Source organism: Gossypium hirsutum, chromosome A09 (genome assembly GCF_007990345.1).
Source record: "Gossypium hirsutum isolate 1008001.06 chromosome A09, Gossypium_hirsutum_v2.1, whole genome shotgun sequence".
Lineage (NCBI taxonomy): Eukaryota > Viridiplantae > Streptophyta > Magnoliopsida > Malvales > Malvaceae > Gossypium > Gossypium hirsutum.
The window spans coordinates 82,462,613-82,600,769 of NC_053432.1; the positions used below are offsets into that span (position 1 = coordinate 82,462,613).

General features: G+C 30.5%; 22 protein-coding genes and 1 non-coding gene across 33 annotated transcripts; 11 read left to right on the forward strand and 12 right to left on the reverse strand.

The window, feature by feature from the left end:
- Positions 1 to 281: 281 nt before the first annotated feature.
- LOC107928510 (transcription repressor OFP12) lies at positions 282 to 1,142 on the reverse strand. Its single transcript, XM_016859757.2, has one exon. It carries the CDS (start codon positions 970 to 972, stop codon positions 343 to 345), a length of 630 nt encoding a protein of 209 aa, XP_016715246.2. The 5' UTR covers positions 973 to 1,142; the 3' UTR covers positions 282 to 342.
- A 4,048-nt stretch (positions 1,143 to 5,190) lies between these two features.
- On the forward strand, positions 5,191 to 9,984 carry LOC107928540 (uncharacterized). Its single transcript, XM_016859789.2, is given in 7 exon segments — positions 5,191 to 5,406; positions 5,583 to 5,830; positions 6,351 to 6,793; positions 8,363 to 8,497; positions 8,682 to 8,812; positions 8,815 to 8,956; positions 9,038 to 9,984. Coding segments are annotated over 6 exon segments (1,608 nt in total). The 5' UTR covers positions 5,191 to 5,406; positions 5,583 to 5,786; the 3' UTR covers positions 9,751 to 9,984.
- A 3,304-nt stretch (positions 9,985 to 13,288) lies between these two features.
- On the reverse strand, positions 13,289 to 14,477 carry LOC107928584 (uncharacterized). The gene has a single exon (XM_016859836.2). It carries the CDS (start codon positions 14,206 to 14,208, stop codon positions 13,453 to 13,455), a length of 756 nt encoding a protein of 251 aa, XP_016715325.1. The 5' UTR covers positions 14,209 to 14,477; the 3' UTR covers positions 13,289 to 13,452.
- A 13,623-nt stretch (positions 14,478 to 28,100) lies between these two features.
- LOC107928484 (putative F-box protein At5g60060) lies at positions 28,101 to 30,660 on the forward strand. The gene has a single exon (XM_041077246.1). The coding sequence runs from the start codon at positions 28,278 to 28,280 to the stop codon at positions 28,959 to 28,961; it is 684 nt and encodes a 227-aa protein (XP_040933180.1). The 5' UTR covers positions 28,101 to 28,277; the 3' UTR covers positions 28,962 to 30,660.
- A 567-nt stretch (positions 30,661 to 31,227) lies between these two features.
- Positions 31,228 to 32,593, forward strand: LOC107928483 (putative F-box protein At3g25750). Its single transcript, XM_016859722.2, has 2 exons — positions 31,228 to 31,305; positions 31,390 to 32,593. Exons 1-2 carry the CDS (start codon positions 31,290 to 31,292, stop codon positions 32,541 to 32,543), a joined length of 1,170 nt encoding a protein of 389 aa, XP_016715211.2. The 5' UTR covers positions 31,228 to 31,289; the 3' UTR covers positions 32,544 to 32,593.
- Positions 32,594 to 35,626: 3,033 nt separating this feature from the next.
- LOC121206347 (protein TIC 214) lies at positions 35,627 to 36,172 on the forward strand. The gene has a single exon (XM_041077247.1). It carries the CDS (start codon positions 35,627 to 35,629, stop codon positions 36,155 to 36,157), a length of 531 nt encoding a protein of 176 aa, XP_040933181.1. The 3' UTR covers positions 36,158 to 36,172.
- A 1,401-nt stretch (positions 36,173 to 37,573) lies between these two features.
- Positions 37,574 to 38,410, reverse strand: LOC107928462 (uncharacterized). The gene has a single exon (XM_016859704.2). The coding sequence runs from the start codon at positions 38,157 to 38,159 to the stop codon at positions 37,731 to 37,733; it is 429 nt and encodes a 142-aa protein (XP_016715193.1). The 5' UTR covers positions 38,160 to 38,410; the 3' UTR covers positions 37,574 to 37,730.
- A 9,776-nt stretch (positions 38,411 to 48,186) lies between these two features.
- LOC107928585 (folate-biopterin transporter 1, chloroplastic) lies at positions 48,187 to 53,254 on the reverse strand. Of its 2 annotated transcripts, none has more exons than XM_016859837.2 (10): positions 53,002 to 53,254; positions 52,694 to 52,926; positions 52,015 to 52,079; positions 51,749 to 51,911; positions 50,981 to 51,129; positions 50,634 to 50,888; positions 50,374 to 50,542; positions 49,737 to 49,829; positions 48,847 to 49,113; positions 48,187 to 48,587 (listed from the first exon to the last, which is right to left on the reverse strand). In XM_016859837.2, exons 1-10 carry the CDS (start codon positions 53,060 to 53,062, stop codon positions 48,489 to 48,491), a joined length of 1,554 nt encoding a protein of 517 aa, XP_016715326.2. In that variant the 5' UTR covers positions 53,063 to 53,254; the 3' UTR covers positions 48,187 to 48,488. The 2 variants fall into 2 exon arrangements, with proteins under 2 accessions (XP_016715326.2, XP_016715327.2); XM_016859838.2 differs by having other exon boundaries at positions 53,014 to 53,239.
- Positions 53,255 to 54,016: 762 nt separating this feature from the next.
- Positions 54,017 to 54,233, forward strand: LOC121206958 (small nucleolar RNA U3). Its single transcript, XR_005902125.1, has one exon. It is a non-coding gene; the product is annotated as a small nucleolar RNA U3 (small nucleolar RNA).
- Positions 54,234 to 54,814: 581 nt separating this feature from the next.
- LOC107928559 (FCS-Like Zinc finger 8) lies at positions 54,815 to 56,990 on the reverse strand. Of its 5 annotated transcripts, none has more exons than XM_041077248.1 (3): positions 56,253 to 56,964; positions 55,356 to 56,145; positions 54,815 to 55,256 (listed from the first exon to the last, which is right to left on the reverse strand). In XM_041077248.1, the coding sequence occupies exons 2-3, from the start codon at positions 56,087 to 56,089 to the stop codon at positions 55,154 to 55,156; spliced, it is 837 nt and encodes a 278-aa protein (XP_040933182.1). In that variant the 5' UTR covers positions 56,090 to 56,145; positions 56,253 to 56,964; the 3' UTR covers positions 54,815 to 55,153. The 5 variants fall into 5 exon arrangements, with proteins under 5 accessions (XP_040933182.1, XP_016715304.1, XP_016715305.1 ...); XM_016859815.2 differs by having other exon boundaries at positions 54,815 to 55,259; XM_016859816.2 differs by having other exon boundaries at positions 54,815 to 55,259; positions 56,818 to 56,945.
- Positions 56,991 to 60,177: 3,187 nt separating this feature from the next.
- On the forward strand, positions 60,178 to 61,736 carry LOC107928511 (CASP-like protein 1C1). The gene is made up of 3 exons (XM_016859758.2): positions 60,178 to 60,503; positions 60,635 to 60,737; positions 61,308 to 61,736. The coding sequence occupies exons 1-3, from the start codon at positions 60,349 to 60,351 to the stop codon at positions 61,539 to 61,541; spliced, it is 492 nt and encodes a 163-aa protein (XP_016715247.1). The 5' UTR covers positions 60,178 to 60,348; the 3' UTR covers positions 61,542 to 61,736.
- A 2,834-nt stretch (positions 61,737 to 64,570) lies between these two features.
- LOC107928505 (non-specific lipid transfer protein GPI-anchored 5) lies at positions 64,571 to 65,762 on the reverse strand. Of its 2 annotated transcripts, none has more exons than XM_016859748.2 (3): positions 65,267 to 65,762; positions 65,037 to 65,102; positions 64,571 to 64,846 (listed from the first exon to the last, which is right to left on the reverse strand). In XM_016859748.2, exons 1-3 carry the CDS (start codon positions 65,583 to 65,585, stop codon positions 64,719 to 64,721), a joined length of 513 nt encoding a protein of 170 aa, XP_016715237.1. In that variant the 5' UTR covers positions 65,586 to 65,762; the 3' UTR covers positions 64,571 to 64,718. The 2 variants fall into 2 exon arrangements, with proteins under 2 accessions (XP_016715237.1, XP_016715238.1); XM_016859749.2 differs by having other exon boundaries at positions 64,571 to 64,843; positions 65,267 to 65,687.
- A 466-nt stretch (positions 65,763 to 66,228) lies between these two features.
- On the forward strand, positions 66,229 to 67,473 carry LOC107928520 (non-specific lipid transfer protein GPI-anchored 5). The gene is made up of 3 exons (XM_016859767.2): positions 66,229 to 66,606; positions 66,788 to 66,853; positions 67,142 to 67,473. Exons 1-3 carry the CDS (start codon positions 66,288 to 66,290, stop codon positions 67,273 to 67,275), a joined length of 519 nt encoding a protein of 172 aa, XP_016715256.1. The 5' UTR covers positions 66,229 to 66,287; the 3' UTR covers positions 67,276 to 67,473.
- Positions 67,474 to 72,434: 4,961 nt separating this feature from the next.
- LOC107928443 (non-specific lipid transfer protein GPI-anchored 20) lies at positions 72,435 to 73,653 on the forward strand. Of its 2 annotated transcripts, XM_016859683.2 has the most exons (4): positions 72,435 to 72,870; positions 73,072 to 73,101; positions 73,193 to 73,287; positions 73,321 to 73,653. In XM_016859683.2, the coding sequence occupies exons 1-4, from the start codon at positions 72,513 to 72,515 to the stop codon at positions 73,498 to 73,500; spliced, it is 663 nt and encodes a 220-aa protein (XP_016715172.1). In that variant the 5' UTR covers positions 72,435 to 72,512; the 3' UTR covers positions 73,501 to 73,653. The 2 variants fall into 2 exon arrangements, with proteins under 2 accessions (XP_016715172.1, XP_016715171.1); XM_016859682.2 differs by having other exon boundaries at positions 72,436 to 72,870; positions 73,193 to 73,653.
- A 677-nt stretch (positions 73,654 to 74,330) lies between these two features.
- On the forward strand, positions 74,331 to 75,640 carry LOC107928482 (non-specific lipid transfer protein GPI-anchored 25). Its single transcript, XM_016859721.2, has 3 exons — positions 74,331 to 74,738; positions 74,902 to 74,967; positions 75,459 to 75,640. Exons 1-3 carry the CDS (start codon positions 74,399 to 74,401, stop codon positions 75,638 to 75,640), a joined length of 588 nt encoding a protein of 195 aa, XP_016715210.1. The 5' UTR covers positions 74,331 to 74,398.
- A 74-nt stretch (positions 75,641 to 75,714) lies between these two features.
- On the reverse strand, positions 75,715 to 81,707 carry LOC107928604 (probable RNA helicase SDE3). 2 transcript variants are annotated; one of them, XM_016859861.2, is made up of 5 exons: positions 81,583 to 81,707; positions 78,115 to 78,909; positions 77,869 to 78,039; positions 76,216 to 77,670; positions 75,715 to 76,137 (listed from the first exon to the last, which is right to left on the reverse strand). In XM_016859861.2, exons 2-5 carry the CDS (start codon positions 78,886 to 78,888, stop codon positions 75,913 to 75,915), a joined length of 2,625 nt encoding a protein of 874 aa, XP_016715350.1. In that variant the 5' UTR covers positions 78,889 to 78,909; positions 81,583 to 81,707; the 3' UTR covers positions 75,715 to 75,912. The 2 variants fall into 2 exon arrangements, with proteins under 2 accessions (XP_016715350.1, XP_016715348.1); XM_016859859.2 differs by lacking the exon at positions 81,583 to 81,707 and adding an exon at positions 79,413 to 79,681.
- An 894-nt stretch (positions 81,708 to 82,601) lies between these two features.
- Positions 82,602 to 85,867, reverse strand: LOC107928600 (proteasome subunit beta type-2-A). The gene is made up of 3 exons (XM_016859855.2): positions 85,465 to 85,867; positions 85,249 to 85,372; positions 82,602 to 83,120 (listed from the first exon to the last, which is right to left on the reverse strand). The coding sequence occupies exons 1-3, from the start codon at positions 85,620 to 85,622 to the stop codon at positions 82,788 to 82,790; spliced, it is 615 nt and encodes a 204-aa protein (XP_016715344.1). The 5' UTR covers positions 85,623 to 85,867; the 3' UTR covers positions 82,602 to 82,787.
- A 3,231-nt stretch (positions 85,868 to 89,098) lies between these two features.
- On the reverse strand, positions 89,099 to 91,467 carry LOC107928550 (vicilin GC72-A). The gene is made up of 5 exons (XM_016859805.2): positions 90,679 to 91,467; positions 90,414 to 90,589; positions 90,251 to 90,331; positions 89,879 to 90,163; positions 89,099 to 89,785 (listed from the first exon to the last, which is right to left on the reverse strand). The coding sequence occupies exons 1-5, from the start codon at positions 91,430 to 91,432 to the stop codon at positions 89,246 to 89,248; spliced, it is 1,836 nt and encodes a 611-aa protein (XP_016715294.2). The 5' UTR covers positions 91,433 to 91,467; the 3' UTR covers positions 89,099 to 89,245.
- Positions 91,468 to 94,659: 3,192 nt separating this feature from the next.
- LOC107928551 (vicilin C72-like) lies at positions 94,660 to 96,970 on the reverse strand. The gene is made up of 5 exons (NM_001426009.1): positions 96,220 to 96,970; positions 95,955 to 96,130; positions 95,798 to 95,878; positions 95,434 to 95,715; positions 94,660 to 95,353 (listed from the first exon to the last, which is right to left on the reverse strand). Exons 1-5 carry the CDS (start codon positions 96,959 to 96,961, stop codon positions 94,868 to 94,870), a joined length of 1,767 nt encoding a protein of 588 aa, NP_001412938.1. The 5' UTR covers positions 96,962 to 96,970; the 3' UTR covers positions 94,660 to 94,867.
- A 4,705-nt stretch (positions 96,971 to 101,675) lies between these two features.
- Positions 101,676 to 102,385, forward strand: LOC107928481 (uncharacterized). The gene is made up of 2 exons (XM_016859720.2): positions 101,676 to 102,010; positions 102,107 to 102,385. Exons 1-2 carry the CDS (start codon positions 101,676 to 101,678, stop codon positions 102,222 to 102,224), a joined length of 453 nt encoding a protein of 150 aa, XP_016715209.1. The 3' UTR covers positions 102,225 to 102,385.
- Positions 102,386 to 104,259: 1,874 nt separating this feature from the next.
- LOC107928607 (type IV inositol polyphosphate 5-phosphatase 7) lies at positions 104,260 to 108,995 on the reverse strand. Of its 3 annotated transcripts, XR_001692644.2 has the most exons (14): positions 108,208 to 108,995; positions 107,997 to 108,087; positions 107,576 to 107,644; positions 107,401 to 107,491; positions 107,214 to 107,318; positions 106,436 to 107,123; positions 106,156 to 106,349; positions 105,948 to 106,056; positions 105,696 to 105,844; positions 105,355 to 105,604; positions 105,175 to 105,252; positions 104,836 to 104,907; positions 104,610 to 104,747; positions 104,260 to 104,522 (listed from the first exon to the last, which is right to left on the reverse strand). XR_001692644.2 is itself a non-coding variant. In XM_016859863.2 (11 exons), the coding sequence occupies exons 1-10, from the start codon at positions 108,235 to 108,237 to the stop codon at positions 105,379 to 105,381; spliced, it is 1,752 nt and encodes a 583-aa protein (XP_016715352.2). In that variant the 5' UTR covers positions 108,238 to 108,995; the 3' UTR covers positions 105,174 to 105,252; positions 105,355 to 105,378. The 3 variants fall into 3 exon arrangements, 1 of the variants encoding a protein (XP_016715352.2); XR_001692645.2 differs by lacking the exon at positions 107,214 to 107,318 and having other exon boundaries at positions 108,208 to 108,994; XM_016859863.2 differs by lacking the exons at positions 104,260 to 104,522; positions 104,610 to 104,747; positions 104,836 to 104,907 and having other exon boundaries at positions 105,174 to 105,252.
- Positions 108,996 to 116,318: 7,323 nt separating this feature from the next.
- Positions 116,319 to 121,066, forward strand: LOC107928427 (DExH-box ATP-dependent RNA helicase DExH16, mitochondrial). Its single transcript, XM_016859658.2, has 16 exons — positions 116,319 to 116,663; positions 116,981 to 117,107; positions 117,574 to 117,695; positions 117,829 to 118,019; positions 118,224 to 118,364; positions 118,571 to 118,693; positions 118,825 to 118,902; positions 119,031 to 119,199; positions 119,417 to 119,529; positions 119,678 to 119,758; positions 119,890 to 119,955; positions 120,086 to 120,150; positions 120,314 to 120,359; positions 120,435 to 120,551; positions 120,652 to 120,743; positions 120,822 to 121,066. The coding sequence occupies exons 1-16, from the start codon at positions 116,600 to 116,602 to the stop codon at positions 120,916 to 120,918; spliced, it is 1,692 nt and encodes a 563-aa protein (XP_016715147.1). The 5' UTR covers positions 116,319 to 116,599; the 3' UTR covers positions 120,919 to 121,066.
- Positions 121,067 to 121,519: 453 nt separating this feature from the next.
- Positions 121,520 to 125,427, reverse strand: LOC107928575 (serine/threonine-protein kinase STY13). Its single transcript, XM_016859829.2, has 6 exons — positions 124,116 to 125,427; positions 123,249 to 123,370; positions 122,817 to 123,025; positions 122,555 to 122,729; positions 122,204 to 122,338; positions 121,520 to 122,018 (listed from the first exon to the last, which is right to left on the reverse strand). Exons 1-6 carry the CDS (start codon positions 124,441 to 124,443, stop codon positions 121,812 to 121,814), a joined length of 1,176 nt encoding a protein of 391 aa, XP_016715318.1. The 5' UTR covers positions 124,444 to 125,427; the 3' UTR covers positions 121,520 to 121,811.
- Between the last annotated feature and the right edge of the window lie 12,730 nt (positions 125,428 to 138,157).

A 138,157-nucleotide genomic window follows, 5' to 3' on the forward strand; every position in this document is an offset into this window, starting at 1 on the left:
AACAAAAAAAACAGTGATAATAGTTCAATCTTAATTTTAAAATTTAAAAAATAAAAAGACTAAATTTATGACATTAAAGTATAAAGACTGAATTTTTAAATTTCAAGGAGTACACATACTTGTAGCATATTTTAACCAAAAAAAATTACACCATTTAAGTACAAAACATTTATATATATATGTAACATAGCCAAATGACAGTGGCTCGAGACATCAACATCCCATGCAACAAAAGTCCAAAAAAAAACAAAAACAACCGCCAATATCTTTCATTTTTTTTCCTTCTAAATTATTAACTATTTTTACTAGGAATTAATGAAAAGGATAAAAAAAAGAAGAGAATCACCGGCGGTGGTTTTCGGGTGTATCGGATTCCGGCGACGATGAGAGCAGACAAACAATGATATCAGCAAAAGCACTAACGATGAACTTGTGGGTGTTTTTGGGGTTTAAAGTAAGGTAACAAATGAGTAGTTCATGCAGGAAGTCCCAGTCTTTGTTCACATCAGTTAAGTTCCTCGCTTCGATCATTTCTTGCATTGAAAACCTAAAATCTTTGTATGGGTCCGGCGAGTATTTCTTGACAGCAACGCCACCGTCCATGGGCGGTGGTTGAGGCGGTGTTTCGGTTGTCGTCTCGTTGTTAGGTTCAGCTTCGGGCCTTGTATCGGGTGACTCGATGATGGAGTTAGAACGACCTGGAGAAGAGAAGAAGAAACGGTGGGAAGCGTATACGGTGGCGAAATCAGGTGTGGCGTCGGCGTCGGAGTCGGAATCTGTGGTGAGAATGGAAGGTGTTAAAAGGGAAGTGGAGGCTGATGATGTTGAAAGGTCGTAAAGGGAGTTCAAGTTCTTGGGAAACGATGAAGGATCTTGTTTTATTGATGATGATGGGAGTAAGATTGAAGATTCGTCCATTGATTTAAGATTTGTGAAGCAGAGATGAAACATTTTCAAGAACATATTCGACATTTTTCTTTTTGTTGTTGTAAGAAAAAGGGAGAGTGGGAGAGAATTTGAAGATGATTGAAAAAGAGCTCTGAAAGTGGTGGCGATGTGGGGGTTTTATCGGCTGAAAAAAAACACAAGCCGGAGCTGCTTAAGAAAAATAGATTAGAAAAGTAGTGTATGGTCTGAATCATTTGTATCCGTATGGGTTATTAAACTCGATTTCATTGGTGTTAGTTCAATTTTTAAGATTAAAACTTAAAATTTTACTATATTTGTATTACTATTTATTATTTTGAGCTTTTTTGCAGTTAGGGATGAATTTGAATTTTTTTAAACAATTATAGTAACCGAATTATAAATTTTTAAAAATTTAAAATATATTTTTATCATATATTAATCTATAATTTTATCATTTTAAAATATATATATATGTTTTTTGTTTGAGGGTCAAAATATAAAAAAAATACAATTTTTCATTTTTTTAGGCTAGCACCTACATGCTCCCGTTTGCATTTTCTCCAACTATTTGCTCTTGAGAATGCGCATCTTACCACAACATGCACACATATTAATAATTAAATTTTTTTATTATATATTAGAAACTAATAAATAGATTTAAATTAATGAAAATAAATTTATTTTTAAAAATTGCCGACTTAATTCAGTTAGTATCGATATTATTGTTAATATAATAACATATAAATTAAAATGTATTGAAATATATTCATCTTCCAATTTAATGATTGATAAAGAATTATAAATAATTCTAAATATTATATTAAAACTAAAACATTATATCATATCCATAATTTTTTTTTCAACATCCATTACCTTAGAATGGGGCTAAGGCCTAAAGGGCAACAAAATTTTCTTTTTTTACCTTTTTTATGTTTGGAGTTAAGTAATATTTAGTTTTTATTTTTTTTATTTTGATCTTTAATTTTTTTGTTTACATTTGTTTCGAAAAATGATAATTTATTTCAATTTGATCATAAATTTAAATTTCATTATATTATGATAATATGGTGTAATTTTAAAAATTAAATTGAAAAAAAATGTCAAATTCGAAAATTAATGTGAAGCAAAAGATAAGGATAAAATAGAAAAAAGTTATCGAACTCAGTCTCTTATTTTGCATGCCAAATGTTATAAATTTACAAAAAGGGCCTACCTCCCTCCATTATTATTTTTTCGATCATTTATATTTTAATACATGCTTTTGTAATATCTGATATTTATAAAAAAAAGTGTAGAATTAATTAACATTTTTTATCATGCATTAAGTTAAAAAAATATTCTTAAATTAGTAGTTAAATAATTATTAAACCCAAAAAGAAAAAGGAAATCACTCTCACTTCCACCTCCACATGATTTTTCTGCACTCAATTAGATCCTTTTTATGTACTTTTTGTGAGGGATTCAGCTTTATTGGACACCCAAAGATTGAAGCCTATGCATAATACTAACAAAATACATGGGCCTGGAAATGATTTCCTTCTGTACCTTGGGGTTTCACTTTCCTACCCATTTTACAAGCTAACTGCAAGTCAATGCACAATGTTGGCTTCTAGATTAATGGGTGGAACCAAGCATGAATACATGAATTTTGTGTATATCCGTTTATTTATTTTTAAGTTTACTTTGTATTTTGTCTATTATTTTAAAATTGTATACATGTAAAGTTATTTAAAATTGTATTTGTTTAATTGATATTGACATTGTTGTTAGTGTAAAAGGACGTGGGTTCGAATACGTTAAAGCACATTATTTTCCTATTTAAAAGTTGGGAGGGGCTATGAGTAGTTCTAAACATTGTATCAAAAAAAGCAGATATGATAGTAACTTATTAAGATTAATGTTAAAAAAATGTATTAACAATTGTATCATAAATAAATAAAGGGTAAGCTACATTAGTAGTCACTTAACTTTTTTCTTTTTCTTTTTTGATTACCCAGTTATGAGAAGTTGCAAAATGATCACTCAACTATCAGTAAATTTATTTTTTGGTCACCTAACTGTCTAGGATTTTTTGGTGTCTCCATTTTTATGTTAGACTGTAAATGACTAAAAAAAGACAAAATTAAATTGTTGGATGACTATTTTGTGACTTTTCATAATTGAGTGATAAAAAAGAAAAAAAATTGCGTGAATAGCAACATTTTCTTTTTGTTGGATCTAAAAGCATTTTTTAAAGTTTTTAGATGGAATAGGGTTAATTTAGTATTTTTTTTATTATGATTGAAAAATAGTGAAAAAAAGTGTAGTTTCTAAATTATAAGTATTTAGTGTTGTTGTTAGAAGTGCTATAAGAAATTAAATGTACATTTTAGACATGATGTTAGAAAGTAAAAAATAAATTAATTTAAATAATATTTAAATTCATTACGACATGTAAAATATAATATTTAAATATTTTTTAAGAAATCAATATAAATTATTCGTAAAATTAAATTAAAACAACATACAAATACAAAACTTACAAATTCAAATATATACTATATTTAAAAAAATAGATGAAAAATGGTAAATTTAGTGTTACTGTTTCGGTTGAAAAATATTTTTGAATTTTTTTTTTAAAAAATTGTTGTAAAAACTGAAGTTTCAAAATTCTAGCTACTATGCTAAAAGGAATCTCTAGTTTCTAGTTCCTAATATTATCGTATATGAACTATATAATTTTTTTAAATACTTTTAAGTAAGTAATATAAATTTATTGTAAAATTTAATTTGAATATATAAACTATTAAATATTTAAAACAAAATAAAAAAAATCAATTATAAACTTAATAGAAACATTAAATATATATTTAGTGTTTGCAATTTAAAGTAAATTAAGTACAGTACAAAGTTTTATAAATAAAAGCCAAAAACAATTTATGTATGCTTGGTTGAGTAATAAATGAAATAGGGGGAGAGAGAGTGAAAAAATAAAAGAAAAAAAATGATAAATTTTCATTTCGGTATATATATATATATAAAAGAGATATATTAATTCAAAATCATACCTATTAAAGAAAATAAAACATTTTTTTCATTGTATCAAACAAATTCTTTTAATTTTTCCATTTTTCCAATTTTTTTTTCATTTTTTCCCTACCAAATATGCCAATAAAAAATTCATTATTTCATTTTTTTATTTACTATTTTGTTGATTTTTTTTCTTTTCATTTTCTCACTCTACCAATTAAAGTATTAACTATTTTTTATTTAGGTTGAAAATTTAATTTGAAAAGCCAGTTTGAATAAAGAATTGATTAAAAAAATGAAAAATTATTTAGTAAGTAGTGATAAAAAGTTTTAATTTCATAAGTAAAATTGAGATTTTGACATGTGTCTTTAAATTATATTTAAATTTTTTTAAAATAAATAAATAAAATATATAGTAATATTCCAACCTCACTAATAATTATTAGATTGCTATTACAATAAATAGAATAACGTGAAAATAAAAATATTTAAATATATTTTTCTTTCAATTTAAAAGTCGAAAGTTATACATAAAAATAAAATCGTATAAAAAATCATATCAATTTATTATTTACACATAAATTTTAGTAAATTAACATGAGCTTTTAAGTAAGTTATAATTTTTTTAATTTCATTAAATTGATAAATTAGAGCATTAAGATGTAGACCATTTAGGTTTAAATCACATTTTTTTTGTCATAATTAGTGTGAAATAGTTAGTTGAGTTCAGCATCAGAGTTTTTCAATTAAGCGGTTGTGATGCTTTATTATCATCTTAAACAAAATTGATACATTAATTTATTGAAAGTAAATTTAAAAATTAAAGGTAATAATTTGAAAAATATTAAACAATAAAATATTTTAAATGTTACAAATTATTTTACATTTTCTTTCCATTAAAAATGGTCAATATACATTTTATTGTTTAAGCTTGACTTCAAAATTTAAATTAATACCTAAAGTTTATTTTTTTTAATTAAATATTTGAACTTGGTTTTAAGATTTAATTTTATATAAAGTTTATTCAAGTCCAATTAAATATTTAAACTTAGTTTCTTTATTCAAATCGATACTTAAACTTCAATAAATATCTTATTTAAACCGATTTGAACTATGAAATCATGTTCGAATACCATGTGAAATAATCCAATTAAAAAATAAAATAAATACTTTATTTATTTTTAACCAGAACCTTAATTTTTATCTAATCTTAACACGGTGTAAGTCATTTCCATTAAAAAGAACTCATCTTCAAAATATGACCTTCAGGCATAGAATTATGGTAGTTCATTTTTAAAGGGTAGAAAAGTAATTTCATCTTCCTTATCTCTTCTAGGTTCTTCTTCTCCGTAACAGATAGGAGACTTAGCACTGGCTGTTGTTGTAGTTGTGGGTTTTACATTTTGCCCTTATTAACTATTGTAACGAAATCCAATTTTTCTTTTAAGACATATATCATCTCTCAGAAGACTCAAAGTCATTGATCTGGTATTTTTCTACTACATTTGTCAGCTTGTTAGATCTAAGTACTGAAAGCTCTCTCCTTTGTTGTCTTCAAACAGTTCTTTACCATTTCTACTGTTTAAAGATTTACTTTTGACTTGTGGGTTAGAGTTCAAAAGATCAAAATTTTAATCTTTGGGGGTGTTATTTTTTTTCTTCAGGTTAAAAGTGGGATTATTTTGGGTTCTAATGATGTCAATTCCTTCACCTTCTCATATGGGTACTCCCCCTCATTCTGAGAACCCTCATATGGATACTACTCCTCCTCTTGATAACCCCCATGACATGGGTAGTTCACACATAGATATTCAACAAGATCTCAACTCTCATATGGATACTCCCCTCATACTGAAAACCCTAATGATATGGGCAGTCCACATATAGATATTCATCAAGATCTGTTTCCAGAGTAAGTTTTTTTTTTTGTTTGCTCAATTTCTTTCTTATCTGCTGTTGGATGAGTTTAATTCTTGTTTTTATATTGAAAATTAGGTTTGTTTCTTAAATATTTCATGTTCAAAATAGTTTGAATTTACTGAATTGAAGGTTAGCTTACCATAAAATTGAAGAATTTTCTTTGTTTGTTTCGAGAAAGCATGGAAATCCTTATAGTTTAGTATGGTTTTCTAGATCTCAATGATGCATGGTCTTTTTTGGGGGGCATTTTGTGATCTAACCCTATTTTAAAAATGTAAAAACCACCTGTAATTGGAAAATATTTACAGTAAGTAGCTACTGGGGAATCTTATATCTTTGAACCCTGCGATAAACCGTCATTCTCATTCCAAAATCGCCTTGTTGTTCTGGTGTATTCATCAGTTAGTGAGCGTAGCAGCGTAATGGCACATTAGTAGCTTCAACGTATCTCCATATTAAGTTTAAAGGTGTACGATTACGTTTTCTTGAATGCTGTTTTATCCCAATTGCAGTTACTATGGTGGAACAGCTTCTGCTCCGGCTCCGGCTTCTGCCCTGGATTCTGCTCCGTCTGAGCCAAAACTTGAATTTGAGGGAAATGATAACCATAATGGAAATAATGATAGTGCTCCTGTAATTAAAGATAATAATTCCCCTCCACCAGTTCCACCTGGTAGTAGTGGGGAAGGATTACCTTATGCTCCTATACATTGGCCAAATGCTGGTGATATTTGGACCTGGAAAGTGGGGAGGAGAGTCAACAGTGCTGGCTTCTATGGTGATAGATTTCTCCATCTTCCCGAAAGTCTTCGAAAGGCAAATAGTCCAAAAGTCTTTGCGAGCAAGCCAGCACTTGAACGTTTTATCCGGTTGAATTTCCCAGATGCAGATGTTAATGCGTTCTTTGCTTCATTTGTTTGGAAGATCCCTGCCGTTGTGGAATCTCCTACTAAAGGTTTGCTAAAAAACATATAGATTTTACGTTTGTGGTCCCCTTTATCATCTTGTGGGGAAATTTGATATCTAACTTTTTTTCACAGGATGAAAGTTGCAATGCATATTGATTATATAAGATTTAGTGTCAAATTAGAGATTCTCTTTAGGTTAGCTTAGCCCAGGTTGACGTGGTTTAACCATAAAGATTTGTTCAAGGTGAATTGGTGTGGAGTCAAATCTTTAAATTTCATGTTGATAGGTTAAGAGTTTTGAAATGCATTAGTAATGGAAGAAACAAAGAGCAATTATGGGGGATGCTTTTGTGGACCGAACCTATGTTAGGAAAGGCCATTAATTTCGATTCTCTAATGAAGGCTTAGGTTCTTTTTATTATGATTCTATTTCAGTTGATTTTGTTCTTAGGCTCATTGATTGCGATTTTTTTCAACAAATTTCCTTCCTTTCTAGAGTAGGTTTTCTATTTATCTAACAAGTCTGGTCTGGATTTACCGAATAATAAAACCTAAGCAAAATTTCTTTAAAACCCTAAATGATCTAGGTCTCCCTCTAATGAGTCCCAAGGTTTAGTGTCTTTTTTGATGAATTTGAACTGTCAAACCACAATAGATCATTACAAAAATCGAGATAAGGGCTCGTGTTTTTAATATATTTCCTCTTTACCCTGTCTAGGTACCTTATAAAAGCTAGCATCAGTCTAGGCTTTCTGCTTAAAATTCTATGAAAATTCTTTGGAGTTTCTTTACTTTTTCAATAAGCTTCTTTAGATTGTCATGTTTGTATCATATAGCAAAGTTTATATAAAAAAAATTAACACATAAACAGGAGTTTTCTTTCGAAGAAAACGGCCCCATGACTCGACCTCACCTGATCATAATGGCCTTTTGTGCTGCGCCTTAGCGCCTAGGCATTTGCCTTGACATCACTGTTAAATATATGCATGTTGGAAACATTTATATCCGACACTCTTGCCAAATTTTGCTCATCCTCTTCAAATATGTTTGTCAAAGGTCGTTGATTGCAGGTCTTGAAGACCTATAAACTAAGAATTAATCTGTTTCTTATTGCTACTGCTGATGACTTTATAGGCTTCTTTTTTCTCGTATTATGTCTGCTTTGATGAACTGTATGTTATGATGAACATTCATGGTAATGACCGTCTCCTTGGAAGTTGCAAATGAGGAGGTACTGCCATAATGGCATAATAGCTCTAGAACAGTCCTACCTGAATTAAGATCGGTGTTTAGCTATGTGTCGGTTAGGTTGTGAATGTATGTGCCTGTGGACATCCTTTGAGAAGGAACCAGTAGACATTCCAAGTGTCGAGTTTGAGATGAAGTGTCATTATCCAAATTGATCCATTTCCATTCATTTCTGTTTCATCTAGGGATAGGGAATTGTTGACGTAGTAGTCCTTGTTATACTCATGCAAAATTCTTTGTTCTTCTTTTCTGGCCTATTTATCACTCCTCCTGGAAGTTCGAAGTTGCAGGATGTTCATTTTCTCTTCATTGCTTAGCTAAAATGCTTTTACCTTTTATGTGATGAATGCTACCTCTCATCCTTTCAGTGGCAGCAGCGCCTGCAGCACCAGCAGAAGGAACAGAAGATGATAAGCAAGAAAGTGACACAAAAGGTCTCCGTAGAACCCAAAGGAAGAGGGCTCCCCCTCCTCCCCCATTCAGTACTCCGAGTTCCATCGAAGGTAAAAAAATCCGGTGTTTGTGTATGTTGCTTTGTTCTTTGGTTACTTATGGTTTCTTCTGTGCCTATTAATCAAATATCTCTTCCTGGAAGCTCAAGGTGACGCAGTGTTCATTTTCTCTTAATTGCTTAGCTGAAATACCTTTTTTCTTTAATGTGATGAATGCCAACTCTCACCCTTTCAGCACCAGCAGCGCCAGAAGAAGGAACGGAAGATGTTAAACAAGAAAGTAACTCAAAAACTCCCCGTAGAACCCAAAGGAAGAGGGCTCCCCCGGCTCCCCCAGTGAGTACTCCGAATTCCAGTGATGGTAAAAAATGCAGAAGAATAGTAAAGGATCAGCCAAAACTAAGCGACCAACTCGCCAGCGTGGTAAAGAGTCTGCCCCACCCCCAGCTGAAACTGAAGATACGAATAGCGGTCTTGATTTGTCTTTCTTAGACAATGAAACGGGAAGAGGTTAGAATTAGGAGTACTTACAATTTTCCTGAAAACAGTTTCTTGTTTCTTCCTTTAATTCACCTTTCGAAATGGTTGCAGCGGAATTCGACAACTACCTCAGTTCTTTGGATGAAATCCTTGCTCAGCCTTTCTCTGAAGAACCATTTTCCCATCCAGCAGAGATGCAAAACTCGTTTGCAGGAGACAGCGAAATGGCTGAAGCTCGAAGGAAACTATCTTCCCTTCTCGATATGGATTTCCCTTCATTGATTTGCTTCAAAGACCTTGAAGAACTTGCGAGTCTAGCATCCAAACTCCGAAAAGACCCCACTCTTACTGCCGAGCAACTCGTGAAGCTGAAGTTAATAGAAGAGATCCCATCATTTTGCGAGGTGTTCCTCGAAAACAGGGAAGTAATGGAACAGGCAGATAAGTTCTTTAGAGGCCTTGACGACAACAGGGCCAAGGTCTCTTCCCTGAAACAAGAATACAGCGAGTTAAAACAACAGGTAACAAACCTAGAGTCTGAGGTAGATTCGAACACAATGACCGTGCAAGATATCGACAACCAGATAGCACAGCTCAAAGCACATCGAGCCGAGCTCACGAAACTGATAGACAAGAAGAAAAGAGACAAGGATGAATTGACATATAACCAAAAGTTGGTGGCAAACTCGATACCGAAAGTGGTGCATGAGGTTCAGCTGGCTAATGCTAAAAAACCAGAATGGGAGGTAAAGAAGGAAAATGCATTAAAGCGTGAAGGTGAAATACTAGCTAAATTTGCTCCTTTAAAAGGGTTTTCCCTTTGAAAGAAATTATGTGTTATCATATCATTGTCTGTTGGTAATATCTTGAACACCATAGGTATGGGACTAGTTTTAAATTTATTTAGTGATAATAAAAAAAAAACAGTGGTAGCTTTGCTGAGACTGCAATTTGGTAGTGTATTGCTTTTGAGGATTGTTGTAACTTAGTAACTTTGGCTCGTGCACCCTTTGTACTTTTAAACCGTCAAAACTCGTAATTACTGTTTCTAGTTTTAACTTTTTGTAATAATGTTAATGACAAATTATTTGGTCCAATAATTTTTAATATTTTAATCTCAACGGCTGCTATAAAAAAACTCAAAATTGATTTAATAAAATGATTTTTCAAAAAGTATTGTACAAAGAGTAATTAATTTTTTAAGAAATATTTATGAAAAAATCTGTAAATTTTATCAAAGTTATAAAAATAAGGTTTAAATATTCATTTAATTTCTAAATTTGTCATTTTTCCGACAATATAGACACCATTATGACATTATATATTTTTTTTTACAAAAAAATTAAATATTTTTAAAATCACAAAAAAATATAAATAAAAAATATTAAAAGTTTTTAAAGTTACAAAAAATAAATTAAATGGGGTTTAATTTTTAAATTTTTAGTTCACGGTTTGACCCATATAAGCCTCGGCACCATGGAAGAAATTTCTTCAGCAGCGAACTGTTTCTCTTCACCTTGTAAGCAAGGACCTTGAAAGGCTAACGCTTTGACGATGTTATTATAAATTTAAAATATTAAATTTCAAATATGATAATAATAGAAGGATCAAAATTGAAATTTGTAAGAAGCCTGAAGACCTTTTTATACATTTTTGGTCAAGCCATTATATACAATAGTCCTAGTAGTATACGCTAGAATTTATGAAAACTTTCTTTCATTCTCTTCAAAGATATTATTCTACTTTAAAAGAAAAAAGCTTTCAAGTTGAATAGTAATACCTCTAATTTGTTCTATTGTTGTTCAAATTTTGTCTTTATAAAATTATTTTCTGAGCTTATGTTGAATTTTATATCAATATAGATAAGAATAAAAATATTATGATTGTATATTCATATCATTTTCAAAGTCAATATCATATTTAAAACAATACATATATATCAGTTTTTTTTTTTATTCAAAAGACTTTTCTATTATCTCCAAATTATGATTTTCGTTTTAAATTAGTTCTCAACTTTAAAATATTTTAATTACTCTCTAAACTATCAATATTATATTAATCAGGTCCTTTAATTATTAAAATCGTTAATTTGATCTTAGATAATACATAAAATCTTATGTAACATAATTTAAAATAATAATTTTAAGAAAATGTTGCCACATAACTCAAAAAAAAAATATAAAACCGAAAAAGAAATAGTGTACAATTATTTCTCTAAAACTTCAAAAACCTTATCCATTTTTATCACATAAGATCCAACAAATCATTTAACACTTAAGTTATACTTAATGATATAACATCGATGATTTAAAGATCTAATCTTATTTAACAGTTAAATTAACAATTTTATAACAGAAAAACCTTACTAATATATCACCATAGTTCAAACTTTGAAGATGTTTAGTGCAATTAACTCTATTAAAAAAAATCTTAAAAGAATTTCTTAACCTGGTAAATAAAAAACCAGATAGAAGTGTAAAAATGAGTTAAAAAAGAATCATGATATCTTTGACAAATTATATCGGTACAAGGAATTTAGCATAACGGAGGCAGGAATGGAGCCTAGCCTGGATTCACCCAATAGTATTATTGATGCTTCTAAATATACAGTATTTGTGATTATAAAGGAATCTTACCTTTGGCCACAAAAGCAGCAACCCTACCAATAAAAAATCATAGCAAATAAAAGTGTTTCAATCTCAAGGAAAAGCATTTGCAATTTAAAAGCTGTAGTATGGGTCTTACGCGCAACCATATTGGATCTTTGCAAATTATATCCCCATTCATATATTTTGATATATTTCAGGTTAAGCTAAGACCAGAAATGGAGTAACGGTTAAAGTTTTTATCTGACATCTAGATAACATAAGTTCAAACCTCATAATCTCCTAGAAATAAGTGAGCTTTGCCCCCTCAAAAATGGTAAGTATGCTTTTTAGTCCCTTAGAAGTTTATAAGATTATAAGGTAATATAATAGTAAAATTACACTTTGATTCGCAAAATTTTATGATTCATCTTTGACTCCCTACAATTTTTTTTTAGCTTGACCCATCTTCCTCCAAGGTAAGTCTATTACCCTGGTCATGGTCTTCCCCTACCCACCTCCAGGGCTTAGGGACCTAAAAGTTGGGTGACTCAAGAGTAACCCGACAAGCATGACCACTACCCCACAAAGATATTCCTGAATGGTCACTACAAAGATAAAAGTTTACGTCTCTTTGGGAAGATGGAATGCTTGATAAATATCGCACTAAGTGAAGGAGAATGCAGGCTCAGCAACAACTGACAATCAAAGATGTGAAACATTGATGTTGAAATTGAGTTTTTGCCATGGTGTGAATCAAAATGAACCAACATAGTGACAAGCAAAAAGGAGTTGAAGGTTGTCCGAATTCCTTTCGGATCAATACATTCATAACCAAAAAAAAAAAAAAAAAGGAAAAGCAACACGGATGTATGTTTGACATCATGAATCTACAATGGAGCTTCTTTAAGCTTTACTTTAGAGAAAGAAAGATGATCACCAAAAAGATTCATCATAATATGAAAAATAAAATGTATGAATAAAAAGACCCCCAAAAAGATAAATGTAGTTTTATCATTACTTGCCAAAAAACACACAAGGCAAAATACGAAACCCTCAAGTCCAAGTTTTGATGGCTTTAAACCAAACCGACCAAGTGGACCAAAAGCATAGATTCTTAACCACAAAGTAAGAATGGAACCAATTCTCAACATCAACACCCCCAAAATCACTTATTACTTTTACCATGTTTCTGGTTGAGTTTCAACCAACGATTCAGAAAAATGCAAGCACTTCATATACAACAAATCCCTATGACGAAGACGGGGAAGTAATCATTTAGCTAATCGCTACCTTTTAATGCAAACATGTCATATCCTAACTCAGAATGTGAATTCATCTTTGCTCTAAACTAAATTATTTAGTTCTTGGCCACTGCATATGAAAACAGGAAACATACCAAAGAAAACCGATCAATGATGCCACTCCGCTACCACATGGTTCGCACCTAAGGGAGGCCTTTCCTAGCTTCCCCATTTGCCTAATTTCAACCAGTTCATATAGATTCTCACCTCTATGGAAGTAAATAAAAAACAACATAGGATCAAAACACATCCACAATCATGCTTATAATCATTTTTTCACATAGACAATAACTTATGCAAAGCATATACTTTCCCATGAAACAAAAAGCATCATAAGCAACCTTGATATAAACAAAACATTGATAATAAAAAATATATATTTTACTGCAAATTGTAAAGGTAGCTAAATTCTCCAATGCAAAACATCAAAATCATGCCAAAGGAATCATCTAAATAACCCCAAATGTCCATCATTCAGAGAAGAACAATTCTTGATTTGATTAAGTAATAAAAGGTAGTAACCATACAAAAAAAGAAAAAAAAGAAAAAGGGCTAAGCTCCACCAGTGACCTTCAAGAACTAAAATGAAAATAACATGCAATTAAGGAAACAGAGCTAAAGGTTCCATATTTATTACTTACTGTACAAGAACAAGCCTATTATTGTTATTATTGTTGTTATTACCATTTCCCATGCCTCCTCTCAACTCGTCACCACCACCACCGTCCTCCAAATTCTCCACTTCACCTCCCTTGGGCACCGTCACAATTAGCTCCCCATCCTCGTAAACAGCACTCGCCAGCTCCGGCCGTGTCGTCTCCGGCAGCCTGAACCGCCACATATCAAGCTCCAAATCATCCAGCAAACCAAAATCCACCAAACTGTTCGACCTAATCACAATCTTAGTAACCCCAGGATGGATTTCAACTGTATGAGCCCTCACGACATCGCCGATCATCCCATCCGTCTCCGCCACGAACTTGAAACAGTCAGGGCTTTCCTCCACCGCCACGTCTGCATCCGACCTAAAAGGCAGCTCGAGGACGCGGCTGAAGATGTGGGGTAACCTCCGGAGCTTCTTGTTGGACCCGCCGGTCAACAAGGTCTCAGCTTGAGACCTTGTGGTCCTTGGGTTCATCTCGTATTGGACGGTGATGTTTCTTTTCTTCGGCAACGGATGGATCCTCATGGTGCTCTTTGAGGGTATTAAATATTTGGGTTCCTTCTGGTTTTTTTTACAAAGATTTGAAGAACTGAAATCAAAGGAGAAGAAGGCGAGGAACAAGATTATTAATAGCAACAACAACAAAGATGCTTTCTTGAAGAAAAGTGAAGAGATTTGGAAAGGAATCAAAACCCTGATCAAGTTTTTGAGTGGAAAAGGTAGAATCATAAAAAGCAATGGTGTCAATTCTTCAAATTTTTATTTTTTTTCTCTTGCTTTTTTGGGAAGATCTTGATAAAAACCCATAAAAAGGCTTACATAAAAACTAAAATGGAAGAAAATGATTCTAAAAAAAAAATTGTTCTTGGAGATTGAGTGCTGAAAGGGGCAATTAGATTTTGTGATTTGGTTTTTTTTCCCCAAGAATATGAAACAAAATTGTATGAAAAACACAGAAATCTGGCTTTTTTATTTAAGTGCAGGAAAACTAAGAGCCAATGGCTAAATTATAGCCGGAAATAGCATATAAAGAGAGTAGGTTTTGGTTAATGGTCCCTTAAGTTTAAGATAATTACCTATCAAGCCCACCACCTTTTATTTATTTTCTTTTTACAGGAAAAAGGTAAAGAACTACTATTTAGTGATTTATTTTTTTGATAATTACTATTTAGTGATTATTGTATACAAAGTACATAGTTAAAATCTAACTATATTTAACACATGGGTAAATATATTATATTATTTATTATTCCTATTAGAAGACCCAAAATCTACACAGAAAAATGAAATGCAAAAAAAAAAAAGTAAAAATAAAAAATTAAGTAGATAACTATTTTTAGATTGTAAAATTTAATGCTCTTTAATTCCCATTTCATCTATATTTATACAATTATTTTAGATTTTCACAAAGGTATTATTATCTATTAACTAAGTAATAACTCAAATGTGGATTTACTAAAATCTTATTATTTCTATTGGGAAAAGTTACTAAATTATTAATTATATTTTAGTCATCCAATTTCAAAAGGTTATAAAATAGTCATTAAATTGTTAAGTTTTTTTAATATATATAAAATGTCTAGCTAGTGAGCTCCAATTGACGATTTAATGATCAGTACAGTGAATCAATACCCATCGACGAGTAGAAAAATATATTTTGGATCCAAGTTTATCTGACAGCCAGTGTCGAAGATCGAAGAAAAGAACTTTTTGGATTTTAATTCGCAGATTCGTGACATTCAAAGTTGTTTCATAAAAAAATAAATTATAGAAAACAATGAAAATATGAGCTTTCGATTAATGTATGCAGTGTGAACAAAGAAGATCATATAACAATGATTCAACAACCTGATGACTTAAATAAATTTTTTTGAATAGTTCAGTAACAATTTTGTAATTTTTAAAAGTTGAATTACCAAAATATAAATTTACTAATAATTTAATGAAGTTAATATAATTTACGCTATTTTCATAAAGCAATAAATATTAATTTGAAAATATTTTTTGTCTTTTTATATGTTCATATAAAATTTAGAAAGAAAAACATATACAAAATGGTTCAGCTCTCTCAACTTTATCACAAGCTATATTTAACTTTTTTATCAGTTTTTCTCTAAACTTTTATATCAATTTTTTCTAAATTTGTTAAATAATTATTTTTTTACCCATATAGTATTAACCTTTGGGATTTTCTCTATTAATTATTTTATTTTTTTATTTATATTATAAAAATAATTTTTTTAAAAATATTTATAGAGTGAGTATAATAAGATTAATTATAATTTTAATTTATTCTATAAATAAATTTAATACCATGAATCAAGTGACACGTCTAATTAATGAAAGAATATAAAATACCAAAAAAAAAATTATATTAGATTTTGTTATACTCACTTAGATAAGTGAAAGAAACACTTAATACTAAATTTACATTTATGAAAATTTAAATAATAATTGAGTTATAGGTAAAATAGTAAACATTTATTATTTCTTTTTTGAAAATAAGACAATAAATTAATAAATCAAACTCGAGTGACAACATTTAAAAAGAGAACAAAATTAACTTAAACTAACATGCTTACACCATACACCCAATTTTATTATCCTCCCTAATTCGAGCATTATTCATAGAAATATCAAGTAGTGTGATTTGCATGACCTTAGTTAAGGAGTGAGAAGTTTTATTGGAACTCGTATACACTTTTAATTGTTTCATCTAAACATTCATGTAAAAATAATAATAAAAATATATTATTATATTAATATTTAATTTTTTATTAAATTTTTTTAATTGAGTTGATGTTAAATTAATTTATATATTACATCCGCTTGAAAAAGAAAATCACCTTTTTATTTCCCATAAATAATATTGAAGATAAGTTTGAAAATCAAACATTCTGTACTTGATATAAGGTTTGCATACAAGGACGGGGGACGAAGTTGCCATGTTACTTCCTAGAAGAAGGATGAGATATGGCTTCACTATAAACCAGACATAAATTAATAAAATAATAAAACAAACCCTTTTATCTATATTTGTTTTAACATATTTTTGGCATTCTGGGTTTGTAGGTTTGTGTATTTACGTTTGTTTTATATACCTTTTTCTTATAACATATGTAAAATAATATACTTTGTGTTTGAAGAAAATTATATGAGAAAATATTTTATACATTATCAGTGAAATTTATAAACTCAACATATAGAGTAAAAAGATTGACAAATGTTCTATAAATATATAATAAAATATAAAAAAAGAAAAAAGAAACATGTGTTAATTTTTTAAAATTGCTTATAAAATTAAAAAAAGTACACTACCAATATACAAAATAATAACCTTTATTATATTATTGATTTTATTGTTTATAAGATTTATCACATTTATTAATAAAAGGTTAAGTAAATTTATTTGACAAGAAGATTTTTGATACTTAGAAATAATAATTTTGATTATATTAAAATTCTTTTCTTAAATTTTTTTATTAAATTCTCTTATCTTTAAAATATTTTTTTTTCCGATGACTACAAAAATGAAAGGAAAATATATGTTACTTTAGTTTCAAATACCAAATTTTAATTATTTATATAATAATTTTATATTTCATATATAAAATTTTATAAATAATATATTTATATAATTCATGTAATATATGTAGTACACTACTAGTGAAGTTTTTAAATTCTACAAAGAAAATTAGGGAGTTAGGGATTGATAAATGTTCTATAGAAATATAATAAAATATTAAAAAAAACACGTAACAATTTTTAAAGTTGTTTGTGAAATAAAGAAAGACAATGTCGATGTTTCTGATGCTAACTTACATTTTATAACTATATTAATTATATATTAATTATAATTTATTTTCGTCAATTTTTTGAATATTAAGGAAAAAAAATTGAAGCGCATGGGCATTACCGCAGAATATGCCAATCTTTTGTATTGGACAAATATTTTAATAATGATTTATTTTTTATTATAATATTTGAATTATCAAAGTAATTGGTAATTATGCTTTTTAGTACTTTACTTTAATTACATAAAATTTAAATTAAATCATTTAATAAATTATAAAATTATATATAACTCATGTAATATTATAAACTGGTAATATATAAATGTTCCAAGGTATTATGTATATTTTTTTAATAAATTCAAGTCTAAAATATGAACTTTAAATTTTGTTCAAGTACACCAATAATTGTAATTTGCTAACCAAAGCTTATTTCGATTCTTCCATACTATTTTTTATTTTTAACGTATAATAATTTTATTTTATATAATTAGTAATTATATATCTTTTAATTACTACCCTTATAATATAACATATTTAGTTTTCATAATATATAAATTACATTATATATAAAATAAGAAAATAACAAAATATAAACTTGAAACGTGCTAGGTTGGGCTTAATCTTGGAATATTAGAGTTCGAGTCTGATTCATATTTTAAATGTATTTATTCAAGTTAATTTTGTGCCTAACATTTTTATCTAAACTATTCTAAATTTTGGGTGGGCTTTTAATTTTAAGTATGTATCTCAGTTCTTAAACAAGTATAGTTTAAAGTTAAGTTAGGACCTATTTACCATTTAATAGAAAATAAATTCAATTGTTATTTTATTTTGTTTTATTTCATTTAAGTTTATATTATCCTTTATCAAACAATCTAATTATATTCAATAATTACTTTTTAAATAATTTACCAAACAAATTTTATAACTTAAATTCAACACTTAATTTCTTTGGTACTTATTTATTCAGCACTTAATTTTTCACTTTATCAAATACAACATTAGTTTGGAATTAGTCAATTTAGGTTTTAAATTTTTTGGATCATTTTAAGTTTTAATCATTTTGGGTTTTGATCATTTAGGTTGTTTTAAGTTTAGTGCCTTCAAATTTGCCAATTAAGTTTTTCGAGTTGGGCGATTTCTAGTTTTGTCATTCAAATTTGATAGTTGAGTTTTGGTCTTTAGGTGGTTATGTTTTGAGTCAATTTAGTTTGAAGTTAACATAAAAAAATAATTCAAGGTCATTTTGAATTCGAGCAATTTTAATTTTATGTTATTCTAAGTTTAGATTTATTTTTTCAAATTTTGGATAAACAAATGTAAATTATTAAGTTTTTATGGTTAAATTAAAATTAACTAGATTTAAATTTGAGTTAATGGGATTAAGTTTTCGAATTCATAGCAAACAAATATTTTCTCCCCTGATGATTTTTAATGCTCATAAAACTAAAATAATTTATTAATAAAAACTATTTTTATTTCTTTTAAGACGGAGATAGAAGGGGAAAAGACCCATTTTTTTTTGCATAATGTAAATATATATACGAGAAACTTATTATTTAAAATAAGTTCTTTTGGAGTAGTTGAGTATTTACGGGGTGTTAAGTTCCTTTGTGGATTAGAATAGTTACTGAAAAATATGTTATTCAATTATTTTCTGATGATAAAATGATATTACAATGATTTCGACATTTACGGGTATCAAAGTCTATTTGAATACATTTCAAGATTCTTCTAAAAATTTTATGTTTTGTTGTTATGGACGGATTTGACTTGATGTTGTAGGACCTAACACTTATGTGTGTCAAGATCAAACCTTTTTGTTACACACTGAGCTTGATGCCCATGTATTTTAAGTCGTCTAAACTTTCCTGTAACGCCCCCTTTACCTGAGACCATCGCCGGAGTCGAGCACGAGGCATTACTAAACTTATTTGAGCACTTAAACAAATTCAAACAATTTATATCATACTTTCCAGACAAGCTGTCCAACTGCATTACAGACGCAAAAAAAATCATATCTCGAGTTAAAAAACTCGAAATCTAAATCCGTAAATTTTTCCCGAATCTAGGTTCATATATCTACTTACTAAATTTTTTCTAGAATTTTTGGTTGGGCCAATTAGTATAGTTTATTAGTTGAAGTCTCCCCTGTTTCAGGGTTCGGCTACTCTAACCCCTGTGCACTACGAACCAAATTTCTCCATGTACAGAATTCAAATAACCAATCCGTTTGTTTCTATTAAAAATATACTCAATAAGGAATCCATACATATATAGTATTACTCCTAATTAATTTTTTACAATTTTTAATGATTTTTAAAAATTAGAACAGAAGAGTTCAAAATCACTCTGACCTTGTCTCACAAAAATTCAAAATATCTCCTGATATGAAGGCCTTTTGCTTACACCGTTTCTTCTATGTGAAACTAGATTCAATAAGATTTAATTTCATATTTTATTCAACCTCTAATTAGATTTTCATGATTTATGGTAAATTTTCAAACTCAAACTACTGTTACTAACCAAAAACTGTTTTAGTACAAAATATTGTTAACTAGTTTATAACATCTTTACTTCATTTCATTTAAACTCTATACATGCCATATAAATCTTCAAACATAAAACAAAAGCTACCGGAATTGATCTGGATAGTGTGCTTTGTTGTGTTGATCCGATCTACCTACTTCACTTCAAGTCAATCTACATAAAAATATTAAACACACACAAGCAAGCTTATTGAAGCTTAGTAAGTTCATAGGTTTAAAAGTAATGCTTACCAAACATAATATTTCCAAACAATACCAAAACATTTACTAAAGTTTCCTACGATTCACAGCCATTGTTATAATAATTCACATAGTTGAGCTCAACAGTAACAACTACTCAATCTCTTTCATTTGGATCACTTCTCTTTTATTTCTTATAATCAAATTAGGAAATGGCTTACGAAATTGAGTACATCGTTGCTCAATGCCACAATTCACAACTCAGTATGGTTTTCCTCATTGAAATACCATACCTACATTTTCAACTCGGTATGGGAAATGCCATACCTACATTTCTTAACTCAGTATGGATTTGATAATACCATACCTACATTTCACAGCTCAGTATGGATAATACCATACCTACATTTCACAACTCAATATGGATGATACTATACCTACATTTCACACTTTGCCATGGAACAACCATGGTCTTATCCGTCAATTCATCATACGTCACGATACGAACGTACTCAATCCTGCGTTTTTCCTAATTTGCATTTACACATTTATTCTTTCATTAACAAAATCTACACAATCCCACAACAAATTCGTATATAATAACACATTATATACTTCAATCATTCATAAATAAACATCTAAATTCAACCATATGAACTTACCCGGTTAATTTGTAAAAGATATTGAAATTTAGGGACTATTCCGCAACTTTTTCTTTTCCTCGTTCTTCTTTGGATTCTTGATCTATAATATAAAATATTTCTACTCATTAGCATTTATTTGATTTCTATTTCACTTTGCTGTTCAAATTTCGAAATTTCACTTTTACCCCAAAATTTACAGTTTTCACAATTTAGTCCCTGCTCAATTCACCCATCAATTGAACTAAAATTTCTCAATTAACACTTTATTTTATCATTATAAACTATTTCAAAACCTTTTATATTCTGAATTTCAACAGCAACCTTCAATTCACAACTTTTTCACAATTAGGTCCTAAATATCATTTCCTATCAAAATCACTTAATAAAACCACCTTAATATGAAATTAGAACTTAAATTTCATAATAATTCATCATAAAATTCCCTTATCCATCCAGGGTAACTTCCAATTTCACCCATAAAATCAAAAACTAATGAATTCTATAAGTGGACCTAATTGTAAAGTCATAAAAACATAAAAATTATCAAGAAAAAGCAAAAATTAAACTCACATGATGTAAAAATATGAAAAACCGGCTTTCTCCAGACCTTCTATGGCGTTTTGGCTGAGAAAATATGAAGAAATGTCTAGATTTTTCAATTACATCATTATTTAACTATTAACTTTTATGCTATTTCCAATTTTGCCCCTTGTTCACATTGTTTTCTTGCTTATTTCATACCCAAACCGTTCAGCCATTAACCTTTCTAATTGCTCTTTAAATCCATCTTTTTAAATACTTAAGCTATTTACTCACAATTTAACAAATTTTGCGCTATTTCAATTTAATCCTTTTTAATTAATTAGCCATCCAAACGTTAAAATTTTCTAACGAAACTTTAATACTAACTCAATGACACTCCATAAATATTTTTATAAATATTTATAGCTTGATTTTCAATTTTGAGGTCTCGATACCTCGTTTTTGACCCGTTTGACCTAATAAATTCTTTTAATTCACCAATTTCACCATTTCACAAATTCTTCTAAATTCTTACTTGACTCATAAATATTAAATTACTATCTTGTTCAATCTTATTTGTCGAATTTAGTGATCTCAAATCACCATTTTCGACACCACTGAAAATTAGACCGTTACATTTCTAATCACTTATTTTACCATAAGCTACTTATTTTACCATGCAACTTATTTTACCATAGTTCATAAATTAGTATTATGAAAATTATAATTCATAAGCTACTTTAACAAATATTATGTTATTATCGTATTTACCAATTGTTGATAGTAATTTTGTAGATTTTTTTAATCAATGCTACGTTGTTGTTTACCGATTGTTAAATATATTATAAGTATGTTATAAAAAAATTGTGTTATTGTTTTTGCTTGCTATTATAATAAGTTTGTGCTAATTGGACTCTCTATGTTACATTGTATGTTAGCATTGTTTGTAATATTAGAAATTTAATATTTTGACACCATCAATTGAGAAGATATATGCTCTAACATACTACTTGAACTCTTCATCAATCACTTTGCAACTCAATGAACTTCATTTTACCCCATTGATTGGATAATTTTTGATCAATTTAATCATTACATCTTAAATATTTATTCGAACTAACATTTTTCTTCATTAACAACAATACCGATGCCAATCGTGTTAAGCCTCAATCAATAATTTTTTATAATATTTAAATAAAAAACCCTTAAAAAAAATTAAAAACAGGTTTGATGTTGTGAGAATATGGGTATGATTAAGAGATTAATCACATTTACAGCATGATTGGAAGCTGCTTTCAAAACTTTAACCGACTTTGGAAGCACCCCAACATTCATGCAATCATTTCTAGCCATATTACGCGGTTTTGGTTCAAACTTGTACCGTATAATCCTTTTCAATTAAAGGATTGAAAATTTTCATTTTAATCAATTCTTAATGATAAAAAAAAATTAAAATGTAATTCAAACAATTATGTTGAATATTCATCAAAATGTCTCAAAATAAAAAAAATTATTTAAAGAGATTTTCATATTAATTTTTTATATGAATTAAAGGTAGAGAAAGTACATACAAATTACTAAAGTTAAAAATTAAACTTGAATTTTAAAATCTAAAAAATAAAAATTTAAAAATTAAATTTCAAATTTATAAATCTTTGATTTTTCATCTTCTTACTAATCTATTCAAAAACAGCTTTATTTATTACAAGTTTTAAACTATTTTATGCTTATATGACCTTATTTTAATTAAACACATAGAAAAATTAAAATTTTTGAAAATTTAGTTAAATTATCTAAAATGTTTGAAAATTTTAAAATTTTAACTAGAAAATTTTAAAATTTAGTACCACTTCCGTCCCATAATCTTGTATGTTGGTGATTCTATTACCGAATTTCCCTTTTCTGGATGAATTACTCAACCAATATGGAGATCTATAAAGAATTTAAATTTTAAAAATTATTAATTATATAATATTTTTATAAACAGGGTGAATTACACCAATTGTTTCTAAATTTTATTTAAAATTACATTTTTGTCACTCAACTTTTAAAAATTATATAATAGTTACTAACGTTATCAAATTATTATATTTTTGTCACTCAATTGTTAACTTCTGTTACAAAACTAAGGCTGCACCTTAAGCCAAAGGTTTAATAGCTAATTTGGTCTATAAGCTATAATTAAAAAATCATTTTGATATTTTTAAAATTGTCATAACAATATCTGTAAAAAAAATTAAGAAAAAACTCAAAGCTAAAAATTATTAGAAAATCTATAAAATAATAACAATCATAATTTAAAAAATATAAAAAACACTTAAATATGTGTAAATCTAAAAGTTTCTTAAAATTAAAACTAAAAATAATTTATATAATTGATGGCAAGAAATATTCTGTGGCTGAAACAGTGACCATTACTTTAAGTATTGTTTCATTGTCAAATTTGCCTTTTTTTTTTCCAGAATAAAAGTATTGAGCTATTTATTTTGAAGTAGTTATTTGGATGAATTAGAGCTCAAAACATGGAGATTAATTGAATTGAAGACATGAAGATTGATTTTTTGCGAATTAAACATGGTTACTTGCAGAACAAGTAAAGTCACTTTCTATAATTAAAGATTTTGGATTGAACATAAACTCTTATGGAAGTATTATTTTTTTGCTGATTTTTAGCCCGACTTTATAGAAAATTGATTAGATTATAACTATTATGTGAGCAAAACTTAAGTTTTGACTAGCTAGGTTAAAGGATTAGTTATTAATTAGGAGTACCTAAGAGACAGAGAAAGAAGACTTTGAGAGAGCAGAAATTTATTCAAGTTATGAATGTATATGTATTATCCATGATTTCCTGAAAATTTTTAAGCAAATTATTATATAAAAATATTTAAAATTTCCAAACTAAATTCCACTTGTTTTCCACCATTGATGAATACCTTTAATCATATTAACTTCATGTTGTGTTATCTAGGAATTCCTCTACAAATTTTATTTTGTTTTATTTTTTTCTCAAATTCTAAAAGTCCTAACAAAATACATTTCAATGCAAGATTCAAATTCCACTATTAGACCGATTGTTGCTTTTTGAGTTTTCAAGAAACAAAATCTAGGCCCAGGGGCGAAGCTAGAAAATTTTTTTAGGGGGGCTAGATGAAATTTTAATTTTTTATTGTTTATATCTTTATAATTTGTAAAGGATTAAATCGAATTTTTATAATTTTAGGGGGGAAAAGTGAAATTTTACCTTTACTAATTTAAAATTTTTAAAAAAATTTAAAGGCCTAAAATACAATTTTACATTTTAGGGGGCCGGGGCCCATCCCAGCCCCCTGGCTACGCCCCTGTCTAGGCCTGCAACATTGTTTTCATTCTCGAGAATCGTAAAAACTTCTAACAACCTATTTGCAAGATTTTCCCGTTAATTATGAAAAAAAAAATGAAAACAAAAAAAAAGAAAAAGAAAGAAGAGTGCAAAAGAAAAGAGCAAAATGTTCTACTATATTGTCTAAGTTCTTTGGTAAGTTTAAAATTTTGAAATTTGAGATTTTTTTCTTTTAATTTATAATGCAAAGTACTCTATTTTTTTTCCCTCTAAACCTATTATTTCTTTTTTGTAACTCCCATTATTAGATTGATTGGTTTTTTGAGTGACTTTCATTTTTGGATTTTCAAATTTTTTAAATTTATAATACAAAAAAGCAAGTGAAAAATGAGTAGAATTAAAGTGAATGGGTATTTAATATTCTTTTGTGAAAGTTCAAAAACTGTAATTTTTTATGAGATTGGATGTGAAAAAGTTAGCTGCAAAACCTTAATTTTTCCTAGCTATAAATAATTTTTATATGATTTTTCTATTTATTGTTACATTATTTTATTTTTATTTTTATTTTACAATTATTGCTAATTTTTTTTAAAAAGATCAAAACAATTTTTTAACCATAACTCAGGGATTTTATTAACTATTAACTCTTTGACTTAAAGTGCAATGTTACTAACGGAAGTCAACATTTGAGTGACAAAAATGTAACAATTTTATAATGCTAGAGTGACAGAAATATAATTTTAAACAAATTTAAGGATAATTGATATAGTTTACCCTCATAAATATTGTGTTAATCGGTGTTAATAAGTTATAAATTTTATTAATATTTTCATATCATTATTACTTTTTTTTATTGTGTTCTCAAAAAGCATGCTACCATCTTACTTGGATATTTGTTCTCTTTGAATCTGATTTTAATTCTACATTTATATATAAAATATAATACAATATAATGTAATGTAATATAATATAATCTTGATAGCTAAAATATATATAATGTTTTTGACTAAATTTATTCATTAATAAAAATAATAAATTTTTTAAATTACAAAAACAAAATATATTGTACGTAGTTTAATTTTTAATTTTTAATATGAGATTTAGTTGTTAATTTACTCAATCAATTTTGTTTAGTAATCGAAAAACAAATTGGTTACGATCCAAATACTTACATTACTTTTCCTCTGTTGGACCCTTCATACAGTGTTTTTAATCACATTCACAAGGTTATGCTTTATGCTAATCCGACATTAAGCCCTGACGATTACATAGTCATGGCTATATTCGATGTCGATCATCACACAACGTATATTAGACCAAGCAAAGACAAAGAATGGACTTACGTTCACTATAATTAAGGTGTACTTCATAATTTTATATACTACCGAGATCGCTTTTGTGCAGTTAATCACAAAGGTGAAGTTATTTATTTTAATGTGGTTGATGGATCATTTTTCAAATATTAGCCTATAAATCATAATGTAGAATTAGAAAATTTCGAAACGAAATATATTTTGGAGTCGCCTGCGGGGGAATTATTGCTGGTTGAAAAAATAAAGAGGTGGCATTGGTATGAGAATGTAGGATATAATAACACAATCAACCAAAGTTTGAAATATGAAGTTAGATTTGGAGGGATGTGAATAGAGGGAGATGAAAAGCATAAAGTAAACAAGAAATAAATAATACAGAAATATAATACGTTAAAACCATATTATAATACAAGTCAAATAAAAATAATATAATAATATTAAAACACCTTATTTTAATCAACATTAAATAGAAGAAGTAAACTTCAAATAAAAGAAATAAACTTCTATACTAATGCCACTTATAAATCTTCTTATCTTGCCACTTATATTTTATTTTCACAACAATTTAACTCACACAATTCTAATAAGACCTTTGCATCAAAACCACTAAACCTCTCCAAGAGTCAGGGTCTTATGTCATGTTAGGTGGTTGTGGTACTCGTGTTTATCCACCCAACCAAAGATAAATAGCTGCAAGGAGAGAAAAGAGTAGCATAGTATGCCAAAAAATCGTGTACCTGATTGATGCTGTAGAAATTATTTCATCACCTCTCTTCAGAATAGCAATGTAGAAGCCGCTATAGTTCAGTCGGTTGAAGTGAACCTTTAAAGATAAAAAGTAGCATTTGCAAATGGTTAGAAAATTGATGTGCAAGGCAAAAAATACAAAGGCCACAGTTATAAACAACATTATTGATTAAGTTGATCCCACTCCTCCTGTGGAAGTCCCCTGGCAATTGTATCAGAATCTGCATTTGTTCTTTGAAGAAGAGACCATGAAAATCCTGGTTCTAGCTCATGTTTGACCCCTAGATACTTCTGTAAATGCTCAAACAGCTGTAGGAAGTAGGAACAACAAACACATTTCTGAACATGTGCCTTCACATATCAGACATCCCTTCATAATATAATAGGAAAAAAAAAACAGACGAACACAAACTAGAACAAACCCTACAGAAGAAGAGGAGACAGAAACTAGGCCTTCAGGATGCATCAAATCAGTAAGGGAAAAAACCTAAAAAACAAATTCCTAATCAAATGATATAGTATAAGGTAAATCTACCAAATTAACATATATTACACACCTGAAACGCAACCTTTCTGTTTAAAGAATACTATAATAAAAACGAAGCACTGCATACAAAATACAGAAAATTTATTGCTAACTTCATGACAACAGCTCTACAGTAACCTACAGCGACACAGGAATATCGTTGTCTTACCAACATTGAACATCTGTAAGAAACAACTAATGATACCCAAATACAGAGGGGGGATTCAGAGGCATGAAAAGATTAAGGGGCAAAATAAAAAAACAAAATCCAACATCAAATGTCAAATGCCATAATATACAATACCAGAAAACACATATTACAACCCTACACGAACCGTTTCTGTTAAAAAATATTACCGAAAAAGTGAACATAACATGCAAAGAAAATTTTATAGATTTGAATAGGGTTTCAATGAATCCTAATTCATAAGCGCTTTGGAGTCTAAGTCTAATCGAATTGGGTTTCAATGAATCCTAATTCAACAAGGTATTAGAGTCTGGGTCTAATTACTCTCCTCTTTCCAACTTATATGTATGTTTATGTATTAAGCCATAATTATCAACTTGAGCTGCTATCTCACAAAACCAAATTTCTCTACAACACAAAGCATATATTATCATAGTTTTCATTAAAGTAGATAAGCATGAATTCAGGTGAGTTGCAGTATTCTTAAACCATTAGTTATTTTAAATAAGCGACTTTGTAACTTGAATAATGTTTAGTTTTGTTACTTACAGATTGGGCAGGGTTACCTAGTGAGCTTGTTGATTTGATATTACAAAGGTTAAATTTGGTGTCAGACTATTTTTGATTTGGTGCAACATGCACGGCGTGGCACGACGTTGTAACGAAGAACATGAACTACTTGTTGTCCCAAAAGCACCCCGTGCTCATTGTCCCTCTCAAAGCCCAAGAGTTTGGAACCTATATAGCATCAAAAACAACAAGCTTCTTCCCTTGCCATTCCAAGTACCATACGTTGACCGATTTGTAGGCTCTTCCAAAGGATGGTTGGTCAACGTGGACGACAATTTAGTTGTTCGTTTACTCAACCCATTGTGTTTGGTCCCCGGGAAACAAATAGGTTACGATCCGAATACTTACATTACTCTTCCTCCGTTGGACCCTCCCTGCAGTGTTTTTAATCACATTCGCAAGGTTGTACTTTCTGCTAATCTGACATCAAGCCACGACGATTACATGGCAATATTCGGTGCCGATCATCATGTAGCGTATATTAGAACAAACAAAGAGAAAGAATGGACTTACGTTCATCATAATTGGGGCATACTTCATGATCTTATATACTACCGAGTTTGCTTTTGTGCAATTAATTACAATAGTGAAGTTATTTATTTTAACATGGCTGATAGGTCGTTTTTCAAATATTTGCCTATAAATTGTAATGTAAATCTAGAAAATTTCGAAACGAAAAATTTTGTGAAGTCGCTTGCAGGGGAGCTATTGCTGATTGAAAGAATAAAGAGGTGGGATTGGCATGGGAAATTGGGATGCAATTATACAAAAGGAGCCGAAATTTGGAATTTGAAACTAGACTCGGAGGGATGGGAATGGAGGGAGATGAAAAGTATAAGAGATTGTGCTTTGTTCGTGGGTGATAACATCTCTTTATCTGTTGCGGCATCTGATTTTTGTGGATGTCAACCAAATTGCATATACTTCATAGATGACTATGAGAACTTTTTATATCCATCAATGATTCTAGAGAATTCATATGCGTTAAAGTATGCCAAAGACGTGGGTGTATATAATATGGAGACTCGAAGCTTTACTCCTTATGACACCGCCAAGGATGATGTGTGGTTGGTTGATACAACAAAACTTAGGATTGTTCCCTCCTTTGTAGTTTATGAGCCAGCTTGATAGACTGTTATAGCATCTATTATTCTTTTACATGTAATGCTGCATTTCAAACTCATCAACTCTTCCATATATATATTTCATATTTGGTTACTAAAATTATCTTCAATTTCTATTAGCATTGCCCATAATTATATATTGGCGATGTCATATTCTGTATTTATTTTTAAAAATTATTAAAGATGTATGTGTGGATATATACATTGTTAATACATCTAATCTATGAATTATTAGAAAAAGTGCAGAGCTGAAAATTGTTGAGGATGAAGAGAAAATTTCGATTAGTTTTGAGGACAAAATATTCTAAATTATATTAGTATTTATAACTTTGTTTGCATCATTGTGTAAACTAAAACAATTGTTGAATATAGATACAATGAATATATGTTGATAAGAATGGTATTGGAGGAGCTTATTGATAATGCTGATTTATATGTAAGCCAAATGTGGGTGCCTAGAAAGTGCAAGCGAGGTATTTGAGAAAATGACAAGAAGAAAGGTAATATGGTATTGGAGAAGTCATTTTTCACTTCATCATTTGGAAAACAACTAAAAGCCAACGTTTTTTACATACTAGGATAAAAACAAGTTATGTATACAGCATTACAACTATGTTTTAACAGCACAATCATTTCTGGGAACAGCATTAAGCCACTGACAAGCATTTCTGGAAACAGCATAAGAACCAAAATATTGCTGATATCAACTCAGGAACGTCTTAATAACAGTCAGCCAGAAAAAAAGACATTCAAGAAAAGGTGCGCTTCTAAAGTTAAAAAGAAAAGGAAAAAAGACAAGCCTTCATGTGTCCGCCTAAATTACATGTCCAATGCCAATCAAAGGAAGATATCCTTAAATTTTATCTGACACTAAACATATTTAGGACCCCTAACCATAAGCTCAGTAACTAAAACCTTAAAAATGAACGTAACTATTATGTTTAAAGGAAGAAATTGTATTAACACCAGAATACTAGATCTAACTTGATTAATTGACTCTATTCAAGTAACACAGCCCCTGTTTCTCAAGAGGGTTGGACATGGGCCAGGGAGGGGGGAGGGATGGAGAAAATGAATAAATTGTCCACCTAAACTTAAGTGCCCAAGATCCTTGGAACTGGAGTTTTGTTTCCCCTGGCCTCATGTATCCCCTATATTCAACACTCACAAATATCTCTTCAACTCCAAAGCACGCATTGACCCAGAAGTTTACAAGTAAAACTTGTAGGAAAAAATTAAAACAAAGGACCAACCGTCATTTGTAAATTAAAACATTGTAGAGCAGATGCACGAACAATGCAGAAATACCTCTATATTTAAGCAGCTCTGATGAAATGTTGAGGGGCAACTGTCACAACAGATTAGATCTCCACCTTCTCCACAATGCCACAAGTATCATCATTGGGGTCATCACCATCAACGTCAACAGAATGGAAACCAATGTGCTCAGCTTCCTCTTGTCTTTTCGAGGCATCTACTTGGCACTGAAGGAGAGAAACACCAGAGTCCAAGTATATATTCTGGAATGACGCGCGCAATTTGCTTCCAGCATGAATCTCAAATTCAGAAGCTTCCATATTCTTTGATCCTAGCTGCAGAGATGTATTGCTATCATCTGACCCCATTCAGAAACCTTATTCTTCCCGGTTGTTGGTGTCTTTAGCAAATTTATTTTCTTTTTCTCTTTCCTAGCAAGTGGAACAGGTTCCTCAAGAAGTTTCGTCTCAGAGTACAAGGACGGACGAACATGCAAGTTCAGGCCATTATAGATATGTTTATATAATATAATCTTGATAGCTAAAAATATATTACATTAATAAAAATAATAAATTTTTTATATTACAAAACCAAAATATATTGTACTTCATTTAATTTTTAATATGATATCTATATATCAAATAAGTCAAAAGCATTATATATATATTTAGCTATCAAGATTATATTATATTGCATTAATTATATTATAAAGCATTATATGGTATTATATTATATTTAATTTTTTCGTCTTCTCCAAGTCGTGGTTTGGAACTTTTGCATTATATTGGTTTTGTTTTAATGAAAGTAGATTTGCGTAAGGGTTTTAGTTGGATTTCAAATAATATTTTATAGATTTGATTTGGGTTTCAATGAATCTTAATTCAACAGAGTATTGGAGTTTTAAGTATACTTACTCTCCTTTATAAATTCAAATACTAATCTAATTACTCTCCTCTTTCCAACTTATATATATGTATATGTATTAAGCCATAATTATCAACTTGAGCTGCAATCTCACAAAACCAAATTTCTCTACGACAGGAAGCATATATTATCGTAGTTTTCATTAAAGCAGATGAGCATGAATTCAGGTGAGTTGCAGTTTTCTTAAACTATTAGTTATTTTAAATAAGCAACTTTGTAACTTGAATAATGTTTAGTTTTGTTACTTACAGATTGGGCAGGGTTACCTAGTGAGCTTGTTGATTTGATATTACAAAGGTTGGCTTCGGTGTCAGACTATTTTCGATTCGGTGCAACATGCACAGCGTGGCACGACGTTGTAACGGAGAACATCAACTACTTGTTGTCCCAAAAGCACCCCATGCTCATTGTCCCTCTCAATACCCAAGACGTTTGGATCCTATATAGCATCAAAGACAACAAGCTTCTTCCCTTGCCATTCCAAGTACCATACGTCGACCGATTTGTCGGCTCTTCCAACGGATGGTTGGTCACCGTGGACGACGATTTAGTTGTTCGTTTACTCAACCCGTTGTGTTTGGTCCTCGGGAAAGAAATTGATCACGATCCAAACATTCACATTACTCTTCCTCCGTTGGACCCTCCATGTTGTGTTTTTAATCAAATTCGCAAAGTGGTACTTTCTGCTAATCCAACATCAAGCCCTGACGATTACATGATCATGGCTATATTCAGTGCCGATCATCACGTAGCTTATATTAAACCAAACAGAGACAAAGAATGGACTTACGTTAATCATAATTGGGGTGTGCTTCATGATCTTATATACTACCGAGATCGCTATTATGCAATTGATTACAAGGGTGAAATTATTTATTTTAACGTGGCTGATAGATCGTTTTTCAAGTATCTGTCTATAAATCATAATGTAGATCTAGAAAATTTCGAAATGAAATATCTTGTGGAGTCACCTATCGGGGAACTATTGCTGCTCGAAAGAATAAAAATGTGGCATTGGCATGGGGATGTGGGATATAATAACACGGAAGGAGCCAAAGTTTGGAATCTGAAGTTACCTTCAGAGGGATGGGAATGGAGGGAGGTGAAAAACATAGGAGATTATGCTTTGTTCGTGGGTGATAACAATTCTTTATCTGTGGTGGCATCCGATTTTTGTGGATGTCAATCAAATTGCATATACTTCATAGATGACTACGAGAACTTTTTATTTCCATCGATGGTTCTAGAGAATTCATATGCGTTAAAGAATACCAAAGACGTGGGTGTATATAATATGGAGACTAGAAGCTTTACATCTTATGACATCGCCAAGGATGATGTGTGGTTGGCTGATACAACAAAACTTAGGATTGTTCCCTCCTCTGTAGTTTATAAGCCTGTTTGATACACTATTATAGCATCTATTATTCTTTTACATGTAATGCTGCATTTCAAACTCATCAACTATATATATATATATATATTTCATGTTTGGTTACTAAAATTATCTTCAAGTGCTATTAGCATTGCCCACAATTATATATTGGTGAAGTCATATTCTGTATTTATTTTTAAAAATTCTTAAAGATGTATGTGCGGATATATACATTGTTAATACATCAAATCTATGGATTATTAGATGAAGTGCAGAGCTGGAAAATTTTTGAGGATGAAGAGAAAATTTCGATTAGTTTTGACGACAAAATATTCTAAATTATATTAGTATTTATAACTTTGTTTGCACCATTGTGTAAACTAAAACAATTGTGGAATATAGATGCAATGAATATATGTTGATAAGAATGGTATTGGAGGAGCTTATTGATAATGCTGATTTTTATGCATGCAAATGTGGGTGCCTAGAAAGTGCAAGCGAGGTATTTGAGAAAATGACAAGAAGAAAGGTAATATGTTGATTAGTATGATCAAAGTGATTGGTATACATTGGGGATATGCCAATAATGTTGTTGAGTAACATCATGCAGGGGCTGGTTGAGGATGGCTCAAAAACACGTACTGCTTTAGAATTTAATACTGCTTGATTTCCCATGTCTACTGCACTATCGTCTGTAGAGGAGATTGCATGGTTTTTGATCCACAAGGACGTGGGTTTGCGAAATAAAATAAACTCACGAGATGTAGATATAACAAAACTGAAAACAGATTCCATAGTTGTAGCTTAGCATCTTCTTTCTAACTCAAGGTATTATCACCACACCCTTGCTAGTTGTTGTTATATCATAGTATGGTTCACAAGGCCTTGTGCGCCTTAAAAAAAACCTCTAATGAAGGTTCTTGAAAGCTTATAAATTCAGAAAAATGCAGGTCTTACCTTGCTAGTTCTCAAGTGTTAATGTCATGTTCAATGCCCGCCATGATATATGTACATTAATTTACATGTTAAGCTCCTTTTAGATGGGTTGAGATTAATTCCGGTGCAGTTAATGATATTATATTAGGATGTAGAGTAAGGAAGAGATGCTCATCGATGAAGGAAATGGATTGAACCACCTGTTTTGATTGCTTTCCAGGAATCTCTTACTGCAGTTGCTTTCTATTAATTTATGGTCTAAGAAACAATGATCTGTTTCTTCTTTCACTTTACACCTGGAATCTGATTCCAAGTGCCACTGGTTGACTCTTAAAAGGTTAGACATACAACCTCAAAAAACAAAGTATAAGGTTGACCTATCTATAACTAATTTAGTGATGAATCACATACAACATCAATAACTTAGTGCCCAAACAGGTTTTGAGAATGCCTGCAAATGATCCCAGACTTTTCTGACATTGAAGATTATTTTTCTGTGACATGTTTTCAGAGAAACATGTGAGGGTGTTTTGTTTTGATGTTACAAATTGTGATTAGTAGTGTTATAGCATCTGTTTGCATTGATAGCCTAATGACAGGAGACTTGTGCTTTTCACTTGGACTCTGACAAGGTTTGAGAGGTGGTAAACCAAAAGCAAATCAAAGGAGGCTTCTGGTTGTTGCCTGCTTCTATACAAAATTTGTCTTAATCCTTGGAACATAAAAGGGGCCTTTTAAATACTAATGTTGAACACATATCCAACATCATCTTACCAACATTTAAGGCTTTAAATATGACTAAAAACCTCTTTATAAATAAAAAATAATTATACAATAATAGAGTTTTATAAGTTAATAAGCGATATTTTAAAACTAGCACATGTTTTGAATCATATTCGAAAAAAAGCGGACACTTGGAATTCTTTAAACCTTGCTTATAGAGTTGAAAAAGTGTTCATGATAAGGCCGGAGGGTTAAGTTTCGGCCAAACTTATATATGATGTTAATACACTTTATATTTGTTGAAAGCCCGATTCAACCTAAAATATTAACCTAAATCTTTGCCAAACCTATCCATATTTGACTAATCTAAACTCGTTTTATGTCTGTCTATATTATTTTTAATTTAAGATTTAAGCTCTTTTTATTAAAATTTTGAGTTTAGACAAATTAACATATTCTTTTTAATGTTTTCATGGTGTTGTATTATATATTGATTTTTATGTGATATAAATTACATAACATACATAAACAAAATAAAAATATGTTACAAAAGTATAAAATGAGCTGAGCCGAGTTCGAGTATTAAATGTTCAAACTTGAATTCAGTTCATATTTTAAATTAGTCTAATTTTTTACCTAAACTTATTATTTTAAGCTTTATACCTTTTTCCAAACTTTTCATATTTCGAATCACCTTTCAAACTTGATATATAATTTAACCCATAGAAAAATATAATGTTAATGTACTTCAAAACAATCCATAAAAGAATTTGGTATATCCATGTTTAGAGCGTAGTTAAAGCAAAGGCTTTGCATCTTATTGCCAAGGAAAAGATAATTTATCAAATTCACTTTTACTGCTTATAGTGGAAATTAACCATAATTTAGCTCAAATCATTCAACCATATGGGAACAGTGTTGGTTCAGTCTTCTCTAATTTAGTGGAAAGTTGACTTTTGATGTATATTATTTATATTTATATCAAGTCTTTAATTGAGTTGTGTGACAAGGTAATTAGATGTTAACTCAATTGAGGTATTACTAAAATATTTTTTTATGTACAAAATAAGAAATATTAATATGGAGGATATTTTTTATCATTTCATATTTTTAATTAAATAATATTATGATGGAATTTAAATCTAGGTACATACATATCAAACTTTTAATTTTGTCATTCCAATCAAAGCATCATCTAATTTTTATATGATTTTTAATAAGTATATTTGTTACATAATTTTTTTCACCTACATCATAAGTGTGTCATAATGTAGTAATATTGAAAAGGCTTAATGCATTATTTAGGGCTTCAACTAGACAAGTGTTCCTATTTCATTATATTCTATCCAGATATCAATTCCATTTTTATATTGTCATTGACATGACTAAGAGATGTTAGTTCTACTCTATCTTTTTCTATTTCTTTTATACCAAGGAATCTAATATCCTTATACATGAAGATAATCAATTCGGTCGTTATGGTCGGATTCTATTATAGATTTCTGACCACACTATCCATAGGTCCCTCTTATATCTTCCTTCTACAAGCTCGGGTTATGGAAGAAGGAGAAGAAGGAACCAAGAAGAGAGTATCAGCAACAACTGGGTTTATTGCAGGCCAGCTCATGATGTTCATAACAATCTACTATGTATCTCTGCATTTAGCATTGAGTAAACCTCATACAAGAGCTGTCCTAACTCTACCGTATCTTTTGTTGCATTTCTTCTGGAACAATCACAAAGACTTCTTTGATCATAGACGTCCTACCAGAAATTCAATGCGTAATCTTAGCATTCAATGTGTATTCCTGAATAATCTCATTATTCAATTATTCAACCATTTCATTTTACCAAGTTCAATGTTAGCCAGATTAGTCAACATCTATATGTTTCGATGCAACAACAATATGTTATTTGTAACAAGTAGTTTTGTTGGTTGGTTACTTGGTCATATTTTATTGATGAAATGGGTTGGGTTGGTATAAGTTTGGATACAACAAAATAATTTAATTAGGTCTAATGTACTTGTTCGATCTTATAAGTATCTTGTATCAAAATTTAGAAATTCTATGGCTCGAATCTTTAGTATTCTGTTATTTATTACCTGTGTTTACTATTTAAGCAGAATACCGTCACCCATTCTAACTTAAAAACTAAAAGGAATTTCCAAAACGGAAGAAGTGGGGGAAAGTGAGGAAGAAAGAAACATAGAAATAGAAACAATTTCCGAAGGGGTAGGGGCTAACCAAAAATAGGGGACCGAAGAAAATACTTCTTCTTCCCTTTTTTCGGAGGAAAAGGTGGATCTGAGCAAAATCGATGAAACAAAAAAGCTACAAGTGACTTGGAAAGAAAAGAAAAAAATGGGCTAACTCCACTTTGGTTTCAAAGAGACATGCTATAAAAATAGACCGGTTTATGAAACTTCTTATCTGGATGTGAATTAAGAAAGTTCGAAGTTAGAAACATTAAAAAAAAAAGATAAATATTTATTATGGATTGAAAAACCTCTTGTGACACTTTTTTTTTTATTTTAAACGTTGAGGCTTGAACTTTTTTTTTTAAAGTTAGTTCTTGAATTTGACAATTATTTTCACATTGTGACTTAAATATTTTTAGGTTTAAGTTAATCCCTGATATTTTCTTGAAGAAAAGTTGGACTCAAAAATTTAGGTCACAACGTAAGATTAATAATTGTCAAGTTCCAAGATTTAGACAAAAAAAAAAAGAAGTTTAGACCCAATATGAGAACAACTATCCAGTTCAAATCTTAATACGAGAATAATTGTCAAATTTAAAGGCTAAATTAGAATAAAAAAAAAACAGATTCACATGTTAACGTAGTAACCATCGTCAAATTCAAGCCTAAAAATTCATTAACCCTATAGAAAAGTATAGATTTGTAATTGATTTTAACATCTTTGGGAATTAACTATGGTCTGTTGTGGAATCTAGCTCTTATTAGTTTAATGAGATAGAGATTATTCTATTTGTGGTGTGTGAATTGATGTGATTTATCGAATAAAAAACAAAAACTGTTGTGTGAAAATTATGTTCCAAATCAAGAACCAATAGCTCTCCTCTTCATTGTTACCCAATAATATATCATCGTAGACAAACCAATAGCTCTCTCATTTCCCCCATCAATTCAATCATCTGACCTTTAAATAGCTTATCTTCTCTAAAAGAAAAATCATTAACAAAACATTTAAAAAAAAAAAAACATGTCATGGAAAAGAAACAGGGAAAAGGCAGTACCAAAGTTAGAATCATTTCATGTTAAATGGTTTTTTGTTTTCTTTCATAAACAGGAAAAAGAAAAGAAAAAGGATGGGAAAAATGCATACCATATATCAACATAAGCTAAGAGAGAAAAAAAATGGGAGTTCAAGAAGAAGAAGAAGAAGAAGAAGAAGCCTTCATTGTAATTACATCTCCTGCACAAAAACAGAGTTGAAAAAAAAAGTAGTAGCCCCCAAAAGAGAAGGACTTATAGCTATAAAATATTATTCATCTAAAGTTAAAGTAAAACCCTTTCCTCTTTGATTTTTAGACAAATTAGTACAATTTTGTGGTAGCTGATCTTGCGAACTTCTTAGAAGAAGATGAAGATGAAGATGAAGATGAAGATGAAGATGGTGAATTACGAGTATTTGAAAAATCCCCAGACCTTCTCAGCATCTGTCTCATACCATCAGCTACACGAACTGCTGGATTGGATTTGAATTTGCCACAAAATGACATATGAGCTTCAACAGCTTCTTCAACCCCAAATTGTTGTTTCTTGTTTCTACTCACTTCATCTCTAACAGCTTCTGAACATAACCCACATAGCCATTTCCCTTCAAATTTGGACTTAACTTCATTGATATAATCTTGGGTACAATCTTCTTTCAATCCACAACACTCACATCTAACTGATTCAATTTCCATAGCCATTTCACCCCTTTGCTTGAATGTTGAGGAAAGATGGGAGTCAATTTCCATTGCTATTTTTTTTTATAGTTGGGTTTGATAGTAATGATAGGATAGGAAGTGGGATTTTCTTTTTTCTTTTTTGGTACAAGGAGTGCGTGTAAGAATATATATGTGTTTGATGTCTTGTATGAGAGATTATATAGCTTTTATGGTTGGCCTGAAAGAAAGGGAATTGGAGTTATAGAGTAGGGGAAAGCTTCCATTATTTACTCCATGTTCTAAGAGAGACAAGGCCAAGTGGAAATTGTGACAATATTGTCGGAGGGGGGGGCCTTTGGATAATAGCCCTTTCTAGCATTTAAAAACCCCACCAAGGTGGTTTTTTTTTCTTTTTGTTTTTTAATAATGATTGATATTCAATTTGAGTTTAAATCATTTTATTTCGAATCGGTTATAAGTTTGGCTCAATTGCATATTTAAGATGTTTTAATTTCGATAAAATTGCATGAAAACTTTTCTATTAGGAGTTGGATTCATCTATTTCTATTGTTAAAACTAACATTATACATTAGTATGGGATGTACGTTGCATGTTTTGCCAATTTTTAATAGTAGAAATGAATGAAATTTTTAACAAAATAAACCAATTTATTCTTTAATGACTAATTTACTCATTTTTATAAGTAAAGAAAGAAATACAATCCGACTATTAATGCAGTGACAATTAAGTGTTAAGTTTGAATTAGTTAACTATTTAGTTTCTCATGAACCTTTGGTTGAGGATTCAAACCATGATTTTGTTTGGTTATCTTCCATTATTTTTTTTGCCCTTTTTTATATAACTTTTTTATCCTACCTTTGTTGCTAAGGACTTCATAAAAAAAGTGATAAATTAACCTTTTAATAACATATTGAAAGACCCATAAATGATTCAAACAAAATAGTAGAAAAAAAAAAGTGTGGGGGAATTGAAAATAGTTAAATTTTTGTTGGATTTACAAAGATAGTTAATTTTATTTTAATCTTTATCAAGAACCAGTTAGATCCTGTTTGATTAGTGGAAATAACATATGTTTAGAGTTGATTATAACCTAACCTGAAAAAACGACAACATCAGCAAGATTTTTGCTTTTTATGCATTTTTCTACCAATAATGCTAACCAAACTTTTCAGCTTGATTACAACATTTGCACATTACCTTTTCTTTTCATTCTATATATATATATATATTTTAAATAATTTATTTTATTTTATTTTTAGAGGGTTAAAATGTAATTTTAATATATTTTAATTTATAATTTAATCATTTATGAAGTGATAAGTTACTCTTTTTTTTGGGGACCAAGACCTTTGCCTGCCCCTAGATTAATCATTGCATATATTTTAACATAAAAATTAAAAAAAAAACATATTTATGTTAACCTAGACATTTATTTGACATTTATATATAAATCTGAATAACACGAGTCTAATTTGATCTCCATTTATTCTGCCTAAATGGGTTGGACTTTGATCAGGTTTCAAAAATTTTAAATCCAAACCCTACTCGTTTCATTATTCATACATTAATCAAATATTTTAAAATATATTAATATTTATATATTTGTAATTAAATTTAAAATAATTTTTATTATTTAAATTAAATTTAAACTAAACGAAACTATTAAAATTAAAAATCTTTGTTTAAACCCGAACTCGGAAGAGGTTTGACTTGTGCCCAAAGACATCATCTCCTCCATTTTCTCATTATAATTATTTCTCTTCCCATTTTCTTTGTAACTACAAATTGCATGAGTGATGAAAGCTTCTCCTTCAAGATCAAAGATTCAGGATTTAAATATAAAATGTCATGATGATGATGATGATGATAATGATGATATGAGACATTTACTTTTTCCAGTACTCAAACATAAAGTTTTAACATGTTGAACCCCAAAAAATTAAACATAAAGTTTTAATAATTTCAATTTTCAACATTCATTTTTTCTTAATTTACTTTTTTGGATAAAAAATTAGTATTTTTCGATTTTTGGATGATAAATATTTTTCAAAACATTGAAATAAAATTGTATTTAAATTTCACTGCCTACAACTTTTATAAGATTAAGATTTAGTATAATCTCATTCGATTACAACATTTTCTTTTCAGTGATTTACCAAAACATGAAGTAAAATGAAAATTCGAATTTTAATATCTACAATTAATTTTTTTTTTACTTTTGTGATTTATTTTTATAAACAAATTAAGGGGAAGAAAAGAAATTCCTATCTATTATTAGGCTTGACATTTATAATTTTCGTGGTTGGTTTGGGCAGCTTTCACCTAAAATTGAAGTTTTCTAATCATGTTGACTTAATTTGGCAAAAGGCAATGTCCAATTGGGAAATGTGGCTAACAACAATTAGTCAAATTTTACTTGATAAATTATAAAATTACACGTAAATTTTCATCAAATGTATAATTTAAACTGTGAATTTTAATTTAGTATAATTATATATATAAAAATTTAATTTTAATTTTTTAAAAAAAAATATTTTCGTATGAAAAAATATATAATTACTCATCTATACAATAAATGAAAATTTGATAGACAGCATTAACCGAAGGTTACCTAAACTATAGAAATCTAGTTGAATGAAAAAAATAATAATAATAAATTAAAAAAAACCCCGTAAAAATACAGTTTAAAACTCAATTCTTTTGTAAAATTTTTTTAAAAACTTATTGTACGTAAGATGAACTCAAATGCACATTTTTATAAAATTTAATTTTTTATTTAATATTAATTTATTTTAAAAGAAAATCAATTGACCAGTCCAAAAGTATATCACTTACTTAACTTTTAATTTTTTTAAAAATATTATTATATTGATGACTAGAAAAAAGTGGAAGTCCACTTTTTTGGGGGATTGTTTTCAAAGTCTTTGTGCCCTAAACAAGGTGCTACTAAGTTTTTGCATAATACAGCAATTATTAATCTTCTAAAAGAAAAACTTGGTCACAGTGGGAAGTATTTTCTACTTATGATTTTCAGTATAAAATAAATAAATTAAAAAAGTATTTTGCTATCATAATTATATGTAGTTGCAACCAATCAAGTTGACTATAACATCCAAAAAAACAACAAAAAGTATTGTAATAATTCTTTCTTACCAAACAAACTACCCAAAGGGTCTTTGATATTTAATTAAGAAAATGTCCCAATTTGTGATATGGAAGCAATGACATGACCATATTACTATATAGTTAAGTTGGCTCAATTATTATTTACGTTTTATTATTTATTTTTTTAGATTTAGGTCAAGTTGAACTTTGAATTATATTATTTTCCTTATTTTGGTACTTGAGTTTTTTTTTTCTGTTTTTGTTTCTGAACTATTATTTTCATTCTATTCTATTTTAAAAATTATCGACATACAAAACTATGTTACGTGTCACTTTCTTATTAGTAATTTTTTGAATAAATTAAGATGAAATTTATAATTTTGTTACTAAAGTGGGACAATAAAAAGTTTTGAAAACAAGTATAATTCAAAAGTTAAATCGTGACTTAAAAACTAGGGGCAAATGCAATGGTAGACAAAAATCTTAGCTCCTATAGAACATTAAAATTCTTTTAAAATCCTTTGAAAATTATAAAATTATAAAATAATTTGTTAGTAAAACCTTTTACCATAAAATTTATAATTCAGTTTTCATCCTTAAATTTTTTCCTACAACTATAATTTGAAAATAAATAAAGGATTAGATGATAATTACACTTTTAAATACTGTGAAAATGATTAATCCTTGATTACCCACCACTTGGTTGGATTTTTAAGATCTTGTTTGATGATTTCCACTAAAGAAAATGGCCCATGCATATTGCAAGCTTGATTTCAATTCACATCCACTATAAAATGCTATTCAATTGATCATCATTTCTTGATTTTCATCCATCACAAACCATTCATGGTCAAATTCTACATATAGTCCCTATACTTTTTTTCGTTTTACCTAATCTTAGTCAAATCTTCAAAATGCTCCTCGAATGACGTGAAATTTTCATAATATGCGCATAAACATGGTCTAATTTGTACGTACACATGGATAAAAATAACTTTCCACTTAATATAATATTATAGTTTTTGTTTTGGATAATTTTTAAAAGGGGCGAAATTGTAAAAGGTTAAGCACTTTTTGGTGAAGGCCAAGGGGATTCACGTGTTTTGGGAAAAAAAAAGTTTATCCTTAATTCCAATTCGAAATGATGGTTTTGTTTAGCCAGTTTTTAAGCAATTACAGGATTTGGAATTCAGCTCAAGATTCCTCTATACACATGTGGTGGTTACAATCATCCATTTTGTTTGGCCTTATGTGGTGGATTTTTCTGATATAAATTTATATATATATATTATTAAATTATAATATATTTAGTATGTGTGAAAAAATTATGTAAAAAAGTACATTTATAAAAATATTATTTTAAAATTATATGAAGTTTTGATTGAAATAGTTAAGTTAAAATTTTAAAAATCATATCTCTTAAGTTATTTTACTGTAATATTTTTTTATAAAAATATAAAAATAAAAATATTCTCATATTAATATTTTTTATTTTGTAAAAATAATAGACTTTTAGTCATTTTTAACTGAATTTGTGTTTAATTAACTCGTGATACCAACTCAATCAAAAATTTTATATATAGTGTATATATGATTGTTACGGAAATATATGTTTGAATTATGGAAGAGAAAGGAAGTTCACAATGGTGATATTTAGGGCTTTTGTATATATTTTGATGAAGTTTTAACATGGGAGGTATCTTGCTGTAAATGATCGAATCGTTTTGTCTTTTTCATTCTTGGTGAGTCTCCCTTATAGTACAAGTGTTAAGCTAACGAGAAGTTATTAATCAAGTCATCGAAGGCCCTTAATACGTGCATTTGAAAATGATTGAAGGATACATTATCGTGCTAAAAGGCTCTTACATAGATCATATTGCAATTGATAATGACACACATGCTATGCATGTAGGATCTTGTTGCAGGTCCTATGATTTGAGGCAAATGGCCCGGTCGCGAAGAAATAATTCCTGATGAAAGCCTTGACGATCCCATCATATTTTGAACGATCTCTTTAAGCGAGACTTTAATGATCTCTTAAATTAAGTTTTATTAATTTTAGAACTTCTTTAATATTAGGCCCATCATATTTAATTTTTACCCTATTATATTAAACCTCAAAATTAACTAAACTATGACCAAATTACAACATATTTTAACCCATATTAAATATAAACTCTTGTTTGACTTCTTTGTGCGATGCTTGAAGTTATATGTATAGATATATGATTAGACAAATAGGGTATCCAACCATGGACCAGTTTTCTTAAGAATGGTGATGCAATGAGACCCCATTTTGTTAACAACACATTGTCCAGCTGACCCCATGTGAACTCCCAAACACCGGTCAAATATTGTCATCAATGTAGAAATGAAAACCACAGTATGCTTTTAAGCCAGGAATCTAGCTCTATAGATATCATAACATGGTGCTACACTTATTATTATTTCTATATAATTTTTTTTATCAATATGTGTTTTCTTTACATTTAATGTTATCCATTGTGTATGCAATTATGCAATGTTTTCAGAACTAGATTAATTAGATTAAGAATTGATAAATATATTAGTCTAAAACAAGGTAAAAATCAATTAATTTATAAATTAATATAAATCAATTAAATCAAATATTATAATTTTTTAATTTTTTATAAATCTTTAAATAATTTATTTGATTTAAATAAAAAAATAAATAACGAATCAACCACTAATTTAATTTCAAAAACATCGTAAATATATATATATATAACTATAATTTAAATTCGGGTCTATATTATTTATTAGTCTCCGGACAAGACATGGCCAAGCACGTGGAGTTGCTAAGGCAGTGTAAACTATATAGCTGCCCTAACATGTCCAGCAAATTCCAATGGCCGCCATGCTATTCCCAATAAATGAACCGTGGGACCATTACTAATAGGACGAAAAAAAATCGAGAAAAAATCAGTATATTTGTATAGATTAAAATAGTTGGATATGAATATTATTATTAACGTAAAAAAATATAAATTTTAGTATGTTGAAATGCATTATTTTTCTATTAAATGAAAGAATAAATATGACCAGAATTTATAATAAAATGATTAGAAAACAAAAAATTAAATAAAAGATTAAAATAATTTTTTTTATAAAATTAAAAAACTAAAAAATCATGATACTTATTTAAAATTATATAAATATAAAATAATTTAAACACGATTAAAATATAACAAAATGTACATATAGAAATTACTAGACCTATTAACTATATATATATATATGTCCAAACAAATGTTATGAAGCTTTAATTTTTTTGCCTTTTTTAGGCATAACCCAACTATACATTAATAAAGTTGGCATGGCATTTATAATTTTGAGGAACACATACAATTTCGTGTTCTAATTGAAAGCTTATTACATTTCAAGTTCTCAAATATTGTATAATTAAATGAGGAACGATAATGAAATATCATGAACCAAGAAATTGTATCTTCTTTTATTAATCGTGTTAGACTTTATCACCATGTATTTGCTTTGTGTTTGTGAAAAATAATTCGTTTTATGATGTTATTAATTATGGTTTAATGTGTATCTGTATATATAAATTTTGATAGAATTTAATTTAATTTAATTTTTGTAAATTATTAACATAATTATTGATATAGCATTATATATTGTATAGGCAAATAATTATATTTATCTAATATAAAAATAAATTGATTTATTTATTTATTTAAATTTATATGATTAAATCAAAATTAAAATTTTAAGTATACATTTGAACCACAATTAAAGTTTCACTTATATAATTACACCAAATTAAAGTTATTTATATTTTGAGATTTATCTTCTTTTCTTTTTTCAAAATGTTACGTCATTATATAAATTCTTTTTTATATGTTTTAATTAAAGACAGCTTTTTTTTAAAAGATATGTTGTCTTAAATAGAAATCTGGAACTATGAATAATAAGAATCTAAAGACATAATACATAGTACAAACTACAAACTACAAACTACAAACGGTAAATAAGGCACTACAAATCGATACACAAATGCTATTGTTTTGCAATAGAGGGAAAAGGTAAACTGATAGTATCTGCAACATCGAAAGATGTCAGAAACAAACTAAAGATATATTACATTGATTAAACCGTAAAATATTGCATCCTAACCTTGCCATCATCAATCCAATCTGATGATGAACACTTGTCAACCGAGAAACTATTATTAAGAGCCTCAAATGATCCACTGTATTAGTGATGTATAAAAAGCGAAACTCTCAAATTTGATATTAGAAGGTCCATACATTTAGTGGATGAGGTTGGAATTTGTTTAAAAACAATTGAATAATTATTTATAAAAAAAATAAAAATTAAATGCTCATCACATGTACATCACATGCATTTTCTCTTGCAGTTGATTTCAAGGTTTTGTTTTATCTCCAACTTCTACTAATTATTTATATTAGCTCTAATTGGCCAGCTAATTAACATGTAGTTGTTACCCTTGGATTTCTTTAACCAATATTTTGCTGCCTGATTAATCAAAATCTTTCAACAAATAAGTTGATGTGCTTATTGCTTGATCATGACTTAAAATTATTAATCATCATTTTGACTCTCCCATGCTTTATTATCATTGTTATCATAATTGTTAATAATCATAATTTCAACATTCATAATACCTACCACTTTTAAGTTATTTTTTATACCATTTTTACTATTATAAAGGTAGGCAATTTATTGGTTCGATTCAAAAAAATTTAAAAATTAACTTAATCGATTTTATTTATTTTTTAAATTGACATCGATTGGCTTTATGAATAAAATCGAATAAATCAAACTGACTTTTATCAATTGATCCAGTATGTAAATTGATTTAACCGACATTACCATGTTTTTTCGGTATTGAGTTTAATTTTTAGTTAGGTTTGGATTTAAAATAATATATTTGAGCGTATTGAGTTTATTTAAAGTTTGAGCTTGAATAATATATTTGAATATTGGTTGAATTTAAATGTTTTAAATATTAAAATAATAGATATTTTAAAATAGATTAATTCGGTTAATTCGATTTTAGTTTTTCAAAATTAAAATGATTAAACCGTTTTTCCTGAACCGAATGAACTGACCCGATAATGATCGGTTCAAAATTTTAAATAATAATTATTGTTGAAAATAATAATATTTTGAAAAATAAAATCTTAAAAATATAAAAAGCAGGTTGTCGAAATGAAAAATAATTATTATACACGTGTGACCAAAATTACAAGTGATTTTCTTTTTGGAAATGGGTAGTTATTTAAGATTTTTTAAAGGGTTGTTAAAACAAAGAATTTTTAATGGGTTAAAGTATTTGGGAGGTCCTATATTATAGGGATTGAATTAAATTAGTCCCTTTATTTTAAATAGATCAATTTAATCTTTATATTATTAAAAAAATAAAATAAATTCAACTTGTAACTAATTTAACATTTATTACATAAAAAATGTCTTGAAAATTATTTTTTTCAATTTCAAATAAAATATTTTATTTACGGAATCATAAAAACTTTAAAAACATTAACTCTATTAAACAGTAAATGCTAACTCTATTTTAATTTAACTTTATTAGATCATTTTTAATAACAGAAAGACTAAACTAATCCATTTAATAATAGGAGGACCAATTTGACCAAACCTCTTAATAGAGGGACCTCCCAAATACGTTCAAACTTAAAAAAAAAAAACGACGTCATTTCAATAGTGTTGAAGCTTGTTACCCGAATAGAGTTTGTTTAATGCTAAGACTTCCCGGATGAACATAGATACTACTAGTTTTTGAGGTGTAGTTTCGATCATCAAGGTCGTGACCCCACCAGAAGCATCCAACAATACCATAAAATTTCTAATAGAAAATGTTGGAATATAGACTGCCTAACTCAGCATTGCAATACGAGTTGTGACACAAATAGCGTCAAACATAGTTTCCGTCAAATTCAGTGATAATATGAGTTTCAATCAATGTAACGCTTTTATAAATTGATGATTTGGACTTGTATTCATGTTTTAAGTAGTTTTGTGATTTTATTGTAAAAGGGGAAGTAGATAAACTTGTATAATGTTCAAGAAGGCTATTTTAGAGGAGAAATTATTTTATGGATTATTCATACTATATTGATTATGATCTCTTTTCATTTATTTAATAATATTTTAGTAATTTTTTTCGTATAATTGACACATAATTTTAATAATTTTTTTTGATCTTGAGACCTAAACCTTGACCCTCCGAATCCAAACTCTAAACCTCAAATCATGAACATTAAACTCAAACTCTAAACTTTAAAAACCCCAAACTCAAACCTTAAACTATAACCTAAACCTTGAATCCTAAACCTTGAGTTCAGGGTTCGAGATAAAAATTATGTCAATGACATAAATTTTTTTTCTAAAATGTTATTAAATAATTGGAAACAAATCATAAATAATGTGATGGAATAGTCTATAAAATAATTTTCGATTTAACAACATTGAAAGGATTTTTCGGCTTAAAATAACAGGCTACCTAATCAGCTAAGAAAAGGATATGAAACGTGGCTTATTAGCTACTTATTCGAAGGACTGTTTAAATTTAAAATACAAGTTGATAATATGATTATGTTTTCGGTTGAAGTGTTCATTTATACTGCCTATAAAAGGCTACCGACACACAGTATGTTGGGTGTACGTGAGTATATTTAAGGGGAGGGGACTTTAATTATTGATTGTATTAAGAAAATGTTTGGTGATTTAATTCTTTAAAGCTTCATAGAGGTAAGATTGGATCTTTTATTGCTTTATTGCTTTATTGCTTTTCTGTTCTACTTTATAACACAATTCAATCGAAACAATTGTTGCCACTTCTAAAAACAAAAAAGAAAAAGTAAGTCAGAAGCAAACCAGTCAGTGTGCTTTTTCAAGAATCTATAATGCCTTGAAGCAGGAGTACATAAACAAATACAGATCTAAAGGGTTAAATTGATGAGAAATGAGATGACATTTAAATTGGAGGTCGTATTCATGTAAACTTTTAATGCAGCCAAAGAATATCAAACATGAATATTTATATTATATTATTTTTATGTTTACATTATGTAAAACAAATTAAATTCCAAGATAGAGTTAGACAACTCCCGTGAATTAATCATTTGTTAATAACTTTATTATTTTTATATTTATTTATTATTATCAATTTTTTTTCTCGAATTGACACATAATATCTTCCTTGAATAAATTAGATAAGAAATTAGAGTGTTAAAAAGTGAGAACTTAGGCAAACCAAACTTTCATAAGTCGTTAAGTCATTTCAATCGAGGAAAGTTTGGGACTCGTAGTAGTAACCGTTCCATGATATTTACAGTTCTCTTCCCCACTTTCTTCTAATTCTGTGTAAACCTGATAATTTTGGATAACAGATAAAAAGCAAAATTAAAACACAATAAAATCACCAACACAACATGCATATACGATTGTATCCGTAAAAATTATAATAACCGAAAATACAATATGTATACATGGATTGTTCGGATCCATGACTGATGTGTTTTTACAGTGTGATCTCTAGTTAATGAAAAGAACGGCTTCAACATCGTGGAAAAGGATAGAAACAGCTAAATTTTCAATTAGCATTTCATCTCAGTATCTACATTTTTACCTTAGAAGCAGTGTCGGAATCATCTCGAGGAAGGAGGTGAAGTAGTGGCAAAGGCAACAGTGACGAGAGGTTACAGAGGATTATCAAGGCGGCTAGGTTATCGAATTTATCCTTTGTTACACCGAATATTTGAGTCAAGGCAGCGCCTATCAGACCACCAAGGACATTGCCTCCGTTTGATATGGACATCAGGGTTGCAAAAAGTGTTGCTTCCATTCCTTCTGGACATAGTTTTGCAGCAAGTACGAGAACAGGCATGAAAGAAGCCTGTGAATATTGGTGCAGACAAAATCAGCGACCGAATTTAAATGAATATAGTTAATCCAAAGCGGAATCCAATATGTTTGTATTTAAATTTTAACATCTACAACCTTTCCGAATCCCCAAGCTAATTAAGCAGTGGGAAATGCCATGACATCATAATTATCTAACTATGATAGACTATGTTAATCCGACTCTTCATTTTTCTTTAAGTACTCAGTGTCAACATATGTGTATGAGAAAATGACCTTCTAAGATCTTCCAACACAGAAAAACTTGAAAGAATCTGATCATACCTGTGTCAAGACATACCCATATCTAACACTCAAACCCGGGTGCATGTAAAATAGATAACAGACATTCTAAGCCTAAAATAGAATGATGAGAAGGACCTCCAAAGAAATATAAAAGAAACTCTTAAATTTTGTAGTTCATTAAAGTCTTCAAATAATTGTTGACACATTTGAAGTTCCTTCTATGTTGTATTGTAGGTTTTATGTAAAATGGGAAATTTTAAAAGGCTGCCTAGAATTCTCGAATATGGAGACAAAGGCTGCCATATGTAGATATCGTTCCAAACTCTAATTACCAATTAAAGTAAAAGCTTAAGAAGAAAGAGCATCACTAACCTGACTAAGGACTGTTAGAATCAAGGAATCCCCAATTGCAAACCACTCATCACTTATTCCAAACTGTCGGTTCAATCCCGTGACAAGAAAGACCTAAGAAATCGCAAAATTAAATATGCATATATAATGCCATAAGCACAATGCAAATGATCTTAAATAACTTTGGTCAAATTCTATACAAAGTTCCTTTATTATATGTTTTTGGCATATTTGGTCCCTCTACTATAATTTGATAACTTCTAATCTATCTACTTCTTGTAGTGTAAATTTTCAGCCCAAGCTAACTTTTTTTGTTAATTCGTCAAATTGTTTGACATAACTTTTTTTTGAACATGTGATAGCGTGACTTGTACTGTTATACACCTTAGCATTATAATTTTTTTGCACATTTAAAATGGACAAAAAGGTAGAAAAAGGTCTATGCCACATCACCACATGCTTAAAAAAAATAAGCCACTTGACGGAATTAATGGAAAAAAAAGTTGACCCTAGGACTGAAAATACACATTTCGAAAAGTAGAAGCCTAGAAATTATCAAATTATGATAGAGGGGCTAAGTCTGCCAAAAACATATAGTACAAGACCTTCTATATAATTTGACTAATAACTTTAAGCAAAAGTAAATCAAAACACAAACCTGAGTCATTCCAAGAACTGTACCAGTAACTGTTGTGGCAAGAAAAATCTTCCGCAAAGGAACATTTTTTAAAAATCCATTATACAGTCCAACTCCAGCCAGCGATGCAACTGAAGTAACAAGTTTGACACGTCCTAGAAATTCTGGGGTGAAACCAAGTTTATTTGTGCTGAAATCAAAAGAATTTTTTGTTGGGGACACAAAAATGACATAAAAATGAAGCGATGACAAAAATATTCAAACAAAGTAACATAACATACGTAAAGAAAAACATGGCAGAGTCCGACTGTGGTGTTGCCTGCCACAAGAAAATAAAAACTGTGGGAAGAAATACGTTGGGCTGTCTGACAGCAGTCCACAACTGAATAATGTTTTCTTTTGAGCTTTTAAGAAAGCTAGAATTTCCCAAAGGAACATTTGGCCCCCTTGCTTGGCCAATCACACGCTGTTCTTTTACAAGAACAGCAACAGCAGATGTTATCAGTGGTAACAATGCAGTGACACCAAAAACAAACCTGAGACATTAAATTGGTAATAGAATGATTAGCCAAAATTCTATTATCGTTGTAAATATATCATACAGTCATCCATAAATCACCCTAACTACCTTACACCATAAGCATCCACCAGAGAGCCACTAAAATAGGAACTCACAATTCCACCAAAAGCTGAAGATCCCCAGCATAGAGACTGAAGAGAACCCGACACGCTTTGTGACTCCCCACGAGCCCTCTCCACAACCATGGAATCTACAACCTACACCGTGTATTAATTCTAGCATAAATTCAGAAACATTACTAGAATATGAATAGCATAAATTGCCTTTTCAGACAAACATTTAAAATGCTTCTGGTTTTAGTATAGGCATGAACACGCTCATGGAGTCATGTGCGAGTTGCCAATAGAAAATAAGGCTCACCCTAACAATCAGTCACAACAAATTCAAAATCTACTGAAGTTTCTTCTTTTTGGTTTAATGAATGTGTTAGAACAAGACTTTGAAGAATTTTTATGCTTTACACTTGAGCCCAAGCATGCACAAAGTCTCAGGCTCTCAGTTCCTTTACAACTTGTAAATGGATTAACTTACTATTTTATTCTCCAAAACAACCTTTGCTTGACATCAATTCATGATTAAATTAACAAATATAGGCAGTCGCCCATGCAACATTCTCTTAAAAAGATTGGGTGTATAGACAGTTTGAATTAGAAATGTAGCCATGTTAGATTACATATTAGACATTATCATTGGAAAAAACAAGCATCACCCGAAAAGTGTACCTATAAGAAATCATAGAACCCTAAACCACTCTTGATAGAAATAGTTAACTTTAAGTGAACAACTTGAAAATTCTTCAAGACAGAAGAAACTTACAACATCCGAGAAGGCAACAGAAAAAGATCCAAGAAGTATGCAGCATGCAGCACCATACTTGCTGTCAACAAAGGTGGCCATCAAACTCCATGAAAGAGCACCAAGAAGTCCTGATAGAACCAAGTATGACCTTCTCCGATAACCAAACAGTGGGATTGAATCACTGTAAAAACAAAGTATTGCTCAAAGCAAATCTAGACACAACAACTACTGCAAAATTCGCAGAGATGATTAGAAATAGAAATAGGTAATCAACAGAGTCCCACCTAATAAAACCATAAAGTGGCTTAACAAGCCATGGTAGTGCAGAAAAACCGGTTACCACAGCTGTCTAGTCAACCACATAAATCCTGTCAGTCCTTTTAGAAGATCATTATATACAAGTGCAATAAAATACAATGCAACCTCATTAAAATGCTTGTCTTAAGCCGCTTTTAGATATGTGACTCCCTTGGGGAAAAAGGTATGAACTTACTTGATAAAACAATCGCATTAGAATCAGTGTTGAATTTTAAGCCATTTTTCATTTTTAATTATTCTGATTTTACATCTATCATTTGGGTTTACTTTTAACAATTTTTAGCAAGAAAAAATGCGATATACAAACTACAAGTAGCCAAAAAAAAGAACAACCAAAACAACATACATCTTGAAAAGCAGCTATAAAGCTAACATCTATAAGTTTTATATAAAGCAAAAGTAAAGAGAACGAAAAAAAATTTATACTTGATTAAAATGAAGAGATCAATTGCTATAATTGATTAGAGTAAACAACTGACCTAAAATGTAATACTGATTCAACCACAACTATGTCACATAAATAAGAAAATGGCGAATTTTATCATCCAAGTACGCGAAATAAAGCCTAACTTAAAATAAATGCTGAATTATCAAATTATCAATAAAAATAGCTTGAATGTTAAGGGGGAAAAATAGGAAACATACTTCAGCAGGATCAAGATGCAAATCATCTTTCAAGTAAAAGCTAACAGCAAGCCTTGCAAGGCCTAAAACGCCTTGAACGAAGTACACCATAGCAACTGCCACATTATCTGGCGACAGATCGACGCCGAAACATTTCAATCTGCTGTTCTTTTTCCTCGAACTCCCGCCAGAACTCGTCGAAGTACTCGTCTCTTGCTCCATCTCGATTGCTAACGAGTCTCCATTTCCAGCACCTTCAAAGAAAACGTAAATTAAATTCAAATTCTTCAATTTTTGTTCCTTTTTTTTAAGAAATGAAAAGAACTTACTATTTCTAGCACCTATAAATGGCTCGTCTTCTCTGGAGGAAAGCGGGAGGACGCCGGACATATTGTTTCTTTTCCGGATTTACGACGGTTTAAGAGGCGGTGAAAGACGGCAACGAGAGCTATCGGTTTACGGTGGCGGATTTGATGGCGGTGATAGAGAGGAGGATAAAAGAGAGAGGGCAAAATGGGGTTTTGCGACGGCAATATTGAGATTGAGGAGAGAGAATGCTGAGCCATTAGATTGGAGTTCGCTAAACTTTTTTAATTTAAGCATGAACGTTTAGTGGAATTGTCGTGTCTAAAGTTACAAAAGTGTCCTTAGAATGGATTTCAACTTCACATTTCCTCTAAAAATGGGATTTACTCCTCCTAAGCTATTTTTCAGATTTAAAAATATACTTTTAAATATTAATAATTTTAAATTTCTTTTATTAAAGTCATGTAGAATAATGTTGTCATATTTTATTTTAAAATATTACATTAATAGAATTAATAAAAATTAATATTATTAACAAATTAAATCTAAAAAATAAAAAAAATTAAATTCTTTTAAGTATTTTGGAGGTATTTATATTAAAAATTAGATTGTGTTTTATTTATTTTACTTAAAAAATAAATAAATTAATCCCTATTTTAATCTATATTTGAGATCTATTGAGTTAATTTGTTTTTGGTCCAAGTAAATTGTCGAAATACTATGAAAACTGTGAAGAAAACATATTCAGAGGTAAGGGTGAAAACTATGAAGAAAGCATGAAACAGGCTAATGAGCCATGAATATACTCCACTAATCAATTTATTTTAATAGCTGGGATAATATATAAAATAAAATAAAATAAACAGGCTGAATAGTTATGTTTGACTGTGTTGAATGGATGGCGGCCTGAGATTATGGAAGGCCCGTGTGGGACAAAACACTGAGATTGTCTTTGTCAGGAGCTCAACAATATCCCACACTGAAAAGGAAATATCAAAGCCTAGTGGTATTTAAACCAGAACTAGGCCCTTACGGGGTACGACCTTACTTGAACAGGATCTGTTCTATAGGCTCGTACCTCTGCATCCTTTAGTTCAAAGGAGACAGGATTTCTAGTCTGGTTGATGAAGTGAGACTGTGTGATCAGAGCGTGACTGTTGGTCTAGTGATGCCTTGTTGGCTCACCTGCATCGTAGATGATCGTTCCCAGCTTGCCTTGTCTTGCTGGGATGGTTACGCAGTTGTCTGACGGACTTCCCCTTTTTCCATTTTTTGCATGCTTATTACAAAATCATAAATCATATCATGCCCCAGTGAAACAAGTTCAAAGAGATTTGTGTACATAAAAGATTAGAGCGCTTAAGATCGTATTAATTTGTGTACAGATTTTCAGATAATGCACCAACCATTAAACCTAATACTTTTTTTACAAAGATAAAGCTTAAAGAAAAAAGGACATTACTATATTACTCACACCCTATACATTATTTCGTACCACTACTAACACGAGTAGAAAATTATTTCATCTGATAAAAAAGTTTCATCTAGCAACTTTAAAATAATGTTAAAAGATGTTAAAAATCATATCGGCAATCTTGTTACCCCTTGGATTAACCCACCTGAAAGTGGGGTGGTGAGGTGGGGCCTGTAATTTCAATTATTTGATCCTTTAAAAATGGTTGAAGTCTTAACATCAGGTTTCTATATAAAAATAATATATTAGAGCTACTCTCCATTAAAGCAACCAAGCTGACATAAGGAAAGAAGAGAATCTACTTCAGTTGAAATAATTGGTTCTTAGTGCCTAATCGAAAGATGATTAATATATACATAAAATAAAGCAAATATAGTATAATATTATATGCTTTTTTTTAGAGTCACAAATCAGAATGATGATCATTGGCATTTACAATTACCACCACCACCAAAGACTATTTGACAAAAGAACAACACAAAAGATCACTTGCAAAGAAAGAAAGAAAGATCAATTCTACAAATACCATAGAGCCTGTTGAAGAAGATACAAAAGAGTAAACCCAAAGTTTCATATTTTAAACAGCTAAAAGCAATTAAAAACTCTCATGATGATTGACAAGCAGAAGTTATTTGTGCTGGTTCTACTTGATCCTTGACTGGCTTTTATGCAAGACTGATGATGAGAACTTGAAACAAATGTTAGGAATAAGTCCCAAAGATGTCATCAGATTCTAGTTTGTTGGTGCTTTCTTCTAGCATCATCTCTTGGTACCTACATTCTTTGCTGCAAAATGCTTTCTCACTTCTGAGAAGCAAGTTTCATACATGGAACCAAAATTTAATCAAATATAGATTCAAAAAGAAGCAAGCAGTTCCATTGAAGGACAGCTTTGAGACTAACCTGTACATGTAAATGTCTTTTCCTGGAGAAAGATTCTTTTTACAAGCATAACAGTAGGTAAGGAAATTTTCTGATTGGTAACTTGACCAGTTTCTCTTCGGAGAGGAGAAACCAACAACCCCACAACAGCTTTCAACAATGCAATCATCAAAGATATGGGTGGTTCTTGGATTACTTCCATGAGATATGACACAGGTGTAATCTTCTGAGAGTTCCATTTCAGAAGCTGGGAGATTCCCAATGAAGATCCTTGGTGAATTCAAGGTTTCCCTTACTGAAGAAGGGGACAGAACAGAAGAAAATGAACTCAACTGAGATGTTCTTGTCTTGGTACTAAACTCAGGTGGTGTTCTTGGAGATTCTGCTGGTGAAAAAACATGAGGCAAAGATGGGATTTGGATCCTAAGTTGTGAACCAAAAAGGACAGGTTTTGGTAAGTTGGGATCAAAGTAATCATCTTTGAAAGAATCAACAATGGCAAGACCAATCCCTTTGGAATCAAGCTTGTGTTTGGCTTCAGGTTCTGGGGTTTTAGGAGTACTTGATTCAGACCAAAAAGGGTTTTTCAAAGCTGAACAGGGCTTGCTATCAAGTATAGATTTTGGACTCATAATAGACTCAGTATTATCAGAAAACGCTTTTAAAGTAAAACCAGTAAGCAATTTAGGGAATGAAGTGGGCTTCTTTTGCACCTTATCCGTGGGAGATTGAAGAGTAGAATCACAATCTGCCATTATTAAAACCTTATACCTTCACTTGCTGCTTCTTGGGATTGGTATTATTGTTGTAACTGTAAACAATAGAAGAACAAATAATAATAATAATAATAATAATAATATAACATTACATGAAGAAGAAAAATTTTTTTAACAGAGCTGGAAAGATTAAAACTTTTACCCCCAGAAACTGCTGCTGTTTTAAGCTTCAAAAATAAGAAACCAAAGCAACCATCTTTACAAAAAAAGTCCAGAAAAATAAAAGCCAAAGGCAAAATGAAAACCACTTTGTCCCTATGTTACAACTCTGTGGACTCCATTTTTAAGCAACAAAACCAGGGAAAGGGGAAAAAAAGAAAAGAAAAAGACCTTTAACATAAAACCCCAAAATGGCAAAGAAAACCCATTTAAAAGAAAACCCAACAAGAAAACAAAAAGACTAGTGAATTATGAAATGTTGTGGGGTGGTGATCAGTTTTTTTTTTTTTGCCCTCTCTTTTTTTTCTAGTGGGTTCTCTTCTTTCTATGTATTCTTTTTTATTTTTGAAACCCCACTAAAAAATCAGCTTCTCCATCATCAGTGCTGAAAAATTAGCATGCAAATGTAGGAAAAGGACAGAAAAAAAAAAAGAGAATAGAAAGTATGAGAGAGAGAACAAAAGAAGAAACAAAAAGGAGAGAGCTTTTTTCTATGTTAATCAAAATCTGATTAAAGTTTTAGATGAGAAATGAATGATGCAAACTACTTCGTGTTCTTCTGCTTCTTCTTCTTCCTCTGCCTGCTTTGATCATCTGCAAGTGCTGATGGTGTGTATAGTGGGGAGTGAAGTGGAAATTTGTATTGCTAGTCTCATCGTTGGCGTATGGAGGGGTTTGCCTCATTTATATGGAAAGCGCCACCAATGGCTTTCAAAGAAGATGACTGACGTGACTGCTCATCTATATACATTTAGCTTAACCATAGTCACTAAATTATACAGTCGTTAAGAAGTTTAAATTTTAGTTATTTAACTTAAAAAAAATTATAGAATGTATATTAAAAGTGTTGTTGTCTATATTGTCTATACTAATAGAATGTTGGATTTTCTTTTCTCTTCTAAAGTTTGAATTTTATTTTTATTAAATAATTTTAAACATTATAAATTTATGAATAAAAATTAAAGTAAATTTTTTTATCTCTTATATTGATTATCAAATCAATTTAGATCTACAGTATATTTTTTATTTGTTAGTGAATATTAATCCGCTGTACAAATCATCAAATTATCATTTGGAGTTTGCTAGCAACTTAAATTTTTATCAAATTTTATTTAAAATAATGATTAAAGTTTTTGTTTAATTGTCTAAAAAAATTTTGTTTAATACTTAAACACTTTAAATCCTATCATATAAGGATAAAAAATGTATTTTAAATTTTTATTCCATAATGTATTTTAATTATTTACTTTTTAATTTTATATCAAATCCCATGCATATAATTACGAAGAGTGAATCTTAAATTTAATTGCCCTCTTTTGATAACTGCTCAAAAGAATCGCTTCAAATAATAAAAATTGTTCTATTCAGATTTTAAGACAAATGAGCGCCTTATCTATATCAAGATCGCAATCAAATATGTCAAAAATTTTCGCGGGTTATCTAAACTATATATAGTCTAGAGTCCAGCAATAATTGAAAGAAAAAATAGAAAAATATTATGCTGATAAAAAATGAGTGACAAAAAAAAGAGAAATGTTATCATTGTGTTTATCATTATGTTATAAGAAAGAAATCCACTTGTTTAGTTCTTTAGTTCTTAAGGAGCACAAACGAAAGGATAAAAGGAGAGGGGCCGATTGAGAAAAAAAAAGTGGAGAAATTTTACAAAATATGATCTATATGTATCTAATGTATCTAATGTATTAATTCCAAATATTGAAAATAAAAAGCTAAAGTCTTTATTTTGAAATACTTTGATATATGAGATGAATCCAGTATTTTGATTTCTTGCTTATTTTGTTATTGAATTAAGTTGAGCGGTTTTCCATTTACAGACGCATAAAATTTTTTGATGTACTTGTTTTCGTTTTCAACTTTTCATATAAGAATGAATAGAGGAGAAACTTATAAATCTATCAGCTACAAAAAAATACCTTATAATAGTCAATATAGGTCTTCACCACCCATCAATGCATGGTGTTCTTTGTCTTATCATTACTTTAGATGGTAAAAATATTGTTGACTATGAACCAATATTAAATTATTTATATAGAGGAATGGAAAAAATTATGAAAAACCGAATAATTATACAATATTTACCTTATGTAACATGTTGAAATTATTTAGCAACTATGTTTACGAAAACAATAACCGTAAATCAACCAGAATAGTTGGGAAATATTGAAGTCCATTCAACATTAGAGCTTTCGTTTTTGTCAAATAGGTATTTATTTATTTATTTATTTTTAAGCAAATGTTTACGTAAATTTATTGAATCTACAGTAACTCGAAAGCTCATGTAATAAGTTCAGTATAAGTTGTTCGCTCTGTCAAAGGTGGGGGGGCCCTTCGTATAATATAACGTATAAATATGTGGGACCCCCATGTAAACCTGCATCATCACAATCATGATCGTGGGCCCCGATTGGGCCTCAAGGTGGGCCCCTCGTTACTCCCATTTCAATTCCTGACCCACCTATGGCTGATTATTATGATTATACACTTTAATTTAATTTCCTAAAATACCCTTGTGAAAATTATTGATGGAATTTTAATAGCAGGGACACAGTTGAGAAGAATCTTGTAGGGACCCCTTGAAAAATTATTTCGAACCACGAACACACTCCTTTAATAAAATCACTAAGCAAAATATGCATGATTCAATATTAGGTAAACAAAATTTGTATGGTTGTATTTTTTCTGACAACATCATTGTATCCTATTTTTTAGAGAAAAAATTAATTAAATCAAGTATCCTCAAATCTTGGTTTTATCGTAAATTAGCCCTTAGACTTTAAAGCATTCAAAGTAAATCCTTAAAGTATTAATATCATTTCAATTAGGTCATTTTATCACACTAATATTAGCTTAGGCATTAGAGATCAACTCAGATCTAATATGGTGCATATGTAAAACATGCTACTCAAAATTTAAACATTCGTATGCCCACTATGAAAGTTGTATAATTATTTTTTAGGTAAACTACACTTAATGCCATTAAACTATTAGTACGTTTATGTTTTTATCATTTAACTTTAAAAAGCTGTAAATTGGTCATTAAATTATTCAAAAGTTTTCATTTAAGTCACTTGAACAAATTGAAAGCTCCCATTCCCCTTCTCTTTTACAATTCAGTTTTTTTCATAAAACAACTTTGAACGTTATGAATATACAAACCATAATCCAAACAACTTTCTTCTTCGATCTTTGACACTGACTGACAATTCAACTAATTGAATTTAAGGTATGTTCTTCTACTCGTTGATGGATATCCAACTTACTGATAGTCAAATCGTTGGTTATAGTTTACTAGCGAAACTTTAAAAAAAATTAATAACCCATTGACTTAAATGAAAACTTTTGAATAATTCGGTGACAATTTCGTAACTTTTTGAAGTTAAGTGATCAAAACGTAAACTAATAATTTAGTGAAATTGGGAGTAATTTAGCCTTCTTTTTTCTTATATACGTTAGATCCAAAGTGTAATTTACACTAACTTGTAATTTAACAAAATTTGAAGGTACTAAATGAGAGATTTATCACTAGGGGGACAGGCCACTACTTGTCCCCTTGTCTACGGCTCTAATACTAGCAAAATAACCTAATTTAATGATATTAACACTTTAAGAAGTTAATAAAAATAATTAAAGCTTGAAGCCTAATTAAGAATTTGAACTATAGAGGGTGTTGCTTGCAATTAACCCTATTTTTAAAAAATCTTCTACACTGTTGGTTGGAAAGAAAGCATCAAACTGAGCCTTTTGTAATGAAAACAACATGTATATATTCAAAAAGAGAGAGGGAGAAAAAAAAAACATGTATATATACACACACATATCTATATTATGTAAGAAACTGGTAACCTAACCTAAACAAAGAATTGCACATATGACAACAATAATCATTAACTACAAATATCCAATGGAAGCAGCCAACGTAGAAAAATTTTTGCAATGGGCGGTGGAGGGGTTACAGTTGGAGATTTCAACTAACAAAAAGTAAACTACAAAAGCCTCAAACATGTCTATTAAGTCCACACCTCCATTCATCTGCCTCTCCTACCTTCTCTGCAACTTCCATGGCTGAAACCAAGAGGATCTTCACTTTCCTGCTAAGGTTCATAGCCTTTTGCACCACACTTTCAGCTGTTATTATAATGGTTTCTAGCCGTCAAAGAGCTACTGTTTTGGTGTTCTCGTTTGAAGCTAAATACTCGGATACACCAGCTTTTAAGTGAGTAATTTCAAGCTTCCAACTTCATTTTCTTTCTGGTGTAGGGTGCCTACAAAGGACTTAATCACAAAGGGCAATCATCCCCATTCTTTTGATGTTAGTGTGTGACTGAAAACTTGTTGTATTTGCAGGTACTTTGTTATTGTAAATGCAATAGTAAGCATCTATGGGTTCTTGGTGTTGTTTCTTCCATCCAAAAGTCTTCTTTGGCGATTAGTTGTTGCACTAGATGCGGTAATTTTTTTCCTTCAAATTTTTAGAGTTATTTGCACTATCAATATTATATCAATCAAATCATTTAATTAATTTAGGTGTTAAATACCTGTTTAGATTTAACAGGGAATATATTTAAAGTATGCATGTACTTCTCGTATGGATAATTTGAATATAACGCATTGAAAAATAAATGATGTCACTAATACTTAAGGGGATAATTTTTGTTTTTAATATGTCATATCAAATTTGTCCATACGATGAATACACACAAATTTATAGTTTGATCAATGTGTTTTAAATGTGTTTGAAGTTATATTTAACTCCCAAATTTATGGCTAGGTTAACAAAACAATTTGATTGATAGGATATTGATATGTACTTAGCCATGGGGCCCTTGACTAAATGGTATAATATCATTTTTAATACCTTTTAAGTATAAACATTTCAATTTAATCCTTTTTTAGCTTTAATTAAACATGAAACTTTGGCCCCTCCAAAAATCTAGTTATTCAATTTAAACCATTTTAACACCAAACTTTTCAGCTTTTATTTTAATAGAGTGATGGTTTTTCCCCCTTCTTTTACAAGGTTTTCACCATTTTGCTTACCTCAAGCATATCAGCAGCCTTAGCGATTGCTTATGTGGGGGAGAAAGGGAACCCAATTGCAGGTTGGCTACCAATATGTGACCAAGTCACCAAGTATTGCAACCAAGTTAAAGGAGCATTAATTGTTGGGTTCATCAGTGTAGTTCTCTATCTGTTGCTCTTCCTTTACTCTCTTCACACTGTTCTAAACCCTCTTCTTCTTGAAAAGTCTTAATTACATAGCCATAGAGGTCTAAAGTATGGAGCTTTTGTTTCATTTTTTTAAGTATTATTTTCATTTCAATAATCCTTTTGGGGCATAATTATGCAATGCCTTTCTTGGGTTTTTAATCTTTTGTCTACTTGGAATTTTCAAATTTTCCTTTGTTTATACATCAGATATCAATAAAGGCTCTTTTGTGAGGTTTAATATTTGCACTTTTTTTATAGCTGAAAAAAAAAACTCAAATTCTTTTGGTTTGGGTTTTGCTCATTCAAATGAGATATAAATGAAGCTATCAATTAATCACAAGATATAAATATTTTATTTTGTTAATAAATATAAATATGAATTTTTTTATTTTATAATTTGATTTTTATATATTTTCTTAATTGCTGAAAAGTATATATTTTTTTCATAACCAAAAACAACTTTTTAGATCAATAATAGTCAAAAATGTTTTTTTAAGTGGCTTACAAGTATAATTACGTATACAATTATAACTACAATAATAATACAAATTACAAATAATATATGTTTAATAAAAATAAAATTAAAATTAACTAAACACAAAACATAATAAATTGAATATCAAAATATATCTAAATCTAAATCAAAATAAATTCAAACAAAAACACATCCAAAATAAAATTAAAATAAAAAATAGCTAAAAATGTCAACTTTTACAATCTCAATATAATTAAAACATCTGAAAGGACATCTGAGTCCACTAATGGTACTAACCCACAAAGTGATTAAATTTCAAGTGAATATTAAACTTGTGTCACCCACTCACCACCACCGCCTCTTTCTTGGTTTCATATTTGGACTGAAAAGTACCTTTCCTTCGCATTTTCCATTTTTGCATGTAAAGTAACAATAAATTGGGTTTCATTCAAGAAACTTTGCTCTCAATTAAATTATATGACAATTCAACTAAATTCCCATTGCATTATTTATATTTCCTTTTTCATCTGCCAGAACCACATATATAACCTCTTATTAATAGCTCATAACTTTGGATAATGATATTTATACGAGTAATTAATTAATTTTTTAATCTATCAGAATCAATTATTTTGATTTAATCGATTTAATCAATTCCCTCTGTTAATCTTAACCAACCTAACCGGTACAACAATAATGGGCTATCTTGCTAGACTCGCTAGGCTTCAACTACTCACCTAGGTTTGAGAAATTTGTTTAGTCTATAAATGCACTAAAATTTTGTTGTTAAGTGAAGTCTACTCTTTAGTCTTATCAAAGCCTTAATTACCAAAATAATGGATAGAGCCTAGAGGGTATCCCCACAACTCAATGTAGGTCCCATTGGATTAGAGCTTGATTCATTAATACACCCAAGAGGATTTCCATCACCCGTTTTTGCTTCAAAAATCCTTTTGGGAGCACATCAACATCTCAATACAGCTTTTAAATTATTTATAATTTTCACAATGAAAGTTAAAATTTTTTAAGAGGTAAAAATTAAATTATAAATTTTTATAAGGTAAAAGTTTAATTTAATTTTATATTAATTTATATTTTTATCATTTTAAAGTAATTAAATAAAAATATTTTTATTTTGCGAGATAAAGTATAAGTCTATCATATATTATTTTTTTTATTTAATAAGGATTAAAAAAAATTTCACTGAGAAGTTTTCTCCTTTCTATATTCACCTTTGATAATCTATTTAATCTATAAACGACGTTCGAACTTTTATCTTTAATATAATTGAATTAACAAGGAAATAATATTACATTTATGTTTGAATTGATATATATAGATTATAGCCTAATAGTGGAAATATTTTTGGACCCCATTTTCAACCTTAACCTTATTGCATGGTCATGAAGTTATCAAGATCAAGGTTACATCATGGAAGAAAATATTGAAGTCATTCCCCACTTGCTCCAACTCGATATAGGGTTAGGTTATTTATTATTTTCTATGACATGATGTCGACATTATTGTCTTACCGTTTCACTATTATTTCTTTTTTTATCTATTTAATTTTTTTATAACTTTACATCGTGCATAGTTCATTTGATTTTCTTACCTATACTTTTTTATTCTTTCGGCAAATTACACACAATATTATTAAATACTAATAAATTTATATTTTAGTCATTCAACTTTAAAAAATTACAAAATAGCTATTGAACTATTTAAAAATTTTTATTTCAATCACTGAACTATACAGACATTTTCCAAGAGGCAATACAACGATCGGCTCGATAGATCAGTACTCAATAATGAGTAGAAGAACATACTTAAGATTCAAGTCGATCTGACGATTAATGTCAAAAATCGAAGAAAAAAATGTTTAGATTTTGGTTCACAGATTCGTAACATTTAAAGTTGTTTCATGAAAAAAATGAAATTGTAAAAGAGAAGTGGAAGTGAATTTTTTTTTTGTAAGTGATGCGAACAAAGGTCATACAACAACGATTTTAACAGTCTAATGATTTAATACTCTACTGTCATGTCTTGACCTTAATTTTGATCTTAAAAATTTTAATCCACTTAAACTTAAACCCGAAAATTAATTGTATATCTTATCCCGATCCGACCTGGCCCGAGTTCAAACCTTTTCTTTTGAAATTGTGATTAATTATTTAAAAAAAATTCGCACCACTTCCCATTGATTTTGATGTGTTCATTTCTTTTTTCAACATTGAAATTGTTGTGTTGATGTTTTACTTTTGCAGCTATTGTTATTTTCAACAAAGATCATGCTAAACACGATTTGGGAAAATAAATTAAAAAAAATTAGTGTGAAATGAGAGTAAATGTGGTAAAATGAAGTTGATAGTAATAAATTTTAAAGGTTTTAAACCTATTTAGTATTAAATATGTAGAAGGATAAATTTATAAATATTTTAAGGCAAGGTGGGGCCGTTTCACGTTAAACTCGACTCAACAATTTTATAAAATTAATCTGTCTCGTCCCGAAACTCAATTTAAAGAAAATGACCCTAAGATCAACTCGGAAGGCGTGGATTTTAAGATTTTTTTGCCATCTATAGAGGAGAGTAGGGATGTTGAAACATAGATAAACTTTATTGACAGAAAAAGAGAAGCCATATAACTCTCTTCAGTAATAAACATCACAAAGTATGCACAACCAATGGGAAACTATGTAACAAAATCAATAATATCATAAAATGTTTTCCAAATAGGATAGAAGATTCAATGTGATATGGCCACAATGAGGAAGAACAATAATGAGAGTGTCAATTTGGTCATGGTGCTTCCACTCGATGATGATGATGGTGATCCATCTTCCTCTGAGGATGGTACAGTTTTAGATCCACCTGCTGCACCAATTTTCAATATTTATCAATCAACATACTTATGAAGGATTGGGGTAACTATTTTCATGCTATATCTCTCTCTGTAGCTATGTGCAAGATATGAATGTTGGACGCGAGTACTTCGATGGAAATGAGGAATTAAAGTAACATAGGCTTAAAGAATAGGTTGATCAAGGCAATAACAATGATATACCTGTGGGGATTGTACTCCCAGATTCTGGTGATCCAACTGGAGAGTCTGCAGGCGCTGGAGAAGCACCTTATAATAATAAGCAAGCAAGCATGGTGTTAGCAGAATATATAGCAGATTGAGTAAATTACAATTATCTCTTAAGTACTTAAACAACTGTTTTTTATTTTGGTTTCATATATGCAAGAATGAGATTGAAAAGGAACACATAGATAGGTTAATTGCATCCATACCATTACAGGCACTGATGGGTGGAGTCTGAACATTGCATGCGCCAGGTAAGGCCAAAGCTTGAGTCCGGTTGACGTTGATCCCCAGCGACGAACCACCACCATTAAGGACCTCACACAAGCATTGGGGTGACGAACGCACGACACTGGCAAGCTGTGTGCAGCATTGTTGAGACGGGGTCGACGAGTTTCCCGTAATGAAATTGAGGCAAGGTGACATGCTGATCAATACAGTAGTGCAACCTGATTGAGCTTTAGCTCCCGCAGAAAACATGACCATCAGGACCATGATAAAACATGTTGCAATCTTCATGTTTTCCATTACTTTAATTTCTCTTGGTTAGATAATTTCAAAGAAATCTATAGCAACTCTGAAATGGGGCTTGTATTGGTGCAATGAGGCTTTTATAATGAGACCTGTGCAAATGATGGCAGTTGTTGGTGACCAACTTTTGCTACTGTTTTAACTGGATCAATAGTCAACTGCGGGCTTTATATCTTTCCAAGTGTTCAATAATGGAGGCTTAAGGCTTTATAAAACTCTATGTGGGTGACCAGCCTATAAATCAGTTGATGGGTATGTGATGCTGGATTTATTAACGGGCTTTAAAGCTAAACAAGTTTTTGTTCCATCTTTTAATAAAATTTAACTTTTTATATATCTTCACAAGCTACTCAATTCGGTTCGAACATATTTTTTTATTTAAACAAATTTAATTGCTTAAGTTATAACAATTTGATTTTTATCTTGAATCAATCCTAATTACAACTTAGTACATACATACTTGATTTTAGGGGAAAAATAAGTTTTAAGTTTTAGTTAACCTAAGATCGAACTTAAAGCCTCCATTGTTGAACACTTGCAATATAAATATATAAATAAACAGTAGCAAAAGTTGGTCACCAACAACTACCATTATTTGCAAGGTCTCCTTATAAAAGTCTCTTTGCACCAATAGAAACCCCATTGCAAAGTCCTTGAAGAATTCCCAGAAATTTTATCTAACCAAGAGAAATTAAAGTAATGGCAAACATGAAGATGGCGACATGTTTTGTCATGGTCCTAATGGTCATGTTTTATGCGGGAGCTAAAGCTCAATCAGGTTGCACTACTGTATTGATCAGCATGTCACCTTGCCTCAATTTCATTACGGGAAACTCGTCGACCCCGTCTCAACAATGCTGCACACAGCTTGCTAGTGTCGTGCGTTCGTCACCCCAATGCTTGTGTGATGTCCTTAATGGTGGTGGCTCGTCGCTGGGGGTCAACGTCAACCGGACTCAAGCTTTGGCCTTACCTGGCGCATGCAATGTTCAGACTCCACCCATCAGTGCCTGTAATGGTATGGATACAATTAACCTATATATGTGTTTCTTTTCAATCTCATTCTCGCATATATATGAACCAAAAACGAAAAACAGTAATAGTTTCGAAGTTCCTCAAGTAATTAAGAGATAATTGTAATTAATTTACTGAAACCTGCTATTCTGCTGACACCATGTTTGGTTGCTTTGTATTATTAGGTGCTTCTCCATCACCTGCAGACTCTCCAGTTGGATCACGACAATCTGGGAATACAATGCCTACAGGTGCATGATTGTTGTTGCTTTGATCAACATTTGTTTTAAGCCTATATTACTTTTGACACTTCATTTTATTGAAGTACTTGTGTCCGATACTCATATCCCATAGATACGGAGATATAACTTTCAAGAATCCTTTAAATGCATGAAGAACTTTGAAAAAATCGAGCATAGCTATACTAGAGACATTCTTGTATCTAATACTCACAACCAAGTCCGAGTAGCATAGCATGAAAATTCTTACCCCTATCCTTTATAAGTTTGTTAATTGATAAATGTTGGAAATGGGTGCAGAAGGTGGATCAAAAACTGTACCATCCACAGAGGAAGGAGGATCATCACCACCACCATCATCAAATGGAAGCATGACCACCGCCAAATTGACACTTTCATGGCTGTTCTTTCTCATGGTGGCCATGTCACATTGAATCTTCTATCCTATTTGAAAAATATTTTATGATATTATTATGATTTTGTAACTTATTTTCCCATTGGTTGTGAATACATTGTGATATTTATAATTTGGTACCCCATCCATATGGGGTACATATGATTTTGTATTGCTGAAGAGAGTTATGGCTTCTCTTCCTTTCTCAATAAAGTTTATTTATTATGATTTCCACATTGAATATCTAAATTTTATCAATTTTAATTAATTTAAGCTATTCATGAGATTATGAGATCAATTGACCCTATAAAAATATGCAAATTTTACTTTTATATATTTTTTAATTTTTATAATTGATTAAAAAATTAACTTCATAAATATTTTTGAAAATAACTCACCAATTTCTTTTGAAAAATGATTATTTTATAAAATAAATTATTTTGTTTAAAAATAATTGAATATGCTTTTTACTCACTAAACCTAAAAAAAAATCCTAATTTTCTTTCTAACACTTACAATTTCTTTTAAATTTCTATTATTCTTTCACGCTCTTTTTAAAATTTTTATAAGATAGATGATCAATATTTCAATACTTTCAAATATGTTTTCTAATTTGGTAACTATTTTTTTTCTTTTTCAAGCTTTATTAATTAATCAATACAATATTAGGACTTTTTGCTTTTCTTTTTGATAGATTAAGGTTTTCTTTATAAAAGATTAATTTTTGTTTATTGAATGATTTTGAGATATTAATTTTATATGATATTACTAATATCTTGATTGGGTTATACTTTTTAAAGATTGATTAATACAAATCTTTCTAGAGATTAGGACTGATTAGCATTTATAAAATCTTCAAAATTTCTTGAATATTGATTAAAAATTTAGTATTTTTATTTAGAAATTGTTATGTGATTATTTTGAATCATGTGTTTGAAAATTGATCTTACAGTCTCATGATCAAAAACACTTAATTGATTTTTATTTTTGTAAAAGATAATTATTGGTTGTGTATTGGCTTTATGAAAACCTTTATGTGTTTAAGGTTTAGATTTATTTCTTCTAAATTTTTAATAGGAATGAAAAATTATTTTAGCACAAATAATCATTTTAATAGAAATCTATATACCTATATATAAAAGGAAGGTTCAAAGGACCTTTCTTCTGATACGAGGCACACATCCTGTTGTTCCTTTTCTCTTTTACAGTTTCGTTTTTTTTTGTATGAAACAACTTTAAATGTCACAAAATTACGAATCAAAATCCATACATCTTTTTTCTTTGATCTTCGACACTGACCGTCAGATCAACTTGAATCTAAAGCATGTTCTTCTACTCAATGATGGGTATTAATCCATTGTATTGATTGTCAAATCGCCACTTGGAACTTGCTAGCTGGACTTAAAAAAAAAATTAACAGTCCAATAAATTAAACAAAAACTTTTAAATAGTTTAGTGACTTAAATTAAATTTTTTGAATAATTTAATGACTATTTTATAACTTTTTAAAATTTAATAACCAAAACATAAACTTTTTACAAATATGAGCAAATTTTTTTATATTAAGCTATAATGTCAAATAATTTTAAAAATATCCTCTCTCTTTTTTATCAATATTTGTATTAGAAATATTTTCAGAATTGTTTATAAAGCTTTTACCTTAAATGTTATAAATATTTTGTACATATTTTAAAATTTTAAAATATAATTTAGTGTTTTTAATGGATATATGACATGAAATAAAAATGTTTGTTTTTATTATTCATTTTTTTTAAGAATAGGTCGTAAACATTTTAAAAGTTAGAATTTGAAATAGATTTTAATTAAAAATATATGTTTATCAAATACGTGGAAATAAAATAATTTTTTCTTTGGAAAAAGATTGAAAAAAATATATGAAATTTTTATTTAGCTTGTAAAATAAATTTTGCTTTGAAAAAAAAACATAGTATAACAGAGCTAAATATTGAAATACATATTTTTTTAAAAAAATTCTTCAAATACTTTAAAAAATAAACGTATGTAATGAAATTTATGATGCTTTCGTTTTTTTTAAACATAAAGCCAAAAAGGATTTTTTTTTTTTAAAAAAACATGTACTCCGTTTCATTAAAAAAGAGCTTTTCTTTTCATGGTAGGGCTACTATACCCAGTGACAAAAAAAATGGGGATTTTTACTAAACTAGGACAAAAAAATAAAAAAATATCAAAATAATACAAATAAAAAGTTATGTACCAAAATGGTATATTTGGGGTGGTGTCGCCTATGGCAGAGGCGTGACCACCCCATGTCCAATCAAAAATTACTGTTGTTGTCTGTTAAATTGCGGCGCAGGACTGAAATGTAATAATATAATTTATTCAGGGACCTGTTATGGAATTGTTTCATTTAGAATGACTGCTGAAAAAAAGGGTAAGGGTGCGTGGCGGCACTAAACTTAAAATATGGCTAATTTCCTTGTTAGCCCTCCTTATTTATTATTTTCTTTTTATTTCCGTTCAACTCACTATATTGTTTTTAAACAAGCCCTTAACCTATTTTTGTAGTTAAATAAGCCCTTAACTTATGATTTTTACTCATAAAAGCCCTTCATTTTAATATTAAAGTAAATATATTTTAAATTTCAAGCTTTTATCTTAATTTTTTGTTGATGCAATAAAAATTATATACATTTTAACATCAACATAAAATCTAAAAAAGTAATCAAAATTTTCAAAAGAGTAGTTAAGAATATCATGTATATAAGCACTCTTAAAAAAATTTAAAATTTTATTTTTTATTTAATAAACTATTCACATCAACATAAAATGTGAATTAGTTTATATTTTTTAAATAGCTTTACTTTGGGTAAAATATATTTACTTTAATATTAAAATGAAGGGCTTTTATGAGTAAAAGCCATAAGTTAAGGGCTTATTTAACTATAAAAATAGGTTAAGGGCTTGTTTAAAAACAATATAGCAAGTTGAAGGGAAATAAATAGAAAATAATAAATAAGGAGGGCTAACAAGGTAATTAGCCATATTTTAAGTTTGGCACCCTTACCTTTTTTTCAGCAGTCATTCTAAATAGAACAATTACATAACAGGTCCCTGAATAAATTATATTATTACATTTCAGTCCTGCGCCGTAATTTAACAGACAACAGTAATTTTTTATTGGACATGGGGTGGTCACGCCTCTGCCATAGGCGGCACCACCCCAAATGTACCATTTTGGTACATAACTTTTTATTTGTATTATTTTGATATTTTTTTATTTTTTTGTCCTAGTTTAGTAAAAATCCCTTTTTTGAAGGGTTAAGACAACTTTTTTGACGGCGAGTGTTTTACCCGTTGACGTGGTTAGCATTGAAGGCTAAATTAAAGTGTAATTTTATTTTTTTTATTGAAAGATAAAAGTGAAACTTGCCAGGGGAGACTGGGTCCTAGCGAGGTAGAGAGTTCACATTGCAAATAAAGGAGGAGTGCCGGTGCTTTTTAATTTTATTTTTGAAATATTTGTGTTTGATATTTGTATTCAACGTATATGAGAAAATTTTGAAAAAATCTAATTATACTAAATATATTTATATTTGATTGATTAGACCCAAAAGGAATAAAAATGTTCTTGTGTTAGATCAAGTAAAACGTACCCAAATAATCCTCTTTACCCAAATAATCTAAGCTCTGCCCAAAACAGACAGTCCAACTATGAAAACTTATAGGTTTGATCTTTTTTGAAGCCATTAATTAGACCATGGTACAAAAGATGGAAGGGATTGATTTATGAATAATTATTTTACTGTTTATAAAAAATTTTAGATTCTATAAGTGAATTGAGTTTGTATTAAGTGTAATATTAATTTATAAAATTAATTCCTTTTACTATATGTAAAACATTTTTTATAACCTAAACCCACGTGTAATGATTAAAGAACCTCGAAAAAATATTTCCACGTGTGTATAGGAAAGTAATTGTAAAGGATAAAATTGGCTTATTGGTGAACTAAAACATAAAAGATTAGGTAAGCTTTAAAATCTTATAATAAATTATTAATGGGAATCGTTTTTGGGACGAATGTGTTGATTGTGCGTTGCCATTTCTATCATTCATATTTGTCTTTCCAATTTAATGGAATGCTTAAATGTAGTTAATAATAATAATAAAACTCAATACACATGGTGCAGTACCACTTAGTAGCTTGTATGTATCTATTGGAAGGGGTGTTGAGATAAAAATGGGTTTTAGTTATATGATCTTTGATGAGGTTGGGTCAAGAAGAAATAATATTCAGGATTGAAGTAATAATTGTTTTTGAAGGGTCTATGTTTAGTGTGAGATAAGGGTTTTCAATACTTGGAGTTAGAATGTGATAATGTTTTATTGGTGAAGACGATTTTGGTTGGTGGATTTATTAATAGTAGTTTGATGGAATTGTGCCTAATACATCACTTGGTTAACCGGAGCTGGAAGGTACATATTACCATGCTCCAAGAACCCAAAGTGAAGTTACGGACCATTTGGCCAAGTGCTCTGCTATAAGGTTCATAGGATTATATTTATTTGCAGAGCCACCTCTTTCAATTCAGTGTCTAATAGTGACTGATTATAATGTTTTTATGATATTTTAATTTGATTGTCACAATATAAACACTTAATACTATTTTTATTTACCAAAAATTAAATTAATAATTAACAAACTAATTAACTAACTATAAAACCACCAAATATTCTATATAGGTAGGACTTGAGTATAAGTCCTCAAGCATGGCCACCAAATCAAACACCTCATTCGCCAGTTTATTTTTTTATTTATTTAATTTATATCATAAATTCAAATGTATACATTAATGTTATAAAAGTTTATTTAAATTTATTTTGAAAATGGGTTAAAGTTTTTGTTCCATACTTAAATGATATAAGTTGAAATCTAATCATCAATTGCAATAAAAACATAGAAAGATAAAGAGAAATTGCAATAAAATATTCATTTTAATGGTGACTGATTTATTTATGATTTGATAAAGTGATCCCAAGGGCAGGTTTAAGTCAAAATAGGGCCCATTAAACTAACTAAACTAAACCAATCTCCTTTTGTATTCAAAACATTTGATTAAGGTAGTTGAACTTCATAAACCAACTTCAAAACCCCACCACCTGTTTCATTAATTACCTAATCCAAACAAATATTTCTTCCCTATAAATCCACACTTTCCTTTCCCTTCCAAATCATCTAATTCCCAACACTCAAAACTCATTATCCAGTTATTTTGTCCCTTCAAAAAAACACAACAATGGAGTTTTCCAAGTCATGTTCTTCTCACCATGTTCCAGTTATGGTCGTCTTAGCTTTGATGTCATTGATGATGTTGTTGTTGCCTGCTAATGGACAGACCATCAACAATCCATGCACTCCGGCTATGCTTACCACTTTCACGCCTTGCTTCAATTTCCTCACCAATAGCAGTGCCAACGCAACGTCGCCTAGCCCCGCTTGTTGTAACGCTCTTAAAAACCTCACGAGCAGTAGCATGGGTTGCACGTGCCTCATCGTCACAGGAAGTGTACCTTTCCGGCTTCCGATTAACCGGACCCTTGCCGTCTCCCTTCCTCGAGCTTGTAACATGCCTAGTGTTCCCCTCCAATGCAATGGTACTTATTCACTGATGTCTTATGATTTTATCACCTGAACAAAATTACGAATCATAAATTTGAAGAAAAAATTGAAAATCAAACCTGTTCAAGTAGGATTTGAGTTTGATTATTAGTTAAACATATTCTATTTAATTCAGTTTTCAATTTACAATTTTAAAACTGCATTTATCCGAATTGAACCATTTTTTTTTTTTGCAGCGCCCCGTGGTGCACCTATTCCTGCTTCAGGTATAGATATGTTCATAAATCCTTTGAAAATATAAACCATCAATACAAACTGAATTATATTTGCTTATTAGTTTATTTATTCGTTTGACAGGTCCAGTCTCTCTAGCACCCAAACTCTCCCCTGGAGCTTCACCATCTTTAAGCCCCCAAAGTCCCATTGTGCCGGAACCGACACCATCTGCCGAGGTGCCTGATTCCGGCACCACACCATCTGCCGAGGTGCCTGATTCCGGCACTACACCGGCTCTAACTCCACCATCGTCCACAGCAGGTTCGGGAGCCCCGACGGCCGCAACGGGGAGCCGCCCTGTTCTTACCCCATCAGCTGCCAACCCCGCTTACAGTTTCTCACCATTCCTTTTGGTGTTCACGTTGGGATTTGTGATTTTCAAGTACTAATTATGTAATATGTAATGATTGATTTGTTTGATAGCGGTATTCTTTTAGTGGCTTGAACTGAAAACCATTGTTTTGCCTTTTAAGAGCTAATATTGGGTGACTTTACATTTTATATATTAGTGTAATTTTTATTTATTGAGTAATAAAATTAGTTCTTTTTTTTTCTGCAATGATTATTTTTTATTGGTTAATTTGATGTGAAAAATGGGAAAAGATCATAAATTGTTGGTACATTACTGATCTTATATTATTAGCAAATTAAGTTGTTTATTAAATTCCATTTGAGTAATTCTCAAGGAATTCAATACGAAATCCCAGATGTTTTTTTTATGATAGTATCTGAAAATATTGTAGGGTTAAGTTAGTTGATTTTTTTAGAATTAGGATTAAATTGATAGAATCTGTAAATATTGTTAGGTTAAATTTGTTGAACTTTTTTAGAATTAAGACTAAATTTATAAAATTTATAATTATTGTAGAACTAAATTTGTTATTATGTAAATAAAAGAGATCACATTACCATCTGGATAATAATTTAACAAAGGAGTGAGCAAAATATTAAATGTCAATAATGTTAATGACTAAATCTAAAATTTTTGGAAATGGGTGACCAAAACATAAATATACTAATAGTTGGGTGATTACGAGAGTGGTTTACCCTAATATTAAAAGTAATAAGAGGATCAGATTATGATAAATTAAAGTGTAGAGACTAAATATCCAAATTCAGTATACAATAAGGATGTAACCGCAATTTAACCTAATTAACTAAAATGATTTTTTATGCTCCTCACTAACGGCCATTCCCGCCATATTCATTTCCAATTTACTTAAATGCCCTCTCCCTAACAGATTTCTAACTACCATAATCAACCGTCTCTCACTCCCTCTCACCGGCATGGCCGCGAACATCTTCATATTGCTCCTCCTTGTTGTGGCGGCACAGCCACTTCCACCAGCACCTCAGCAACCAGGTTGCGTGGAGGAGCTGGTGGCGTTTTCACCTTGCCTGCCCTTTGCATCAGACCCACCAAACAACGCCACCGACTCAGTTGCTCCACAGTGCTGCGACGTCTTCAATTCTGCTTTCGACTCCGGCGACGGTTACTGTTTCTGTTACATCCTCCGGCAGCCGCGGATCTTTGGGTTTCCGTTGAACAGAGAAAGGGTTGCTTCACTGTCTTCCTTTTGCATGGCCAAGAACAGCGTTGCTTCTCTAGACTCGCTCTGCTCTTCAGGTTTTTCATCTTTTCTTAAACCCAATTGTTTAATTCACTGATTTCCGGATTAAGAATTTCATCACGTTCAAGGCCATTTCATTCTTTTGATTAAAAGAAAAAATAGTTATTTAACGCTTTGATTGATGTAATTATGCAATTCTTAATTATTATTATGCATTAGGTGCACCAGCGCTGCCGCCATTGCCAAGCACCACAGATTCAGGGATATTGAAACCATTCAATTCTCGTAAGTGAAGTCCAAATATCTTTTCTTTTTTCTTTTCTCTCCTTTTGGAACCGAATCGGCGGTAAAACCTTAGTAGTTCTCGATCAGACTAATTCAATGATCAGACTGGTTTTAATTAAAAAAATCATTTAAAATTTTATAAAATTTTTGAAAAGTAAAATATATTAAAAAGTATAAAACTTGTTCAACCGGTTTGCAGGTTAATCAGTTCTTTCCCTTACTCTAGACTAGTGTACCAGCTGGTTCCCGTCCAACCGGCCAACCTTGCATTTTGCTCTTCCATGGCTGTAATAAAAGATTACCTAAAAGGAAATGTTCATTTTGCAGCGTTCTTGCTTGTAGATTGACCAAATATAAGCCTAAATTATTTGTTTGAAAGATAGACAGGATTTTAAAACTGGTAAAAGGCCGATACCAAAAGCATATCAAGGCAATGGCATTATCGGTGATCTGTTATTGGTGGTAGAATCCTAATGAAAACTATTCTACAGGTTTAGATAATGATTCAACAAGCTCACCCCCAGAATCTCCGGTCAAGTCGCTAACACCGCCAAGTTCCTCAGTAGAAGAAGCTGTTTTTTCTTCTGCAACAAACCAGATTTACAAGCATATCATTTGGTTCCTACTTGGAATGGTGATTTTTCTACTTACTCTACACTCATTCTTGGTCTGACAGTAGCTAAGATTTTCCCGATTTCATTCGATATTATACTTACTGATACGATAAACACTTTGTAATCAGTAAAATGATATGATGGAAAGAGTTTTATTAGCAGAAAAACATCATCAAAAACAGATGGTAACAGTGTATGAAGATATCTCCTCTTTTCGTTTGCTTTTACCACTCTGCCGTACTGTCACTTGAAGTGAACAAGTTCATCACATTTGCTACTGTGAAAACAAAAGCACAAAAAAGCAAAAGAACCATTGTAGGATGCGTGTATTTCATTTCCACCCATCGGACCACTCGGCTTCATCCGTAAAAGGAACGAGATTTCCAATTTCCTTGGCATCTTCACCCCACATTTCAGCAATGCTGCTTTCGTCATCGACCCGACAATCCTCTGGAATTGAAGCGTCATCTTCATACTCTTGCCTTTCAGGCAGAGCACAACCCTGGTAAGAGTTATGATCAGCACAACGCCATATAAGCTTGCTCCAGTAAGGGTCCTGCCATTCATTTATTATCAATGATTAAAAGCCTTTGGTTGTAGACATTAAATGATAACCACCAGTGAAGATTGGTACCTTGGCAATTATGTGAGGATTTCCAACAATAACAAGTAAAGCTATGGCGCGAGTAACCGCCACATTAAACCTTCTAGGATTGCTCAAAAACCCGAGACAGTGGGTTCTGTCGAACTCATTGTGTTTGATTGTTGATCGGACGGTAGATATAATGATAACTTTTCGTTCTTGGCCTTGAAATTGTTCGACGGTGCCAACCTTGACATCTGGTATGTCGAGATTCTCGAAGGCCTTCTTTAGTTTAAGGACTTGCTGCCTATAGGGGGTTATAACCCCTATATCTTTCTCGTTCAGAATCCCACTTGCTGTCAAACTGCTAACAATTTCTACAACCTTGCTGGCTTCAATCCGATTGAACCACGACGGATTACTTCCTTCCCTCTCATCACAACCTTGTATACCAAAGAAAAAAACAGGGTAGTCCTTATTAGGAAGAAACTTTACTGAGTTCAATAATGAACCTATGTCATCTTTGCAAGGGATCAATTCATCATTGTAGAAGAGAAGTGAAGGGAGATAGAGGATCTCCGGGTGACATCGATAGTTTCTAACCAGTTTTGTCACATAGTTTTCGTTGCCATTAGAATAAAATTCGTGTTCAAACAACCTTTCCATGTATGACTTCCCCAGTCCAAAATTCTCAGCTTCTTTAGAGTATATAACTGGACCTAACTGCTTTGGATCCCCAGCAAGAACAACAACAGTCTCTCTTCGGCAAAGGTTCGCTACAGGGATCATGCTTTCTGGCTCTGAAGCTTGACCTGACTCATCCAAGAAAATATGAGAGAAATGGCCTTTACCAATACTTTCTGCGTACAGAAGGGAGGAACTCATGTAAGTTGAGATGATGATTCTGTAGCAGGCGAGAACACTAAGTGGAGGACATTTGAAAACAAGCTCATCAAAGAAGCAAAACCGGAGAAAATCCGGGTTGACGTCGTAATATGGTCGTGTAGCTGCATTTAGTCTGAATATTTCATTCTCTTTAATCTCAACAGACTCCTCATTAAGGAGTCTCTCTAGTATGAAATCAGCCGCGCTATTTGAAGGTGCACACACAAGAATTCGAGAAGATTTTTGGGTTGAGTAGAGCTGGAGGATTGCCGCCACTATTGTCATGGTCTTCCCTGTACCTGGTGGCCCGAAAATCACATAAGGAGGTCCTCCTTTGCAGCCAAGGATCATCTCAATTGAACACATCTGCTCCTCGTTAAGTGTACAACATATGGGCACTAGTGGAGTGGTTTCAATCACCCTACTTCTGGGTGACCCAGATGGAAAAAGGAGACTTACATTTAGGCTTTTTGCTGCATCAATGGCCTGGTATTGCCTCCGCATATTGATTCGGTTATACGTGAACTGCACATTATAAAGATTCTCATCTATGTGGTTCGAGTGAAATTCTGGTGCAAACTTCAAGTACACTTCATCAGCTTCTACCCGATGGATACAACCCTGAAAATCACCACATTCACCTGTCAGAAAGACTGAAATTCTCCAAAAGAAATAGAGGCCATGGGACCGGAAAGACTAAAATGAACACAAGAGAAAGAGTATACAACAGATAGATACCGAGATAAATTCGCACTTAAGCCAAAGAGGAAGTAAATGATAAAAGAATAAAGCATATAGTATTTTGTGTGTAAACCAGACCTCATAAACTCTATCTGATCCACTAGCATCTTCACATGCAAGTTTAGCAAAAATATGATCTCCGTGGACAAGGGAAGGCCTTTTTTCAGCTAGCCCAGGGACCTGAAGTGATAAATACTTCCCTTTCTTCTTCATGTTGATATTCTCCATGTTATAGGCCCTCATGTCCTCCTGAAGCCAACAAAAGGAATTTCTCAGTTTTGTAACACGAATATCAACCATCAAGCTACCGAAGGTTAGAATTACCTCAAGTTGTAACTCTTCCAAGATTAGGAGATGTTTGAAGTAAGATACATAATTATCCCTTGTAAGACCTGCTTTAATAGCATCAGGAGTCTGCTTATTCTCAACCAGCTCTCTAATATCCTTCGGAATGTCATATGGGAGAAGCCTGTTTCGAACACCTCGACCCATTGCCCTTACCGGGCGTGACCCTGTAACAAATTCATCCACTGGAAATTGCTTCTTTCTTTGAGCTCTGGAATATGGCTTCTTAGAAGCCAAAGATTGTGAGATCTTATCTTCAACCAAGAGAAAGACCATTCTTTCCAATCTTTCACCCTCCACATCAAAATGCACTATGGTAGTATGCAAGCCAATTTCCTTTGCTTTGCAAGACAACCAAATCGTTAAAGTCTCTCCAGGCTGTATCATTCGGTCCTCTAAATCGAAAAGCTCGACAAACCCTTGGCTCGTATCGTCTTCAGAATTTGCCGACGGGGGTTGCATCAAAGAAAGAACGAAAGAATCCTTAGGCGTCGATGCGTAAATTTTAGTCCACAACTCAACCGGTTCACTAGTGGTGTTTTCGATACTGATCAAATCAAATGCAGTTGCTCCCACGAATACAGATTGAGGATTCCCTTTCGAAAATGGGAATGGTGCAGAAATTATGAGAGGACCCCCCTCATGATTGTAATCACAAACAGATTTGTTGTTCGCATAATCGATGAAATTGATTTCGCGTTTGTCCCCGATGACAGAATATTCATCATCGGATTTGTCACCAACTGTTCCCATCACTAACTAGAAAGGGAAGAACTGCTTTGCAACAAAATCCACAAATATGCAATCATTAAAAACCCCTTATACAAGCACGAACACACTTATAAGATACAGTACACCACCATATATATATACCGACAAAATAACACTTAAACACGATTCTGACGCAACAAAATACACGAAAATAACACGAATGCAGGATGATAATCAAGTTTAAGCATTTTCAAATGTCATAAAAAAATAAAAGAGAAAAAGAAACCCAGCATTTCAATTTTTGCAATGCAACATAATACATTCATAGATAGATGGATAGTACAATACGTGAATCGTAAGCAATAACGATCATTTAAAATTCATGATCAAAAGCAAAAACAAGGTCACAAAGCAGAAACTAACAAAACCCAGAAACAAGATAGTGACAATGTAGAAAAAATTAGAAAAAAACATTATTCAAATTCACTGTGCCAAATTTATAAACATTTAGAGTACGTTAGCATGAACAACTCTATGGGTAAAAAAAAAAAGGAAAAAGAACTCACCTCAGTGAATCATAAACCAAAGCTAGAAGCTACCATATGAATGAGAGGGTAAAAAAAGAGTTTTTTTTTTTTAATGCAGAGAATTCAAGTGAACCTTGAATTCAGTTTTTTAAAGTTTTTTAATTAAAATCAAATGAACGAGACAATATTTTTAAGGAAAATAAAAATAATATGACCCATCACAATCAGCAGATTTTGCCCTACAAGCTGCAAATAAAAAAATAAAAATAAAAACATAGGTTCATATATTTCATTTTCTTGGCAAAAACAGGGAATTCATAAACAGACGAGGAAGTTAGTTTCACTTACCTATCACTTAAAATAAAGTTTAAAAAATGTAAATTTTAATTAAAAATGGTACAAACAATTAATATATTAAAGGTTTAATTTTGTTTTCAATCCCTGTTGTCTTTAGTTTTTTAAAATTTAATCCCTTTATTTATTGGATTTAAATTAACTTCAACAAAAATAAATTAAAGTTGTTATTAATTTTATTTTATTTTTTAAATCAAATAAGATACTAAAAAGAGAATGATTAAATCTCAAAATTACGGATAATGGGGAAATTGAGAGTAGAATTAGAATTAGGGGTAAGCATTCGATCTAATCGAGTAAAAAAAATTTGAGTTAATCAAGTTCACGTGTCCTATTTTATCATCCTAACTCAATTTAAAATTCTAATTTTATGTTAGAGCACATAAATTTGAAACCATATATATTTGAAATAATTTTCAAAGCAAAATGATAATAATAATAATAATAAGATACTTGAGTATGATAAATTTGAATCATTAATTAGGTCTCCAAAATTATTATTTTAGAAATTTTTTAAAATTTTAACTTTTTTATAAAAATCTTAGAATGTTATAAAAATTTTATATATTTTTTTAAAATATAAAATTTGAATTTTTTTATAAATATTTGAATTATTTTGTAATTTTTGTTAAGAGGAAAATCAATTTGCTTATTTCCAAAGTTGACAGGGACTAAAGGGTATTTATATCAATTTGTTATTGGAATTGTGAAATTCTAACTTAATTTGAACTTAAAACTTGAATTGAGTTATTCATGTTGATGCGAATCATTCGAATAACTCGATTTAATTAATTGAAATTCAAAATTCTTTTCGATTTTTTTAAATCGAATAGATTTAAACTATTAAAAAGGAACTCATAAATATAGTTAGAAAAAATTTACAGAGAAAATTTCTTCTTACATATTTGTATTTATTCTTACTAATAAATCCTATTGGCTTATATGACTCTTTTAGCCAATTGGCTATCTCAGAGATAGAGACAGTTAATTTCCATTTAGATGAATGTATTAATTAATAATTAGAACTGACGTGGCTAAGCCCTATTGGTTATATGACACTCACCAATTGGCCCGTAAAGGGGTCCAAAAAATTTTATATTTTTTAGTACTGAAAATAAAATAAAATAAGGTTTTAGTTTAGAGAGTTTTAAATTTTCTTTGATTTTTAATTGTTTCTACTTTTTTTCTAGGGGAAATTTATCGGAGTTTCTCTCCTGGTTTTTTTTTAATAAATAAATTTTCTTTTGAATTTTTTTAATAATACGTTGAGAAGCTATTTTAAATTTTGTTTTATCCCTATTTGTTTCATGAAAATGAAATCTTTTTTAAAAACCGAATTCATCCAATCCGCTCCTATTCCTATTGTGATCTTAACATAAATAGCGAGACAAATAACATGCCAAAGCTTCTCCACCTTTATGCAATAATCCTTTGTCTACCAAGTCCAGGGGGCGTAGCTAGGGGCTGCCCCTAAATAAACAAAGTATTTAGATACTTTAAAATTTTAAAATTTTTAAATTAATAAAGATAAATTTATATTTTAACACTTTAAAAATGATAAAAAATTTAATTTAATTTTTTAAAAATTATAAAAATATATGTTATTAAAATGATGAAATTATATTTTTATTATTATAAAAATTACAATTTAATTTTGATCCTCACTCAAATAATTTTCTAACTTTGCTCCTGATCAAGACCCTTCATAAGATTCCAATTATCAAAAATTAAATTTCAGCCCCTCAAAAACTCGATACTTTATTATTGGATTTAGATATGAAATATGCATATATCATTCTACTAGCTAAGATATATCAAAGCAAGTTAAAAGAAATAAATCTTAGAAAATACATACCAGAATGAGGGAGCTATATAACCTTTCAGGGAGATCCTTGGAAGAGATTTTTTTTTTGACAAAATTGGGAGAGATGATCTTCAAATATACAAAAAAGGGGTTTTTTTTTAACACTTGGGTAATTATCATAGAAACTTAATAGATGTAGGTGATATTTTCGAGCGCGTGAAAATAATCAATTTATATAGAAAGAGAGAAACTTAATTTGGTATATCCAATAAGTAACCAAAAGTAATATAAATGAATAAATTTAGAATATCGGGATATTTTTATAATTAAAATGTAATTTTAAATGATTTTAGATATGGGTTTTTGAAATCTCCTCATTTTAAGATATTAATAAAATTGTTTGTATATGTAATATATAACTGTTAAAATTGTATTATATTGATAATAATGTTATTAATGATTTGTAAAAGAATTTGAATCTATTTATTTTAAACTTTAAAATTTTTTAATGTGAATCTTTAATTTTAAAATAACAATAGAATAATCAATTTTATCTAATTTTATAAATAAAAATGTGTGACAATCCTTTTTTTTACCAATAAATTAATAGAACTCAAATATAAAAAATATGCTACTAAGAGATTAGAAATATAATTCAAAGATCTTTTGTTCTCCATAAAAAATTTCCATCTCAAAATACACTGGTTAAGATGTGGCAGCCACAAATTTCTGTACTCTTTTGAAAGTTTAAATGTTAACTTCTTTATTTTTATTTTGAACAACTTTTATTTTTTTTAAAAATATTTTTTCTATTTTTCAGATTTTAAATTTTAAGTCTAACTATTAATATTAATATTTTTTAAAAATTCAAATTAATTATATCTTCTTCTTTAAAATTATATGGCTATCAAGTAAAGTTTTTTTTTTTTTCATAATATCACACTAATAAATTTAATAAAAAAATTTAAACAATATTTAACATTTGAATTTGAATTGTGAAATCTAAAAAATAAAAAGACTAAATTCCTGAAAAAATAGAAAGCTTAAATTTCAATTTTTTGAGAAGTATAGAGACTAATGGCATATTTTAATCAAATACAACATCCCTACATCCCCAGATTTCGAACATCATCAAAGCAACAATTTAGTTTTTAATATAAAGGGTTTGGCTGCTCAAGTCAAACATACTGTTTCCTATTGTTAAAATGCAAATTAAAACATTCATTATGAAAGAGCAAATCAAAGATAAAAATCTTTCAAGCTGAAGCAACTGCAGCATCCTTGACGGATTCACGCCAGGCATACTCCCTCGCTCCATCTTTGTCGACGATCTTGATAACAAAGTTTGGAGGTGCCACAACAAGTCGTGACCTTATCTCCATTATGCATTTATCTACCAAGTCGATGGCTTCTTCCACAGTCATGCCGCTGTGGTAGTGCCTGTCCATCATAGAGAGAGAAAAATAGGATCCGTACCCGAATGCTCCCTTATCAACTTTGTGAAGTGTAGCGATGTAGTCGATGTAGTAAAGTGAGGGGCCTGTCTCTTTGTCGTAGCCAGCAAGAAGAATGTTCACGAAGTACGGGTTCTAGAAAAAACCAAATGCCATTGTTAATGATAATGATAGTAAGACGAACAGGCGGGTGAGCAGAGACCGTAATTCAGCATTCTCATGTCAGACAGGACAAGAAATAAATAATAATAATAAACTCACTGTTAGAAGGAAAATATGCATAGGCAACCTAATAAGGAACTTCTTCAAAACTAGATTTGCAAGATCCAAGAACCGCAAAGACGAATAAGTGCATTGAGCATCAAGCATGGCAGCAACAAAGATCAACAGAGATATGAAAAGAAATTACATGTGCCAAGAGTCATCATTGGAACTCCCAAAAAAAAACAGAGTATTGTAATTGTATTTTCAAAATTCCTTGGCCTTATTCTAATCTGATCTTCCTATCCACAACAACAGCAATTAATCCATAAAGCTTGACAAGAAGTTCTATCAGAAACTACACCTTAAATTGAAATAAAGTGTCATATGGTAATGGTCTCCTGCCATAAAAGCATCAACTCCTCTTTGAATCCTATAACAAGCTTACATATTTCATTATAAAATTCAAGCTCAAAAAATTTTAGTTCGAGCAAGCACAGCTGATTGTCTAGTGGAAATCTGAAGGAATATTTATTTTCCTAGATTTGTTTAATACAAGATGTAACCCATCTTTTCTTGGCTGAAAAGAATACCTTTACAGGAATCTCATTCAAAAACATATGAAATGGGAAACCACTAGCTAGAAGACCTACAAACCAGACACAAAATCTCAGTGAAGGTGCCACTAGTATTGCCAAGGGATGGACCTAGGCATTCCATCTTAGCGTCAAAAGATAAAAGAGCCTCAGATCTCTTCAGGCCAGGTGCATTTGATCAGGCACATGCTTGATGTGCATAAGCATACTTTTAAAGTTCCCTTTAATTTACCTTTTTTTTAAAACATTTTCACTGGATATACATTTATTAGTAAGAAAAGGGAATTAATCAAGGGCTAAGATCCACTCCATTACTTTTTCATCCATTAATATCCAATACAATGATCATCACCATTCAAATGGTAGGACCCATCTATTAAATGTGAAAATCAACTTGTGAATGGTGATTAAACATGCATTGGATATTAATAGATGAATAAGTAATTGAGTGGAGACAAACCCATAAATCAAAACCTCTACTTCCCAGTATTGGAGAACTCGACAACAAATATGGGACCGAAAGGGAATCAAGCATATTGGCCAATAAAAATAAAAGAAAGCTCTGCATGTTTTATAGATAAATTGAATCAATCTTTAGAGTTTATTATCATAATTACATACCTCAAGCTTTATATATACACAGAGACATAAAATTGCGCCTTTACTCAGTCAAGTGCTTTTTTTGTGCTTTGTGTCTTGGGCAATATAAGGGTTCTAACACTAGAGTGCCCCATGTGCTCTTGACAACACTGGGTAGAGATAGAAGGCCAAATAAAACCTTGAAGCCAAGATGAATAAGACAGTCTCTTAGTGAGGTAGCATCCAAACTTTGCACCAAAAAACAAATCCACAGGTTAACACTAAATGTTTAAGTAAGCAAAGGAAATGATAGCCCAGCAACTTCAAAACTTCCTGTGGTTTAGCTAAGCACTCAATAACTCAGTCGGCCCCAAAAGTAGTTACCATCACCCAGGAATCCCCAAAAAAAAATGGCTTTAACATAACATATGCTTATCTTAGGCACTAGTTCAATGTCCTATGCTGTAAATCAAGCAAAGAAGTGATTGCAATCGATTCTGGTAAAAGAGGGACCAAAGCACATATCAGGCTACACCAATCCTTGCACATTTCAGGGCATGGTAATGCTATATCAAACCACTTTGCTTCCAATTCTAACTCATCTAACCCTTTCAGCATTGTTCTATACAAATAGTTTCCAAACCGGAAGATTCTTCAATTATGGAATATCACCATAATGAGAAATCAATCAGAGGTAAAACACAGATTACAGCTAATATTTCAATCCCAACGCACAATACATCATTTGAAACTAGTGCAAACCCTAAAAAATATTGTATTCCACATAGATTCATTACTCTTCGCCGGTAAAATTTCCACAGGCAAGTAAATTGCAATTAAAGAGCATAACCCTTAATTGAAACTATATATATAACTAGTATCGATACCTTCCTTAATGCAGTGGCAAGCTCACCGCGAGTGAAATTGGCAGCGGCGGCAGTTGTCAAAGGAATACCATTGCGAAACTGATACAAAGCCACGTTTTTCTGTATATACTCCGTGAATTGCACTCTAGGGAAAAGGAAAAAAGGTTAAATAGGAGGAAAAGAAAACAGGGAAGTATATACGTAGATTTATAGGGAGAGAAAGAAAAAGGGGGAAACCTGTCACCGGATTCACCGCTGGCGGCGATGAGTTTGTGAGAATCGAGGACCATGATCTTGTCTTCGTTGGATTTGTGGACGAGGATACTGTGAACCGCCGATGTGTCCGCCGCCACTACGGCAAAGCCATTGCCTACGAAGCCGAACACACAATCCATTCTTACTTCTTTTTTATTTTTTGGAGATTTGATTTTGAGGCTTTTGATTTTCTTTTTTTTTTAAAAAAAGCTAATATAAGTTAGAACTGCCTTGAAGAAAAAGTTGTTCTTAGAGTGGGAAAATGGGGAATTTTGGGGAAAGATCGAGGGCTATTTGGTCATAGAAAGAACACTTGGTTTATTGTAACACGCGGTGCTAATTGCAAGGTCGGATTAAGACTCGATTTTAAAAAGATCCCAAGCCTAGCTCGACTAAGCGAATTCAAAAAATTTATATTCTTTTTAAAAAAAATATATTTTATATTAATATTTATTTTTATAATTAAATTTAAACGAAGATATTTAAAAATCATTCTATTCACAATAAATGTAGTACTATAGTTTTCAACAAGTAGCATCTTATATTTCATCAATAATACATAAACTTAGGAAACTTATATCCTCTCGGTTAAATGTTAATTAAATTTAAATGATGTTGTCAACTTCAAGTATCAGTCATTTGTTCCAGCCTAGTTTTTAAACCTTCATAGACACAACCCCAAGCCTCCAATTACAGCCATCCATATTCAATTTGGTCCAGCAAATCTTTCTTCTCACCACCCTCCAAAGTGTACTTGCCCAGATTCAGCATTAAAATCACCTGAACTGACAAAAATGGAGTTCCTTTGTTCCCAGATTTTCCATACAATAATATGCATTGTTAAACAATAGCCCGTGCAGTCTTTAAATAAAACCAACTTTTAACCAATTTAATCTGAATTTTATCACTCTAAATATAATCTATCTGATTATTTATTTATGTACTTCACTCACTCATATTTTATTTTAATAAAAGAGAAAACACAAGATTATTGTCAAAACCATTTTTAAGTCGAGTTTTGGAAAATGGGAATCGATTTTTAAAAAACGAAAACGGGAGTCGCCACCAATCTTTTTAGGTGTGATTGGATAAACATTTTGTTTTAAAAATCATTAGTTTTGGTCCACGAAATAAAAGAATGGGTTCGGGAGTCGCTTACGTACGAGGAAGGATTAGCACCCTCGTAACGCCCAAAAATTGGTACCTAATTGATTACCAAGTGTCTTTAATATCGAAAATTTAAAAAATTTTAAGATGTAATCCTCTTTAAAATACTTTGATTTTGAAAATTTGGGTTCACTCGTATCAAAACATTGACTCTAAGTTAACCTTTTGGAAATCCCTATCTCGAAACGACAAATCGCCACATCCAATAAGTTAGGACACAACGCTTTAAAATTCCAAGACAGTTGCTCGTATTTTGAAAATCTTAAAAACTTAGAAGGGTACTTGACTATTCGAACTCAACGAGAAAAGTTGTACACTACTTTCAAATACTAAGCATTGCCTTTTTTATTTTTATAAAACTTTTAAATATTGTTTTAAATTACCTTTTGGAGTGACAATTCTATATTACGAAACATAGATATTCAAATAGCGTATATTATAAAGTATTATAACACTTTATATAAATGCAATCACTATATAGAGGGTAAAATAGAACAATAAAAATAATCATGCTAAGCAAATAGGAATATACCAAAAAGAAAGCATAATAAATGCACTAATTATATACAATATATCTATTGGAACCCACCCATTGTTTGAAAAGTCAAAAAGGGTGGGCACCGAAAGTAGAAAGTAAAATTGGTTGGCAAGTTGGGTTAAAAGTTGGCATGAGATAATTGCAATTTTGGTCCCTAATTGTATAGGGACATTGCAAGTTGATCCTTGAACCTCAACTATAAATAGGCCTAACTATTTCTTACTTTCTTCATCCCACACTTGCCATTCTCTACTTAAGGCAATTGTTCTCTCTCCCTATTTGTAAACTTTCACTTGTATTTTTGGAGTGAAATATATTTGGTAGTGCCCGAGGACGTAGGCAAAATTTGTTGAACCTCGTTAAAATTCTAATGTTCTTTATTTTTTTGTTCTGCATATTTTGCAAGTGTCATTGTAGTAATTTATTGTGCTATTAAATTACAATAGAGGGATATTCTGGCTAGGAAAGATCTGGTATGTAAGCGATCCTCGTGATCCACCACTCTTTCCTGGGAATTGAACTTAGTGTGATTTTTCAGTACAATAATTTTACTCTTTCACACGCTTCCGCGCAACAATATCATAAATAAAACATTAAATAATATAAAAAATATGGTAAATATTAATGTGTAAAATATGTATGAGTAAAAATAGATGACATGCATAGCAAATGGATAAATAGAATCTACATAAAATATAAAATCCAATAATTTAATGTACACATGAATGGATTAATAAATAAAATGATGCATATAATACAATATATCAATGTACATATATAAAAATATGCATTTGAAAGTAAATTATAAAAGTCTAAGATATTACATAACATATGAAATACATAACATAACAATAATACTTTAATGCTAAAATAAAAACAAATATTGTATAATAATAAAAAAACATAAGTTTTAAAAATATATGTATAATATAAACAATTGATAAATAGAATGAGCATATAAAAAAAATATGATATTTAATAATAAATTTAAAATATAATATATAATAAAAAATATATTTATAAGAATAATAATTATATAAAATATATAAAATATATTGGTTTAGAAAAATAATGTATAAAATATCAAATATGTAAAATAATTTATATTTATAATGAAATGATTATATAATATATATACATGCATAGAAAATATATATTTGAAAATAAACTATATAAAAAGGTTAAATATTATGATATATAAAATACATAATCAAATGTATAAAAGATAGGAAAAAATATACATATTTGAAAAATGAAAAAATTAAAATAAAAAGAGTTGAAAAACTAAGATAGACGAAAAATAAAATAAAAACAAACCACAGAGAGGAAGAAAGCAAGAGGGAGAGAAATTTGAGTAAATGCTCTTCAAGAATTCTTATTGCTTCCCAAAACTCAAGTCCTTTACAATGAAGGGAGAGGCCTCTATTTATAGTTGAGCCTCCCCAAATTCAACGGTACAGATCAATTACATCAACGGTTAAGATTAAAGGATACCTACAAATTAAATCTCCAAGATTACAAAATTATATCTTCTAAGATTGTATATCATATCTAATATTGCAATCATATCTAAGATTGTAATCATATCTAAGATTGTATCATATCTAAAATTACAATTATATTTAAGATTGTATCATATCTAAGATTGCATATCATTGAAGATTATATTTCCATATGAGTCAATCTTATAGATGGACCTTAAATCTTTTTAAGTCAAGCTTATAGATGGAGCTTAAATCTTTTTAAGTAATGAGCCATTCCGATCGGGCTAAATTATATTTGTAATTCTGAACTGAGCTTGAATTTCATTTTTTTGGGAATTTATTATTTTAAATACTGAAATGGGTCAGGGGATTTATTATTTTAAATACTGAAATGGGTCAAAGCAAAATTGAGTGTCTAGTGTCTATATGTTAAAGGAAAAGTAAAGATTTCCCTCTTATTTTATTCCTTAAAACAAAAGGACTCCAAAACACACAACAAAAAAGGCTCTTCCTCTTTACATAGGCCACCCTTATTTTATTCCACCATTACATGCCTTACTAACAAAACTACTACTTAGAACAAGCGTGCAAAGTCCAGGAACGACGATAAGGGGTTATTACTTCCCCTCCTCTCATCAAATCCACGCCGATTCTGTCCAGACACGAAGTAAGATTCTTGCGGGTTGTTGTTGAATACCTCATCCACCAACCTTGACTCCACCCCAAACGCCAGCTCCTTGGCCTGGCGATCCCATTGTCTCACATTGTTGGTTTTCCCAGCCACGAAGATCCTCTTGTTGTCTTGGCCGTTGTAGAGTCCGAACCCGAGCAATCCTAGGTTCTTGTTTTGGGAGGCAACGAATGTGACTGGATGGCCTGCTGGGACTACAAATATGTCACCGGTTGATAACTGGGCTCTCACTCTCTTGTATTGTCCACTTCTCCTTTCATCTTCTTGTTCTTCTTGTTCTTCTTGTTCTTCTTGTTCTCGGGAGGACCAGTGTGAGCTCTGCCTAGAAAGGTGAGGGCAGACCATTTCGACGTGGCCGTTTCCGTCGGTGACGAGGACCACGAATGTAGCCTTTGAATTGTAGTGCGGTACGAAGATCGATCCCTGTAAAAAAAAGGGATGATTTTGATTAGTGTGAAGAGATGTATTGCAATGGAATTAAGGAGGGAAAGAAAGGGTTGTTTGGTTCTTAAGTACTTTGTTTATTTCGAAGGCAACAACGGAGGAATCCACTTCTTGGAGTTGCTGCTGGAAATTACGAGGGCAAGCCTCATAGAAGCGGCCGTTTTGGTTGGAGTAGCGAGGGGTTTGGCTCAATAAGTTGAAGGCGTATCCCTCGCTACCTTTTCCCCTTGGTGAAGTAGCTTCTTGGCTCAATGCCCTTATTTGTTCTTGGCTGGCTTTACGGAACATTCCCTGTCCCTGCTGCCTTCGATGGCTTTGCCTCCCACCAAACAGCTCGTCTAGCTGCTCACTTCGTGTCTAATACAACAAAACATGAATGAATCAATGAATAATTGAATTTTATTTAAAAAACAAAAAAAAATTAATTAGTTTAAAGAATAATACATTGAAGACAGCCTCAAGAATTTCACGGCTGAAGATTCGTAAATATGACTGAGGATTTTCCTGTCCAGAAGGGAAGAATTTCTGCAGCAAAATACAGATAAAAGGGGTTAATAACTTCATATATATTACTAATAAGTTTCTGAATGTTTTAAAGGTAAAATACCTGGAATTGTCCAGGGTTATTGACAGGGCGGTGGAGCACTGCTATGGTTAGCTTTTCCCTGTTGTCTTGGTTGGCCAAGTACACAGTGCTTCCTGCTGGAATTCTTACTACAACTCCAGGAGCTACATTGTATGACTCTTTGTTTTCATGTGTCACGAACGTAATTGTTCCTCTTCCTGAGAAAGTAAATAGTTTACCATGTTTTAGTTAATGGTGATATATTATATATGTTAATAAAAGGGAAGAGCAAAAATAGAGTATTCACCGTTAGTGACAACGTAAATTTTCTCCGCGTCACAATGGTGTGGGAGAACGAAAGTGTTGGGGTTTGCTTCTAAAATGGCAATGCGGAACTCGTTGATGCCCCTAAGTAAATGATGTTTGGCAGCAAACCTCTGGAGGACTCTGAAATTGCCATGTTCTTCCCTGAATCGTTCTTGGAACGATCTGCGATGGAAGTAGTAAGGGTTGTTCCTTTGTTGTTGCTCTCCTTCGTCACTTTCCTCCTCTTCTTCTTCTCTCCACTTGTTTTCTCTCTCTCCCTTCCATGGATCCTCTTGGTACTGTTCCCTGCATTCCTTCACACATTGTTGCTTCCGTTCGGGCCCTTGCTCTTGCCGTTGGCAACGGTGTTGACACTCCTTGAATCGCTTGTCAGGCTGCTGCTGCTGTTGTCTCTCGTATTGTTCCTGGCAGCTTTGTTCGCACTGTGGACGCAGCCTTCTTTCTTCCTGTTGGCAGTGTTGTCGGCAATCCTGGTATCTCCTCTGAGGATCGTCTCCGTCACGCTGCTGCTCCTCCTTAAACTGCCTTTCACACCTGTCTTCACACTTGTCTTGCTCCGTTTGTCCACGTGTCTCCGACTGGCATCGCCTCTGGCAGTCCTCGTACCTCTGTCGAGGATCATCCTCGCTTCTTCTGCCGGGGAAGTCTTTGGCAGAGCAAAGCAAGCCAAAGGAAAGGAAAAGAGAAAAGAGCAAAACTACGAAAACTGACTTGTTCCTCACCATGATTACCATAAGTACTGTATTTTTTTTAGTGTACGATGGTAGTGGCAAAGACTGGTAATGTATTTATAGAAGATGGAACTGTGGAAGGTGATATTTTTGCATGCAAATCTCCATCAACGTGTTGAAGACATTGACATGCAAGGTGACGAGTGTGCAAATTAAAGAAGACAAAATATTTTGAGTCTTTTTTTATAGAGATGCCACATCCCTTCACGTGGTACGGTCAGGGTTCGGACAAGCTTTGTTGCAGAGGGGAATCATGGTTGTATATCTGTAACTGGAAGTGGCGAAGTGATAATGCTTTGACAGTAGAGTGGTGGACCGAGTTGTCGTTTGTGTCAACTCAAGTGACTTTAAAGAGTGTAAAAAGTGGGATGTGGTTGTTTTATGAGGTGAATTAGAGATGAGTTGATGTCCCGATTCACTGAGTTATAAGGTTGAGTTGGTTTTTATCTGCACTTGGGCAGAATGGAGGACAGCTCAAGTGCACACATGTTGCTGTGCATGGTGATGACTGATGAATTGCTTGAGATATGAACGAATTAAGATATGTACATAGAGACTATTTCAATTCAATATAATCTAATTGTATAAATTCACGCTACTGAAATTAAAAACTAAGATAACACGTCACATGTTGAAAAATAAAAATGAATTTTAAAATAAAGGCATACTTATACCTGGTTTTTTTTTGAGAGAGAAGTTACGAGTAGAAACAAAAATTATATTAAAATAAAATTTTAAAATTATTTATTTATTGATGATGTGTTTATAATTATCTTTACTAAAAGTGTAATATGTGATTAGAAGAAGTGATAGCGGATATTTATGAAGTTGTGATGACTTTTTTATTATTGTATCATGTGATTAAAATTAGAATATTTATCTTATCAAACAAATGTGATTAGTGCGTCTTAAACCTTGAACACTTTAACTGTAAGACTAACACACAGTGTTTTATAGTTGTTTATTCATTGCAATACTTGTTAGTTAATAGCATGATTGATTATAAGCCAGATAGGGAATTATATTATGTGGATGTATAATATATTCTACATTGACCTCACTTGTGTGTGTTTGTCTGCTAGAATTAAATCTCTCTAATTTTTAATGATATTAATAAATTAAACAATATGTGCTTCATTTTAAGATTATTTGTTAAAAAAGAGAAATAATCAAATAGTTTCATCTTGATAATTGAAAAAGTAAGAAAAGATAAATTATTAGGCACTTTTTTTATAATTATAACCAATTTATTGTAAAATATAAAAATTTATCTTTACATGGATGATTAAATTATGAATAAAAACTGATATTTTTTTTTAACTAGATTTTCATTATATTAGTTTTTCAAATTTATTTATGATTATTATTTTAATCATTTTATATTTTAATTATGATTTTCATTATAAGTAGAAAAATTAAAAGTTGACGGCTAAAAAAACTCAAGAATACAATTAAGACCATTTTGATAAAAGATATAAATATTAGTGATTAAATTTATCATTAAGAAAAAGTCATAATGGTTTCTTTTAATATTATGAGTTCAATGTCACTTTAACTATCCCATGGAGGTAATCAACTGCGCAATACATAATCATAATGCCTACAACGGGGCCTTGCAGACGAATGTCACCTTACAGACTACCTCGCGAGCAGAATCAACGGTTCAAACAACAAATATCTCGATTCACAACACATCTCCTCAAGACAGAAATTATCCCGCAGACCACCTAACATTCTCCTTCAAATACAATCACCAAGGTTCACTGTACGACGCAGCAGCAACACTTACCACTGACAGCCCTTATCCACTAATTTTGCTACGTCCTTACAACACTTCAACCAAACTCACTGCAAATTACTATTTATCAGACAATTACTATGTCATCTCCAACGGCTCCGGATTTCAACATGTTTGTATACCCCCCAAACAGGAAGTGGCGCAGGTACCTCCTTGGCCAAGTTTATGTCCATCGGAAGTTACAACCAATACTCGCAGATATCAAACACCTGCAAAACGGGATCTGATTATACGTACAAGAGGAACGATACCCACTCCATGCAACAGTCAACAGGTTGGCATATTGTTCAGCACTTTCCAGATTCTCCAAGTCGTGGTCAACGTAGCCTGGAACTTGTTTCTTTGACTTGAAGTTTACCAAAAAAAAATACCACTTTAACTATATATATTAAAAGAATTTGATTCAATCCTATCAAAATTAATTTGTTTAATTTTTTTTATAAATGAGAATGAGAATAAAGTTGTTTGAGATCGAATCCAATCTTTTATATAATTTACAACATAATATTTTTATTATTAGGTCAAGAGATTATCGGTAAAATGACTTATTTAACTAAATTTCGTTTTCCTTAGCAATGCAAGTTCATTTTCATTACAAAATGGAAATTTTTTCTCTTGATATTATACCATATCTTGAGCATGAAAGTTACTGAAAATTAAACTTGTTTAATTAAATCAATTATATATATAAGAAAAGAAAGAAAGGCAAAAGTGATGAATAAAAAAACTTCAATGGAGCATTGGGGATAATAAAAGAAAAATATATCTTAAAACAAGGTTAATTTTGTAATAATAAACACTAGTTAACCCATTGGGGCATTTACCTTCGTTGCATTTGATGAAACTCACCTCATTGGTGAAATTCGAAGGGAGCTAAAACCTCCGGTTGGAATTTTTTTGTCCAGAAAGTTGTGCGACAAACTAGCAGATTGGAGGGATTATTGTTGTACCCAAAATATGTGGGTTTAGACCTAGAGTCAAAACCACCGGCTCAAGTCCAAATAGCAATAAAAGGCCCAAGCAATAAGTAGGCTAGCCAATTACTAAATGACCCATAAAGGGTTACTTGCTCATTTAATGAAAACGAACCTGACCTTACCCCTATAGAGCTTGAGAGTTGGTATAAGCATCCTCCTCATGTCTTCATGCAAGAAGCTTTTCATAAGCTCCATTCGACTTAAACTCAAGCTGTTGAACAAGATAGAAAGGGATCTAACAACCCTATAATAGAATGTAGCTAATTCACCAATCAAATATAACGGTTAGATCTAAACACGAGAGCGGGTAGCTCCACAAAAATATTACAAAATCTATAAATGCTCACAATCAAATATTATAAAATTTTCCCCTTTCTCAAGGTTGAAAATTTTGGTATTAGTATAATTTTTAGAGACACTAACAACATCAAATCAAATGAAATAATACTAATTAATTACTTAAGTACTTAACGTTTTATTCCTTAACATAGAAAGACAAAAAAGGCACTCAAAAAGTTCATACAAGTTATTGCACTACAAAACAAGGGTCTCCTCCTTTACATAGGTCACCATTTTTATTTCATTACATGCCTGCTTAAAACTAGAAAATTTCACATTAGTCCGTAAACACGAGACTATGTGGTTATTATTGCCTCTAACTCTTTATTCAGATGCACGCTGCCTCTGTCGAGACACGAAGTAAGACTCTTGTGGGTTGTTGTTGAATATCTCATCCACCAACCTCGATGACACCCCAAAGGCCAACTCCTTGGCTTGGCTATCCCATTGTCTCACATGGTTGATTTTTCCAGCCACGAAGATCCTCTGGTTATGGTCTGGGTTAATGTTCTGGTTGTAAAGACCGAACCCAGTCATCCGCAGGTTCTGGTTTTGGGATGCAACGAATGTAACTGGGAAGTTTGCTGGGACTACAAATATGTCTCCACGCGACAACTGGGACCTTATTTTCCTGTATTGCCCACTTCTCCTTTCCTCTTCTTGTTCTTGTTCTTGTTGTTGTTCTTCTTCTTCTTCAAATGAGCTTTGCCTAGGAAGATGAGGAGAAACCATTTCAACGTATCCATTTCCTTCGTTAACAAGGACCACGAATGTAGCCTTTGAATTGTAGTGCGGCACAAAGATTGATCCCTACAAAAAAAGGATTTGATTTTGGTTAGTATAATGATGGAAATTAGAGGGAAAACAAAGGGTGATTTGGTTTTAAGTACTTGGTTTAATTGCAAGGCTGAAACGGTGACATTGATGTCCCTGAGTTGCCGGAATTCACGTGGGCAAGCCTCATAGAAGCGGCCGTTTTGGTTGGAGTAGCGAGGGGTTTGGTACAATAAGTTGAAGGCGAATCTCTCGCCACTTTTCTCCCTTGGAGAAGTGGCTTCTTGGCTCAATGCCCTTATTTGTTCTTGGCTGGCTTTACGGAACATTCCCTGTCCCTGCTGCCTTCGGTGGCTTTGCCTCCCACCAAACAGCTCGTCTAGCTGCTCACTTCGTGTCTGATACAACACAACATGAATGAATCAATGAATAATCAAGTTTTATTAAAAAAAGTTGATTAATTAGTTCAAAGAGCAATACATTGAAGGCAGGCTCAAGAATTTCACGACTAAAGGCTCGGAGATATGACTGAGGGCGTTGGCTTCCAGCTGGGAAGAATTCCTGCAGCAAAAATATAAGTAAATATCTATATAACTAAAACCAAACAAGTTTGTAAATGTTTTAAAAATGTAGGAACCTCGAATTGTCCAGGGTTATTAACAGGGCGGTGAAGCACTGCTATGATTAGCTTTTCCTTGTTGTCTTGGTTAGCCAAGTACACAGTGCTTCCTGCTGGGACTCTGACTACAACTCCCGGTACTACATTGTAAGACTCTTTGTTTTCATGTGTCAAGAACGTAAGCGTTCCTCTTCCTGTGAAAGTAAACAGTTTACCATGTTTTAGTTAATGGCGTTATACTATATATGCTAATAAAGGGAAGGGGAAATGGAAGAATGTTCACCGTTGGTGACAAGGTAAATTTTCTCAGCGTCACAATGGTGTGGGAGAACGAAAGTGTTGGGGTTTGCTTCTAAGATAGATAAGCGGAACTCATTGATGCCCCTAAGAATAGGATGCCTTGAAGCAAACCTTTGGAGGACCCTGAAATTGCCATGTTCTTCCCTGAATCGAGATTGGAATGATCTGCGATGGAAGTGGAAAGGGTTATGGCTTTGTTCTTGCTCTCCTTCTTCAGTTTCCTCCTCTTCTGCTTCTTCTTCTCTCTCTCTCCTCCATGGATTCTCCTGGTACCTTTCCCTGCATTCCCTCACACATTGTTGCTTCCTTTCCGGCCTTTGTTCTTGCTGGTGGCAATGTTGCTGACACTCCTGGAATTGCCTCTGGGATTGTTGTTGTTCTTGCTCGAATCGTTTCAAGCACCTTTGTTGGCATTGTGGTCGTTGCCTTTCTTCTTGTTGTCGGCATTCTTGCTGACACTCCTCGTATCTCCTCTGGGGATCTTCAGGGCGGTGGCGCTGCTGTTGATCTTTCTCCCCATACTGACTTTTACAACTTTCTTCACACTGCTGTTGCTCCTTTTGTCCACGTGTATCCCATTCGCATCGCCTCCGGCAGTCCTCGTACCTCTTCGGAGGATCATCGTCGCCTCTTCTTCCGGGAAAGTCTTTGGCAGAACAAAGCAAGCCAAAGGAAAGGAAAAGAGAAAAGAGCAAAACTACGCAAGCTGACTTATTCCTCACCATGATTACGATAAGCTCTGTATTTTGTTACTGTGTGATGGTAATAGCAAAGAGTGGTAATGTATTTATAGAAGGTGGAGCTGTGGAAGGTGATATTTTTGCATGCAAATCTTCATCAACGTGTTGAAGACATTGACATGCAAGATGACGAGTGTGCAAATTAAAGAAGACGAAATATTGTCTCTTTTTTTTTTTTTTTGTATAGTGGTGGGTAGATATCGAGATGCCACATCCCTTCACATGGTACTAGCAAGGTTCGGACAAACTTTGTTGCAGGGGGGTTCATGGTTGCATCTGTAACTGGAAGGGGCGAAATGATGATGCTTTAACAGCAGAAAGATGATGGACCGTGTTGTGTTGTATGTGAACTCAGTTGAATTCAAAGAGTGTTGAAACTGGGAAGGGTTTTAAAGTGAGACAGAGATGTCCCGATTCACTGAGTTAAGGGTTGAGTTGATAGAGGACAAGTCAAGTGTACACATGTTGCTGTGCATGGTGATGATCTATGAGTTGCAGGAGATATGAACAAATTCAGATATGTATACTTTTGGTATCCTGTACGTTTGATGCTCATACAAATTAGTCCTTTCAAAGTTTGAGGTATTTTTATTCTTTTTCAATAATATTATCTAAGTATTACATATTATATCATTATATAAATTTATATAATAAGAATGGAAAATAAAATGTTTCACTAAAAACGCTTAAAAGTAAGGATTTGGATTCAATATAGATAATAGTATATAAGTTATACAGTCCAATCTAACATAAGGTGCCACGTATTAAGAAATATGGTAATTTATTTTTTCATAAATTTTAAATTAATTATACTATTTATTAATAATTTTATATAATCCTAACAATATATTATACTATGTTAGTTTATTAAAAACAAACAAGTAGGCGAGGGGCTAGGGCCATGACTCTTTAATTTTAGGGTAATCTATAAAAATAGTCATTTTTGTTTGCCTCAGGTTATATTTTAATCATTTATGTTTGAAATGTTACACTTTAGTCACTTTTGTTATTATTTTGTTACAAAGTGATCACTCTACCGTTAAGCTCCGTTATCTCTCTAACGATAATCCTACATGGCAGTCCAACTAAATTTTAGGTGTCAACTTGGATTTCTAAATAGGATGAAAATAGATTTTTAATTAAAAAATTTAATTAATTAAAATTTTTAAACTTAAACATTAACTAAAAAAACTGTTCATCTCCTCTTTTCTACTTTTCTTCCTTCTCTTCTTTTTTTCAATGGTTTTTTTTTTCATTTGATTGGAAAAACTATTATTAAGATTAAAATAGTTGAAATCAAATTGACTGCTTTATAAAGATGGATTCAATGGAGGATTTAGGTATTTCCTCTTTGCATTCCTCTATCTTTTTTATTCAATACTGAAAAACAAAAGATTGAATTTTTTATTGTTTAGTGAAAACCCTAAATTAAAATTTAAGTATTTTTGTTCATCAAACAACAAAAAACAAAAAAGAGAGAAAGAAAGAGAGAAGCTGTTCACTTTAGTACAATTTCTGTCTCTTCATCAATGGTGGTTTCGGTGTAGCTTTACACAAACCCGATACTCACCCAACCAAATATTCTCTCTTTTATTTTTATTTTTCTTTTGATAGAAAAATGAAAGGAAAGACCAAGTAAAAATTTTTTCTCTTCTAAACTTCTTTGGATTCCAAATAAGTTTTTTTTTCTTTTCATTTTCTTGGTTTTTAAGGGAAAAATGGAAAACCAAAAAACCATTGGAAAAACGAAGAGATGGAAGAAAAATAAAAAAGGGGAAATGAACAATTCTTTTTAGTTAAGGTTTAAGTTTAAAAATTTTAATTAATTAATTTTTTAATTAAAAATCTATTTTCGTTCTATTTAGAAATCCAAGTTGGCACCTAAAATCTAAGGCACCCATTGATCACTTCGTAACAAAATAATAACATAAGTGACTAAAACGTAACATTTCAAACATAAGTGACTAAAATGTAACCTGAGGCAAACAAAAGTGACTATTTTTGTAGATTACCTTTAATTTTATGACTATCTTTTTAAAATAAAAAATCTTAAAATTTAGGGTTAATAAAAACAAAGTAACGTATATTTATTTGGTATTTAAAATATTTTTTAACTTAATTAATATTTAAACTTGTAAATCAATTAGATATTTTCTTTGGATACTGACTAATATCATTAAAATCCGTTGACATAGTACCGGCGACCTATAACATAGCAACATGTGGCAACATGATATTTTGACATGTGATAAAAATAATAAAAATTATAAAATTTTTTATACATCTCATTTTATACATTTTTTTAGTATTTTTATATATTTGAACTTTTTTTATAACATATTAGATTTTTTATATTTTATTATTATTTTGACATTTAAAATATATAAAATTTGAAAAATAAAAAAATTATATATCCAAAAAAAACAAACATCTAGTACATATTTCCTCATCAATGCTTCTGGTGCAATATAATATGGGCTACCAACAATGTCCTTAAATACATCAGCTATTCCGAAGGCACATAGTTAAAAAATAAAAATAAAAATCAACCCGATCACGAAAATTTTAATGAACGGAGATTATTATATTTGCACCTGGCTTGTAAAAGAGTGTGACAGTCCCAAATTCGTAGCCTTGAATGGTGAATTTTCCTCTTTGTAATAGAATGGCAAGTATGGATGATTTGGACCATGGTTCTAACCAAAGAAGCGGACGCACGTTGTTATCATTTTTAAAAATGATTTTTTTAAAAAAATTTAATTTTTGAAAAATTAAAATTAAAATTAAATTGTTAAATTTTATAAATGTTGAGGGTTAAATTTATTAAATTTTTAGAATTTAAAATAAAATGACTAATTTTGTAAACATTAAAAATTAAATTTGTTGAAATTTTTATATTTAGGATCAAATTTATAGAATGTGTAACTATCAGATGATTAAATTTGTTATTAGACTAATAAAAAAATCCACATCAACTTCTCGTTACTCATCTTAGGGCAACTAAAGGTAGAGTAATTAAAATATTAATTTTAAAAAGTTTAATGACTAAATTAAAAAATTAATAGTTAGGTAACTAAAATAGAATGAAAGATGTAGTTAGGTGATATTTTTGTAGTTTACTTAAATAATAATATATTTTGTACCAACATCATCATTAACGTCCACTCGATGCAAACTAAAATCGGGTAATTTGGACTTGTGAAACCAATGGGATCCAATTTGGACTCTCAAGGCTTTATTAAAAATAACTTAAACCCATTACATTTGAGGCCCAATGTATCCTAAATTCAATATAATTCACCAATAATGTCTTGGCATGTAAAAATATCATGAAGGCCCTTGTACTAAGTGTTAAATTGTATTTTTCCCTTTCTACTCAAAAAATGGATAAATTAGTCCCTATACATTAGATCAAGGAACAAATTAGTCATTTCTGTTAAAATTTCATCCATTTATACTATTAACTATTGACATGATTAACAGAATAACCAAACAGTGATACATGTCATGCCACATATATTTCATGCCAATGAACAGGGAATAATTTTTAATAATAAAAATGGATGAATTTTTTAATAGAATGACCAATTTACTCTTTGATCTAATATACAAGGATTAATTTGCTCATTTTTTTAGTAGAAGGGGTAAAATAAAATCTAACTCCTAATATAAGAGCCGTAAGAATACAAATTACATAATTCATGTTACTACTTTAAATGATCTTAATGTAAAAGTTGTCATGCCATTGTCGAGAGGTATTATGGGTTGAGTCAAATATATGTATGGTATTAGCATAGTTTATTTTTATTTAAATTTGGCTCAGTTCAAAATATAAATCACAAATTTTTCTCATTTCTACCCATGTCGATAAATAACTGACTCAAAAGCTTGTTTTAAGCTCGTTATATTATATTTTCAATTTTTTTATAAAAAATTATTTTTAATTCAATATTTAACAATTTAGCATTTTTGTTAAAATTTTAAACATAGATAACTTGCATGTTGTTTATTTTTTAAATTATAATATTATATATTATTGTATTTTTTTCAAATTCAAGTTTAATATTACGTCGTTTTCTTAGTTATATGGTTATCGAGTAAATTTTTTTAATTTAAAATGTTACACCAACAAATTTAACAAAAAAAAAATTAAAACAAGGTTAACAATTGAATCTTAATTTTGAAATCTGTAAAGTTAAAAGACTAAATTCCTAAAAATATAAGTATAAAAAATAAATTCTAAATTTAAAAAATACAAAAACTTAACATATTTTAACCATTTTTATATTAATGTAATTGGTTGGTCCTCAGTCCTCACCTCTATGCTATACAAGTCTTTAAATAAGTTAGTCAATTAACTTTAGTTCAGTAATTACAGAAAAGAAAAAAAATGAAAAATAATTATGGAATTTCATATAAAAAAAAGTGAACACCTTTTTGTACGTTAATAATAATAATAATAATGATAATAATTCTGTTAAAATATAATTTTCAAACTTTTTTTGCACTTAATGCAACCTATTTTTATGTAATATAATTCACATTTGATTTCTTTTTACATGTATAATATATATACTATATATATAGATATAGATGATTCTTTCTTTTAATAATTTTTTTTCTCTTCACGTAAGAACCCTACAACCCAATTTCAGTAAGAAAAAAAAACGACAAAACCCTAGCAAATCCTAACACTTCAATGGCCTCAAGACGTTCAAAGGTTATTCGTTCATCGAGCCAAGGCGAAATAGGTCTGTTTAATCAGATAATTGCAATAGACTCTCCAACTCCAATATCGAATCGGCTGACACCGGCCCATTCAGCTGTAAGAAGAGCACCGAACACGGTTCCAATGCAGCAACCAAGAACCGCGGTTCCAAAAAAACAGCAGCTGCCAAAGAAGACAATATTTATGTTGGGGTCACCCGAAAGAAGAAGAGAGATAAAAAAGGACGAAGGGTTCGGGATCTTTTTTCAGAATTGTTCCTTGTGCAAGAAGAAACTCAAACCGGATAAAGACATTTATATATATGGGTACGTTAGACACGATTTTTTACCATGAGTGTTGGATATTCGGGTTTATTAGTTTATATTTACAGTATAAAGTGAAACATTGTTTGATGATTGCAGCTACCTAGGCGCATTCTGCTCCATTGATTGCCGAGATGATCGAATAGCTTTGGACGGTATCGACAATGAAGTTGTTCCCAATTTACCAATAAACATGAGACCCTCAAAGAGATTTTGAACCACAAATTTGACATTTTCCTGATATGTATCGGATACAAATATTCAGTTTTTTTTAAAAGCTATCATCGTATCGAAATTCGAATTCGTGCCGAATAGATTTGAAATAAAAAAAAAGGGTGTCCTGATTAAGCAACAAGAATTGTCTGCTATAGCTGAATATTACAGAGGGAATGTAAGAGCTATTCATTGGTATGGTCTCCATTGCAAGAGACAAAGGAACATGCTTTTGCCAGTCAATGCCCACTAACAAAAAAGGGTTACTTTCAGATTATATAACCAAAAGAATCTAACCATATAACTTGGTCTGACCCCATTGGAGATAATTATATATTAAACTTCCTTTTAAAACCTTAGATTAATATATACAGAGAAAGAATAATAGGTTCAGAAGGAAAAAAAGAAGCCTTAAAATCATGAGTTTGCCAATATAATTTGTCAGGTACATGAACTGTCATGTTCTTTTTTTTTTGTTTCTTTCATTATATCAGTTGCAGGTTCTGATACTTTTACACCGAAAAGTTCATCACAGTATAATTAGAAGACATGTTGGTTTTAGGTATTTGATTCTTTTATACAAGAAAACAGTTGGTACTGTTTGATTGTTTCAGTTCAACATTCTGAAGAATCTGAACAAAGAATTATTATAGAATATTGCAGGTTGTAACACCTTTTTTTAAGGACAAGAATATAACAATGAGGGCTCCGTTTTAGGGCTTTTTTATTGTGATATTTACTGTTGTTGATACAAGTAATTAACAAGGAGGGAAAGATGGTGAGAAAGAGTGTAGGACATGGAGGAGGAGAAGGTTGTTGCGTAGGGCTTTCAGAGAAAAAAGGAGCTAACCTGTTAGTCTCTCGTGCATTTAGGCTTATATAGGAGGTCACCTTTTATCCTTTATGATTGGTGTCACATAATTGATAATATGATGTCCGGTAAAATTGTGCATGTTAATTAGATGATAATGCAGTTACAAGTCAATTGTCATCATAAAGTGTATTGAGTGATTTTGCTCTTATATATTCATTTTTGGGGGTTTTACAAGGTTATTATGGCTCTATGGTCTCTATGGAATGCATAGCAAGCTGTCTTTTGGACAGGATAATCAAGAGTTCATCCGCGGAAGGTCTTACATAAAAGGTCACTACGGACAATTACTTATGAAGAGTTGCACACAAATAACAAAAAATTGTCTAAAGAAGATTCATGTCTTGTCACGTGTCATGTTGAAATGAGTATATAAATGTGACAAAACAAAAACCCACACTATCCTAAAATCAATCCCATTGGTAGCTTGACCAAAAAGTAATAGAATTAATTCCATTTTAATGAACAAACAGTGGCCAGAATCTGGTGAATTTGCTTGGAATTAATAAATAACCGACCAGAAGGCAACTCCTTCAGTTTTAAAGTGACTATTCACTGATAAGGTTTCTCCCTTTGATAGCTTTCAAGTGAACATATATACCTTTCTTTTTCTGCAATTCTTTTTCTTCGTCCCTTCTTTGACCGTATTTGGAATAGAATGCACATGCATTTTACATACACCATTTGGCCCCCTACCCCCTTTTTTCATCTTAAATACTCATTATACTCGGATTTCGGTATTAACCCGAATACGAACATAAGTCCAACATCGATATGTCAGACTTTTTTTCAAATTTTTTTCATTGCTTATTTGTGAGATTTAAGACCTGCAATAATGGTGTACTAAAAATGACCTATAATATAAAAGTGATTGGAATATTCCCCACTTTTTCTTTTTGGTAGAAAAGCCCCCACTCTTGTTTTTTACTTTATCTACATTCCAGACAGGTAAGAACAAACTAATAATATGGTCAATCAACATATATATATATATACTCATGGCTTCCATATAAACCTGCCAAGCCTGCAAATCTGTCTGCTGCTTTTTTCTGGTTTCATACACCACAGCAATATGCAAAAAAAGTAAAAGTAAAAAAAGAATGATAGTGCTATTAGATTATCAATGAAACCAACTTTTCTCAGTAAAATCATTAGCAAAAGCAGCATGGAGAAGAAACAAAGCATATTCTGATTCTATTTTTTTCACTTTTGTTTTTTCTCTTTACATTTAATTCTTCTATCACTTTGGTAAAAATCCATAAAACCCTTTACTTCTCTTTGCATTTAAAACAAAAAGTTAACAAACATATAATGATTATATATTTGACCATACTTTCATCTTTTCTTTAGTTCATCAAAAGAATATTTCCCCTAAAACTAAACAAATCATGAATAAAACAATCTTCAAGTACCCTCTCTCAACTTCTTTTCCTGCAAAACCAAGAAAAGGGTTACATCATTATCGTATAAGGAAGCTAATTTTTGGCTTTCTAAGTATGAAGAAGTAGTCAGCAGTACCTGTGGAGATCTATCGGAGCTTGTTTCGAGATGGATTAGAAGTGGACTTTTTTGTTAATCAGTTGCATTGAGATTGGAATGTTGTAAGCTGACATCATGTTATGATTGAGTTGGAATTCGAGTTAGTTAAGTTTACACCTGATAAACAAACATGAAAACAAGATTAGTCGAAGAAATTAAGAAATAGTAAACCAAAAAGGGAAAGAAGAAAGAAGAGAGAACCAACCTTTTTTTGGTTAGTGAGCAAAGGAACGTCTCTATCACCCTCAAGAATGGATCTCCTCAAAGTGAATTTTACCTGCACATGGGACCAACGTTATCAAACACTTCAAAGCTGGTTTTTTGTGTAGATTCTCGTTATCTATTGTCAAGTGGCCATGATTCAGTTTCTAGGAAGATATGTTGAAGGCAATCTTTTCCATGTTTAAAAGCTATGGGAGTAAAGGATTAAAGTCCAAGGACCACAATCACAAAGGAGTCTTGAGTATGGATACTTGTTTTATTTCAGACAAATTTGATGCACGAGATGGAAAAAGGAAAAGAAAAATGCTCGATAAGGATTTACCTGATTGATTCAGAAAAAAAAAAATATTGCTGAGAGGTAGAAGCACATTGAAATTCTTGCCAAATGATATTTAAGCTCCTGGTTTAAACAATAGGAATCACTTAAGTAATGGTTAAAATATATAAATAGGCATTCACGTGTATATGTGTGTGTGTGTGTGTATATAGAGAGAGAGCATACATTGAATGCAGGTCGTAACCTCCTTTAGAAAAAATTTAGCTCGGTGTATCCATGCGCATACGGCAAAAGCTCCTCTACCTCAATCCTCCTCGAACTAGAATAACTCATGCTCTTCTTAAGTTGACCACGGCTTGACTCAACCTCAGCCCAAAATATACCATAAACCGGTCTGTGATCTGAGAACTTAGATTCCCCACGGACATAAGATAATTGATGAATACCTTCTCCGTACCACAGTATCCGGTCACACCTTCATACAAAAAAAGTTCAAGTCAGTACACTTCTTCAGAGCTATAGTTTTAACTACTTTATCGTGCCATACGGCGGAGGCAGTTTCTTACCAAGCTGGAGTTCGACATTTCTCCTTTGGGTGCATAGCATCCCCTGTATACCTATCTGAATTAGTTGAATACTTGTATGTCGGTGGGAAGTAAATCTTTCCTTCATGCCATCCCTTAAAAACGCGCCCTCTTTTTTGCTCTATCCTTAGCTGCCAAATTATCATCAATGAAAGGTTTTCCTATTAAATTTGACAGTAGAATTTGTTGTACGTTATTCAGGGCCTGTGAAGATATGGAGAAGTAAAAGCATACCTGGTCATTTTCTAACAATGCTCTCCAGTTCTGCATTTCAACAAGTGCCTTGGCAGACCGGTAAGAGAGAGCAATACGATAATTCAAATCCCCGAGCCAAATTATTCGACTGGATTAATATATAATTAGTCAGTATATGCAGCAAAAAAAAAAAAAGCATATGAGAACATAAACATTGGTATTTTTAGCATATGAACCAAGTCCTTACTCATGCTCGAGGATTGTTTCAGGGGACTTCACATTAGCTTCACTATGAACCCGTGGAAACCTCGTCTTCTTAAGAATCTCCATAACATCCGAGTTTCTCCTTAGCTCATCACCCTCCTTTTGTCCCGAAGTTAAATGAGTGCAAATGAAGCAAAAGCTTGTTTGATGTACTAACATACTGACAGATATAGAACCCTGGCAAACCAAGACATATAGGTTAAACAGAAGTGCTTCTTATTCTCAAGCATAAGATAAGTAAATTAGATACGGTCAAGTAATACCTTATTTCCAAGATAACCCATCAATCCTCTGCCAACACAAGATACTTTCATGTTTTTAACATGATCTCTCAACTCGCTTCTCACCCAAATTGTGATAAATATACCAACCATTTGCTTACTAGCCACTAAGCAGTACCTTGAATGTCCAGGCATCCTATACCCCGGTTCATTGGATGCAGATCCACCGTAGGACATTGGCGAGTGCAATACAGTACTTGGTGATTCTGTGATTCCATTATCATCGTCTGATGAACCCCATCTGGAGTAATCACTAGGTCTAGAGTAATCGCTAGGCCGGGAGTAATCACTGGGCCTATTACCCCATCTATAACTAGAATCATAGTCACTTGGCCTATGACCAAATATTACCCTATCACAAACACTGAACCGCCTGTCAAGTCGTGGTTGTGGAATCGAGGGATCATTGTCCATTCTCCAACTGCTGGTTGTCTGGAACGATCTGCGGTGAAAGAACGACGAATTCTTCTGCCTAGATGACCCTTCAAAATCAGCATCCATCTCCACAATAGGCTGAGGAACAGGAGATGGTGTATAGCAACCCACACCTCCACTTGTTCCAGGAAGATTGTTAAGAGTCTTCCTAATGAGAGACAACCATTTTTTGGCCGGACCATTGTCTTCTGCACCCAAAATATTCCCAGCATTCAAAGGAACTATCTCTTGAAACCTGTAAGAAATCAAAGAGGAAACAAATTATTCTATGAACAATTCAAAGTTTGGTAAACAAGACATGAAGATCAAAACCGTCAAAACATGCCCAAGAACATATATATCTGCAGGAGATGATGCATGGAGCAAATCTTCTAGATTCAAATTACTCGGTGGCGATCTTCCGGCCACATTCCATGTAGATGCAAAAATGCTGCTCCAAAGGACAATAGAAGAACAGTTGGTACTCATGCATCACAAAAAAAAAACATATAATTTTTTTAGGAAAAGCATACCTATAATTTTCGACATCTATGATTCGAGGGTGATCAAGATTCATTCTCCCTCTCCGGCTCCGACTTTGCTCCGTGTTCCTACTAAATTTTTCTGCAAATCATAGCAGCATTTAGACAATTAGTAGAAAAACAACAAAATAGTCCCCAAAAAAATTAGTGAGATAAGATTAGGAACCTGTTTTACTCTTTTTGATTGTGCATGGCTCCCTTTCTGAGAAGCTAGTCCTGTATTCCACTTCACCTCCTGAAGATTGAAAAACAAAAAATCAAAGTTATATATACATGTTATGAACCAGAACAGGAACTGTACCAACCAAAAAGAATAAAAATTGAAGTTACAATGGAATCATTTTCAGGATGCCTTGTCTGTTTTGATGGGAAATTGCATGAAAAAGAGTACTTAAAAATAGAATCCAGGAAAAGATAAAGCCTTGAAATAACCAAGTAATCCATTCTAAATAACTTAGCTTGGTCTGAACAGATAAGAGGAAGAATATTCCCTTTCTTTTTTTGACATGAAAGCTTGAGATCCTAACTATTTTTTTTATGAATACCAAGCAATCACTGTGAAAATTAACGCTCCTCAAAGTACTCACCTCCTCCACAAACATGATCATCTGCTTGAAAATCCTCAGTTTTGCTCTTGATATTGAACCATTTTCTGACCATCTTTTTGGACCATGAGAGCTACACAAAACGAAGGAAATTTTAGTCAGTTAAAAACCTTCAATTTTTTTGGTCTTTCACAAATTTGAGAATTGAAAACCAGAAAGAGAGAAAGAGGAAGAAAGAAAAGAAAAGAAAAACCTTGCTTTTCTTGGCTTTCCCATCTCTCATTGTTGGACTTTTGCTTCATACACCTCCAAATTTACTCTTTTTTACTATTCCCGAAACTCTCAACTTGCTAACAATCACCAAGAAAAAAAAAGACTGTTGCTACTTACTACAACCCCATATAGGCAGCAAACTCCACCGATCCTTCCCCGATTTCAGGCCTTTTTAACTTAGATTAAAAACAAGCTGAATTATTTGATCCCAGATAATCTTCAACTAAGAAAACAAATGTCCCAAGTCCCCTACCTTCACTTTCCTCAAAATCAAAGAGAGCTAAACATGAAATGGGTTTGCCTTAGTTTCTTGTTCCCAGTAAGTGAAAGCAAAGAAACAAGCTCAAAAAACCCAGAAAACATGAAGCTCCAACGACTAATATAAAAGAAAAAGAGAGAGATAGAGACAACACTTTAATGCTTGGAAATAATATGAAGAGAAGGGAGATTCTTGAAACTATAACAAGACAATGTGGGCAAACATAAAGAGAAAGCAAGGGGAAGAAAGTCTAGAGAGAGAAAGCTCGTAAGACAAACACAAGCAAAGGCAAAGGCAAAGCAGCCCCTTCTCTCTCTCTCTCTCTCTCTCTGTCTCTTCCTTCTCTTTACTTTGTTAGAAAAATAAAGAGAGCAGCAGAACACCTCGTTATCAGTAAAAAAGCAAAGTAATGAAATTTTGAATGGAATAAAGTGCAAAATAAATATAGAGAGAAACTCTGTCACACACTCTCTTGTTTATGTTTGCTTTTTTTTTTATGGATTTTTTAAGAGATTTAAAAATTTATAGAGAGGCTTTTAGTTCCATCTAATGTTACAGGCTATTTCAACATGAATGAAGCAAAGAGGTAATGTCGTTTTGTACTATGTACTGTTAAAACGACAAGGGTTTATGGTCAGCAAAGTGATTGAAGGGCGGTTTCAAATTTAAGCTGTCTTTGAATCACTTTGGGTTAATATACTATTTCCTATGTGAGTTTAGGTTTATTATTCGATTTGGTATCCAGATCAAATAATATTACTTAATTTATTGAATATTTGATAGGCGTATTCTAATAAAAAACTAAAAAATACTTAATTGGAATTAAAAATAAAATTCAGGTATAAATTAAATATTGAAATTAAGTTTAAGTGCTTAATTTTGAAAAAAGAATGAAGTATCAAATTGAAAAAATTTTAATTACCATTTTAAATGTTGAAGCCAGTTCTTAAAGAGAATGAGATAGGACTGTTATGGAGCGAGGCTCTTTTAAATTACAAAAACTATGTGTAAGTCTAATCAAATAGCGAGTTGAGATTAAAAAATATTCTCATGAGAGATTACGATTGTATTTGAATGATAGAAATAAAACGGAGACAAGCATACAGGTATTGCATGTTCATTAATTGATAGAGATATGCATACACGATTTCGGTTTTGTAGGAATATAGCTTACGAGGACAGGAAGCAAGCATCACTTTTTGCTCCCAGGGAAGCCCTTATTCACGCTAAGAAAAGCGGTTGGGTAGTGAGAATGATCAGGAAAAACAGGAAGCTTCTAAACCAAACGATAGACTGGAGATATAGGCCATTGGTGGAGGACATCAAGAGGCTGGGAAACGTATGCTATGAGGAAGAAGGATTGGAAATGACAACGCAGCTCAATGAGGAAAATTCAAGATGCTCAACATTTGCCTCTAATTTCCATACTAATGTTGTTTTAAATAATAAATTTATTATGAATAATAGCCTATGAAACATGTCTTGATATCAAAAGACTTAAAAACTCTCAGAATCATTTATTGGTCTTTCATCCAAGTAAAAAAAGCAATTAAAGAAGGGTCATCTGTCTTTGTATCTGTAGAAAACTAGAAATTTTGAGGTCTTTCAAGATTCCCCGGAAAATATTTTTTCTGGGTTAATTCCATTAAAATCTTGATATTGTTATATCGATTTTAAATTAGTCTTTGGACTTCAAATCACTCTAATTAAATCCTTAAAGAATCAGTATATATCAACCAGAATCTTCAATCAATTTAATTTCAATTTAGACATTAAACACAAATACATGGATCAAATTGTAAATATATTTATAATTTAGTTCACGTCTTAAATATATCTCTCCTAAAAATTGAATGGACTAATTATCAGAATAGTCCGATATGGTACTGATTGATATGATAAAGACTAAATTAAAATCCGGGCCATAGAATATTTGGTTGTTAACCAATCTAACTATTTTCATTAAATACAGGGTTTAATGGCCTTGTAATCAAAGGCAAATGCCCCGGTCTCTAAGGTGTCACTGTTATTTATTCTTCATCACTCACTCACCTACTACTTTTTTCTTTTTTTTTTTTGATCGAAACACCTACTATTTAAATAGAAGCTACTTTCAATAGGACCACATTTTTGGATTTATCTAATCTGGGTTTTTTTTTCTATTAAATTTCAGCCACTTATGAGAGCCAAATGAGGAGCCTCTAGGGAAAAAAGTAAGCTTAATTCTAAATTTCTTTAATGGTAGAGTGGAGGAGATTTCTAAAGTCTCCGCCGTCTAGGGCGGCTCCTCGGGCCATAAACAATCCTTGATTATATAAACTCCAATTTTCTCTATATATTTTTATATCAAAAAATGCAGTCAAACATGTGCTTCATTTAAGATTTTAAAGCTATGTATATACATATAGTTTGCTATTTTGACTAGTCTTGGCAAAGACTGCATTTTAGAATATGGTTCACGGGCTTTTTTCTTTATTGAGCCGACTGCTGAAGAACATTCCATATGTTGGGATTAGGGTTATAAATTGTGAACTCTTTTATTTTTATTTGTTTATATTTAAATTTTTATTACATTATTATTATAAAAATAGATTATAAATATAGAGGTGGAATATTTTTCTTGTTTTCCAAATGTATCTATCGGAATGAGTTTAATAATTAATCTTCTGATTTTCTAGATCCATTAAGGGGTTAGATGTTGACCACAAGATTTAAAACTATTTTATACTCAGAGCGAAGATCAAGCTCTTAATTCTTAGTTAAGGTAGGAAAAATCCTTATTATCTCATTTAACTCCAATGATATATAGAGATAGAATATTAAACCAATAATGTGATGGGTTTATTAATGTAGTCAAGTTTGCAATTATGAAAAACCAAACCTTATGAAATGTTTTTGTATAATCACAAAACTAATTTCAAACATGGTGATGAAAATACCAAACAAACTATTTTTTTGGTCACCAAAAATGCATTAAAGTTTTTAGTTCAAATAGCAATGAATCAACATAGAACGATAGGAAATGCTTGCACCCAATTTTTTTTTCAAAGCATGAAATGATGAGTGGACTTCCATCTGTTCCAACATCGTTTCATTTAATCGGTGGCATAAGATAAAATTATTTGACTCCATGAAATGGGACGTGATTTCAGATTTTATGATTAGATATTTTAAAAATAATTATAATTCGATACTAATTATTATTTTTTAATTCTACAAATAAAAATAAGAAGCTGTATATATATTTTTTTTAAAATTAATAATTTTATGTTTGTTTTATGATTTATGTTTGATATTTTTAACTATCTAATTCTATTTATAGAATTAAAAAAACTTTGAAATTTTAATATTATATTAAATTTCTGAAATGTTCTGTCGTATTTTAATGTGGGTCTCGTTGGGAATCATTTGAAGCAATAAGGAGAAAAAGCAAAAATTGAATAATACAAAGCAACATGTAAAAAGTGATTGCTTGTATTAAAGACCAAATGAAAAAAAAGAAGAAAGGGGCCATATTTGTGGTGTTTGGATATCTAAAGATCAAAGCGAATGACCCTACTTTGGGAAATCCCTGTTTTTTGCATTGACAACTTGTAATTCAATATACATAATTTTTTTTATTGTTTTTAAACAATTTTATTATAAGTTTTAATTTTTTTTGACACAATATTTAGAATTATCTATAATTCCTTCCTAACCTTTAAGTATGAGGATTATATGCTTCAGTGCACTCAAACTCACGTCTTTCTACACTAGCAACAATATCTATACCAATCGAGTTAAGACTCAACCGACAACATTTTTAAATAAAATAGTTAAAAGTGTAATACGTGTTTAATAGATTATAGTAAAATAAATTAAATAGATAAATGTTACATAATTAGTAGGGGTTTTGGTTTTCTTAAAAATGAAAAAATTGCTTATACAATTTCTTTAATTTCAAAAAAATCACAAATTAATAAAATGATAAAATTATATTGTCACCTTTTAAAATTTTTTATTCGTTTTTAAACCTTAGAACAATTTATTGGCTTTTCCCTTTCCATGATATATATAGAGAGAGAGAGAGATGGTATCTAAGGAACAAGCTTCTTTTGGATTCAAGTAAAACATGATGAAAGAAGAAATTGGATGCAGCTTTTTTCTTTCTTGCCTTAATGTGTGGGAGACAAAAAACACTATTTGTTTAGTTATTGACATTTTTTTTTACTTATTTTGATTTGTTTGTACATAAATGAATTTTTTTTACTTAAAATGTAAAATTTATTCTAGTAATTTCATATGCATATATGCTTAATTTCCATCCCGAGAACTTGCCCTTGATGAATTTGTTTTAAGGTGGAGTATTAGTCTAAATTCAATTCATTTGATATTTAAAAATATTTAAATAAATTATTGAACAATTTTATTTTTTGACTTATGGCATATTTGCTCAAATTAGTTTATTTTATTAGTAGTAATAATATAAAGTTTTAATAGTGACAAATTTTTAGAAAAAAAAATCAATCCTTCATAAAAATTTATTGGTTTCTCAAAAAATAATATTTTTTTTCGTAAGAATATACATATTATATAAAAATCAATGTCACCTCACAATAAAAGAGAATCTTTAATCCATAAAATCATGAATTGCAGATAACACCTAAGCCATATAAAATCATTTGGACAACAAAAATCTGTTTATCAATAAAAAGATTCTGAAATTTTCAATTATAAAAATATTAAATTTAACATACAAAATCGAATCTAAAACTTCAAAAAAATAATTTTATAAACATATATCCAAAGTATGACTTTCATGTAAATAAGGTATTTGAGAAGGAAAAATGAAGAACATAAAGGGTTAAAAAAACAATAAAGAATGGGGAAGAAGATTTTGTATGCTTTATGCTTTTTGTATTTTGGTGGGTGAATCTTAAGTTAAAGCCTTAAAGGCTAAAATTATTATGATTTACGAGGCAGTCAAAAGAGGGTTAGTAGTCGTTTTCTCTTTGAGTTTTTTTATTTTTTATTTAAATTTATTATTGGTGCTTTTTTTATTTATTGCCTTGAAAAGACTCCATTCCCATTGTTATTTTTTATTTTAAACTTTTTCTTTACCAATGTTTCTATCTATTTTTGTTCTTTAAGGTATGGGTTTACGGCTCATAATATGTCACTTTCTTTAGCATGTGTCATGGCTACATGCATGATTATAAATATGATATAAAAATATCAACAAATGGTTGAGTGTAATAATAAAATACATTATATTTTTAAGGAATGATTCAGATTCAAACTTTAAAAATGATATTATTGAGAAGAACAGCCATGAATCCCAAATATGAATCATAAAATAAACATAAAAAATATAAATATATATATATAAATCAATAAATTGATGATTAAAGTGTAATTACTCTATCTTGTTAAGATTAAGAATGTAAATTCGAATTTCAATAAATGAATTTGATTTTTTTTAATTTTAAAAACTTTGAATCAGAATTAGTCTCAATTTTAATATCTTAAAAAGAACCAAATAAAAATCAAATTGTTGTAACAAAACAATTCATTTGGCTTAATGGTATTGTCTTTGATGAAAACACTAGAAAATTAAAATTCGAATATTAAAATAACCAAAAGTATATACGTGATTAAAATAGAAATTAAATTATAAATTAAATTGAATTGAAATCAAAAGTATACAATAAAATATATTAAAAGTATATATTTTATTAAATGTAAGTTACAAATGAATTAAAATTATAATTTTTTAACTTACATTTCATAAACCGTTCAAATATCTCAACTCATGTCGATTTAGCTTTTAACTAATAGAAAAGGTATCAATATATGTAGTTAATAATAAATGCCTCTTGAATTTAATTTTCATTCAAGTAAAATAATTTTCTTTATTTATCCATTCTCTTTATTATTTTAAATTTTATTTATTTTTCATAACGGGAGGAGAAATATATATTTATATAATTAAAATTTTAATTTTCTAAATTAAATTTTTATGAATTTGGATAGATTATGCATCCATGAGACCAGAGCTAGCTCTGGAATCTTGAAATGAATTGATTAAAGTGATGAATATTTTGATATGGATTGACTTTAATATATAATGAGAGTATATGTATATATTGATGACACAACTGGAAAAAATGGGTCAGGAGAAACACACACCACTTGCTCTTCAAATTTCAAACCTTCCAAATTGGCTATCAAAATCATTGAGTTTTCAGTCTTTTTCAACATCATGTCCCTCTCTAGTCTCTACCCGACTCTTTACTTCCCATTTATTTTTTCCTTTAATCAGATTTCCATGGATTCTTCTTTCTTACATATTTTGACTATAAACTATAATTCCTTTTATATTACTATAAGCAAAATATAATAAGATTTATATATATATATATATTTCCTTGACTTTTTATTTCCTATAGAATATTCTTTAACCTTAATCCTACGTGAAGTTAATCATTTATTCCATGACTTTTTCATTTCGTCGGGGATTGGACAAATATTAGACTATCCCAAAGGAGCTTACTAGTTCTTTATATATATATATATATATATTAATTACTAGTTATTTTCATATTATATCCCAGGCATAAGATAGCACCGACGGGCGAATATCTAAAAATCTATATTATATGAATTATTAATAGATTAATATTTTATTAAATATAAAATATTTTTATCACAATTACGATAAAAGAAATTTGTACAGATATAATAAGGATAAAATTTACTTGCAATAATGATGATTTTTTAAATTGCATGGTTAAATTAGTTAGGAAACTAGAGTTCATTTGGTATTCTATCCACTATTAATATTTAAGTGTTTTTTAATTCATTAAACAGGGTTAAAAGCTTGAGGCTTGTCCTTGTAGTTAAAGAAGACATGTATCAATTTATAAATTTGGGGTTGTTTTTAAAAAAAAAAAAAATTCCGACAATAAATGATAAAATAATACAATTTAATTATTATTTTAAGAAAATTGTTTTACGTTTTATGTCATTTTTATTTCTTATACAAATCCTACTTTTATTTATTTGTATTATTTTTTTCCAACTATTAAATCGAAAGAAAACTCGTTTAAACATGTTAGAATTCTCATTTTCGTTATTATGACAACACCACCAATTGAACTAAAAGCTCGATTATGTTATATTATTTTTACTTAAACTAAAGAAAAAGTAATCAATTAATTCTTTCTTTGATTATAAGCTTAGTATATTATCCACTTTCAGTCAACATTTTAGTTCTAGCACTAGTATGTTTTATTTTAAATAATACATAGAATATGCATACAAAATTATTATTTAGTATACTGATGTTAAGGTATTTTCAACTTTTTTGAGTGAAGTTTTTATGTTATTGATTGCAAATCAATAAATCTCTTAACATATTCGGTACCCTTTTTATGAGATTTTCCTTTTCGACTCAAAGTTATAGGTTTAATAGACTGAAAACATTTCGTCAAGTCGAACTGTATAGGAGATATAAGAAAATGTTAACATCTGCTTCTACTTTGAATTGATGATACTTCAAACGCTATTAAATTCTTATAAACTTCACAAATAGAATAAAAATCCATCATATGTCTTTTTTTTTTTTTTAAATATATGAATAAAAAATCCGTCATATGTTACAGTTATTGGACCTTCATCACCAAAATATATATCACCTAAACAATGGCCTAGAAGGCCCATAACTTAATCTGTGAAAACCCTAAATTAGTCTAAATAATTTAGTCCACAAGTTACAGTCAAAGATACTATAAGCCCACAATACTTTTTGAGGCTAACTTATATAACACTTGTACATATTCTTAAACAGATCCATAACCGGGATTTCAATACATTGGGCTTAATCCATCTGAAAGTTCATTTTTCCCTCAAAGCCGAACACAACCAGCGAGGCCTCTGGCTCTGGAGTCGGCGAAAACCGCGAAGTCAGGAGGAGAGAAACAAAGCCTCTTAGCAAAAGAAACCAGCGATCCTTCTCATCTACCGCATATTTCCTTGGTCTTCATATCTGTCTTATGATGTCTATTTTCTTCGTCTTCTCATTTCCTTTTGCAACTACAAACAACAATTCTTAATATTCAAAAATAAAAGAAAAATGGCGTCTTTACTTCTTCGTCAACGAAGAGTTTCAGCTTTGGGTGTTTCCCGGATTCTTCAAGGTTTGACTTTCAACCTTATTTATTTGAAAAGAGAAAAGGGAAAAATTTTCCCACTTTTTGTTATAGATTCATTGTGAACATGTGAAATTTGATTAGATAGATGGAATTCTTGATTGCCCATTTCTTAGTTTTTATGCTTTACTTGTACTGTTCAAGTGTTTTTGGCATTTGGTTATTTGTAGCTAATAGAGGAAAAGCTTGTTGCAGGAGCTTTTATAATATGGATATTGGTGTATGCTACTCATTGCGTTTAGCAAAATAAAAATAAAAAGTTCTGGTTCAGTTTTGATTTACATTTTTTAAGTTAAATGTTTCAGCTGTTAATGGTGATTCCTTTCGACTACAACCGGAATCGAATTGCAGGACATTTGCTACCTTTGGTGTAATAATAAGGAATTACAGCAGTGGAAAGGGTACTGCAAAGCTCGATTTTACTGATCTCACGTAAGAACTATGTGACTTACAGCTATTAATAGTGATTTGTTTGGCTTGGATAGGCATAGGCAGCCCTTTTTTTGGTTTCGAATTATGTTGGTTAAAAATCTACAATTTGAGGTTTGTTCCAATTGTACCATTTCATTCTAGTTATAGGAATACAAAATCTTGAAAGACAATAGACTTTACAAATATAAATGTCTAGATTTTTAAATTTGATTAATTATCTGTATTTTAGTTTCGAATACTAATTTTCTGGATTATGTAACTAAAGCATACCTGTTTCCGTTCTCCAAATTCGAAACTTATTGGCTATAAGTTTTTCTTCCTACAAGGTAATAGTCCTTGTTCAAAATTTCCATTAATTGGGAGATTATAAAAAAAGAAAGGAAGATGTTTTCTGCTCACTGAATTTTGTTATGTAATTTCTGTATATCATTGGCATTTTTGTGAAATTATTTTTTGTTTATCTCAGCCATCCTCATACATGGTATCTTAATGCTCGAAAAAAGCAACGCAAGGTTTTCTTGCATGTAGGTCCGACAAATAGTGGTAAAACATACCATGCTCTGAAGCGACTTGAATCAAGTTCTTCTGGTATATTTACAATGCTACTTTTACCAGGAATGGCTACTTTTTTTTTTTTTAGTAGTCAGTGAATGATTGAACGGGATTGAAACTGGTAAAATAAACTGAAAAACTATTTTCCATTGGTTCATTCCCTATTCAGGTGTATATTGTGGTCCTTTAAGATTGCTGGCATGGGAAGTGGCAGAACGGTTGAACAAAGCGAGAGTTCCCTGTGATCTAATTACAGGACAAGAGAAGGATGAAGTGGATGGTGCAAAGCATAAGGCTGTAACTGTTGAGATGGCCGATGTAATATCTGATTACGAATGTGCCGTTATTGATGAAATACAGGTAAGTCCATATTTAAATGAAAGATTCACATACAATATTTACCAAGTTCACAAGTAACCTTGCTGTTAATTATTCTCTCAGTGTGCGTGCAGATTTGTTAAACATAAAAGTATGATTCTTGTGCAACTTAACAGAAACTGTTTTAAGCATTTTCCCTTAATGGCAAGTCACTTAGTTTCCAGTTAAATTTCTCTTTCTATGCAGATGTTGGGCTGTAAGACTAGGGGGTTTTCATTTACACGTGCCCTGTTGGGAATTGCAGCAGACGAACTTCATCTTTGTGGAGATGCAGCTGCTGTTCCTCTTATTCAAGAATTATTGAAAGTGACTGGTGATGATGTCCAGGTAAGCAATCGTATGGAATTGCTGTTCTTCTATATAATGCACTGTTGGATAAGTAGAAATATTGTTTTTTTACCGGTATTTGGTGTCTAGCGTCGCTGACTAGTCAGAAAAAAAACTTTCTTGTTGCGGCCATGTTCATGACCCACTTTTGATATATCTTTCTATATTGTCGGTATTTTGCATCACATGGTTTTCTAATATCCCAGGTCCGATCTTATGAGAGACTTCTACCATTAGTTCCCTTGGAAGTTCCACTTGGTTCTTTTTCAAACATAAGAACAGGTGATTGCATTGTTAGTTTTTCGCGCAAGGGGATATACAAATTGAAGGTCAGTAGTGCTTGCTTTATTTTCTCTTGGCTAACTACTGATTTGTTTCAGTATGTTAAAACATTAGTTTTTCTTCTTACTATTTTGTAAAAGAAATTGAACATGCTTTCTGATTTCGCCATCTTTCATAGAAAAAAATTGAAACTGGGGGAAAGCATCTTTGCTCCGTGGTTTATGGTTCATTGCCACCAGAGACTCGGACAAGACAGGTATCCTCTCTTTCTGGCTTTAATTGATCACCAAGTATGTGTGTGTGACTGATGGTAATTATATTTTCATTGTTGCTTGTTTATTTATTTATATTTGTTCATTATTAATACGGCCTTTAGGATTGCAGGCAAGGATGTTTAATGATGCAAGCAGTGAGTTTGATGTTCTTGTGGCCAGTGATGCAATTGGGATGGGTCTTAATCTGAACATATCTAGGATAATTTTTTCAACAATGAAAAAGTTTGATGGTCTGGAAAGGCGGGATCTTACATTACCAGAGGTCAAGCAAATTGCAGGTTCCCCTTTCATTTTAGCTGTACTTTGAAATTTTATTTCTATATGGACAATGAACTTTTTTGGTCAATTTTCTGTCTTAAGACATTCACTAAGGGTGGTAGAAAAGTATAACAAGAATCCGCTTGCTCGAGTTGTCAACTGCCAATTTTCTTATTCCATGGGGGCAGACCCTGTAAAGTTGATAAATTTTCATTAGACGGCTTTATATTCTTGTAGGGAGAGCTGGTAGGTACGGTTCAAAGTATCCCATGGGTGAAGTGACCTGTTTAGATGCAGAAGATCTACCTTTGCTTCATTCATCGTTGAAATCCGCCTCTCCTACTTTACAGGTGATTGTTTTATCACTAACTTTCCTAAAAATACCGCCTGGATCTGACTTGTTCCATTTTCAATGGACCTGAATAAGCAGCTTTTATATTTATTTGCATATTGGTTCAGCATTTTTTGTATCTTGACTCTGTCATTTTTCCGACACAGCAAGCTGGAATATTTCCATCCTTTGATTTCATTTATATGTATTCACGTTTACAACAGAAAAGAGGTCTCTATCAGATATTGGTAGGTTATCTTGTGATATTATTTCGTCTATCTCCTTCCTCTCGTTTTTCCTTTTCTAGTGACAGCTAAAATGAACCCATTGAGGGTTAAAAATAATTCGAACCCCACTGCCCTGTATTTGATTGTTGCAGGAAGATTTTCTCGAGAATGCAAAACTATCCGAGAACTATTTCTTCGCTAACTGTGAAGAAATGTTGGTAAGTTTATTCAGTCATGTTCCCTTTTACAAATCAAAATTTCTTGTCAGATAACAATATCTCCGGTTATGGATATTTAGCTTTTACAACATGAATCAATGAGTGATAAAAGGCTGTTTATTGTCATCAGAAAGTTGCTGCTGTTATCGATGAACTGCCTCTAAGTTTGCAAGATAAGTACCTTTTCTGCATCAGGTAACATCTTTCAATCTTGCTCCCTCCAACAACCCGAACTTTGTTATTTGAGTTTGTCTGCTAGTTTTACCAATGCAGTTTCGAGTTTGCTTATTATTATTATTATTATTATTTATGAACTTGCTTGGAATCAACTGGCTAACACAGGTAAATCTTTGTGCAGTCCAGTTGACATGGATGATGAAATTTCATCTCAGGGTCTAACACAGGTAAATATTTGTATACAGTCTTGATTATCTTGAATATGGAAACTAACGGCTTTCTATTCTATCATTGTGGATCAGTTTGCCGAAAATTATGCAAAGAAAGGCCTCGTTCGTCTTAAAGAAATATTCTCACCTGGTTCACTTCAGGTGCCTAAAACGCATTCTGCTCTCAAGGAGCTTGAATCCATTCACAAGGTATGAGTTTGTTTTTCTCATGCGTGGGGTGTAAGCTTCGGTTGAGTTTTTCATTTGGATGAATCGTTTCTTAATTTATTGTTGTTTGCTCCATCTGAAGGTGTTGGAACTCTATGTTTGGTTGAGTTTTCGTTTGGACGAATCGTTTCTGGACCACGAGTTGGCTTCATCACAGAAGGCCATCTGCAGTATGTGAGTACCCTTTGCCATACTTAATCACTTGCTTTGCTTTCCATTGTTAACCTTGCTAGTAATGTTTTGGATTTGTAGGTTAATTGAGGAATTCCTCGAAAGGCTTGGTTTCCAAAACCCAACATCAAGAAAGTTAAATTCATTAATGGCAAAAAAGAGAAGACAATACCTCTGATTAAATGTAAACTACTATTACCATGTATTTATCCATTAACCCCATCACCCCGTTCGTTCCCACCCCATATACCTTTCTGTTTGTCAAACGGATTTGTTAAATTCGGACTCGAGATCTCAAAGTTTTTCCGATGGAAATTTCCTGTTTATTTTTCCTTAGTTAAATTACACTTGTAGTCGTCTAATTATGAGTAATTTTTTTATTGATCACTTATTTACGAAAGTTATTAAATTGTTATCTAACTAAATATTTAATTTTAATAATTTTATTTTTTTTGTGACTGTTCACCTAAAAAGCTAACAAACATATTTATCAACAAAATTTAATTGAAAATATATAAAAAATGAAAACGCTAAAAATCTAAAATAATAATTTCTTTTTCATATTTTTTAAAATTAACTTTTACACATTGAATAAATATTGAGATTATTTTTTTTGAAAAAATTAAAATTAAAATAAAATAATTTATAAATATTGAAAGTTAAAATTGCATGATAACAATTTTAAAAATTATCACATTTAATCGGGTGATAATTAAAAATAAATAAAATAATATGATAACTTTGAAATAATTAACAAAAAGAATTTGTTAATAATTGAATTAGTAGGAATAGCTTTTTTAACTCAAATCATTTCATTTACAAAATGTAAAATGGAGTTTCATGGTAATGAAATATTAACACAATCAAAGTATGATAGTTACATAACAATATCAAAACCTTTTAATTTTAGAATTCATCAAGTGCTTCTTGCAACCACTCTTACGAGAAGGTATTTTATTAGGTCGGAATTTGGGCTTCGGAGTTCAAATCCAAACTGTCTGTAACCTCTTTTGTAAAAAAGAACTTTGGTTTTAGGTTACCGTTCGAGAATCATGGACTGTGATGCGAGAATCATGGACCACGAGGCGAGACTAAACATAAGCAAGTTGGCGTTTGGTCGTCCGGTATCATCCCTCCTCCTCTGCTTGTATTAACAGCTTCTAGCATTCTCACAACCTCATCCATTGCAGGACGTTTCTCCGGATTCGCATCCCAACATTTTTTCATGATGTTCGCTAAAGAATTCGGGCAGCATCTCGGGATATCTGGTCGTAGATTCTGCCGATACACCATGTAAAATAGGTTTAATATCATTTAACCATATACATGTAAGCACATACAGAATAGGAAACAAGCAGAATGACTCCACATTATTAACAATGGTGAGAGCAACCGGATACCAAGATTAGGATACATGGATCTTCTATGCTTTACTGACGAAATAGAATAACAAGAAAACTAACCTGTCGAACAACAGCAGATGACACATCGGCAAAGCTAAGGTCCGGATAAGGCATATCGCAGCAATAAATTTCCCACAAGCAAATGCCAAAGCTGTAGACATCACATGTTCTGTTGTAGGGTTTACCTTCAAGAACCTACACCATTACAGTTTACAGTTTAGCTTTCTTGTTTTAACATGGAAAACAGGACCAAATGTCTAGAAAAAAATTACGTTCCCTCAAATCCTCATGCAAGGCCCGTTTGCATATCACAGAGAAAGGGAGGATTAATTCTTCATAAGCTAAGTTTGCAAATAAATGATTAAAGCTTTGAACTACTCATGCTTTATCAATACATTTAAGAAGGCATACCTCAGGGGCCATATAGCCGAGAGTACCGGTTTCACCTGTCATGTCTCGTGGATTCTGAGCTTCAACGCGTGCAACACCAAAATCTGCAATTTTAAGGTTTATATGACCATCTAGCAACATGTTCTCTGTTTTGACATCACGATGTACAATCTTTCTCGAGTGCAGGTAGCTGAGACTGCAATTTGGAATAAACATAATCGTCAGCACAAAAAAAAAAAAATTTACAGTCTCTCAAAACCAATGATAAGATGCAACCCCTTACCCTCTGGCAAGGTCCAGAGCAAGTTGGACCACAATCTTAAATGCGAGTTTCTTTCGCCTATTTCTTATCAAGTATTGTTTCAGTGTGCCACCAGGGAGATACTCGACAACAACACAGCATGCTCTAGAGGGAAGGGGATTGTGATTGTCAGCCGAAGGATTTTTCGAAGGAATCTTAAGGTTTGAAGTTCCCATTGAGGCCCCTATAAACTGTAACTCAAAATTAAGTAGAAAAAACATAGGTTACAACAGAATTTTTTCAAAAAAGATGAGGAACTTTAACATTTTAACCTTTACCAAGTTGAGAATAGCCTAATTATGCAAAGAGATTGCATAAAATTTTCAGTTAGAAGGCCAAGATTACATTAAGCTTTTCGGTGTTATGATGATTTTCAATAAATAAACATTTCAAGGCAGAAAAAAAAGTTTGGACCTTTGTAACATTAGGATGATCAAGCTTGTGCCAAACAGCAACCTCTTGCCGAAATGATGCTCGTAGAGCAGCAGTTTCAGCAGTTGTGGCGATACCATCCTCGCCCCAGTCCAGCAGCTTAACTACAATATCAATATATATGACAGCACACCGAGAGCTTGTAATCAATAAGATGTCAGGAGGCTATTAGTTCTACAAATAGTCAATATTATAAGAGAGCTGACTAAGACAATTTCCCCATATCCTCCTATAGAAACCCGAAAGCATAACTCCTTACTACACCAATCCTCGAGGTAACACTAGTCATGTCCTCTACTATATTGTTTTTAAGTTCAGCAAAGGCTAAAAGGCCAGTGAGTGAGAAACTATCAGCTCCTATAAAGTCAGTACTCTAAACCAAACCATGTTAGTATTACTAATCATGACAGCAAAGAGAACTCCACTAAAGATATAAACAGCTAAATTAAATGAAACAATATTTATATATAGCCATCTTTATTTCGATTGGCAGTTTAGCACACAGATATCTTATATAGCGGAACCGGCTTGCGCTCTACACAAAGGATAGAGATGGTCAGACCAAACAGGGACCCTCTATCACCATGCCTTAGGCCCTAATTCAGTTCTACATAATGCACGTTGCTTCAACATGCAGAATAAACTACAAAGGGTCTTACTAATCGATATTTTAACTCGAAAAACTATCAATACAAAGTTCAATCACAATTAACACACACACACACATATATAGATTAAGAAATAACAAAACATAATTTTTAAAGCTGCATCAAGCAAACAAGTTACAAAGCTTAAGAACTAATATAGATAATACAAGTATATATATTTATATAGAATCTGAAAATTTACCTGCAACATCTTGATTATCATAAGTGGCACGATAAACAGTCCCATAGGTGCCATGAGCTATAACATTCCTTAAATCCAACTTAGCCAAATCAATCTCCCATTCCTCAGCTAGCCTTTGTTTCTCAATGTTCCTAGACCAAACTCGGCTCAGGTGCTTCTCCAGCTGCATGTCCAGGCTTTTTAAATCAATTTGATCAGCTCTAAAGATCATGTCTTTGCCACTAATGCTTCCATTGCCCTTCATCTTTGAATTTCCACCTCCTTCTAGTCCATCTTGTCTCTTTGGTGCCTTGATACCATTATCTTCCTCACCAGTTTTCAAATCCATAGTTAAAAGAATATAACAAAATCACCAAATAAAAAAACACAATTAAAGACCCTTAAACTGCAAAACTGATAATAACAATGGAATTTAAACTAAGATTAAAAAATAAGTTGCAAGATTCTCCAATTCAGGACAAGAGGATAAATATCAATCAAATATACATATGATCGGATAAAAAAACCCTGTTTCACCAACCCCAAATCCTATTATAATCCTGTATTCAAAATTGAACTTATGACCCAAATTTTATGATTTGCATTTAAAAAAAAATAAGTAAACTGGATTTTTGTTTAGACCAGAATTTAGAGAAACCTGGTAGCTTTAACAAAAAAACAAAATCTTTAATGTCACCAACTAATTAAATAATTCTAAACGGAAAAGAACAAAAACCCCCAAAAAAAGAAAAACAGAAGAGAAAGTAAACCCTAAGAAAACGACCCAATCCCCACCATTACCCGAAATGAATGAACCAGAATTTAAATTATAAAAAAATTAAATGAAAATTTTAACTAAAACCCAAGAAAGAGAAACAGGCATGCAAAGTAGAGTAAGCAAAACAGAATAACAAAGTAGTTTTTATTATTAATTAAAAAAACCATTTAAAAGAAGTTTTCGAAAGAGAAATTCAGGACGAAAAGGTTGACTTAAAATTAAATTCTATAAGAACTTGAAGAAAAAGGGAACAGAAAAAAGAAAAGAGGTCGGTGGTGGTGTCGTTAATTGAATTGTTTCGATTATCAAAACAACAAAAAAAAAATTAAAGGTTAATGAAAAGATAAAGGAACCGAGAGAAATAGTTAAAAATTATCTCTTTTTTTGCGGCTGAAAAAAGGAATGGGTTTTTTTAAGGTAGAGATTAACGGAAAGGATAAATAAAACTAATAGAAGGAAAACAAAATTGAAGAATTTAATTGGATTTGGATAAGAATTACAGGGTAAATCGCATTATTATAAAAATATTATTATCCTTTAATCTTGTTACATGACACCTTAAGTGTATCACATGTTAAAAAAATGTTTTTTTAATATTAAATTATTTACTATTTATTTTTTATTTTTTTTCTCTCTTTTCCTCCTCTTCTTCTTATCACCTATTTTGATTTTTAGAGGAAAATCCTGCATTTTAAGGCATATGACAGTTATTTTTGTCTGATTTTGTAATTTATATATATACACACATGTACTTTTACAGGGTTGTGATTTTGGGCATTTTTAAGGTAAATGTTTACTTTTTTTACCTTTTAGTATGCTTTTTACTTCCTTATGGTCAGTGCTGCAATTTGAGCATCATCATGGGCAGATTAATAAAAAGGAAAAGAGAAGTTCTTGGGGTTTGATTGTTGAAAACAAAAAAAGTTTGAATTTTTTGATGTAGAAATCTCATGCTGGATGCAGACTAGTGAAAAACAAACAACAATTTTGAGAATCAGGTACTTATAAGCAGCTTTGAATCAAGACATTCAATATTTTGACACTGGAATTAGAACATCTAATGTTGTTTTTGCTATCAACACTAATATTGTTATGGTCAAAGATGGTAATAGTGATAAGGTATTCATAAAGTTTTTATCTTTTTTGGTCTCTATGAGGTAAATTTGAACACTTTTTTTAGCCTTATTTTTTGTTGCAGTTAGGCAATTTCATTCATTACATGACAACATTTGTATCTGGTTGTATGGTGGGTTTCATAGCAATATGACATTTAGCTTTGGCTACACTTGTTGTGGTTCCTCTTATTGCTATAATTGGAGCAATACATACCATAATATTAGCTAAGCTCTTTGCAAAAAATCCAACAAGCTTTATTATAAAGAGAAAACATTGTAGAATGGGTAAAAAAGAAAACTTTTTTTTCATTGTTTCAAAATCCGTGTAATTTTCTAAATGTAAGTTAAATTATAGACAATGATTCAAATTGGGTTGTTTTGGCTATTGTCAATGAATTAAAAGCCTACTCATCAAACATTGAAAGTAGCACAAAAGATTGGTTGTTTTGGCTAGGGTTTGCTGAAAAAGGGAAATCAAGTGAAAATGAAGAAGAGAAAGAAAATAGAGGAAAAAAAAAAAAAAAAGAAAGAAAACAGATAATGTTATATTAAAACATGAACATAAATCTTTTAAACATGTGGCACATTTAACGCATATTAGACGTGGTTACCTAAGTAACAACAGAAAGCAGTGGAGTGGCACCTTTGTAATAACGTGATAACGTTATTGGCATTTTTGTAAGTTTCAAAAGTTCAATAGCAAAAAAAAAAATCAATGTTGAATGACTTTTGGCGTAATTTACTCTTTATTTTATTTATTTTAAATAAAAACTTTTTTTAAATGAAACTTGAAAGAACAGTGCGGGGTTGTTTCGTTTTTTTTCTTAAATTACAACTAAGTCACTAAATTACTAGTGAGTTTATGTTTTGGTCATATAACTTTAAAAAGTTATAAAATGGTCACTAAACTATTTAAAATTTTCATTCAAGTCATTGGGTTAAGTTTTTTTTTTTAAATCTGCCTGTCGAGGTCCAAGCAACAATTCAACTACCGATACAGAGGATCAGTACCTATCAACGAGTAGAAAAACATACATTAAATCCAAGTCGATCTGACAGTCAGTGTCGAAGATCAAAGAAGAAAACTATTTAGATTTTGTTCAGTAGATACATGACGTTCAAGATTATTTCATAAAAAAAAAATTGAATTGTAGAAGAGAAGAGGAATGAGATGTTTCAATTGGTGCATATGGGTGAACTTGCATAACAGTGATTTTAAGAGCCTAACGACTTAAATGAAAACTTTTAAATAACTTAGTGACCATTTTATAATTTTTTAAAGTTATGTAACCAAAACGTAAAATTACTAATAATTTAGTGACATGGAGTGTAGTTTACATTTAATAAAAAAAAGCCATTCAAAAAAAACTAAAATAAAATGATATTTTATTGTCTAAATTTGCTTTAGTACATTTATTTTTCATACATTTAAAAATTAGTCCTTTTACTTTTAACTTTAGTCTAACAAGTCTTTTGATTTAAAAATTGAAACATAATTAATAACATTGTCAAATGACTTTTAGATTATGTGACATTTTTAAAATAAAAAAATTACTCACATGGTCAACATCACATGCATGGAAAGTCAAATAAGTAAATAAAAATATTAAATTTAAAATTGTAAAGTTTTTTATGCTAAAATTGGGGTTATAAAGTTCTTTACTATTGTTTCAAATAAATGGAGTGAAAGTCAATACTTTTTTATTCTTAAATGGCTTCCACACTGATTTAAATTGGTCATGTCAACATTTTTCTTAAAATATCATACAATCCAAGTAAATGAAAATCATCAAATGATGTTAGTAAAAGTACTTTATTATTAAATCAATAAAATAAAGTATTAAATTCTTAAAATTAAAAGTAAAAAAAAAAAATCAATTCTGCAAAATAGTATGGGGACTGAAAGCAAATTTATACCTTTGAGAAAAAGCGAGAACAAAAGGACTCTGTTTTTATTTCCTGGTTCATAAAATACTCTGTTATATTGCATATGTTCTGTTTCCTTATTGTTTTCTGCCCTTTAATATTAGTGAACCATGTTGTTTCTCATGTTTTGTTCTTTTTCTATGTTGTTCTTTTTTCTCTTAATGATCGAATTCAACCATAATTAATAGATTTTTTATTTTTTATTTTTTTGTGAAGAATTTTTAAAATTTTTAACAGTTAATTCGATGAATTTTTGAACTAAGTGAAATCTCTAATATATATATATCATTATTTATTTCAATTAATTAACTGCTTTTGAACTTAATGAATTGATAATTGACACAAAACCTGTAACTTACCCCTAATCGGATGTATTTCGGTGATCGATGGATTAATCAAAGTAATTTAGTTTGATCAATTAATTCGTTTTAATTGAATTACGCACGCTCCTGATCAGCGACAAAGTCTAAGAATTTTTTGGGAGGTGAAATTTATATTTATGAGAGCTAAAATGTAATTTTTACCATTTTAATAATTTATATTTTCATAATTTTTTTAAAGATTAAATAAAAAAATTATCATTTTGTATACTATATACTAATTTAAAATTTTATAAAATTTAAAGAGCAAAAATTAACAATTTTTATTTTACGAATCAAGATCTTGTCAACCCCTTAACGTCTGTCTCTTCCTCCAATTCTTATTACGTGCTTTATTATATTATTAATTATTTATACTTATGACATTCTAAATGAGACATGTGTTATTCTTTAAACTTTACCAGTAAAATTTAAAAGTTCTATTAATCATATATCAAAATTTTTTATTTATAATAAAATACATATTAATAATTCAAGTATAACATTAAGCAATTAAAAAAATAGAAGTATCATATTTAATATTTTATAAAAAAATATAAACATCAAATCTCACATTATCTCAAACTTAAAATAAAAATGAAATAATGGCATATATGAAGTGAAAGAATCCAATGGCATTTATACAAATTTATGACACTTACTAAATATTGGAACATAATGTTTGTCATTTATGGAATAAAAAATCTGCCTTGTTCCTTCACGGTTCTACCGAGGACAACCTTACTTTACACGATTTTATTCTCACCTTTTTTTCTTTTAACTTTATTACAAAAAATAAAATGTTACGGTTGAATAAACTAAATATAGTCACAAAATTTAATATTGACTAATTTAATTTAATCTCAAAACCAAGAAGCTGAAGTGTATAAGAAGAGTTCTCTTTAAATAGTATAAAATAATATATAAATACATGTATATCAAAATCATAAGTGTTACGTAAGTTGGCATACATTATTCTTAATTGGAAATGTTGAGCATCCAATGGTGAATGGTAGACAAATGCATCATAATCACATATTATATCAACAAAGGCTAATTCCTTTGTAAGCTGTTTTTACATCATCAATATAAAAATTACGATTAAAATAAATTTTAATTTTAATTCAAAATGGTTTTAAACTCGGGTCACTTTGATTTTATAAATAAAAAAGTTTTATTTAAACAATCTCATTATAGATTCCGATCATGTCTGCTCTTTTTAACGCAATATTTAAAATTATTCATAATCCCTCCTCAACATATAAATAAGAAGATAATGCACTTCAAGATTTAGTACACTTAAACTCACGTTACCCAAACTAAACTATCACATAAATTACATATTGATTTTTATAAGAAATTATAATTCGATTTTCACCCTAACCCTCTTTTTTCTCTTTTAAACTTATTGCTCTTTGCAAATTTGATAGAATTTCTAGCTTACAAGTTTCAATCATGTAGTTTCCATGTTGGGGATATGCGCCAACTACTTAATCGCGATGATAACATTATCGAACCATATTAGTTTAAAATTTTAACTTTTTACGGATGAATTTATCTTGTATATGGGATAATATTAAAATTTATAAAAATATTAAATTACTATATGATAAAATTATATTTTAACTTTCAAAAAATATAAAATTTTGATTAATCATTTCAAAAATTAAAATGATAAATTTACATTTCAGCTCTTGTAAAAATTTACTATTTTTCACCTCTAATTATGTATACAAAATTTTGAATCGATTTAATATATTTATCATACCGGTTTAAATTATTGTATAAATTAATATTTATTGAATAGTTAATTTTTTTTATAAAATAAATATTTAGACTTTTTTAATTTATGTAAAATTAACATGCAATATCTATATTAATGAAATATATAACAACAACTAAGATGAAACAATATGGTGGAGCATGGCCCAGCTGAACATTGGGCCCTTCTTGCTTGAAATTGGGTCAATAGCATTGATCGAGTTGGCTGACTTAAATTTTTAGAAGGATCTAAGGAATTATTAAATCCCAAATAATTTTGTACATGCATGAAATATAGGTCACACTAACTAATCTTTATTGAAGAATGTGTCAATTAATATACAGGTTTTAAAGGGTAAGTTTTCTAGGTTTTTCTTTAAAAATTCTTTATGTTTTATTTTTATAAATATTTTTTTTGTATTTTGATCAGCAAATTTGTTGTTCTAATTTTATTCGATTAGAATTTTCAATTAAAATTCATTATTTATTGTATATTTAATTTTAAAAATATTTAAAAACATAAAATATAAATAAATGATATGTATTAATTCTGTTTTTGGAATTTCCAGGAATCCCAGTGATGATTAGCATTTGATGGACTGGGTTGGTGCTTGGTGGGTCTAGGGGGACCATAAAACAAGATTCATTGGTTGTTTTATCATTTTATGGGCATTTTACTTTGGGCCACTTTATTTACTTTGGGCATTTGTAGGGTTTTTATGAAGATTTCTTCTTTCTTTTTAATCATATTCAGTATACGATGAAACATTAATACTTAATATTGTTGATGGTTGGTTTGGAATTGGTGGTTGAGGGTGGTTCACATTCTGTTGCTGAGAGTTACAATTGATGTTATGATTTCAAGAGAAACAAAAAATTAGTTATTGAGAAGAGAAACTAATATCTGATATTTTCATCTGTCTTTATATGAGGGAAAAATATATCGTTAGTTTTTTAGGGAAGGATAACCCACTTAACAGGGGAGATGATCCTATACGACAGGATTGGGCATGATTAGATTGAGTTAATCCGTTTGGTAGTAAATTTCTATGTGGGTGATAAGAGTGACGGGCACATTTAATATGACTTTAAATGACTTGATTGGTTTATTAAGTGTGAACGTTAAAAGTAATAGATATAACGTTTCTATTTAATACAATTCAAATAGTTGTTGGATTGAATCCTCTCTTTCATACATGCATTTTCTGTCGAGATCATCTTTGGGAAAGGTTATGTATAGCAAATATTATATAAATTTTGATATGATTTGTATTATTTATATACATAAACTTAAAAAGAATTTTAAGGTATTAGAATAAATTAGATTTTAGATCATTCAATACTTAAATAAATTTGGGTCATATTTTAATCAAATTATTTCAATTTCGAATTATATAAAAAAAATTTAAAATCATTTTATTTTTGAAATTAAATTGTAGTAAAAGACAATGATGAGTAGAAAAACAAAATCATTTCCAATGACTAGGGGGAAATAAAATGTAGGGATTTTGTCTGAGTAGTGGGATGCATAGTGGCTTCAACAAAGAGATTAAACCCTAAAAAAGCAGAATTTGATATCTGAAAATGGTTTCCCAACTTACAAATTTCACTCCTTTCCATGTCAGGAAAGTAATGAATTTGCTGAAGCAAAGTATCATGGGCCATGTCCACCACCTATGAACAACCCATTGTCATTTTCTCTCTTTCATCATCCCACCCTATGTGGGAATTCTCTTTCCTTCAAAATACGGTTCAAATTTTAACTTGATTATATAATTTTTAAAACGTTTTAGGTTCTAGTTCAGCTGCTAAATGTTTCTTTGGATCATGTGAAAAAATTTTAAAATATGTTTATCAAATTTTAAATATGTGTATAATTATTGAATTGATTGTTTTGATTCATTATGTTAAAAAATAAGATTGTGTGAATAAATTATTTTGCTTTAATTCTTGTTATTGATTATACCCTTAAACTATTAAATCGGGAAAAAATATACGCTTAAACACTCTTGAATCTATATTTTATTAAATATTGTAATATTAATCAATCTAATTTTAAATATGATTTAAGACCCAAATTAATGATAAAATTAACAGAAAGACTTAATTAATAAAATATTAATATTTTAAAAATTTAATTAGAATATTTTAAAATTTATAAACCCTAATTAAAATTTACATTGTTATTGTCTAAAATAACTGAAAAGGGAAAAAAAAAGACAAATAATGGTTTACTTTTGATGAGCTTTTCAGAATCCTCAAATGGGGGTGAAACTACAAGCAATAGATACAAGCCTAGCTGGCTTTTTCACTACAAGACGATAACACAATCTGGAATTATTATCTTTATGTCGGCGTGGGTGCCCCCATTCCCATTTTCATCCTCTCTTTTCCCCTTTCTCCACCTTTGTCTTCTTTCTTCGGATTTTGTTGGAAAAGTTGTAATTATGCTCAAGAAAATATAAAGGTTTGATTTAAAAAAAAATATTAAGTCTTAATATAGAATTATTATTAATATGATAATAATTATTATGTTTAAAGAATAATTTAAACAAAAAAAATTCAAACTGAAAACATTTGCCAGGCTCTTACCTTATTAAACTAAAAGCTTAGATTGGTGTGAACCCTAAAGTCTCCCCCATTCCATCTACTCTCATCCATCATTTACTTTTTTGCACACCTAATAATATTTAGAGTGAGACAAAATGCTTCTTTTTTTTCTTAATTTTCTTTTGCCGACGAGACCCCATAGATTTGACAAATCGTGGATGTGTGTTCTTTTCTAATACGAAACATATATGAAATAGGTAGATGTGAGAGGAGACTAAGGTAAGAAAAAGATTGAAGTGTCGGTGGTTTAAGGTCTTCCGGTGCCTTCAAAGCATGGCAGCTTGCCTTTGGTAGTGAGTAAGCATCAATAGTACTTGAAAATGGATGAGAAATATGACACTGTAACTCCCAACTATTCTTTAAGTAAACTTTTATTTGTTTTTCTCTGTTTCGAGTTGCGTACTTTTAACAAGTTCAATATTATTTTTTATGTTGAAAATTTTAATATAATTTATTAATCATAATTAACTAAAATAATCTATCCTTCGAATACGAGGCTTCAAAATTTTCAATAACCTTATCGTATCATTAACCCATAAATTTGATACTTCGAAGTAGCCCTATCATCTATTTTTGGTGATGAGCCAATGGCAATGCTTTCATTGACATGTAACATTAGATACGTGTGTGTATATATATATATGAATGTAGCTTGGATTAGATCAATTTTGATTAACAAAATTTAGTTTAAAAAAAACCATAAATGAATTATCAAAATTCCAATTGTTAGACTTATATGGCATGATATTGTTGTTTTGTGTATACATACCTTTCTTTTACGTTATATATATTATTAAATATGTCAAAATTCTTATGAATATGATATACGTATTATGATTTATTTAGAAAAATGATTAGAGTGTTTGATCGATTTTTAAATGACAAGAGTTTAAATTTTGTCTATCTCATCATTTTTATTGATATTATATTGATAAGAAAATTTATGATGTGTATTAAATGTTCATATTGTCATGGATGTTAGAACCACGCTAGTTGGTTGAATAGGTATTATAAAACTAGAGGAGTGAACCTGTGCAAAGTTGATTGAATCAGTTACGAATTGTTTGAGCCTAATTTAAACTAGTTTAAATATTTAATTTGTTTGTTATAATTTATAAAATAAATGTTCATGTTTAGTTTAAATATATTTTAGTACCAAAAAAAGTAACAGTGTTAATTTTTTTTAATGTTTAATTTGGACTTTAGCATTTATTTGATAAAAGTTAATTGCTAATATTATTAGGTTTGGTTTTTTCATAATTTTGTTAATAGAAAAAATTTAGTATTAATTGTGATTTTTTTTTTCATTTTGTGTTTAATTTATCAAATATAATATGATAGAAGTGATTTAGTTTAGGTTAAAGTTAATTGCTAATATTGTAAGCTAATATGAATTTTTATCAAATCAACTCTAAATCCGAATTAAACACTAAAAACTTGACACAATTACCCTTGTATACCATAATGTATAATTTTTGTCAAATTTAAATGCTATATTAGATAAAAAAATAACATAAATACCCTATTAAAGAAAAAAAAAGAATGTCATACTCAAATATCAAATTATGTATTAAACTCTTTATTTTATAACAATTAAACTAAAACCTTAATTTATTAAATCTATTAAATCAAAAATCGATAAATTAACCTATTGAAGTGATTTTATTTTTTTTATCATATTGATTTTCATATGGTGCCCAAAGTGAGATCCATAATCATCACTTGATTCACATGTAGTTTCGTAGTCAAAGGTCCAGCTTTTAGTCCCCAGTCATGTGGGGGACACTAAGGTATTGATTTTTAGACTTTGTACTGTTCCAAAAATTTAATTGCATACCTAAAAGAAATTAAAAAATAACATATTGGTTATTACTTATTACCTAATTTTGGTTTTCAATTTATACACAAAACCCAAATTATTGTACCAAAAAAATTCAAAATTTTAACCCAAAAATCATGATTAAGGTCCTTAAATTCACTTTCCCTTATGTAATCATGTTTAATTGGCCATTGTTGGTCAGCATCTTCCCTCATCTAATACTTTATTTTTATTTCCTTTTATGAAAAATTGATTATGATATATTACCTTTACTTTTGTACATTACACTTTCAATAGTTGTTACTTTGCCTTCCTACCTTTAAATTAAATTAAAAAAAAAAAGAGTAAATGAAGCACGTGAATAATACAAAGTTTGTCAACCATACTATTTTAATATTTTCAACTAATAGGCCAAAGTTTGGCCAAAATTAATGGACGAACTACCACTTTGTTAGGAGTAGTTTTATCTCTAGCTTAAATGTGTCCATAAATGACTTAACTATTACCATAAGAATTGCACCAATGAAGTTTAGTGTTGATAAATGGGTTATCTCTAAATTTATTCTAATTTAAGTTTTATAGTGTATGTATTTTATCTAAATTTGCTTTAATTTAAATTTAAATATATTTCGATTATCAATTTAATTGTATATTGTAATGATTATTTTAGTTGTAGTTATTTAGATGTATATTAATTATAATTGTGATTGTATTTGTAGAAGTGTTAATAGGTTGGTTGGCCAAGCTGTTTTAAGCGAGCTTGATTCATATTTTTCAACCCTGATTTATTTTATTGTTTAGCCACAATAAAAAAATATATAAAAAATGGTATTAACATTCATGTATTTTTATAATTAAACTTAAATAATAAAATCGAATATTTTAGTAGACTTGGGTTAACTGAGCTCGAATCTGTAAATTTTTTAAGAATTAACCTTGACTTAATTTGATCTATTAGCATCTCTAATTTTGTGAGTGGGTAACGTGAATAAAAAAATCGACAAACTTCTTTGACTTAATAATTAAGAATAGTTTACTCTAATTTGAAGGGGAAGGATGAAATTTACCCTTATTTTATAAATTTAGTTATAAAAACAATGAAGCGATTTTTATTTATTTATTTTAAAGAAAAAGTTGAATATCTAAAAAGGAGAATGGATTTCTTATAATATGACAGAAGTTTCTACATTTCTATAGGCCCACCATTGAAAAGTAGCAAGCTACCTTAATAAAGGAAACCAACATAATCCAAAATCCAAAACGCAATTAATGCCTCGTTTCTTTTAAGAAAACGACAATTATTTCATTATATATTGTTAATTATAATATATCTACTCATATTATTGTCGTTCCGTACCATTCTGTATTTGATTTACTTGCAATCCATATTATTGGAATGAAAATTTAGTGATGAGCATTTAATTGAATTAACCGGTATAATTAGATTTAACTAAATTGATTTTGATAGATCTAGGTTAAAATAATTTATTTAAATATATTTATTCCATCAATGGTAAGTTTGTGTAAGTAACCATTGAATCCACTAAATTAACTAATTTAATATAAATACATTATATAAACAAAACACCAAAAATTAAAATATATAATATTTTTTAAAAGGAAAATTTATTAATTTATTTCATAAATGGGATCGGATAATTCGGAGCGAAAGAATAACAAACACTCGTTGTAAGCGGTGAAAGATAAGTCTCATCAACACCACAAATGTTTCAGTCTCAGCCTCAATAAAATATTATAACATACTAACGGTTGACTTTGTCATAACTTAAGCACGATTTATCTGAAGTGGTAGCAAGCACTTAATTTATAAGAAAATCAATCCAGATGGTCCAAATCGATGGGTAAAAACTGGCCAAAGAACTGAGCATCCATCAAACTAGAGAGGATGGCAACAAAACCATCACTAAAATCACTTGCAAAAGCAACACTGCATGCATAAGCAAAACTAAAAAATATGCTATAAGAGAAGACAAAATTTCAAATACTAAAGACTTATTAGACAATGAAAAACAAACAAAAATATATATAAAACTTAAAACAACACGGGTCCAAACTGACTCGTGAACTGGGGTGTAGCAAGGGGTTGGCATGAGGCCCGACATACCTAAAATGGAAAATTTTTCATTTAGGCCATATAAAATTTAAAAAATTTAAATTATTAGAGTTAAAATTATACTTAGGCTCCACTAAAAATGATAAAATTTGTTTTAATCCTTTAAAATTTATAAAGATACATACTAGTAAAATAGTGAAATTGCATTTTACTATCTTAAAAATTACAATTTAAATTTGGCCCCTATAGAACTTTTTTGGCTTTACCACTGCTTGTGAAATCAATTATTATTTTGAAATACTCTCAAAACAGAAATAGATTAAAAAATTGACGAAAAGTCACCCACTTTTCAAGAGAAACTGTTGGTGGCTAGTGGAGTTTCAATGACAACAAATACCAACTTCACCGACCACCATCATCTATCAATCACAACTTGTGAAGACAATAAAGAGACTCACAAAATAGATATGCAAAATGAAAACAGTGAATGACATAGAGTGAATGAAAAGAAGAAATAATGAGAGAGTTAGTGAGAAAAAGAAAAAGACGAGCGATACATAATTCAGAGGTTAACACGCCGCTGAACAAAACAAAAGAGAAGAAGTAAATGAGAAAAAAATTTCAAATATATAATAATTTTATATAAAATGAATTATAAAAGAAAACATATTAGACTATGATTTTTCAATTAATCCATTATTTAAACCAATTCGATATTATTATCATGGAAAATCAATTAGCTGAACGTTTCAAAAATGAAATAATAGTTTGCATGAATTACATATATATAAAAAATGGATAGTTCTAAAATGATGAAAAGTTTTTTATTAATTTGTTATTTAATTTATCAATAATATTGAGTAATTTTTATAATCATTGGTTGTCTTTATTTAACCAATATAATTTAAGTGTTTTCTATTGAAATGCTAAGAAGCACAAAGTCAACTTGCTTAGCTAATAAAGTTGTAATAGCAATAATGAATCCTTGAACCCAATTACATTTATAAAAAATTAATATCCAAAAATGCATTTCCTTGGAATCGAATTTTAGAAATTTGATCTCTTTTTTGTCTGCAAGATATGACCTAAAGATAATGAACCTTCTGTTTTGTAAATTATATTGCTTATTTTGTGGTGTCTTTTTTAATAAATATAAAATTCAAATATTTTTAATATTGTATTTAAATATTATTTAATCGTATAAAATTTTAAAATCTGTTTATTCACTTATTTCAATATGTTTTTTAATTATTTATTTATAGTACAATTACGAAAGAATATCAGGAAAAATTATAATAATAAAAACATGGCCTAAACTAAACTAAACTAATCTAAACAAAACAATCTAATTTAGATGTAGAAATACGTATCCACCACTCAAGTGCTTAATTCTTCTAATTAATTGGTTAAGTAATTAACTTAAAAAAGCATATGACTTCCTTAAGCAAGTTAGGTTTATTATTGAGGGTGTGATTTGTGTGAAAGCTTACCAACTGTTTCAAAAAATAGTTGTGTGATTGGATGTGCATTTAAGCCTAATCACAATTATTTGTTTTTTGAATAAAAAAAAGCAGAACGAAATAATTATTATGAAAAAAGAAAAAAAAATGAAACGAATTCA

Coding starts and splice junctions, on each gene's coding strand:
- LOC107928510 (XM_016859757.2), bottom strand. CDS start 972: ATGTCGAATATGTTCTTGAAAATGTTTCATCTCTGCTTCACAAATCTT.
- LOC107928584 (XM_016859836.2), bottom strand. CDS start 14,208: ATGATTCTACCTTTTCCACTCAAAAACTTGATCAGGGTTTTGATTCCT.
- LOC107928484 (XM_041077246.1), top strand. CDS start 28,278: ATGGCAATATTCGGTGCCGATCATCATGTAGCGTATATTAGAACAAAC.
- LOC121206347 (XM_041077247.1), top strand. CDS start 35,627: ATGAAGATAATCAATTCGGTCGTTATGGTCGGATTCTATTATAGATTT.
- LOC107928462 (XM_016859704.2), bottom strand. CDS start 38,159: ATGGAAATTGACTCCCATCTTTCCTCAACATTCAAGCAAAGGGGTGAA.
- LOC107928585 (XM_016859837.2), bottom strand. CDS start 53,062: ATGTCCGGCGTCCTCCCGCTTTCCTCCAGAGAAGACGAGCCATTTATA. Junction 51,130..51,748: donor CTGTTGCCTTCTCGGATGTT/GTAAGTTTCTTC, acceptor TACACGGTGTAG/GTTGTAGATTCCATGGTTGT. Junction 49,114..49,736: donor TTCTAACAGTCCTTAGTCAG/GTTAGTGATGCT, acceptor CAATATTCACAG/GCTTCTTTCATGCCTGTTCT.
- LOC107928559 (XM_016859814.2), bottom strand. CDS start 56,089: ATGGCAGATTGTGATTCTACTCTTCAATCTCCCACGGATAAGGTGCAA. Junction 55,260..55,355: donor AAAGACATTTACATGTACAG/GTTAGTCTCAAA, acceptor CTTGCTTCTCAG/AAGTGAGAAAGCATTTTGCA.
- LOC107928511 (XM_016859758.2), top strand. CDS start 60,349: ATGGCTGAAACCAAGAGGATCTTCACTTTCCTGCTAAGGTTCATAGCC. Junction 60,504..60,634: donor TCGGATACACCAGCTTTTAA/GTGAGTAATTTC, acceptor TTGTATTTGCAG/GTACTTTGTTATTGTAAATG. Junction 60,738..61,307: donor TAGTTGTTGCACTAGATGCG/GTAATTTTTTTC, acceptor TTCTTTTACAAG/GTTTTCACCATTTTGCTTAC.
- LOC107928505 (XM_016859748.2), bottom strand. CDS start 65,585: ATGGAAAACATGAAGATTGCAACATGTTTTATCATGGTCCTGATGGTC. Junction 65,103..65,266: donor ACCCATCAGTGCCTGTAATG/GTATGGATGCAA, acceptor TATTATTATAAG/GTGCTTCTCCAGCGCCTGCA. Junction 64,847..65,036: donor TGGGAGTACAATCCCCACAG/GTATATCATTGT, acceptor AAATTGGTGCAG/CAGGTGGATCTAAAACTGTA.
- LOC107928520 (XM_016859767.2), top strand. CDS start 66,288: ATGGCAAACATGAAGATGGCGACATGTTTTGTCATGGTCCTAATGGTC. Junction 66,607..66,787: donor ACCCATCAGTGCCTGTAATG/GTATGGATACAA, acceptor TTGTATTATTAG/GTGCTTCTCCATCACCTGCA. Junction 66,854..67,141: donor TGGGAATACAATGCCTACAG/GTGCATGATTGT, acceptor AAATGGGTGCAG/AAGGTGGATCAAAAACTGTA.
- LOC107928443 (XM_016859682.2), top strand. CDS start 72,513: ATGGAGTTTTCCAAGTCATGTTCTTCTCACCATGTTCCAGTTATGGTC. Junction 72,871..73,071: donor TGTTCCCCTCCAATGCAATG/GTACTTATTCAC, acceptor TTTTTTTTGCAG/CGCCCCGTGGTGCACCTATT. Junction 73,102..73,192: donor TGCACCTATTCCTGCTTCAG/GTATAGATATGT, acceptor TTCGTTTGACAG/GTCCAGTCTCTCTAGCACCC.
- LOC107928482 (XM_016859721.2), top strand. CDS start 74,399: ATGGCCGCGAACATCTTCATATTGCTCCTCCTTGTTGTGGCGGCACAG. Junction 74,739..74,901: donor AGACTCGCTCTGCTCTTCAG/GTTTTTCATCTT, acceptor ATTATGCATTAG/GTGCACCAGCGCTGCCGCCA. Junction 74,968..75,458: donor ATTGAAACCATTCAATTCTC/GTAAGTGAAGTC, acceptor ACTATTCTACAG/GTTTAGATAATGATTCAACA.
- LOC107928604 (XM_016859861.2), bottom strand. CDS start 78,888: ATGGGAACAGTTGGTGACAAATCCGATGATGAATATTCTGTCATCGGG. Junction 78,040..78,114: donor TGGAAGAGTTACAACTTGAG/GTAATTCTAACC, acceptor TGTTGGCTTCAG/GAGGACATGAGGGCCTATAA. Junction 77,671..77,868: donor GATCAGATAGAGTTTATGAG/GTCTGGTTTACA, acceptor GGTGATTTTCAG/GGTTGTATCCATCGGGTAGA.
- LOC107928600 (XM_016859855.2), bottom strand. CDS start 85,622: ATGGATTGTGTGTTCGGCTTCGTAGGCAATGGCTTTGCCGTAGTGGCG. Junction 85,373..85,464: donor AGCGGTGAATCCGGTGACAG/GTTTCCCCCTTT, acceptor CCTTTTCCCTAG/AGTGCAATTCACGGAGTATA. Junction 83,121..85,248: donor TTGCCACTGCATTAAGGAAG/GTATCGATACTA, acceptor GGTTTTTTCTAG/AACCCGTACTTCGTGAACAT.
- LOC107928550 (XM_016859805.2), bottom strand. CDS start 91,432: ATGGTAATCATGGTGAGGAACAAGTCAGTTTTCGTAGTTTTGCTCTTT. Junction 90,590..90,678: donor AATTTACGTTGTCACTAACG/GTGAATACTCTA, acceptor TTACTTTCTCAG/GAAGAGGAACAATTACGTTC. Junction 90,332..90,413: donor ATAACCCTGGACAATTCCAG/GTATTTTACCTT, acceptor ATTTTGCTGCAG/AAATTCTTCCCTTCTGGACA.
- LOC107928551 (NM_001426009.1), bottom strand. CDS start 96,961: ATGGTGAGGAATAAGTCAGCTTGCGTAGTTTTGCTCTTTTCTCTTTTC. Junction 95,716..95,797: donor TTCTTGAGCCTGCCTTCAAT/GTATTGCTCTTT, acceptor GTGTTGTATCAG/ACACGAAGTGAGCAGCTAGA. Junction 95,354..95,433: donor CAGCCTTGCAATTAAACCAA/GTACTTAAAACC, acceptor CTTTTTTTGTAG/GGATCAATCTTTGTGCCGCA.
- LOC107928481 (XM_016859720.2), top strand. CDS start 101,676: ATGGCCTCAAGACGTTCAAAGGTTATTCGTTCATCGAGCCAAGGCGAA. Junction 102,011..102,106: donor AAAGACATTTATATATATGG/GTACGTTAGACA, acceptor TGATGATTGCAG/CTACCTAGGCGCATTCTGCT.
- LOC107928607 (XM_016859863.2), bottom strand. CDS start 108,237: ATGAGAGATGGGAAAGCCAAGAAAAGCAAG. Junction 107,645..107,996: donor TGATCATGTTTGTGGAGGAG/GTGAGTACTTTG, acceptor TTCAATCTTCAG/GAGGTGAAGTGGAATACAGG. Junction 106,057..106,155: donor GAAACAATCCTCGAGCATGA/GTAAGGACTTGG, acceptor ATATTAATCCAG/TCGAATAATTTGGCTCGGGG.
- LOC107928427 (XM_016859658.2), top strand. CDS start 116,600: ATGGCGTCTTTACTTCTTCGTCAACGAAGAGTTTCAGCTTTGGGTGTT. Junction 119,530..119,677: donor CCGCCTCTCCTACTTTACAG/GTGATTGTTTTA, acceptor TTTCCGACACAG/CAAGCTGGAATATTTCCATC. Junction 120,744..120,821: donor CAGAAGGCCATCTGCAGTAT/GTGAGTACCCTT, acceptor TTGGATTTGTAG/GTTAATTGAGGAATTCCTCG.
- LOC107928575 (XM_016859829.2), bottom strand. CDS start 124,443: ATGGATTTGAAAACTGGTGAGGAAGATAATGGTATCAAGGCACCAAAG. Junction 123,371..124,115: donor TGATAATCAAGATGTTGCAG/GTAAATTTTCAG, acceptor TTGATATTGTAG/TTAAGCTGCTGGACTGGGGC. Junction 122,339..122,554: donor TCGGCTATATGGCCCCTGAG/GTATGCCTTCTT, acceptor GTAATGGTGTAG/GTTCTTGAAGGTAAACCCTA.